This window comes from Heteronotia binoei, chromosome 15, assembly GCF_032191835.1.
Source record: "Heteronotia binoei isolate CCM8104 ecotype False Entrance Well chromosome 15, APGP_CSIRO_Hbin_v1, whole genome shotgun sequence".
Taxonomy (NCBI): Eukaryota; Metazoa; Chordata; class Lepidosauria; order Squamata; family Gekkonidae; genus Heteronotia; species Heteronotia binoei.
The window spans coordinates 21,581,070-21,724,369 of record NC_083237.1 but is presented as its reverse complement, the minus strand read 5'-3'; the positions used below and the strand labels follow the sequence as shown (position 1 = coordinate 21,724,369).

General features: G+C 44.6%; 5 protein-coding genes across 8 annotated transcripts; all 5 read right to left on the bottom strand.

Moving 5' to 3' along the window:
• Window positions 1-12,035: 12,035 nt before the first annotated feature.
• On the bottom strand, window positions 12,036-23,313 carry LOC132584769 (sulfotransferase 1C2-like). 4 transcript variants are annotated; one of them, XM_060256684.1, is made up of 8 exons: window positions 22,882-23,313; window positions 21,417-21,621; window positions 20,053-20,178; window positions 19,701-19,798; window positions 14,944-15,070; window positions 13,852-13,946; window positions 12,716-12,896; window positions 12,036-12,339 (listed from the first exon to the last, which is right to left on the bottom strand). In XM_060256684.1, the coding sequence occupies exons 2-8, from the start codon at window positions 21,577-21,579 to the stop codon at window positions 12,227-12,229; spliced, it is 903 nt and encodes a 300-aa protein (XP_060112667.1). In that variant the 5' UTR covers window positions 21,580-21,621; window positions 22,882-23,313; the 3' UTR covers window positions 12,036-12,226. The 4 variants fall into 4 exon arrangements, with proteins under 4 accessions (XP_060112667.1, XP_060112666.1, XP_060112669.1 ...); XM_060256683.1 differs by having other exon boundaries at window positions 23,154-23,313; XM_060256686.1 differs by lacking the exon at window positions 22,882-23,313 and adding an exon at window positions 22,106-22,180.
• Window positions 23,314-38,299: 14,986 nt separating this feature from the next.
• Window positions 38,300-76,186, bottom strand: LOC132584760 (interferon-induced very large GTPase 1-like). The gene is made up of 8 exons (XM_060256669.1): window positions 76,006-76,186; window positions 74,484-74,792; window positions 67,373-67,696; window positions 61,562-61,712; window positions 56,869-57,149; window positions 53,881-53,952; window positions 52,966-53,037; window positions 38,300-44,085 (listed from the first exon to the last, which is right to left on the bottom strand). Exons 1-8 carry the CDS (start codon window positions 76,181-76,183, stop codon window positions 39,365-39,367), a joined length of 6,108 nt encoding a protein of 2,035 aa, XP_060112652.1. The 5' UTR covers window positions 76,184-76,186; the 3' UTR covers window positions 38,300-39,364.
• A 4,744-nt stretch (window positions 76,187-80,930) lies between these two features.
• LOC132584547 (interferon-induced very large GTPase 1-like) lies at window positions 80,931-89,527 on the bottom strand. The gene is given in 5 exon segments (XM_060256452.1): window positions 80,931-83,681; window positions 83,683-85,900; window positions 86,010-86,400; window positions 88,919-89,173; window positions 89,302-89,527. Coding segments are annotated over 5 exon segments (4,479 nt in total). The 3' UTR covers window positions 80,931-82,292.
• Window positions 89,528-106,504: 16,977 nt separating this feature from the next.
• Window positions 106,505-130,721, bottom strand: LOC132584761 (interferon-induced very large GTPase 1-like). Its single transcript, XM_060256670.1, has 6 exons — window positions 130,384-130,721; window positions 121,235-121,379; window positions 119,760-120,076; window positions 118,449-118,560; window positions 114,420-114,538; window positions 106,505-111,898 (listed from the first exon to the last, which is right to left on the bottom strand). Exons 1-6 carry the CDS (start codon window positions 130,658-130,660, stop codon window positions 107,541-107,543), a joined length of 5,328 nt encoding a protein of 1,775 aa, XP_060112653.1. The 5' UTR covers window positions 130,661-130,721; the 3' UTR covers window positions 106,505-107,540.
• A 4,338-nt stretch (window positions 130,722-135,059) lies between these two features.
• On the bottom strand, window positions 135,060-140,781 carry URGCP (upregulator of cell proliferation). Its single transcript, XM_060255895.1, has one exon. It carries the CDS (start codon window positions 140,760-140,762, stop codon window positions 136,074-136,076), a length of 4,689 nt encoding a protein of 1,562 aa, XP_060111878.1. The 5' UTR covers window positions 140,763-140,781; the 3' UTR covers window positions 135,060-136,073.
• Between the last annotated feature and the right edge of the window lie 2,519 nt (window positions 140,782-143,300).

Below are 143,300 nucleotides of genomic sequence, written 5' to 3'. Positions count from 1 at the left end.
GAGGTCCAGATATGTCCTCCTCCTCTGAAGTTGTGAGAGCTGCCGGGAATTCAGGCCAGGAAATTACATGTACTATATTTATAAATACCATCTTATCACCAACACGGTGACAACCAATACCCCAGGCACTTTTCTCTTCACGCTCAAAGTGCTTGCTATTTATTTATATTTATTAGCTGCCTTTCTTCCTTACAGACTTCCAAAGCAACTTGGAAAAATAGATAAAATATGTAACGCAGGATATATAAAAATACATAAAACCATTACTTCAAAGCCACAATTTGTTGAGTGCCATCAAGTTGCTTCCAAGTTATGGTTATCACATCAATTAATGCTCTCCAAAATGTCTATTGTTAAAAGCCGTTCTCAGGTCTTGTAAAATTGAGGGCCATGACTTCCTTTTCTGAGTCAATCTATCTCTTGTCCTGCTTCCTTCAACTTTCCCTGGCATTGTTTTCTTTTCCAGTGACTCGTCTTCTTATAATGTAACCAGTGTTCCCTCTAAACCAGGAGTGGCCAAACTGTGGCTATGGGGCCACGTGTGGCTCTTTCATACCTATTATGTGGCTCTTGAAGCCCCCACCACCACTGGTTGGCTTGGAGAAGGCATTTGTCTCTTTAAATCATTTCCCCAAGCCAAGCCAGCGTGAGCATTAAAAGTTAAAGTTACCTGCTTTCTTCCTCCCCCTCTATTTTCCTTCCTTCCTTTCCTGCAGCTCTCAAACATCTGACACTTATTCTATGTGGCTTGGCTCTGATGTTAAGCAGATTTAGCCACCCCTGCTCTAAGCTGAGTTTGTGTGAACTACAGCTCACACATTTTTATCTTTGCTCAGGGAAAATGGCCCCGGGAGCAAACTAGTTTATGCAGTAGCTCACAATTTTAATGCCAGTAGCTCACAAAGTAGAATGTTTGCTCACAATACTCCACAGCTTAGAGGGAGCATTGAATGTAACCAAAATACCATAGCCTCAGCTTGGTCTTTTCAGCCTCTCCTTCGGCATCACAGCTTGCTTTGCCAGGCTTGCTCATTCGCACAGCAGCTACAGAGCAAAACCTCTATTTTCACCATTGGTTGAGGCTCCTCCCTTGGGGAGGAATAGCTTGCTTTACCAGGCTCTCTCAATTGCACAGAGCTACTGAGTGAAGCCTATTGGCTGAGGCTCCTCCCACCCCAGTCCCCTGGGAAAAATACAAAGAAAGGATCTTTAAGACCAATTGCGTGCTAACGTTTTAAGCATATTTTGAGGTTTTAGGAAATATATTTGTCTTTGTCTGTGTTCTTTATAAAATTTATCTCTGCTTTCTAATCTTAAATAGGTACACACATGGCTCAGCCCAATGAGATCTCATTTATGTAAGATCCAGCCCTCATAACAAATGAGTTCAATACCCCTGCTTTAGAGAATTCAGGCTTGCTTTGGTCTAAAACCCAATGATTTGTCCTTTATGCCGGTCCACAGTAAAAGCTGCTGTTAACCAAATGTATTTAACTAAATACTATAGCGCCACCTTCAGCGGACAGCAACCAAGCAGGGGTGGTCAACGGTAGCTCTCCAGATGTTTTTTTTGCCTACAACTCCCATCAACCCCAGCCAGCATGGCCAATGGCTGGGGCTGATGGGAGATGTAGGCAAAAATCATCTGGCGGGCTACCGTTGGCCACCCCTGAGGTTATTGACAGAAAGCAGGGATGGGAAACACATGACTCACTCATGGGAAAATGCCGTCAAGGCCTCAGAGCACCAAAGTTTCAATCTCCACCCAGGCGAGAAAGGGGCGGAGACACCGCAAGGAGGACCTTTAAGTCCTAAAAGCAAAGGTGGGAAAGCCCAAGAGCGCCAACAATGCTTGGGCTTGCGTGACTACGCAGTTATGGAAGGCAGCGCCGGGCAACGGTCTCATTGCAAAGACGCAACAAAAGCGGAGAATCTAAATAAAAGACCCAGACGCAACCTTGCGTCAGACAGTTCATACGCATGCGCGAAGTCAGTTTTTTTTTACCGGCAATCCCCCCCCCCCCGTAAACACGTCATCTCTGCGTTTCTCCGCCCGCTCAGCAAGGCGTGACTCATCCTAACTGTGCGCACGCGTAGCCGCTGAGCCGCCTACGCGCCTCTGCCCCTGGAACGTTCCACGGAAGCCCCGTGCCCCGCCCCCTCCCGCTCGCCTGGTCTTTCCTGGCGCCCTCGACGCCGCGGTCGCTTCTAGCCGGTCGCCCCTCGCACAAAATGGCTGCCGTCAATGGCGCAGTCGGGGTCATTAAAAGGGGGGCCCCGACCCACCCCCCAAAAAAATGCGCCACAGAGGGGGTGAGAGCCCCCCCCCAACACGTGCATTCCCTCGTTCAAATTCTGACAGGATTTCGCAGACTGCACCTCAAGCCCCTTCCCTCAAAGCTCAGTCAAGTTTAGGCAGCCATGCCGCTCACGGACTTCCGCCCCAATTTTAGGAGAGAACAAGACTGAACAAGAACACCCCCCCCCCCAAAAAAAATGCGACTCGGCCCGAAGCCTCATTTCCCTTCGCCGGCAGCGTGCAGTGATTTTGCACTCCTCGGAAATGGCACGCCCGAAGCGACCCTTTTAGGCGCGTTTTGGCCTCCCCCGGCGGCCTCTCAACACCGATTTTAAAAAGCCGGGCTTGTGGCCACGCTTGCGCGCCTCCATTTTGTTCCGTCTCCACAGTTCCTCTTCATCCCGCTCGTTGGCGGGGGGGGGGGGAACCCCTAGTCCTTGAAGGCAAGCCCCCCCCCCACCCCATTTCTCTAGGCCAGCCTGAAATCGACCCTCGGCAAGTCAGGCCGATTCCCTATCTCCGGCTCTCCCCCACTCGGCCTCTGTCTTGGACGGCCCTCCTCACCGTTGGATGCCATGGCAGCCCCGACTGCTCTCCACGAGGGCCGAACTAACCTCCCCAACCGCTCCCGAAGCTTCAAGCTTTCCTGCCCCTCTCCACGCCCCAGATATACCGCCCCCTCCCTCTGCCTTCGGCTTGGACCACGTGAGACAGCAGGAGGGGAGGACAGAGGTTGGGAGAAAGTCAGGGGAGATCCCCTAGCTTCTTAGGCGCTTTCCCCCTCATCTAAAACGTTTGCTTGGATGCAAAAGCTCAATGGTGTCCACGGGGCTAAGTCTACGAAGGAAATGCGCTGCAGAATTGCAGACGCTCTTCATTCTCCCCTACTGCGCAGAAATGGTACAGTCCAAAGTGCGGAGGGGGATAAAAAGATTGGAAGCAACCAAAATAGAGCATAGGGAGGGGAGATTATGAAAAAAAATCGGTATAATTTAGAGTTTTGCACGGGGGGGATGCATCTGTCTCCGGGCTGGAGATCATTGGATTCCCGAAGCTTCAGAGGTTTTTTTTCCTGTTCTGGAAGATATCAGAGCGACGACTGTAGCCATTTTACAGGACAATCCTGAACAGAATTACCCCAGTGTAACGCCAATAATTTCAATGGGTTTAGATTGAAGTAATACTGGATTGCGAAATTAAACAGAAACCTAGGACCGCTATCAAAAGTTTACAAAATTATTCCAATTTACTTATTTTGTATCAATACAGTATACCTAAAGATCAGCCTGGTGCACTACTGATACATTCCATTTTATCTTCAAAACATACTATCAATCTTGATTTTTCTTTTTAAAATCTGAGTAATTATTGTCTTTCTAAAGGAAGTGTGATTTGTTCCAACGCGTTTGATAAAGGCTGCAACAGAACTGGAACTCAAGAATTCCGGCTCTGAATTAAAACGAGCTGGCTTTGTAGAATGCACAACAATCACAGAGGCAAGAGAATACAACCCAACGAGGAATTAGATCCAACCAGTGAAAAAAGATGTTCAAAACGGCTGAAGTTCATTGGGTTTGCATGTGGAAAACCCGGTGGATAGGAGCATAGTAAGGAAGGGGGAATTGGGCAAGACTGAGTAGGAAAGCTGGCTAGATACAAGTCAAGAAGTCAAGCTTCTTGTGGTTGGTGTAACGTTTGAGTGTACAGACTCTAATTTGGGAGAACTGGGTTGATTCCCCACTTTTCCACGTGCAGCTACTGGAGTGACCTTGGGCCAGCCACAGTTCTCTCAGAGCTTGTTCTCTCAAGAGCAGTTTAAGGAGAGCTCTCTGAACCACCCCACCTGCCTCACAGGGTGTCTGTTGTGGGGAGAGGAAGGGATGGAGATTGCTCCATGCTCTGCCCAGTGAAGGACAGAGTATAAATACAATCTTCTTCTGGCTGAAACTAAACAGTACAAAAAGAGAAGGCTGAATATGGATTGTGTGTTTTAGGAAGACAATTTATATTTAAAAGGGAATGGTGGTGGATAGCACCATCAAGTCACAGGTGATATAAGGTAAGCCAATAGGGTTTTCAAGGCAAGAGATGGTCAGAGGTGGGTTGTGCTAATGAACAAATATGAACCCATATAGTTCTTATAAGGGGCATAGTGATGGCCTTTCTCTCCCTTGGCCACCAGGATTCCAAACGATGATACAGGAGAAAGAATCTGCTCTGTGCAGTCTCTTCTTACAAAATACATCCTATGTAATTTCTGAATCAAGATCGAAGGAATTCACAGAGCTCAAAAAGACGAAGAACAAATCTGTTACTTTCCTCCTTCTTTCCAAACAGAGATCCTGGCGACGAAATTATTCTTATGGAAACTTACTAAACTCTCAGATCAAACAATAATCATTTATTTTGGTTGCTATTCGTAATAGCAGCCGTAGCATTTGGAAAAGAAAAAGAGCTAAGCACAGGTTCCTTTCCGCTCCCCCCCCCCTTTTCTATGTCTGTGGAATGGTTTCTTCCGATCAACGGGGCTCCCCCTGTCTCTGAAACCGGCTCGATCCAGTTCTGAGGCCTCGCCTGGCAATTGTGAATGGCCGATGGGGGGGGCGTTGGCATGGCAACCATAGAAAATAGGCCGTTGGCCCAGACAAAAAGATTGATTCACATCTCATTAAAATCGACAACAATGAGCCAAGCAAAAATAGATTTGCCACAAAACAGGACTCCGCTTTCCATTGGTTAGGAATTCAAACAAGGGAATTGCCGCTCTCTTGGACACTTCCGGTCAGTAAATATGAAGGTTGCTGCCTTTTTAAAATGTAGAGGCTCCGTGCCTTTAGCAGCTGCACTTCAGAGACAAGTCAAGGCACCTTCCGCAGAAAGATGTCGCTCTGGTTTTGCGTGTAAACTGGAAGAGGTGCTGGAATCCCACCCCCCCTCCTGCGCCGGAAGCTCCACCTTCTGGGTTTCCCCCGCTTCCCTGCCATATTTTCTCATACCTGGTTTGGTATAATCTGGGGTGTCAAACATGTGGCCTAAGGGCCGAATTAGCCCCCAGAGGACTCCTATCAGGCCCTGGAGCAACTGGCTGTCATCTGCTTCTTTCGCTGTCTCTCCTGCTTCCTTCTGCATCTCAGTGGGTTTAATGCATGAGGGTGGTGTGAATCAAAGCTCTTTTTATTGGAATAACAGCATGGTAACGGCTGACTAAAGACTACTGAACTGGGCCAACGGGGCCCCATATATACACAGCAAAGTTCCTGTGCTGAGACACCATTGGGTCGCTTGAACCAGCATCTTGCTCTCCTTTGAATTTTGGAATTTCCCCAATTATTGGTCATCTGCTTTCTTATCTATCAACTTCCATGTTCCACAATTGCACAGAGCATTTACTCTTGCCAGATGTAATACTTATACCATCAGCAGTTGCATATGGTAAATATTTAAAAAATTCCACTCTCATTAAGATTTTGTACATGCAACTTAAAACAAGTTGATTCATTGTCCCATATTCTTCTTTACTGCTCCCAATATGATACTATTCGCCTTAGGTTTCTAGACCCAATTCTGCTCAATATGACAAGTTGCTCAGATGCTGCAAAGGTATGCCGGCTTCTGAATGATTTGTCATCTGAAATAACTGAAAAGGTTGCTTTATTCCTGAGTATGGTCATCAAGGATCGATTGTCCAATGTATAGCTGTATATAACTGGTTTATTTTGTTATTTCTGTATCTCTTTTTTTGCCTTGTTTATAATCCGATATATACCAATAAAGGCTTGTGTTTGATTGTTTAGAACCAGCAGGAGGCTGGTGATTGGTCCGGGGAAGCAGAGGTTTGGATCCTGCTTCCCATTGTTCCCAGTCCCCAGCCTCAGTCCTAGAGGCTCTGATGAGCCAGGCAGGAACTACCTTTAAACATGAAGTCATATACACAACACAACATATGACTTTGTTTGTAGGTGAAGCATATTAGTTTAGCAAGTTGTCTCTTCAGTAAATAAAAGTGAATGACTATGGCAGGGGTGTGAAACATGAGGCCCACGGGACAGATACAACGCCCAAGCAACTGGCTGTCATCTACTTCTTTCTCCCTCTCTCTTGCTCCCTTCTGCATCACAGCTTGCTTTGCCAGGCTCAATCGCACTGGAACTACAGGGTAAAGCCTCTCTTCCCTCTATTGGCTGAGGCTCCTCCCTTGGGGAGGAACAGAGGGGGAGGGAGGGAAAGAGTGAGAGCTCAATTTCCCAGGCTGTCTCAATTGCACAGCAGAGCTACAGAGCCAAGCACCTCTTCCTTCCATTGGCTGATGTTCCTCCCCATCCTCATCCCCTGGGAAAAGAGTGGGGGAGGGATGGAAAGAGTGAGAGCTTGCTTTGCCTAGTTTTCTCAGTCTCACTGGAGAGATTCAAAGCACCTTTAAGACCAACCAACGAAGTTTTATTAGGGTTTGTAGAATCTTTCGGGCTCAAGTGCTGTGTTCTACTGGAGAAAGTTTTCCTTCCAGACGTTTCGTTCTCAGCTGCGGAGAACATCTTCAGTGGCGTTGCAGCCGGAGCAGGCGCTCTCACCTTCTTGGCTGCTGTGCATTGAGTGGGGCCAGGGCTGCTGGAGAGCTGCTATTTATAGGCTGGAGGGGCTGTAATGAAAGGGTAATTGGTTTGTGGATGTGCCCATTGTTTGGTGGGGCTTCCTGGAAGGGTAGTGATAAGGAAACTGGCTGTTGAATGTGACCATTGTTCTGTGTTAATTGATGGGAGGGTTGGAAGGGGTGTGAAGATAAGGAAGATGGTTGTTGACTGTGCTGATTGTTCTGTGTAATGTGCTGGTTGTTCTGTGACTTTCTGCAATTTACAGTCTGTAGGGTGTTTTGCAGAGCTGGGTACCAAGATTGGTGGATGAAAATGCCTTCTTCCTTTCTGTTAAAATTGTGCTGGTGTTTGTAAATCTCAATAGCTTCTCTGTTCAGCCGGGTATGATAATGTGAGACTGTAGAAAGGACTTCAGTTCTTTCAAAGTGGATGACGTGGTCTCCTTCTTGAAGTGCATGTTCAGCTACAGCTGATTTTTCTGGCTGAAACAAGCGACAGTGTCTCTTGTGTTCGGTGAGACGGGTGTTGATACTGCGTTGGGTAGTGCCAATGTAGACTGCATCACAGGAGCAGGGTATTTTGTAGACTCCAGGGGTTGAAAGTGGATCTCTCATATCTTTGGCCGAGCGCAGCATGTGGCGGATCTGTTGTGTGGGCTTGAAGACTGTGTCAACATTGTGGCGTTTGAGAATTTTGCCAATGCGGTCGGTGACAGATTTTATGTAGGGCAGGAAGGCTGTACCCACATTTGTGTGTGGCTCGGGATTTGGTGTGGATGGTCTCCTGGGATGGAGGGCTCTTCTCATTTCTTGTTGGGAGTATCCATTGGCCTGCAGTGACTGTTTGAGGTGGTGTAGTTCCTGTTGGAGTTGGCTTGGTTCACAGATGCGTGATGCACGGTGGATGAGGGTTTTTACAACTGTACGTTTTTGGCGAGGATGATTATTGGAATTCTTATTTAGTGGTCGGTGTGTGTGGATTTCCTGAATACAGTGTGGCCGAGTTTTCCGTCATCTTTCCTAGTAATGATGACGTCAAGAAAGGCAAGTTGACCATCATTTTCTTTCTCCACGGTGAACTGGATACGAGGATGGACTGAATTCAGATCTGGAGTCATGGAGAGGCTGCTTTGAATAACTTTCTCCTTCATCTGAATTCAGTCCATCCTCGTATCCAGTTCACCATGGAGAAAGAAAACGATGGTCAACATGCCTTTCTTGACATCCTCATTACTAGGAAAGATGACGGAAAACTCAGCCACACTGTATTCAAGAAACCCACTATACATTGCTGTCTGTCTATTCTGGCACTGCCACATAGGAGTTGTAGGGTTTTTTTCCCCTCTGGGGAAGACTATAGTTTTGTAGACAAGCACATAGCCCACAGTCTGTGTCAAGATGCCTTCACATGTTCTTGATCAGCACACAAACCTGTACAAAAGCTTGCGTTGCCCGACCGTTTCATGTTTTCCTCTGGGTCTTACGCTCAAAGCATTGACGAAGTGATTTCTGTAATGAATGTCAATAAATAAAAAGTACGTTTGCAACTTACAGATACACACCTGAACAGCATACTCAAGCAGTCGCGAGATTTTGATGCAATAATTCAGAGCAAGAGATATCACTTAACAGAGACTGTTAAAATATTGCAAGAGTGCTAATTCTTGCAAGAGTTCTAAGCATGTTTTAAATTTAAAAAAAAAATCTTTAGTTGTGTTTGTCCTTTACAGTTTATATCTCTGTGTGAATGGGTACAGGAGCAATGTTCCCTAAGCTGCAGAGCCTTGTGAGCAAAAATTCTACTTTGTGAGCTACTGGCATTAAGGTTGCGAGCTACTGCTATTAAAGTTGTGAGCTACTGCATAAATAATTGTGCTCAGGGGTTATCCTTCCCCAGCTAAGACAAAAATGCATGCGCCGGAGGCTAAAAATCTTTGAGCTAGCTCACGGTAACTCATCTTAGAGGGAACACTATACAGGAGATGTCTGGCCTGCTGTTGCAAAAAAGGCGGGAAAAAGATAGTAAAAGGGCTGATATTTTCACACACAAAAAAAGGATACAAAGTGTTTTGCATACTGAACATTTCAAGAGGCTCCCACTGTCAAAGCTCCTCCAAGTTCTTCTAAGATTCCTGGTGAGGTTGCTGCTGCAGGCAAAAGCGTTCTTCCTTCCTCAACAGGAGCTGGTTGCTCTGACTTCTTGCCTTGTTTGCTTCTACCTCCCCCCCACCCGCTTCCAGCCAGTAGTCTTCTTGTGCATCTCCGATTGCAGGAGCTGGTGAGTGGCTCCTTGGGGGTAAGGAGTACTCTTTTAACAGGGAAGCTTCTGAGATTCCCCTTTTCACATCTTCCTCCAGCCAAGTTCCCCTCCCTCCAGCCACCATTTTGCTTTTCATGATTGAGGCTTGGCTGGCTGGCTGGCAGTGATGTGTATGTGCACCCTGCATATAATCTGAAGCCAACTTAATGGCACAACCTCTGCTCCAGATGAGAGGCTGCCCTTTCATTTGCTCTTTCTCGCTACTTGCCCCCCCCTTTTTTTGAAGGCCCCCAATTTTTAAAGTATTAGTATGTGGAGATTTTTTTAAAAAATAAATCCCATACTGTTCAGTGTATTTAGGACTGCAGCTCTGCCAACTGGAAGGCCAGTTTCATAATCCATTTTTAAAAAATTATTCCTAGTCGGTGCAGACAGTGCAGTACTCCTGAGAACTGTAATGGATAGGAAGGCAGAGGTCTTTTCCGCCCCCTGAGCCACAGTGGGGCATTTGGGAGAAGTTTTCCCTCCAGACAAGCCATGCTGGACCCCAGGAGGATTCAGACCCCATCCGCACCTCTTTAGGCATAGGGCACTCTGATGTTGCCTCCATGTGCCAAAAGGTTAGCAACCTTGGCTGTAGGGTTTTCAAGGCAAGAGATGTTCAGAGGTGGTTTGCCATTGCCCGGTCCTGCATCATGACCCTGGTATTCCTTAGAGGTCTCCCATCTAAATATTAGCCAGGGCCAACTCTGCTTAGCTTCCAAAATCTGACAAGATCAGCCTAGCCTGGGGTATCCAGGTCAGGTGATTCTCACTGTCCTATCAACCAGGCAACATCAGTCTCCCAACATGCTGGGGGTGGGAGGGAAACCATAACAGTTAAGCAGGATTGCAGGCATGGGCACTGCCTGAATCTTCAGTTCTCTCTTCAGCACTTGTTTTCTTTCCTAATTTTGCTTCAGAAATTTACCTGAGCCTCTCCCCTTGGTCATGGTGCTGCCTAGCGTGTGACCCAGAGCCCCAAAGAGAGACCTGCTCCTCCCAGCCTTCCTGGGAGACACAACTGTACCATTATGCAGACAAGCAGCCAAAGAACACCTTGTCCCATACTTTGGAGGGAAGCTCATGAAGGAGGAGAACCAAAGCCACCTCCTGCTCCCACAGCAGCCAGCCTCCAGGACGAAGCCTCTTTGCAGTCAAAGCTTCCACCACATCCTCCTGCTCTGGACCCCTCCTCAGACACAAGAGCTCAGATGCCTCCGAGAGATTCCATCACGAGTTTTGCAAAGAAGCCAGAGAAAGAGCCAGGCTATCAGAAGAGCGACTGTAATTGCCAGCCAACTAGGAATATATTAACAGCCAACGTTTGTCACAAAAGGCATGGCCCTCCTGAAGTCGACCCATGGTTCCACCAAGTGAACTGGCCACAAGCAGTGCTGTGTAAATGGGCTTGTCTCAACCAAGACACAGCAGCCAGCAAAAGCAAGTCCCGGGCCTTGATCCAAACAAACCACCCTTAGTGTGTGGCACGCAGAAAGAAAGGAGAACAGATTCCTGGCAAAATGGTATCTCCACACAGATGACAGGTGAACATGGAACTATGCCCCTCTCTGAGTACTAAGAATGTAGTAAAGTATTCTCACCTGCTGTTCATTGTTGTTCCATTGGCTTGTTCTATTTTCTTTTGCCATCAAGTTGCAGGTGACTTAAGGTGGTCCCAGGGGTGGAATTCTAGCAGGAGCTCCTTTGCATATTAGGCCACGAACACTTGATGTAGCCAATCCACCAAGAGCTTACAAAATAGAGCCTTGTAGGGTCTTGGAGGATTGGCTATATCAGGGGTGTGTGGCCTAATATGCAAAGGAGCTCCTGCTAGAATTCCACCCCTGGGTGGTCCTATGGGGTTTTAAGAGGTGGTTTGCTATTGCCTGCCTCTGTGCCTGCCCTGGATTTCCTTGGTGGTCTCCCACAAAAGTGCTAACCAAGGGTGGCTTGCTTATCTTGTGATATCTCAGGAGACTGGGCTAGCCTTGGCCAACCAGGTCAGGAGAGTCTTATGTAATCAGCCTTGTCTGGAAATGGGTGTCTCCTGTCCCCTTCAGTTCTGTTAAAGAAGCACAGGATTTGGTAACTGGCAGGCTGTCAGAATCTCAGGCTACCCCTTGTTTTCACCAAATTCCTAGCCTTCAAAGACATAGTCCCAAAGCGGAAAGCAGATCTGGTGACAACTCACAACCCTGAATGGGGCTGATTGGGATTTTGGGCAGGTCCACTTAACAGTTGAGAAATTATGGATCCAGGAGGTGTTGGTAGGCACTGAGTTGAGACAGAGACAAACACAGAGATAATAGAGTGCAACAGGGAACTGTAAAAATATTCTTCTCTATGAGTCAATGTAAGTCCTCCCTACTTCCCCCCCCCCCCCCAACTCCACTACAAATGGCATATTGGGGCTCACTTTCCTGGCTCATCAGGAAAATGGTCCAGAAGGGAAGCTTACCTCCCCCAAGAAGTCCTGGTCTGAATTGAGTCCCTGCATGCCTACACCCACTACCCTTGACCTTAGCTAAACAACCAAGAAACATGCCTAATAAATGATTTATTAAAAACGACTGGTAGTTCTATTCATACAGCTCACAGGTCATGTGTACCTGTGCACAAAGCCTAAACTCAATCAGCAGAGATGTGCTATTCTCATCATTTTAAGATTTTGTCTGCAGCCCTGATGGAAGAGAGGCTAGATTTCCCCCTCCCCCTGCCCCAAACTACAACTAGAATATTCAAGAGCTAAGGCTAGGTTCTGTGTCAGAAACCAAACCAATTGTGGACACAAATGCAACCCTGACGGAGTCGTGGTGTCTGCAGCAGCACAAGAATGCAAAGCATACGACTTCCAAAATGATCAATTTGTTTCATTATTATTTGACATGATAAAGACTTCTGATTGGTCATGATAGATATGCCTGGATTCATGTCAACAGCTGGAATGAGCGAAGCAACTGAGGCTGCTGGATGAGAAGAATCCCTGCCCACAAAGGAGATCCCCTTAAAGGGCTTCCAGCAGTGGTATTTTGGACCCTCAGAACTCCATTGCAAAAGTCAGAGTGGTGTCAGCCATCTTCTTCCGGTAGTCTTCATCAAATCGCTCATTCTGAGCCACGGTGAAGTGGTTCTTCCAGTCACCAACGGTTCCTATAAGACATACAGAAAACCCCACTAAAAAAATGGAGAAGGAAAGAATTTGGGGGGGATTTTCTCTATTTAGCCCCAGAAACAGCTGTTCCAGATAGTTGGGGCAAAGTTAACGAGCTTCTTTTTTCATTTACAAAATAATGTTGCAATAGGTGTTTTGGGGAATTCACAAATGGGAGATTATGCAGGTAAATATTCTGGTATTGGGGTGGTCCTATATCATCCAAATATAGAGAAAAGGCCGACTCACCATTGATTATTCCGATTTCATGGCATCTTGGGGAGGTGAAGAGGATATAATGCATGGGTTGAAGTGAACGGCCAGCTGCCAGACTGGGCATGGCTGAATTTCCCCATAAACAAGAGGTGTTTTTACCTTTCCGCATGAAGCGAGAAATAGACTGGTCCATGACCGAGAGGGGTACGCCGGCCCGGTTAATCATTGGGTTGTCTTTCATGACATCAAATGAAGTGTGGTGGACAATCTTGTCTACGGTTGCCTCATCTAGCTGCTTCCCTATAAATTGCATCACTCTCTGGATTTCACGCTTTGGGTTCTGGAGAAATGGAGAGCATGAAACAGAAGACACAAGACAGGGAAGTCTGTGCCTAAAGATCTCACCTAGCAGGGCCCAGAGGCCTGGCACTGAAGCTCAGAAAGGTCTGGCATCCCAGTACAGTTTTTTTTTTATATAAATTGATAAACCTTCCCTGAATGGAGAACTTGGGCATAGGAGCAACTGAAGTGATACAAACCAATTTACACCACTTTTTGTTCTTGCAGCTGGGTTGTTTGTTCCTCTCCCTCTGAGCCCCCCTCCCCCCCAATGTAAAGAGGACGTAAAGCAGGATCTGGTCTGAGAACATTAAGTCAAGAAACAGGGATTGTGGAGGCAGGCAAAAGTTTGCAGAACTGAGGGACAAGCCAAGGAGAGGAAGAGGCCGAAGGGCAGGAATGGAGACAGGCAGTGCAGCACCCTTGACATATTGATCACCAGCATCTTTCATGAACAAGGGGTTCCCAAGGCTGGGATTCATGGCAGCCATTAGGTTCTGAACTGCAGTTGATTCTGGGTGCAACAGATCAAACAGAGGTGTGAGACAGCTGTCTCTTCCCTCCCTTGGCTGTCACCTGGTTGTAGAGTGGAACACCCCACTGTTGGGAACACACATGACAGTGAATCCTTTTTTGCTTTCCTTTTTCAGGGCAGGAATTCAGGACGCTTAGCCAGAGGGGGGTACCCCTTGAGGACAAATTAGCCAAGGTAGTCTGCAATTTCAGCAACGTGTTCTTAGCTTTTGTGTTGCAGGGAAGCAGAGGCTGATGGGGAAGGGAAGAGGCTTCTGGGAGATTCATGAGGACCTGGTATGCTCATCCTTTTAAGATTAAAGGAGAGTCTATCCCTGACCCTCACCTAACACCCTCCACATTTGAAAGAGGAACACAGAACGGGCAAGATACGGTATTCCAGCGCCTCTTGCATCTTGCAAGCTCCTTCTAGGACTTCTCACCTTCTTGATGTCTTCATAGAAGAGGAAAAGCATACGGTGACTCTCCTTTGCCTTCCACCAGCCTTTCACATGATCATACCATGGCCCCCAGCCCACTGGAAGATACAGAATGCAAGCGGGTGGGGAGGTGCACAAAGCCCAGTACTCCAGCAGGTGGCGCTCTCAAAAGCCTTTTGAACCAGCCTTTTGAACCACCCCTTGCACTTGTTTCTCTAAGAAATGTCACTGATTTATCAGTTTTGTTTTTATGACTCAGTTTCACACTAATGTTTATAACAGGCTGTCTTATATTATGTTTAATTGTGATGGTGTTTTCAATAAAAAATTTAAATGTTAAAAAAAAATCCCAACACTGTCAGGAAGAGCGCCAAACCCGGAGGACCTATCAAGTCACATTTACTTGTGAGCTACTGAACCCAATGGACAAAATACAGTCACAACTAACAACCACCTCTCCCGCCCATTTTCAATGAGATTTAGGCGTATCTAATTTTAGTCTCAAAAATCTACAGTAGGAATAAATGAGGCAAATTATATATTTATAACATTTAATCTGCATGTTTCCCTGAAAAGGAGGGGTCTTCTCGTGTGAAAAAGGTACACAAGACTCTCTGGGTTGTGGAGCTTTGGGTGCAAATGTAGAGTGCAAAAGGGACTGCCTAGGGGAGCCCATTTACAGCGCAATCCTATGCAGAGCTAAGCCAGTCTAAAACTACTAACTTTAGTGAATGGAGAGGTGAGTAACTCTTCATGGGATTGCAGTCCACTGATCATAGGGCAACTCTATTCTCAGTGATCTCTCCTTACTCTTTGAACCTTTTAGCCCCACATGCATTCTTTCCACATTCTGACCTGTTTTCCACAACCTTGGGGGACTAGGACATTTCGTTTTTAAAAGAATACGATCAGACACTCCACATTGTAAACACAAGGCTGTAAGTTACACATCAGCACCACTTTTAAAGGGAGCTATGGAGCCCAGTTATTGAAAGGAGTCTATATGGAGGTATTGCATTATACAGATTTTCTGTATTAAGCCATTATAGATAACATTAACTTTTTAAAAAAAATGCTGTGACTTGGTTCGATTACCTTTGCCTGCCATGAAAGTCTCAAAATATTCCGGCCAGGTTCCAGGATCAGGGATCACCTTGCTCATCCTTTGGAAGTGGAAATAGGACACCATGCAGTCCTTGGCATTCCTTGCCACATACAGGAACTGAGGAAGCCAGAGAAACAGAACAAGCGTTGAATTTATCCAGGTATCTGTTCTCTGCTTTCCTTCCCAAGGAGACCCAAAGCAGTCTGCAACCTCATTCACCCTTCCGCCTTTTCATCCTTGTCACTCAACCCTTTGACGTAAGCTAGGCTGAAATAGCGTGACTAGGCCAAGGTCCCCTGGCAAACTTCCAAGGCAGAGTGGGGACTTGAACTTGGGTCTTCCAAACCCTAGTCTGCCACTCTAGTAACTTAAAATGTGTATTTGACTAATTTATATCCAACTTTTGTCTCTAGGAAGCTCAGAGGGCTTGTTTGGAGACCACCTCACATCCAAACTGCAGCCAGATGGCCAGTGCAATCCTAAACACAGTTAGGGTGGCCAGACCGTCCCGGTCTCCCGGGACATTCCCGGATCTGGCCACCCAATCCCGGATCCCGGGCTGCCTATACCGGGACCATTAAAGGTCCCGGTTTAGGCAGCCCAGGAGCCGGTGGGCCGCGGGCGCGGGCGGGGAAGGCGGGGAGTGAGGGAGGGAGCGTCCCTGCGCCTGCGCAGGGCCCCTGCGCACGCGCAGGGACGCTCCCACCCTCACTCCCCGCCTTCCCCGCCCGCGCGCGGGGCCCGGCGGCAGTGGTGGAGGCCTCTCCGTGGCCTCCGCTGGTCGCTGGAAGCCCTCCAGAGACTCTGGAGGGCCTCCAGCGACCAACGGAGGCCGCGGAGAGGCCGCGGGGCACCCGGCGCTGGTCCCAGAAGGCCTTCCAGAGCCTCTGGAAGGCCTTCGGGGACCAGCGCCGGCCAGCGAAGGCTTCCCCGCGGCCTCCGCTGGTCCCTGGAGGCCCTCCAGAGTCTCTGGAGGGCCTCCAGGGACCAGCGGAGGCCGCGGGGAAGCCGCGGGGCACCCGGCGCTGGTCCCGGAAGGCCTTCCAGAGCCTCTGGAAGGCCTTCGGGGACCAGCGCCGGCCAGCGAAGGCTTCCCCGCGGCCTCCGCTGGTCCCTGGAGGCCCTCCAGAGTCTCTGGAGGGCCTCCAGGGACCAGCGGAGGCCGCGGGGAAGCCGCGGGGCACCCGGCGCTGGTCCCGGAAGGCCTTCCAGAGCCTCTGGAAGGCCTTCCGGGACCAGCGCCGGCCAGCGAAGGCTTCCCCGCGGCCTCCGCTGGTCCCTGGAGGCCCTCCAGAGTCTCTGGAGGGCCTCCAGGGACCAGCGGAGGCCGCGGGGAAGCCGCGGGGCACCCGGCGCTGGTCTCGGAAGGCCTTCCAGAGGCTCTGGAAGGCCTTCCGGGACCAGCGCCGGCCAGCGAAGGCTTCCCCGCGGCCTCCGCTGGTCCCTGGAGGCCCTCCAGAGTCTCTGGAGGGCCTCCAGGGACCAGCGGAGGCCGCGGGGAGGCCGCGGGGCACCCGGCGCTGGTCCCGGAAGGCCTTCCAGAGCCTCTGGAAGGCCTTCGGGGACCAGCGCCGGCCAGCGAAGGCTTCCCCGCGGCCTCCGCTGGTCCCTGGAGGCCCTCCAGAGTCTCTGGAGGGCCTCCAGGGACCAGCGGAGGCCGCGGGGAAGCCGCGGGGCACCCGGCGCTGGTCCCGGAAGGCCTTCCAGAGCCTCTGGAAGGCCTTCGGGGACCAGCGCCGGCCAGCGAAGGCTTCCCCGCGGCCTCCGCTGGTCCCTGGAGGCCCTCCAGAGTCTCTGGAGGGCCTCCAGGGACCAGCGGAGGCCGCGGGGAAGCCGCGGAGCAGCCGGCGCTGGTCCCTGGAGGCCTCCAGAGGCCAGCGCCGGTATCGGAGAGGCCCGGCGCTGGTCCCTGGAGGCCTCCAGAGGCCAGCCCCGGCAGCTCCCTCCCTCCCTCGCCGCGAGGCCGCCGCCGGAGGACTCCCCGCCGCCGCCGCCGCTGGATCCGCCGCCCTGGATTAAGGTAAGGGGGCCGTAAGCGGGGGGGGGGCGGGGGGCGGCCTTCCTTTCTTCCCTCCCTCCTCCCTTCCTTCCTTTCTTCCTTCCTTCCTTCCTTCCCTCACTCCCTTCCCTTCCTTCCTTCCTTCCCTCCCTCCCTCCTCCCTTTCTTCCTTTCTTCCTTCCTTCCCTCACTCCCTTCCCTTCCTTCCTTCCCTCCCTCCTCCCTCCCTTTCTTCCTTCCTTCCCTCCCTCCCTTGCCTTCCTTCCTTCCCTCCCTCCTCCCTTCCTTTCTTCCTTCCTTCCTTCCTTCCCTCCCTCCCCCCTTCCTTCCTTCCTTCCTTCCCTCCCTCCCCCTTCCTTCCTTCCTTCCCTCCCTCCCTCCCTCCCCCTTCCTTCCTTCCTTCCTTCCTTCCTTCCTTCCTTCCTTCCTTCCCTCCCTCCCTTCTTCCTTTCTTCCCTTCCTCCCTTTCTCCCTTCCTTCCTTCCTTCCCTCCCTCCCTCCTTATGTTGTTATGTGATGCAGAGTGCTGGACTGGATGGGCCACTGGCCTGATCCAACAGGGCTTCTCTTATGTTCTTATGTGACGCAGAGTGTTGGACTGGATGGGCCACTGGCCTGATCCAACAGGGCTTCTCTTATGTTCTTATGTGATGCAGAGTGTTGGACTGGATGGGCCACTGGCCTGATCCAACAGGGCTTCTCTTATGTTCTTATGTGACGCAGAGTGTTGGACTGGATGGGCCACTGGCCTGATCCAACAGGGCTTCTCTTATGTTGTTATGTGATGCAGAGTGTTGGACTGGATGGGCCACTGGCCTGATCCAACAGGGCTTCTCTTATGTTGTTATGTGACGCAGAGTGTTGGACTGGATGGGCCACTGGCCTGATCCAACAGGGCTTCTCTTATGTTGTTATGTGATGCAGAGTGTTGGACTGGATGGGCCACTGGCCTGATCCAACAGGGCTTCTCTTATGTTGTTATGTGATGCAGAGTGTTGGACTGGATGGGCCACTGGCCTGATCCAACAGGGCTTCTCTTATGTTATTATGTGACGCAGAGTGTTGGACTGGAGGGGCCACTGGCCTGATCCAACAGGGCTTCTCTTATGTGACAATACTGACTTTGGTGGACCCAAGCACTGATTCAGTGTAAGGGAGCTTTGCGTTTGTGTCTTCTAGTGCAATTTTGTTCTCAGATCCTGTATTTACTTCATCAGTATATGGGATAAGGCACTTTCTCAACTGTGCTGCATAATGCAGCCTATTTATTTTGTCCTGTTGGCTCTGTTGGCTCTATCTGCGCCACCTTCATCACTTTCGGGGTGTGGATCCCCCAGTGGAGTGGTCTCCCGACTCCCTCCGCCGGCTGTTTCTGATAGCCCTGCGCCCCCTCTTTCATTTGATATGTGTCCCGTGCGGGTGCCACCCTCCCGCCGGGAGATGCCGCAAAATGAGCCCCCTTGAGGCTTATGGCGGCAGGGCTCGGGGGAAGCGAGCTAGACTGCTGTTCTTTTGAGGGGTTATAGAGTGTTTCGAGCCCGTCCCTGTGGCATCGGTCCCATCATTGTGGGGCCCAGGGGGCCGGCGCAGCGGCACGCTGAAGCAGCCTGTCGGTCACTTCCAGGTTCCTGTCCTGCATCTTGACCGGTGTTATTAGTGACAGGCTGCTTCGGCGTGCCGCTGCGCCGGCCCCCTTGGTCCCACAACGATGGGACCGATGCCACAGGGACGGGCTCGAAACACTCTATAACCCCTCAAAAGAACAGCAGTCTAGCTCGCTTCCCCCGAGCCCTGCCGCCATAAGCCTCAAGGGGGCTCATTTTGCGGCATCTCCCGGCGGGAGGGTGGCACCCGCACGGGACACATATCAAATGAAAGAGGGGGCGCAGGGCTATCAGAAACAGTCGGCGGAGGGAGTCGGGAGACCACCCCACTGGGGGATCCACACCCCGAAAGTGATGAAGGTGGCGCAGATAGAGCCAACAGAGCCAACAGGACAAAATAAATAGGCTGCATTATGCAGCACAGTTGAGAAAGTGCCTTATCCCATATACTGATGAAGTATATACAGGATTTGAGAACAAAATTGTTTCCGGCGGTGATATTTGGGGGATTTTTGGGGACGTCACAGGAAGTGCTGTGAAGTCACTTCCTGTTTCCGGCAGGTGACGCGGGGGAAATGATGTCACAGGAAGTGATGCCACTTCCTGTTTCCGGTGGTGGCATGACATCACCGGAAGTGACGTCACCGGAAGTGACGTCACTTCCTGTTTCCGGCGGCACGCGCGCTGCGCGCGCACCCCCCCCCCCCCCAGTGTCCCTGGCTGGCCTTCAGACATTATGGTCACCCTAACACAGATACACCTTTCTAAGCTCGCTGACATCAGTATACTTGGAAGAGTGTGACTCTGTCTAGGATGGCCCTGACAAACTAGCTTAGCTTTAGCCATGTACCAGGATCATGCGCCCTCAGAAAAGCTGTGAGAAACAGGCTTGGAGCAGTTCTTGATACAGAGATCTCTGCACCAAGAATTGGTGGCTCATGCTCACCAGAAGGTACATGCACTTAAGGCAGGCATCCACTCACTCAGGGTCTCCACACAAGAAATAAGGCTGGGCAATATACACCACATTTGCACAATCAGAATCATGACTTGCTCTACCACATAGCCCAGTCTCCGGACAAGGAGTTCTCCATGTGGCAAGCTGTTGCCTCAAAGCCAACTAGGCCCCTTTCCACATCCGTACCTTGCACTTTTGCTCCCAAAAGGATCGTGGGAGGAGCTGCACGGGAAGATGGGTCTTCAGAATCCTTGGAGAGGGCATCACGTTTGCCTGCTCCACGCCTGCCCAAAGAAAGAAGGAACTGAGGTGACGCAAGTGCTGTGGGACAGCAGATCATCCTCCCTCATTTCAGAGGGCGATTGTGAAAAGGAGTCAATTTTAAATCGGGATTAACTGACCTGTTTTCTACCTCAGGGAAGCCTGGGGACTGAAGTTTTGAAATGCTGCAGAAATCATTTCCTAGCTTCTACACAACAGCCTGGTTTCCTTGAGGAAAGCCAGGGTAGGTAAGACTCAGAAACGCTAACAATCTCACCTGAGGGTTGTGGTGGCCGTGCCCACTCGATGAATGGGTGTCGGTGATGCAAGGGGGCCCGCTGACATTTCTCCAGGTCACCCTCCTGTTGGATCATGTCCACTATCTCTTGTATCCATGTAGTACCTTTTATCGGAGAAAGAGAAGGGGGGGAATCAATACTGTGCATCTTTAAGTGATCCAAGTGCTGCACCAAGAAGAGCTGAATTCTGCATCCTGAACACATTACGCACGTTGAATAAAGAGGAGCTTATTTTGGATAATTTTAAGATTTTCTATGAGCCATAAAGCAGGGAAGGTAGCGTGGTATACCTGATCTCATCAGATCTTGGAAGCTAGGCAGGTCAGCCTTGGTTTGTACTTGAATGGGAGACCTCCAAGGAAGACTGCAGAGGAAGGCAATGGCAAACCACCTCTGTCTCTGCTTCTCACTTGCCCTGAAGGCCCCTTGCTAGGGTTGCCATAAGCCAGCTGTGACTTGCCAGCACATGAGTCATAAAAGGCAGACAGGGTCACCTTTGAAGCTGCTATCCCCTTAGCCCTGCAAATCCTACCCAGCCTCTCTCTTTGACTCTGAAATTTCTTCAGGAATGGCTCACTGGGCTTTGTGCTTATCTTGGCAACTCAGAGGGACTAGAAACTTGATTTCAAGACAATGTAATAAGACTCTCAGCCTTGTTCTGACATGGATAACTCAGGCAAGCCCAATTTAGTCAGATCTCAAAAGCTAAGCAGGATCAACTCTGGCAGATATTCGGACGGCAGACCTGCTTGGATGGCAGTAAGAAGGACAGGGCAGGCTTTATTCAGCTACCCCTCTGAATATCCTCCACACCTCCAGTAAGGGTTAATCACCAGAAATCACCATGACTTCCAGGTGTGCGTGCACACACACACACACACACAAATAGAAAAATACCGAAAAAAGATTCTCAGCCTTATAATTTCTGAGTAAAAGAATGAACACTATTACATGCCATAACTGCCCCCCCCCAATAACCATAACATTAAAAGGGATCATACAAAGAATGCAGCCTAGAGAGATCTGTTGCACAAACATGAGTCAACATACTCTTATCTGGGAGAACAGGGTTTGATTCCCCACTCCTCCACTTGCACCTGCTGGAATGGCCTTGGGTCAGCCATAGCTCTCTTGGGAGTTGTCCTTGAAAGGGCAGCTGCTATAAGAGCTCTCTCAGCCCCACTCACCTCACAAGGTGTCTTTTGTGGAGGGGGGGGAAGGAAAAGGAGATTGTGACCACTCTGAGACTCTGATGCAGAGTATAGGGCAGCATACAAATCCAATATCTTCTTCTTCCTCTTCTTCAAATACCTCCAACTGGTTGCAGCTTCAACCCTATTACCTGCTTTAGGGTAGGTGCAAATGAGCAAATCATCTGGTTTTGCTTGGAAGCTCTGGATCCGGATCCATTCATCGCAGGTAGTCTTTGGCAGGAGAATCCCGTCCACTTCACCCAGCTCTGGGCGTCCTTCTGGCTTGAGATCTTTCCCTTGTTCTCTGGGCATTGCTTACAGCAGGAGAATGGAGAAGTAAGGAGAACAAAACAGCTGTGAGGGGGAAAAAAATGGATGAGTAATGAACCCGCCACAACAAAACAATGAAAAGAGAACTAAAAATCTGGCCAAGAACACCACAAACCTTCAAAGTTCAGTTGTTGTATAAGCACATATATGCCAACAAAACCAGCCAAGCCTTAGTCAGATTCTGGAGAACAGCATTTGGAGAACAGCATTTTTTCTAATCTTGCCAGACAAATTGCTCTACACATCTCATCTAGCAAATCGTGGGGACCAGACTTCTCCCAGAACTACAACTTATCCCCAGATGACAAAGATCAGTTTCCCTGCATAAAATAGCAGCTTCAGGCGACCAGAGTCTATAGAATCCCCTCCCTTCTCTCCCCAAGTATTCAGGATTTCCTAAGCCAGAGTTGGCAACACTGTGTTCCACAGGAAGGAGTCACCATCAAGAAAAAAGGGCTCTGTTAAACAGAACTTCTAACTGAAATGTTGAAGGATTACTTAGACCTACCTCACCCCCTGACATTTCTGTAGCTGGTTCCGCCTTCTTTGGCAGCCATTTTGTGGTCCTCTACAGCAGGGGTGGCCAATGGTAGCTCTCAGATGGTTTTTTTTTTGCCTACAACTCCCATCAGCCCCAGCCATTGGCCATGCTGGCTGGGGCTGATGGGAGTTGTAGGCAAACATCTGGAGAGCTACCGTTGGCCACCCCTGCTCTACAGCTTCTTAGCAACTTGGCAGCCATTTTAGGGTTGTACCCACCACATTTTCAGGGAACTCCGAAAGTACCCACAGGCTTGAAACATGGGGGACACCCCCCCCCCCCTTTTCTATTATGTCTAGAAATTCGGCCTGACGAATTTATACTTCAGTGCATGAGAGGAAGCGAGCTCTAATTCATGAAAACTTCCACAGGCATAAATTTTGCTGGTCTTTATATGGCCGGTGTGCCACCGCACTCCAGTTTTTACAGTGACAATAGCTTTATGAGGGCTATAGCTGAGACTGTTGATAGCTCCTATGCAGTTTAATACACAGAGGCAGAGCTCCTGCAGAAACAAAGGAGACGCTTCACTTATTACAATAAGATTTCCAAGATGTTTTTGCCGCGGGAAATGCGAAAGGGCAGTCTGGTGAGTCACATGCTCTCTCGCTAGGGAGGCAGTCTTGCCTGGCTGGATGCAATGCCTTGCTGGCCTTTTTTCCACCGCATAATGTGCTTTTAAAATTATTTACCCGGACCTTGCGTATCTGAGATGTGCGTGCCGTGCACACGAAAGCTCATACCTTGAATAACACTTTGTTGGTCTTAAAGGAGCCACTGGACTCTCTAACTTTACCCGGACCTTGCAAGTGTTAAGAAAGTGGACGGGTTCCTTCTCACTCAAGAGTGCAGGCAGGCGCGGGCTTCCGCATGCCGGTTTTAGCTTCTCTTCGGGGTCGAGGGAGAAAAGATCCTAGGCTCCCTCTCAGCCCGGGGGCGTCGATTTGGAAAACAGCCTGAAACTTGCAGCCTCAGACCGAGGGCCTTGCATGGGGCTGTTGTTTTTCTGTTTTACCTTTCCTCCCTTTGACTTTCCCGATCGCTCCTTCCCAGCGACAGCCGCTCCTCGGAAGGAAAGGGCAATTGGTATTCATTGTAAAAAAAAAATCTGGCAAGTCCCTCCCAGAAGGCAGGATCAAAGGTTTCAAAACACAAAGTGCTTGAGTAAAGCCTCGTGACAAAGGAGATTCTGCTCCAAGTTGCTTTAAAAAAAATTAATCTGTGTTGCAGGTCGTCCCGCCCACGGGAGGAATTAATTGGCATTCTTGAACCGGCAAGGATCACACAGTCAGAATCCTGCACCCAGCAGAGCAGGTATCTACACACGAGGAGGAAACTCTGCCGTGGATTTGACAGGACGGAGAGGTATGGGTTGCTCGTTGCTCAAAACTGGGGGCCAAACTACACGAGTTCTCAAAGATTTCAGGTTTTCAGGGCTGGTAACATCATTAGGGTTTGTAGAATCTTTCGGGGTCAACTGCCGTTTTCTACTGGAGAAAGTTTTCCTTCCAGACGTTTCGTTCTCAGCTGCGGAGAACATCCTCAGTGGCATTGCAGCCGGAGCAGGTGCTCTGACCTTCTTGGTTGCTGTGCCATGAGCTCTGTCCTCCCAGTTCACTGTAAGTATGCAGCTGCAGAGGTTGACATTTGTAGGGAAAGTCTGACATCCCTGTGTAGCTTGTGTGTGTCCCCATGCTAAAAATAATTTCCATCTACTTTTCATACCAACAGGAAAAAATATTCTGGAAATTGGTACTCATATCTTTCTGTCATGGAGTGAAAAAGCACCTTGGTATTTTGCTTGGAGAAACTACCAGAAAGGAAACTGTTAAGTATTTCCTCTTGCCCCTTCCTTCTGTGGGAGACAGCAGCCCCCATAGCGATTTTAGTATTTTAAAAAGAAGGGGAAAGTGACACAGGACCTACTATCACCCTGATTATTTGAAACCTGCAGTTCCCAGATCCAGGTGGAGAAACTCCTGGAGATTTGGAGAAAGAGCCAATGGGGTACAATGCTATAGACTGAAGTCCGCCCTCCAAACCATCCATTTTCTTCAGAGGAACTGATCTCTGCAGTCTAGAGATGAGCTGTAATTCCAGGGGATCCCCAGGCATCCCTAGCTAAAGCACCCCAAATTGTTTTTCTAGCTATGGCTTATGCATTATATATCCTTCATCAAAGGTCCCATCTCTGAATTACTTCATCAGTTTTTAGATAAGAAAGCTCTTTGATAACAATCAAATCAGATTTGATTTTCTTACACCCAGAATGCACAAAATCTTGGTGAGTCCTGGATGATCCCAAAGACACAAATAAGCAATGCCTTTTAACTGGCCCAGGAGGCTGGAGTCTCTATGTCTGGGTCAAGCCCATTCACCTAATAGGGTCATCATGACTTTACTGAATCAAGCAGTGGGTTTCTTGGTAAAGGTCCCTTTCCTTCAGGTCAAGGTAGATTTATGGCTATCCTGATGCTTGAGACTGAAAATCCAAACTCATTGGGTACTAACTCATAAGGGGCACAATCCACTGGGATTTTCTTTTGCACATGCCTTCCTAGAAAGAGCAGGACCATTACAATGCTTTAACTTGTGCATGAACTTCCACTGCATTTTGAGGAGGTCTGCCAAGGAGTACATCCCAGAGGTTTGCACCCCAAGGATCAACTCTGTTATCTGTCACCCTTATGGGGGATCCAAAGACCAACTACCTCCCTTTATGTCATGGAAAAGAAAGGCAAACGTCTCAGTGCCAACAAAGCCTCAATAACAAATTGAGCAAAAACACGCACTATTTTTTACAACACATTCCAAAATATTCAAAAGCATATACCAACAATATTAATTTTGTATACAAAAATTGTGCAATAAGAGACTAATCACAGTTCCTATGCAACAGAACAGAGAATCCAATACATCCATACAGGTAAGTCTTTCACAGTTGATCTAAGTCAAACTCCTTATAGACTGATATCTTCTGTTCTAGGAAATGTGATATGAAGAGTCCAGATTCAAAATATATCCACCAGTGTCATAGCAGGATTGCTTCTGTTGTGTGCATTTCAAACTCTTACTCTGTCAATCAGCAACAAAACCTCTTTTAACATTCACCTCACCCTGATTGTGTGCCTATGCATGGTTCATTTTCTGACACCGCCATTAGTTTCTAACACCTTGAGATAAAACTGCCAGATTAGCAGTGAATTTAATAAGAGAATTTGAAAAAGCTCTTAAACACAGCTGCTTACATTGACTTTCCCAACAGTTGAGGTCTCTGGTTTGTGGAAATGGCAACTGTTTGGGTGTGGCCTCAGCCACTCACCTGCTCCTTCCTATCCAAACATCCTGTAGGGAACTTGATTGACAGCACCATAACCCAGTCAGAATCCAGGAGATTCCTCTCTCTTGGTTGCTATGAACTTTTTTTTGGTACCAAAGTCCACTGGCTTTCCATTGTTTGACCATTGATACAGTAATGAATTCTATCAACTGAACCCATGTAAAATATTTTCCAAGACTAACAATGCAGGAAAGCAGAGTTACACCCCTCTAAGCCACTTGCCTTCAGTTGACTTAAAAGGGAGAGCTATATAGGTGAAATGCAGCTTTCTTGGATTTTAAAAACTCTCTAGGCCTTTTGTACTTTTATTCAATAAAGCTCTGCTATTTTTATCTACTCTGTGAAGAGCCATTTTGTGGAAATGGAAGAGAAGAATCTGAAGGCAGACATGAAGGCTTTTCCTCCAAATGAATGAGAGCCAGTTTAGTGTAGTGGTTAAATGCATGTAGTGGTTCAATGCGCGGACTCTTATCTGGGAGAACTGGGTTTGATTCTCCACTCCTTCACTTACAGCTGCTGGAATGGCCTTAGGTCAGCCATATCTCTCACAGAGCTGTCCTTGAAAGGGCAGCTCCTGTAAGAGCTCTCTCAGCCCCACCTACCTCACAGGTTGTTTGTTGTGGGGGAGGAAGACAGGAGATTGTGAGCTGCTCTGAGACTCAGACTGAAGGGCAGGATATAAATCCAATATCATCTTCTTGATGGGCAGAGAAGATTGAGTTACACCTGCGTTCAAGCAGGCAGCTAGCTGGCTCCCTAAGGGCCAAGTTATGCTGGGGCAGAGCAAGGGAGAAAATGGAGTTGGCTGCTTGTGAAGCCATTGCCGGGGTGATTCCATTGGAGTATGGCCTGCTGGCCTGCTGACGAGGGCAGCAGGAGGGGAGGGGCACCACAGACCCACAGGATTGGCCAGTACTGGGGTAGGTGCCGTTGCTCGTGACAGTCAGGGGTGGGGAGAGGCAGCTCCTGACACACCGATCACCTCTCCCACCCCTCCCCCTGACAGAGACCCCTGCCACTGACAGGCATATGGTCAGTGTCATGTGCTTTCCTGGCATGGCAGCATGTTCCGCAGGCAAGCTCCCCGTGAATACTTTTGAGTCTGCCCCCTGCCATGGCTCCCCCCAACACTGACTCTGGGAATCCTTGTGACTCAATGCCACCCTCTGCTATCTGTGCTGTCACCCTCTCTTCCCGTTCCAGAGCAGAAACAGAGTTCAGAGCCCCAGCAATGCACCCATTCCATGGGTGACCCCCCCCCCCCCACTCCACAGTGCAAGTTGCATCATTCCCCTCTTCTCTGTGCTGGGAACACAACAGCCCCATGGGGTCAGTCAGCCTGAGGGTATGCATCTGGGCCAAGGCCAACCCCTGCTTCCATGTTACAAGTGGGGAACAGACCCTCAGATTCCCCCATCCAGCCTCACGCTCTGTCTAGTGTGCTGAGGAACATCATTTGTTCAGACCATCCTCTGGGCCCTCTCCCTGCACACAGAGAGAGAAGCGAGCGAGCCCACCTTAGACATTCCCTCAGGGAGCCCACAGGGGGAGTGGCAGATGGGGTGGGGAGGGAATGGGGCAGGGAGGAGTGAAGCTGTGCCCATGTAGCAGAAACCAAGGAGAAGAGACTAAACTGGGGCACAACAAAGGCTATTGCACTGGAATCAAGTGGGACAGCATCCCAGGGGGAACTTGGAAAGGCTTGCTGGGCACAAGACTCCACTCCAAGAGGAGGGCTGGAACGGCTGACTGAGTAGAGTCAGCGTGGGGCGGAACTTGCCACATGTGGAAGCCTCTGTGTTGAATCTCCACCTGCAAAACACATAGAAAGACCCATGGCGCCCAGGCTGGAGTGCCATGCCAGCTGCAGCCATGGATGTTCTGTCCTGACAGGGTCAGCAAAGGCAGCTCTATGGAGGGGGGGAGTTTGACACAACACCCCCTGCCACATGATGGAACCAGCCAACACACATTTATTTATTTATTTGGTTTGATTTATATCCTGCCCTCCCCGCCGAAGCAGGCTCAGGGCGGCTCACAGTATAAAAACCACACTATACAATTAAAGTTGATACATATTATAAAAATTACACATTCAATAGTTAAAACAATCAGAGTGTCCCATTCTGGCTGAGACGGGACTTCGCTGGGAGCCCCCCCCCCCGCACCTCCAGGGGCACCACCATACCTCACAGCCGCCCGACGCAGCCCGTCTGCCCAACACGCCCACTAGAGCAGGGAACCGGCGTGCCCGCCCCCAGGCTCAGGAGAAGTGGCAGAGCCGTGGCGGCGGCCGTGGAGGGGAGAAGGCAGGAGCAACGGCTGGCAGAGAGGGCGGAGGAGTCAGGAACCCCGAGCCCAGACGCAGCCACAATGTCCCAGCCCACTTGGTCACCACATGGAGAACACGCCCCAGGAAGCCCTTCCCCAGCATCCCTGCTTATAAGCGGGGGCAGAGCTAACCAGGGGTGGGACCTGGGAGGAAGGGAGGGCGCCAGGGGAAGGATAAAAGGTCAGAAGGCTGAGAGGTCAGGGAGGAAGCAGGCTGCTGCAACAGAAGGGCAGCCGAACGAGAGAGAGGGAGGAGCCCAAGCACAGAGGGATGAAGTAACCCACCTCTGTCCTCTCACATTCTGAGACCTCTGGGAAGCCTAAACGGGCCCAGGCCCAAGCCAGGCCACCAGGGGAGCAGCGGCCACGGCAGGGCGTGATGGGGGCCAGCAGGGGCGTGACACAATAATTTGGTGCTAATCTCTTTGATATTATCTGTCCTGGGATTAAGTGCTCCTGGATTGCTCGCAATTCCTCAGCTGCAGCAGCTGTAGCGTGAGCAGGGCTAGCCCTGCCACTAGGCAAACTAGATGATCTCCTAGGGCACCGGCCTTCTGGGGGCACTGAATTGGGCACCCCCCTCATGTGACTTGGTTACATTATCTGTGTAGGGTGGCACCAGAAGTTAGCCTTGCCTAGGGTGCCAGAAAGTCTCGGACCAGCCCTGAGCGTGAGGCTGTGTTTTAGCAGGGGAATGATTTAAAGCGGCAGTCGCTGACCTAGCTCACCACAGGCAGCACAACAGCTGCCCCCCTCCCCCGTGCCCTGTGCCCTGCCGATGGTGGAAATGAGTGGCATAGCCCATGCTGCCCCATGCATTAGCTCATTGCTGGACTTGATTGCCAGAGACACTTCCATGCCACCCAGCCTTGAACAAGGGGAGGAGGGAGGCAAGTTTTGGGTGCCCCTTGCTCTAGGTCCGCACGGCCGAGAGCTCCGAGATAAGAGTCCTGTGCTGCGCATCCTACTAAAGAGTTGTGTAAGGTCTGAGCAGAAGTTTTTGTAGGACGGGGATTGGGTGCTGGTGAGAGGGCGTGGCTAGCGGAGGATGGGAGGGGATTGGTGCAGTCTGTAGTTGGCTCCATGAGAGTTTTGAGGCTAATGGATTCAGCAGCAGTGGGAGACTTTATTTTCATGATCCATGGGCATCCGTGGGGTACACCAGATCTTTTTTCTTGTCATAACTTTCCTAGTCTTAGAAAGCCAACCAACGCTGGCAGTTTACGCCTTGGCTGTGCCAATGCCTGGCTGCTGTACCCCTCCTCCAGCGGCCATGAGTGGCCGGATGCTGGGGCACCCCTGTGCCAACACATGTCCCATTTGCACCAATGTGACTGGACTTACACTGGCATAAGTGGGACTTGCACTAACACAGGTGTTCGTTCACTTCCAGAGTGCTTTCGCTCCTCCCCCCCCCCCAGGATTGTGCTGTTAGTTATTGTATTTTCCACACAGGACTTGCTGCTTTTCTCAATAATTCAGGGTGCACATGCAGTTGGGCTGCCTCTCTACTAGATATCTTTGAGAGGTTTGGTTGCTGTGAGTGCCTTTGGTGTTGAAACAGAAGAGGGCATCCCCTCTTGGGGACACCTTCCCACCTCTTGACAGTGAGGGATTGGTGTGCATCTTGTTTTGTATGTGAGGATACTTTTTCAAACAGGTCTAACCCATTCAGAAAGGAGCGCTGTACAGCTAACAACACGTAGCTCTTTAGCCATTGGGTGAGGCTAGATACATACAGCACACTTCAGCTTTTATTGGTTTAGTTAATAAGGCTTTGAGTGAGCTTTAAAAATGAATTTCAACATACACACTAACTCCTGCCACAAACAAATTTGCTACAAAGGAATACCAACAACTTCACTGTATCTGATTATTGCTTGGCTTGCCTCTACAAGCAATTCTTCAATATTTCATAGTCTGGTCTTCACTCAGTTTGGGACAATGTCTCAATTATGCAGCTCCACAAGTAGGCCTATGAGTGCAGTTGCAACAGATAGGATAAGACCTTACCAGTCACTGGAGGTTGTGGCATAGAGTTCTCTTAATCAATTCAGTGTTCTAAGAATCTAAACAAATAGCACTCTTTTAAAAGTGTCTGAGTTCTATAACCCAAAGCAAAAACAGAATCATTCAGCATGAGAAATCCTCACACTCAGAACACAAACGCTTTGGCAGGCTCTTGCTTTCTTTCACATTTTTACCACACTCTTTCTCCAAGAGCTCTGGGAAGCAATCCTCATTCTGCCCTTTATTCTCAGAGCAACTCACTGAAGTAGGATGGGCTGACAGATAATGCCCAAGGTCATCCAGTCAACTTTATGGCTTAAAGAAGGTTTGAACCCAGGACTTTCAGTTCCTAATCCTACAACCCACTGCCTCACCACAGGGGCATCCATTTGTTTGCCCTTCTGTTTTCTTTCCCAAACCCACAGTATTTGGGGGGGGGGGGATGTTGGGGGCTTCAACAGAAGATACTTTGTGGGGGGGGGGAGAGAAAGAAACCATCTCTCTCCATATATAAACAGGTTGCTTACCTGTAACTGATGATCTTCGAGTGGTCATCTGTGCAGTCACACACATGGGTCTTGCCGCAGGCAATGAATCCATTCCTCGGAGTTCCAATAGCTCGCCTATAGCGCTTTTGGCGCGCTCCCCTCCCGCCCTGGGGAGCAGGCAGCGACCGCGCATGCCTGGAGCGGGGGGGGGAGCGCCCATTCCACTCAGTTTCTTCCAGCCGCCGCTGACATAACACAGTACAGAGTTAAGTAACAATCACAGGAAGCCAGCAGCGGGGAAGGCTGGGTGGGCGTGTGTGACTGCACAGATGACCACTCGAAGATCATCAGTTACAGGTAAGCAACCTGTTTATCTTCTTCGTGGTCTCTGTGCAGTCCCACACATGGGTGACTAGCCAGCTGAGTAACCTGGAGGAGGGTGCTGGTAAAAGAAGATAGTTAGTCACATAGGAAAACAGATCATGTTCCAAGACATAGAGGCAGAAGCGAAAACACTCACCATACTTCAGTGGAAGATGGATCGGAGAACTGCTTGGCCGAAAGAGGCGTCCCGTCTCGCACGAACGTCCAAAGCGTAATGGGAGACGAACGTGGAAGGAGAGGACCACGATGCAGCTGCACAGATGTCCTCTAAGGAGACGCCCTGTAGAAAAGCCGAAGACGTGGAGACCGCTCTAGTAGAGTGGGCCTTGAGGCCTTCGGGAAGAGGCTGTTTAGCCAGTTCGTAACACAACCTGATGGCACTAACTACCCATTTGGATAGTCTTTGGGTAGAAATTTTGTGTCCTTTACGCGGTTTACCGTAGGCCACAAACAGGTTAGGGTCCTTACGGAAAGGTTGTGTGCGATGCAGATAGAAGGCTAACGCCCTTCTGACATCCAGAGAATGCAGGGATCGCTGTCCCTGGTCCGATGGGTTAGGGAAAAACGTTGGTAACGCAGTGGAGGTAGACAGATGAAACTTGGAGACAACTTTGGGGAGGAACGTAGGATCCGGTCTTAAAACAACCTTGTCCCTATGAAAGATGGTGTAGGGAGGGTCATGTCTGAAGGCACATAAGTCACTTGCCCGCTTACCCGAGGTGAGGGCTATTAACAATGCTGTCTTCCAGGAAAGAAGATTGAGCTGTATTGTCGCCATGGGTTCAAAGGGCGCCTTCATTAGACAGGAAAGAACAAGGGATAGACTCCACGTTGGGACGAACGGTTTAACAGGTGGATGTAGGTGCAGCATTCCTTTGAGGAAGGATTTAGATAAGGGGTGAGAAAACACTGTCCTGCCGTCGATGGTGTCATGGAATGCCGAGATGGCAGACAGGTGTACTTTAAGTGAAGAGTAGCACAAGCCTGATTTCTGCAGGGATAGGAGATAATCTAGAATCAGGTTTAGAGGTGTTACCTCAGGTGTCAAATGATAGGGTGCAACGAAGGAACAAAAGCGCTTCCATTTGCGTTGGTACGAGAGTCTAGTGGAAGGCTTCCTTGCGTTGAGAAGAATATTGGTCACTTCTGTGGAGAGGCAGGTGAGTGTATCCTCCAAGCAGTGAGGGCCAGAACCCGAGGGTTGTGATGTAGTACCTGGCCGTTCGCCTGCGATAGAAGGTCTCCCACGATCGGGAGGCGGCGGTAAGTGTGTTGTGACATTTGCAGAAGTTTGGTGAACCATGGTTGCCGTGGCCACCACGGTGCGATAAGGATGCAGTCCGTGCCATCCCGTGCGACCTTCGTCAACACGCGTGTCAGTAGGGGGGTTGGCGGAAAAATGTAGTGGAGGGGACCTCTCCAGAGATGTAGGAAGGCATCGTCGCCCTTCCTGCAGTAGAAGCGGTGACATTTGGCATTGTCCCTGGAGGCAAAGACGTCCACCCTGGGGGTCCCGAAGCACCTGAAAATTCGACGAAGGTAGGTCAGATTGATGGACCATTCGTGGTCGTCTATACGTATCCTGCTTAGGGAGTCGGCCAATACATTCTGTACACCTGAGAGGTGGATGGCGGTCATGTGGATGTTGTGTTTGATACACCATTCCCAGAGCAGTGTGGCTATGCGACATAGTCGAGGGGATCTGGTGCCTCCCTGCTTGTTTACATAAAATACTGTTGCCATGTTGTCCGTGGAAACCTGGATGTGGCGACCCGCAATGAGAGGAAGGAAGGATTGAAGAGCTCTGTGTACTGCAATCAGTTCTAAGCAGTTTATGTGCAGGGTCCTCTCCTGAGGGGTCCAGAGACCTCTGACAGTCCTGCCTTCTAAGTGGGCTCCCCATCCCCACATGGAGGCGTCTGTTGTCACGATAGCCGTTGGAGTAGTTGGTAGGAACGGCATGCCTTCGAGAAGGTTGTCGAGGCTGGTCCACCAAGTGAGAGAAGGAAGGACTCTCCTGGGGACGGTGAGCAGGGTGCTCTGAGGCTGCACGTGAGGCCGGTAGGCACGTACGAACCAGAGCTGAAGTGGTCTCATTCGTAGCCTGGCGAAGAGGAGGACTGCTGTAGTAGCGGCCATCAGACCTAAAAGACGCTGAATAGTTAGGGCCGGTTGGATGGGATGCAGCTGGACCATCCTGGCAAGGGTGATGATTGTCATAGCACGGTCCTCTGGAAGGAAGGCACGGTGTAAAGAGGTGCGAAGATGGGCCCCTATGAAGCAGAGATGTTGAGTGGGGGTGAAGTGCGATTTGGTGACATTCACCCGCAGGCCTAGAGACTCCAGGAGGAGAAGGGTTTCGTGGAGATTGGCCTCGAGCTGATTTGGAGTTGGTGCAATGAGGAGCCAATCGTCTATGTACGGGAAGACTGTGATGTTTCGTAGTCGAAGAGCCGCTGCCACCACCGCCATGCACTTGGTAAATACCCTGGGTGCAGTGGAGAGGCCGAATGGTAGGGAGATGTATTGATAATGATGTTGGCCGATCGCAAACCGGAGGTATCTGCGATGCTGAGGTCGGATAGTCACATGGAAGTAAGCGTCCTGAAGATCTAGGGAAGCCATCCATGAATCCTTTGGAATCAAGGGCAAGATGGACTGCAACGAGATCATTCTGAATTTTCTGTACTGGATAAATTTGTTTAGCTTCCGAAGATCTAGAATAGGACGCTTGCCTCCATCCCTCTTGGGGACCAGGAAGTACCTTGAGTAGAGTCCCATTCCCCGATGTTGGAGGGGAACCGGTTCTATGGCTTTTTTCTGGAGCAAGTCCAGAATCTCGTGATGGAGGTGATGGGATGGAGGGGTAGCCACGAAGTAGTGGTGGCGAGGCAGCGAAGCGAACTCTATTGCGTACCCCAGACGTACGATGGTGAGTACCCAGGAGTCGGTCATGATTGAAGTCCAAGTCCTGTAGAATGGGGAAAGACGCGTGGGGTAGGGTGACTGAACGGGGAAGTCAAAGAGACTGCTTGGTAGGGGGGGATGATTTTTTGGACTGCTGAGGGCGTTGCCTTTGCTGAAAGGAAGGCTTCTGTTGCGCAGGTCTTCTTTTCCAGTATTCAGACTGTTTAGGAGAACGCTGGCGTCTTTGGAAAGATGGTTTCCAAGGTTGTTTGCGGCCAAACGGTTGCGAAGCAGGTTGGGAGACTCCTAGGCGCTTGGCCCTTTTACGACCGTCGTCAACAGAGGACAAGACCTCATCAGTAGAGGCATGAAAGAGGCCGAGGCCATCAAAGGGAAGATCCTCTATCTTCTGCTTGATGTCGGATTGAAGATTAGTGGATCTCAGCCAAGCATGACGACGCAGGGCAACTGAAGAAGCGAAGACACGGGATGAACAGGAGACCGCATGTCGAATCGAATTAATTTGTTGTTTGGAGACCCTGGAGAGTTCGGAAACCAGGGCTGATGCTGTTCTCTGAGAGGAATCGGGAAGCGATGGTATCAGTGGTGTGAATTGGTTCGCTAGATTAAAAGTATAAGCAGCAAAATAAGCCAGGTAATTGTTAAGCTTCGAGTTGGTGGAGGCAAGTGTGAAGATTTTCCTTGCCAAGGTGTCTAATTTCCTTCCCTCACGATCCGGCGGCGCGGGATGCCTGGAGGGTTTGGCCTTCATGGCAGAATGAACAATGATAGAGTTCGGAGCTGGATGTGAGGCGAGGAACTTAGCGTCGGGGGCATGGACTCGATAGAGGGAGTCCAGCCTCTTAGAAGTGGGAGGTACTGATGCAGGTTTGTCCCAAGTCTCCTGAAGACCCTCCAGGTGCACCGGTAGCATAGGAAGCAAGGACCCGGGAGGGAAGTCTGATTGCACCAGGTCATGTACCATGTCCGACACTTTGGGGGAGTCCGCCTGGAGAGGTATCTTCAGTGCCTCCGCCATAGAAGTAATAAGGTTGAGATACGCTTTGGATGCATCAGACGGAGAGAGCCTGAGCTGTTGCGCAGAGTCCGAGGGGAGAGATGGAGAGTGGTCCTCCGAATCCGAAGAGGCTGGGGACTCCCTACCCGAGGAAGAGGCCCCCGTTGAGGGGGAAGGTGGATGAACGATCGGTTCCGAGATGGGGGCTGCAGGCTCCGAGGTCTTGGGAGGAGACCGAAGTCGAGAATCCGGGGCCACGGATACAGTGGCAGAAGCAGTACGCGGTTTAGCCACGTCTCGGTACCGAGGGTGCTCACGGCGTTGATGCGAGGGGCCAGCCTCTGGTTCAGATGATAGGAGGCGGTTGAGGAGTCTGGGTGAGTACTCGAAATGGCTTCGAGGGTCACGAAGTCGAGAAGGGCGGTCGAAGTGGAGCTGAGGTGAATCCTCGCGTCGGGTTGTGCGCGCGTAACGAGACCGAGGCGAACCGCCATAACGGACCCGTGGAGTAGCGGGATCACGGTGGAAGTAGGAGTCTGACTCCTGGTATCTACGATGGATGTCCCACTCGGAGTGGGAGCCGGAACGGTGACGGGACCTGCCCTGTCGAGGTGAGGGCGATCTGGATAGAGGAGAGTATTCATATCGCCTCCTGGAGTAGTAATCTTGCTGTTCATAGTAGACGGAGGAACCGGAGTCGTGGCGGCTACGCGGAGAGCGTGATCGAATTCGAATCCGATGGGAGGAGACTTGCGTTGCCGATTCACGGTACAGCGGAGAGAGTGCAACATCGTGGAAGGAGTCAGGTCGCAAAGATGGGCGTAGGTAAGTCTGTGTCGGGTCGGTGGTACGGTCGGGTTCAAGGATCTCAGAAGGTACCACGCTATGTACTGAAGGCGATCGAGATCGAATCGGAATCACCTCCACGGCCGTGGAGGTGTGAGGTGTAAGCCGAGGCATGTCCGTGATGACGTCAACCGGGGTCGACAACTCGGACGGCAGGAGTGGTTGAGCTGAACTCGATTGAGCAGTCGAGGACATGGTGTTACGGGGCTTTATGGGCGCTGAGTCCGCTGACTCGGAATGACGCGCCGGTTCGGAATGGTGAGGTTTCTTAGGCGCCGAATCCGAGTGTCGAGGCTTCTTAGGCGCCGACTCCGATTCGGAATGACGCAGTTTTTTCGAAGACTTGTGGCCGGCTTCGGCGTGCTTCGAAGGTCGTTTCCCGGACTTGTGCGTCTTTTGAGACTGAGGCGCAGCCGGGGCAGCCGAATCTCCCGCTCGAGGTGGGGGAGGCGGCGAGTCGGAAGTGGGCATAGCCCGCAGGGACCGTTCTAAGAGGAAAGCCTGTAGTCGTGCGGCGCGGTTTTTGCGTGCCTGCTTGCCGAAGTTCGCACAATGCGGGCAAGCGTCGACTCGATGGCCCTCCCCGAGGCAGAAAAGGCAGTGACTGTGGCCGTCTGTGGTGGGGATTTTAGCCCCACAGTGCCTACACTTTTTGAAAGTAACCTTCCCTTCCATACGACCCGGACGGTGGGGGGGGAAGGGAGGGAAGGGACGGGTAGGAGAAAGAGAAGAAAAGCGCAGAAACGGTTTTTTTTTTTTTTTTTTTTTTTTAGGACGAAACGGGGAAAGAGAAAACGATACCAGTCAAAGTAGAGGGGAGAAACTGAGTGGAATGGGCGCTCCCCCCCCGCTCCAGGCATGCGCGGTCGCTGCCTGCTCCCCGGGGCGGGAGGGGAGCGCGCCAAAAGCGCTATAGGCGAGCTATTGGAACTCCGAGGAATGGATTCATTGCCTGCGGCAAGACCCATGTGTGGGACTGCACAGAGACCACGAAGAAGATCCATACGTGACTGCAGTTTAGCTTAAAATAATGCTGGGAAGATTAAGTCATGGCTTTTCTGGTTTCTGTTTTGGTCCCAAATTCAGTCAAATTATAACGGTCTACAATCCTAAATGAAGGACCATATTAATGCAAAATGCATATATTTATATATCACAAGTATTAAGGAATAGAATAAAATCCTTCTGTTCTCCATCACAGCAACAAAGAAACCTTTCAGCTACTGTTAACAAAAGGTTGTGCCTCTCTTTCTTATGTAGTGGGAGGTAACTTTACAGAACAAAGGATGTGAAGCCAAAAACGAAAGTTCATTCTTGGAATTTTCAGCAAGGCAAATGCACTGAGGTCAACTCCAGTTTCTGATAAACAAGTGCTTTCACTTCCCAAATCTCCTCCAGCAGGAAAGTTGAGTAATTCAAGTCAATAAATGATGGCTTGTCTATGATGAAATTGCTTCGAATAGAAAGCGTTCAGGATATTAGTTTTCAATGTAACATATTTATCATAAGCCCAACAACTTTGCAACCAATGGAATAACTGAATCACAATTGCTATGACCAAATTAACAGCTGCCTTAGTCACAGTAGGACTTACCAGGACTATATGGTCATCCCACAAGGTGATCTACAAATCTTAGGGAGCAAATGGACATTTTGGACTAATGCTTTTATAACCCTGTTTTATGTGGGCTAGGAGGTATTGAATGATAACACTGCATACTTAGTAGGCAGGGGTGGAATTCTTCTGGAACTACCTTTGCCTTCTGTGCCATTTTGCCATATCATGATGTTAATCACACAAAACTTTCACAAACGCTTTCTCTTCGGCCAATATGCCACCATTGCTCTTAAGGCTTAAGATGCTGACTTGGCTCCCATACTGGAAACAGACACAACTGACAACCAGTGTTCCCTCCAAGTCGAGTTAGTGTGAGCTAACTCAGTTTTTTTAGCCTCCGGATGACATATTTTTGTCTTCACTCGGGAAAAATGGCCTGAGGAAACTAATTTATACAATAGCTCACAAAGTAGAATTTTTGCTCACAAGACTCCACAGTTTAGAGGGAGTATTGCTGACAACCTAATAGACAGCTCTGAAGAGACGGTGAAGAAAAGACCCTTTGGTATAACTACTTACATTGCTCCCTGCAACAACTGCCATCCCTGCGATTACTGGAAGTGGTGTTATAAGTGGATGTGTCCTGAACTCGCCTGCTTTTACAACCAGCCTGTATGCAACTGGACTGACAGTAGTTTCATTCATTTAACTGCCTGTCATCCCAAAGAGGACCCAAAATGGCTTACATTGTTCTCTTCTCCTCTGTTTTATCCTCACAACAACCCTATGAGGCAGCTAAGGTTGAGAGTGTGTAACTGGGCCAAGAGTCACCCAGCAAGCTTCCATGGCAGAGCAGTGGTTTGAACCTCGGTCCCCCAGATCCTTGTTTGACACTCTAACCACTACACTACACTGTAGTGGTGCTTGGTACCCGAACATAATCAGCATCTCCAAGAGATTCCTGCCTCACAGTAACTATGAGCTTCTTTTCAAAGTCCACTGGTTTTTAATGGCTGACTGCACTGATAGTACCTGTAGAAATGTTTTAACTAGAATGAGCCTGCCAAGAAAAAGGTTATCTAGATCATGATGGAGTTGCCATTCTGTGAAAAAAGAAGAGAACGTTCCATGCATGATGGAACTAGAAAGGTTTGGCCATCAAAGGCCTCATCCTTAACCATTCACAGCCTCTGCAGGATACACTAGAAGGTATTCATGCCTCTGCAGAGAAAGAAATGTAGAACCACTGGATTTTTTTTCTTTTAAAAAGCAGAGCTAATTTTCAATAATTCCATTTATTAACTTTCTTCACTTTAATCCATTGCATCACGTAGTAAAACAATACATTCCAACTTGGTGCATCTTCATATACAGTAACTTATTTTTGAAGACAAATAATTGCTGTAGCATATGAAAAGAGAATACAGTCAGTACATGCAACAATTGATAAGAGTCCAGCTTTTACAATGATCCCCCCTGTATACCTGGTTTTCTTGTATACACACCAGTAATTAAAACATTATTTTAACAATTAACAAAAAGTGTAAAAAAATTCCAACTAACTTCAAGAAAATGCATGAACTTGCACACACATGAATTGCTGCTGTCACAAGCTGCTTTTTCTAACTCCAAGCAGGTTTGCTAACACAGTGCAGTTGCTGTTGAGGAAAACTAGCTAACTATGTATAGATCTCAGAAAGAAAGACAAAGAATGGGGAAAAGGGGAGAAAGGGAATAGGAAACAGAAAAGCTCTCACAGGGAGTGGGGAAGTATAGGTCAGCTGTTCTGAAAGCATTCCCCAGGAAGGGGCTCAAAATTTGACGTTGGGAAAAGCCTTCTATGCACACCAACATTATTTTAAGACTGAGTGTTTTTCAAGGGCATCCATCTTAGAAGCATTTTCTGTGTTGTCCAAGAAAAGGCTGCAAATTTTGCAGAATGCTTCAGTTTTTGCTTGTATGAGAAAGTCCGTATTCTTTCTCCACATGTTGTCTCAGGAGCAACAAAACCAGCTACCAATGGAGAGGTGCTTCATTTCCCTTATCCAGTCTTCACCAGAGCACAGTCATCACTCTGAAGAACTAGGCAGGGTTTTTGGGTACTGGCCTACCTCTGATTTAGTGTATGACATTTTTATCATTTGACATTTAAATAAATGGGTTTTTTGCCAACATGGATGTGTAACCTTGGAATAATGTGTGGAATCATTTCACGGCAGTTGAAAACAGCACTGGATTTTCATAGAGAAATTACAGAAATTTTAAACAACTGTTTCACTAATGCCAAATTCTGATGAAACTTACTCCGTTTACTGTAAACCAAACTCTTTCAAGGTAGTGATGCTTACTCCATATTGTAGGTTTCCTTTAAAGCCTCCAATGCCTGTTCCTGGGTTATAGTTTTCCAGTCTTCTGGCAGGTCTGCTGGCTTGGCTTCGTAATGACATGCAAATTCATGATTGAATTCTTTAAAAACAAACTTCCAGTAATCAGAAGCATTGATACTGGGATCCGGCTGGATGCACCAATCTGGATAATAGACCCGGTAATCTTTGTATGGATGGTAATCCCATTCAGTTTCTGCAGTTCTGAATCTGCACTGGGAAACCACAAGAGTGGAACATAATTCGTAAACAAGCTTTTCTGTTTTTTCCCATCTAAATGTTCCCAGTCCTACAGGGCGATGGATAGCTGCAAAATGCTCCTTATGATCACTCCCTCCAGCCTCACAGGGCACTTTGCAGAAGGGACACTGCTTCCCACAGCCGAATACTCGTTTGAAGATCTCGTCCTGGGGCTTCACGGGCAGTTTGGAGAGCTTGGATTCAAGGTCCAGGGCATCAAACTCAGATAGTATTTGTATTTCCAAATCAGGAAGAAAATTTTCAACACAGACAGAAAATTGCCCAGGATCAGACATGTTTTTAAACTGTATTCCCACCAGGCTGTCTTTAGAAATAACTAGTTCCTTCTGCATTTCTTTGCAAAAAAATTCTAAAAATTCTGAAATTTCCTGAAAACGTTTGTGTTTCAGATTCTCTAGGATTTTCCTAATTTTCTTTACTATTGAGAAGAGAATGTTCTTCTCCAGGTTCTTCAAATAATGCTTGTCTGCATAGTGCTCCAGTATTTGTCTCATGATCCAACTCTTCACAAACTTTTCATAGGATTTGTTGTATTGCACATAGTTGCTGGCATTTCTGTCTTCCAACAGCTCCTTCAGAATCGTAAACTGGAAAAAGCTCCGACTTGCATATCCAATGGACTGTGTGCTGTTGAGAATGTCATCCACTATCTCTATCCCGAGTCTTTTGTTGACATAGTCCTCCAAGGCAGGATGGAGGCACAGGTCACAGAAATCCTTAGCCCGGTTTTGTTGTGCATCTCTTTCCAGATAATGATTTCTGAAAATGCTGAAATACTGAGGTTTTAATTTCTCCAGGCGTACCTGAGGATCATTTTCCTTAATGAAATCTTCATGCTTTTTCTGGAAGATATGAGCAGCTTCTCCTAAAATGTGAAGCTTCAGGTCCACTTCAAAGGAAAGTGATGTATTAAGTTTTTGAACATCACTCTGCTGAAGTGTGTGATTGATGATATGTAGAAGTTCAACACAATAGGTTTCATCATAATCTCCTCTGGAGTTGACCTTTTCATCAATGAACAAAATGCATTTGGACAACAATGAGTTAACAATTTCCTCTGCTCTACGTAAATGCTCTTTTTTTGAAAATATGCATTTTACCTTATGCCATATAGATGAATTTATATACTCTGATTTCATTTGAAAGGTGTTCATCCTGTAGTTTAACAAAGATTTTGCTTCTTGTACTTTTAGGTTGACTGAACTTCCACGATGAGACAATTCTTTTCTCAAACACCACTCAATATCCAGATATATTTGCCGATTCTCTAAGTGAATGGGTGATATTTCTGACAATGTTTCTGTCCACATTCTTTCAAACTCTGTTTTCAGCTCCTGATCATCCAGTCTGCGCTCTTCTTTCCTGCATTCATCAAGAAGCTTGTCAACTTTCCCTTCAATTACTTTCAAATATTCCATTTGAAGAGTATCAATCTTGTACCGTCCCTCTTTAATGTGAATGGCATCGTTACATTTGTTAAAAGAATAATTATCAAGTTCATGCTTGAGGCTGTTGGCGCTCCTGACAAAATCTTCTCTGTACTTCTCTACTAGATGTAGATTTGATGCTCCACTTTCAAAGTATTTGTTCAAATTTTCCAAAATCTGTTGCTCACCACATAACAGTTTCTGTTGAAGCTCATGTCGCCAGTGCAAGCAATCAAGCTCATCAGGAGATGCATTCTGTATCAGCGTTTCTTGCTCAGACACCCAAAGGTGCATCTCTCTGCGAAAGCTCCAGTCCCATTCAGAGTATTTGGCAGACAGGTGGTTATAAGCTTCTGCTATGAGGCTGTTTCGGAAGCTGAAGATGAAGTTCTCATGTTTCACGGCATTCCATAGACTTTTAATCCACTCGATAAACTGAGGGATGTCTTTTGGACTCTTTTTAACAGAACGCTCCCTTAAGAAGTCAAACAGGTACTTCTTTATCTCAAAGACCTTTTCACTGTACCCCCGGTTGACTGAAGCCATAGGTGGGACTCCGTGCCACAGGCCTGGAATGTACCAGTTATGTATTTCTGGGTCATAATCCATGATGTCTGAAAACTTGATATCCCTGTCAATCTTTTCCATTTTTGCTGCAGCCTGGGTCATTTCGTTGAGTTGTTCCAAGAGGTGTTTCCTGTCCCTCATATTTTGGTCATGTGCAGAAACATCACTGACATTCTGATGAACAAACTGGCAGTTAGGTCTTTGCCCGATCTTCTCCATCCGTAGGAAGGCGTGAGCCACAATTTGCAGGATGTCCTTCATTTCGGTGGCATTCTCCATGGACATGTTCACTATCGTTACATCACTGAGCCCAATCACCAGAGTGGCCAGCTCATTGTCATGTTGGTAGCTGTCTTCCAGTTTGGCCAGTTCAGGAGCTTTCAGCCCTTCTGTGTCAATCACCAGGATGAAATCACAGCCCAGCTCCTGAATCAAGTTCTCTCGGACCTTAAGAAGAGTCATGAAGGCCCCTCGTGTACATCGGCCGCTGCTCACAGCAAACTGCAGTCCAAACATGGTGTTAAGAAGGGTGGACTTCCCAGTGCTCTGGACCCCCAACACAGTTATCACAAACATCTTGGATCGCCTTCTCAGCTTGTTATTGAGCTTAGTCAAAACATCAGTTATCCACTGCAGGGGAATGTTGGAAGCATCTCCATCAATCAGCTCTAAAGGAAACCCTTCTAACATCAGGTCAGCAGCAATGCTGGGGAAATGGGTAAACTGCCTTCCGTTTTTAGGTAATTTACGTTCTTTAACCATTAACCATTCTGCCTCATAAAACTGCCCCAGCTCTCTCATGAAATGCTCGACACCCAAGGAGGAAGAAGAAATCAGCTGGTCTACCTCTGCTATCTTCTGGACTTCACCGCCTAAACTCTTGCATTTCTCTTTATACTCAGCCCGTAATTTGGAAAGATTTGCCCTAGCAATCTGGTCCAGGTTGAACTTCATCCATTTTAAGAAGTAGTGCTTTTCTGCTGACTGTGTACACTTGATGCCATGGATGAAATTTATCAAACCAATACTGAGCTCACACTTGTTCTGCTGCTCACGCAGGGCCATCAGTTTGTCTCTCTGTTCAGATCTGTATTTTTCAGAGGGCGTCTCCCCTTGCCTCTCCATCCTGCACAATTCTTTCTCCACTTTTGCCAGGTTTTTCCAGAGATCACCTTGGAGTTTCAGCATCTCTTTTTTGTAAACTGCTGTATCTATTACATCTCTTGTGATTTCCACAGCAGAACTGCGAGCATCCTGACATTCTTTTAAGTCCTCATCCACCTGGATCGTAAGTTCATGGGCCACAGTAGCCATCTCTTGTATGCTCACAGTCTTCAGAGGAGAGTTGATTATTCTTCTGGTGATTAAGCGTAGCTGTTCTACAAATTCTGCTGTATTAGTTGTGCCATCTTTTGCTAGGATATGTGAATTACTGAGATTAAGCACTGGAGCCAATTTATTTAAAACCTTTAAAGTTTCATTGATTTTTCCACCATGATACTCCAAGATAAAGTAGTATTTTGTTGATGATTCCTTCAGAGATGATAAGAGGGCATATTCTCTTTCCCCAATATGTTCAGCAAATATAAATATTGCCGAGGATATCTCAGATAAAAAGCTGAACTGCACCCAGTGTGACTCAACATCTCCATGGAGGTTAGCGACTGCAATGGGCTCTGGGAAAAGGTCCAAGCTCTTCTGCCCTCCAGGGAAATACCAGGCAATCTCTACTAGCCCATCAGCCATTTCTCGAGGGATGTTCCCACATTCCATGTCTCGGTGTAGAAAGAAATCATGGTGCTGCTGGGAAGGACTGAGGAACTCGTTCAGGAGTTTGGACTTGGAAAGACTCAGACTTCCCATCCGCACAAAAGAGAAGGTCGGCATGGACATGAGCACCAGGCTCTCCTCTCTAAAGCCCCTGCTGTCAACCAGGGAATGGGGCCTCCATTTTTTCACGATTTCTCTCATGGCCCACAGCATCAGGGTGCAATGGGATACCTCTAGAGGAGGCAGAAGTAAAGGCAAAGCAAACTGGCACATGGACATTTTGGAAAGGATCTCCTGCTGGAGGAAACTGTCAGAACACAGCAGAACAGCACAAAGGACATCGAGGGGGTTCACAGAATCTCTCTCACCCATCCTGACAGTACAGAAAGCACTCTCATCAATCCTATTACCCTTCTCTTCTTCTCTTGTTCTCTGAGGATCAAAAGCCTCCTTCTCAAGGCTTGTGCTCCTGGCTGTGACATTCAGAGCCAAGACCTTCCTCAGAAAATGCCACGGCAAGTCTCCCATGGAACTAGGGATGCACTCCTTGAGACTCCCTGAACTAATTTCTAGGATTTCTTGCAGGGAGAATTTTTTGCTTTTTTTCTTCTGTAGCTTTAGTTTCCTGAGAATGTCCTTAAGTGCTTTTCTTCTCTCTGTAAAAGGAGATTATAGAAGTATTATTTTTATATCACTATAACTTAGTAGCACTCTGCTGCTATAACCTCACTTGTTATTTTACTGACTTGTTATCATACCTTTCCACCTTGACAGCCATGTCTCTCCCCTATGCACTTATACCTTTCTACACTACTTACGTGGCATAGTTACCTTTTTTTCACTACTAGTACGTACGTTCGTTCATTCATTCATTCAATTTTTTATACTCTGCCATATCCCATGAGTGGGCTCAGAGTTGCTTACAGAATAAAAACTCATCAACAATAAAACAGTAAATACATGGTAAGAAACATAAATGGCAGAGATCACAATTATAACAGAAATCCATGCCTCATGTCAGGCAGAAAGGAAATGCCCTGACAGACTCCAGTGCCCAGATAATATCCAAGAACAGACACTAGGTTAAGATAACAAGAGCAAGGGGGGCCAGAATGATAGGATGTCCGCCATTCAGGGCCGGCTCGCCCAGTAGGCAAACTAGGCATGCCTAGGACGCCAGGAGGGGGGGTCGCCGAATTGGGTTCCCCCCCTCCCGGTACCCCACACAAACACCTAATTCGCCACCCCCCACCGCACCCCGGCGTGCTGAGAGGAGCGATGCCAGCCTCCCCTTACCCACTTCAATGCAAGCATGTCTGTAAAGCATTCTCTTAGGAGAGCTCAGGACACGAGGCTTCATTCCCCTCTCTGGGAGGGGGGAGAAGCCTTGTGGCACCACGCTCTCTTCTTAAGAGAACACTTTACAGAGATGCCCACATCGAAGCAGGTAAGGGGAGGCTGGTGCTGCTGCTATCAGAACACCAGAAGGGGGAGCAGAAGGTAGCCTGCCCCCCCCCCCAGCGCACTGAGAAGAGCACGCCAGCCTCCCCTTACCCGGGCTGCTTCGAACCAGGCATTTCCATAAAGCATTCTCTTAAGCAGGGGTCGTTTTGTAGAAAAATAGGTGGTGGAGCTCATCCAGGGATTGTTATGCAGCTGCACCTACTATTAAATGGACAAGGTGGGAAGCAGGAGGTGGAACACTCAGAAAGGTTCAAGAGCTGCTCTGAGGCCTGCTCTTAAGAGAGATTGGGCGTGACGAGGCTCGTTGCATCGCACTCTCACTTAAGAGAATGCTTTATGGAAATGCCCAGGTCAAAGCGGCCTGGGTAAGGAGAGGCTGGTGTGCTCTCAGTGCACCGGGGGGGGGGGGCAGGGACAGGAACGTAGCACCCCGTTGTGACACCACAAATAACACAAGAAGGGCGGGAGGAGGTGTGGCATAAGCAGGCAGGCAGAGGGGAGGGCTGGTGGGGCTTGGTGCCGCGGAATTTTGCCTGGGGCACCCTAGGGCCCTGCTGCCATACAATTGTTTTGGTCCCCACTGGGGACAAAGGCAGGATACAAATGAATTGAACAAATAAGAGTGGTTTCAAGGCTGGAATGAACTGTCATTATGGCCACTAGGAGTTTTCCTGGTGACCCTATGGCTTGCCTGACCACTTGCTCTGCCAAACAAGAGGCAGAAAGGATGGCACAATGGTCCCAAGTTGGCAGAAGTGAGCAAGTATACCTCACCCAATGATAGAGTTGAGCAAACTCTCATCTGTAACCACCTCTTAAATGCAGAAAAATAGCAAGAGGCACACAGAATCAAGTTGTTGAGCTCTGCCAGAAATTTCAGACTTGGAATTCAGAATATGATCTACATTAAAAACATTTGCAAATATTGATGCTTGATTCTGTATAAGTTATTTTGCTCCCATGACTTAATTTTGCAATCTTCTAGGGAAATGGAAGAAGGAAGGGAAGAGTCGCAATCACCTAGACTGACAAGCTTTTAGGGAAAGATAATGATAGGAGGAAGAAAACTAGGGCTGATTCTGCACTAACCTTGCTCCACGCCAGGCTTCTGTTTCTCTCCAGAGCAAGCTAGCAATTTCACACCAGCTGCTCCACGCCACCGTTTTGTGTGGGGAAAACTTGTGATTTACTGCGCCACAGTGTAAACCTGAAAGAACAGGTTTACGCTGTGGCACAGAAAATCGTGGGTTTTTCCCAAACAAAATGGTGGCGCAGAGCAGCTGGTGCGAAATCGCTTACTTGCTTTGGAGAGAAATGGAAGCCTGGTGTGGAGCAAGGTTAGTGCGGAATCAGCCTAGGCTTCTCAAGGTGTAACCTTTAAACTCTAAGATGTATTGACTTCTGGCTTGGTTTCATGGAGGATTGACGTGCTTCTCAGTGAGGAGCAGACCAGAGCCTCTGTTCTGGGCAGAGAAGGTGTTTTAATGCCTGCTGCCCACATCTTCTAGGCAAGAAGATGGCCAAGACATGCTTATGAAATTCTGAGGAGATTTACTTTGGCTGTCGAGGAATCCCTGTGGGGTTTCTTTTTGGCTTTAAAGAGTCTCCGGAGAAGAATCGCATTACAACGTCTACAGAGGATATCTGGGGTCGCTAAATCAACTTAAATTCATCATGAGCCAGAGCTTCGTTGGGACTAATTAATATCTAATGGAAACAGAACGGTGCTTTTGAAGGATCAAGCTTTAGAAAGGTAAAGATTTTGATCTATCGCTCCGGGACTAAATTAAGATTTATTTGGAAGAAAAACAAAGGTCTGGACACTTATATAAGATATTAAAACAAAGAAGAAGGAGGGGGTGAAATTGGGACTGAGAGAATTAAATTTAAGGTTAAAAAAGGGAAAACTAAAATTGTTTTGCATACCTGTGAACAGGCTACCCCCTCCAAAATAGAACAGAACTACAGATCAACAAGATGTCACAGGAAGTGATGTCATAGAAATATCGCGAGACTTCTCAACCATAGAATACGAGACTTGGTGGCAAGAAAGAAAAGTGGCGGCCATTAAGAGAAGGGAAAAATATAAACCTCCTAAGCCCCTCTAGGACTATAACCATAGAGAAACATTGGCGGCCATTAAAAGAAGGTAATTTAAAAATTTTTTTAAAAAGAACGGGACTGTAAAAAATAGTAGAGCCGACATATATCAACATTAGAAGGTCAAACTTACTGGACAATGTAATTTAATTCTATCTGGGAGCAGCCTACAAGAAAAAGAAAATTTTTTTAAAAAGAGGGGAAAAAATCATGGCCGCCATTTTGGAAAATATAAAACTTCAAAAATTAATATCTCGGCTCTGGAGCTTAGGAGAAAGGCGATTATGGGCTTACCTAAAAGGGCATGCCCTATTCTACAAGACTGTTTCATTTAAAAGAAATTTGGTGACGTCAACTTCAATGCCTATATTTACAATGGGAAGGCAGTAATGTCAGCCCAAAAACCAGGACCAAAACAGGTACAGACAAGAGCTAAGACATTGGAAGAAGTTAAAAAATCTGAAAAAAAAAGAACAAATGGATGCCATGGAAGCAAGACTGGTTGAAGTGATTAAAGACTCTAAGTGAATGTAAGAAGGATTTAAAAAGATATAGAAGTTTTCAGTAAAGAGTTTAAAGCAGTGTCAAAAAAAATCCAAGAGGTTGAAGAGAAAGTGGAAGACCATGGATGCAAGAATTAACACAGTGGATTCCACTATTAAAAAAATGCAGGACAAAGCAGTACTACAAGATTGTAAACTAATGGAAAATCAAATACGTTTGAGAGGGGTGCCTGAAAAAGATGGAACTGATTTAATAACATATATAATAACAATTATTGCTGAATTTATTGGTGATGACCCTGATGAAACTAACTACTTTTATGACTACATTTATAGAGTTAATTCAGAATATGCAAGGAAAAATAAACTACCAAGGGATATGGTAGTAAGATGTGTGACAAGAGACTTGGTGGTCAGGATTCTAAATAAACAATTTGAAGGTAAACTGGTAGTGGAGGGCAGTGATGTCAGAATCATGAAAGAATTACCAAGAAAAGTCTTAAATGACAGAAGATTATATAAAAAATTGACTGATCAGCTGAGAGAGAGTGAAATGAGATACAGATGGATCCTTCCAGAAGGCTTGGGCTTTGAATACAAGGGGAAGAGAGTTACCATCACAAGCACTCAAGACATGGAGAAGTTTTTGATGGAAAATAAAGAATTTGGGGGTACGGATTAAAAATAGAAAATCATAATGGATTACAAATTATTATCTTGGAATGTAAACGGACTTAATTCACCACAAAAAAGAAGGGCAACTTTTCATTGGATTGGGAAGCAAAAATGTAAAATTATTTGTTTACAAGAAGTACATATTAAACAGTTGGATTACAAATTTTTATGGAATAAGCAATTGGGTTTAGAATTTTACTCATTGGCTAAGGAAAAAAAAAGAGGTGTGGTTTTTTATGTGAAGCAAGATTTGGACCCAAAACTGATTTTTAAAGATGATGATGGTTAGGTTTATTGCAGTGGAAGTGATGTTGAACCATAAAAGAACTTTGTTGTTGGGATTGTATGCTCCTATCCTAATAGGGCTAAAGACTCTTTCTTTAAGGATATTATACAACAACTTGATCAAGTGACATATAAGCAAATTATGATCATGGGAGACTTCAACAAAATGGTTAAGAATACTTTGTACAGATCTGGGGAAAAAATAATGAAGGGAAATTACCAAAATCTTTTTTTGAATTAGTTAAACAAGAAAATTGTGTGGATATCTGGAGGGAGATGAACCCTACAGTGCGAGACTATATGTTCTTTTCAGCAAAACATAACTCTTTCTCAAGGATCGATATGTTATGGATTACAAAAAATTTGGGACTGATAACAAAAAAAATAGAGATTCTTCCTAAAAGAGGAGCAGATCACAATCCAATAATGTGGTCTGCAAAATTTACTAAAAAGACTTTAAGATGGCGGATAAATGAAGATTTGCTGCAGAAAAAAGAGGTAGTAGAGTCTCTGGAAAAAGAGACCAAAGCTTTCTTCCAATTAAATGAAAATGAGGACATTCAATATCAAACAGTGTGGGATGCATATAAAGCGGTAATGAGAGGCATTCTAATCACATTTAATAATAAGGATAAAAAGGCTAAAGAAAAACATGATAGACATACAAAAGGAGATTGGAAAAAAGAGAGGGAACTTAAAAAGAGGCCAGGGAAAAAGAGAATTTCAAAGGAAATTATAATTCTACAAGACCAACTAAGACATTTGTTAAATAAAGAAGTGGAATGGAACTTAAAAAGGCTTCAACAAAAATCTTTTGAGAGTGCGAATAAACCTGGAAAATGCCTGGCCTGGCAAATGAAAAGAAAATGGGAAAACAAAACTATTAATAAAATTATTTTGGGGGATAAAAAAATTGTTGATCAGGAAGGAATTAAAAGAGAATTTTATAAATATTATGCTAAACTAAAAGCCATGTGGTGGATAAAGGAAGAATAGATGCATATTTACAGAAAATTAATGTAAAACCCTTAACTGACAATATGAAGATTTTAAATGACCCAATTGAAAAGGAAGAAATAGAGGCGGCAATTAATTCAATGAAATTGGGGAAAGCTCCTGGTCCAGATGGTTTTACAGCAAGATATTATAAAGTTTTTGAGGAGACTCTACTTCCAAAGCTTCAGAAGTTGATGAATATTATAAGAGTAGATGGGAAGATACTTAATACTTGGAAAGAAGCAGTAATCTCGTTGATACCAAAAGAAGACAGAGACGCCACGAATGTAAAAAATTACAGACCAATTTCATTACTTAATAATGATTACAAAATATATGCTAGAATATTAGCAGAACGCCTGAAGCAGCATTTGAATAATTTTATTAAAGAAGAACAAGCAGGGTTTCTTCCCAGAAGGCAAATCAGAGACAATATCAGAACAGTAATTGATATAATTGAATACTATGAGAAACATCCTGAAAAAGAAGTGGCTTTGTTTTTCGCAGATGCAGAGAAAGCTTTTGATAATGTGCATTGGGACTTTATGTTCGCAGTAATGGAGAAACTGAGATTGGGTGAAGATTTTGTGAGAATGGTAAAGGCGATATATACTGACCAACAAGCAAGACTTTGTATCAATGCAGATCTGACAGAGAAAATGGTAATTAGTAAAGGAACAAGACAAGGGTGCCCTCTATCCCCATTGATATTTATGATGACTTTAGAGATACTGCTTATGCAAATCCAAGAAGATAAAGAGATAAAGGGTTTGAAATGGAAAGGTTTCTCTTATAAATACAGAGTGTTTGCAGGTGATGTAATGTTTATAAATGAAAACCCAACTCAAGTTACACCGTTGCTGCTTCAAAAAATATAAGAATATGGTGAGTTGGCAGGTTTTTATGTGAATAAAGAAAAGTCAAAAATTTTGTGCAAAAATATGTCAAAGATTAAACAGGCAGAATTACAAAGCCTAACAAAATGTGAAGTGGCTTCTAAAGTAAAATATTTAGGAGTAGAAATTACAACAAAAAACATTGATTTATATAAAAATAATTATGAAAAGCTCTGGCGGAAAATTGATGGAAATTTATTAAAATGGAATAGGTTGAACCTGTCTATACTGGGTAGAATATCGGCAATTAAAATGAATGTATTACCAAGAATTATGTTCTTGTTTCAAACAATACCAATAGTGAAAGATGATAAACAATTCAATAAATGGCAGAGGAAACTTTCAGAATTTATATGGGCTGGCAAGAAACCAAGAATTAAAATGAAGGTTTTGACCAATGCAGAAGAAAGGGGAGGCTTCCAAGTGCCGGATTTAAAACTATACCATGATGCAGTTTGTTTGGTGTGGATTAAGGAATGGCTAATGCTACTAAGCAGAAATTTACTAACATTAGAAGGTCATGGAAATGTTTTTGGTTGGCATGTATATTTGTGCTATGGGGAAAGTAAGATGGATGGTTTTTTCTCACATCATTATATATGAAGTAACTTGTTAAAAACTTGGTTGAAATATAAAAAATATGGTGATGAGAGGAAACCGCTTTGGATTGTGCCAAAAGAAGTAATAAAGTTATATTCTGATATTAAGGAAGAGAAATGGATACCATATAAACAATTGTGAAAATACAAGGCGGCAAGGTGGAACTAAAATCAGTGGAAGAATTGGATTATAAATATAACTGGTTTCAATTGCAACAAATTAAAAGTCTGCTTGAACAGGATATGAGAAACGAAGGAATAAGACAAGAACAAACTGAACTGGAAAGAATGCTGTTTGGCGATAATGAAAAAATTATTTCAAGAGTATATAAATTATTATTGAAATGGTCTACAGAGGAAGAAGTGATTAAATCTCAAATGATAAAGTGGGCAATTAACATAAATAAAGAAATTCAGATGGAACAATGGGAGTATTTATGGAAGAACTCTATGAAGATATCGACATGTAATAACATAAAAGAAAATTGTTTTAAAATGTTGTATAGATGGTATATGACTCCTAAGAAATTGTCAAAAATAAATAATCAGAGGTCTGATCGATGTTGGAAATGTAAAAAACATGAAGGATCTTTCTATCACATGTGGTGGACTTGTGAAATGGCTATACAATTTTGGCAAATGATTCAGCAAGAAGTTTCAAAGATTTTGAGTTACAATATAAAGACGGCACCAGAAATTTTTCTGTTGGGATTACAAATGGAGAATTTTCCGAAACAAGATAGAACGTTACTTTGGTACATGCTTTCAGCTGCACGGACACTATATGTGGAGTTGTGGAAGCAAAACAAAATACCAGAAAAATGGAATTGGATTATGAAAACTATGCATTGGAGTGAAATGGACAAGCTTACTAGAATATTAAGAGAACTTGATATAGAAAAGTTTAACAAGGAATGGGGAAAATTTCAGAAGTACAGTATGTTGAAAAACAGTGGAAGGTGAAAGGACACTTGATTTTTAATAATGGTTAATTTTTAAAGTAAAGTAATGTTAGGTACTATCAAATTATATTAATAAGGACTATAGTTAAAATTGAAGTTATGGAATTATATAATGGTTTCATATATAAGGATTGGGACTAATGGATTATAATTAAGATAGACAATATTAAGTATTAAGTATTATAGCATTATAATGGACTATTAATCAATGTAGATAATAATAATAGTAATTTTTCTCTTATCTGTGTTTTATCATAGTTACAAGTTCTTTTTTTTTTAAAGTAGATTCTTAAAAGGTTAATATTACCTTTTATTTTCTTTTTATATTTTAAGTAGAATGCACCGGGGAAGTCATGGAAAGGGGGGAGGGAGATGGAAAATGCAATATATAGATACTTACTTTGCGGATAGTAATTGATTAGTGATATAATATGTTGCTGAATAATAAAAATTGTTTTACACAAGTAAACTCTTAAGATGTATCACAGATTATATACTGAATAGCTTTACACACTGGGTTGTTTTTTTTTGTATAGTATACTACTGGTTAGGCTAGTATTAATGGGTTATCAATCAAATTTAAAAGAGTTCTTTTTTCAAACTAACTGAACTGAAACATCAAACTATAGGAAAGGAAAGTACCTATTGTGATTGCATACATGGTGCAAAGCAGGTCTGATCCTAGTGAATGCCTGGACACAGAGGCAGTTCAGCACACAAAGGACCCAAAAGATCACTCAGGGTTGGACAATTTGAGAAGGACTGGGACACAGGAGGGAGTGAGTAATATAATTTGTGGCCACTGTTGCCTCCCAGATCTGCCCTGCTGCTGGCCAGGTCCCAAAGTAAACTCCAGTGGCACTTTCTTCAGTTCTCCAGATGTACAGGAGGCAGTGATGGGCATAGGCTATATCCCCCAACGTGTGGCACTTGGGATGCAAAATAGCCTGTGCCCTGTCTAGATAAGGCACTGTCTGGGGATGTTAATGCTTCAAGTAAGACGGAAAGGATACAATACTGATTAAAATTTTAGGAAGACGACAGACAAGAAAATACCTTTGGCAGGGTGTTTCTCCTCTTGCTCCAGTTCTTGCTGGACTTCACCTTTTTGCTCCGGACTTGAACAACCTGGAAAGATCAACTCACAATTAACTACCAAGCAGGAAAATCACACTGATTAGCTGCTTCTGAAAATGATTATGAGGGGGGAAGCAAATCAGGCTTATCAAGGTGCAAGTTTTAAACACTAAAACGTATCATAGTTTGTATACTAAGCTGCTTTTACACACTGTTTCTTTTGTATAGTATACTCCTGGTTAGGCTAACATTAACTAGTTATCAAACATAAAACTATTCTTTTTTCAAACTAGTTGAAATGAAACATCAAACTACAGGGGAAGACAACACCTTTTGTGGTTGCATACATGGTGCCAGGGGTTTTTTTGTAGCAGGAACTCCTTTGCATATTAGGTCACACACCCCTGATGTAGCCAATCCTTTTGGAGCTTACAGTAGGCCCTAGGGTAGTCCCTGTAAGCTCCAGGAGGATTGGCTACATCAGGGGTGTGTGGCCTAATATTCAAAGGAGTCCCTTCTGCAAAAAAGTCCTGCATGGTGCAAAGTAGGTTTGATCCTAGTGAATACTTGGACGCAGAGGCAATTCATCACACAAAGAAACCCAAGGATCACTTGGGATTGCAACATTTGAGAAGGACTGGGACACAGGAGGTAGTCACTAGCATTACTTGTGGCCACTGTTGCCTCCCAGATCAGCCCTGCTGTTGGTCGGGTCCAAGCAAAACTCCAGTGGCATTTTCTTCATTTCTCAGATGTACAGGAGGCAGTGATGAGCACAGGCTATATTTCCCAATGTGTGGCACCTGGGACCCACGTGGGATGCAAAGTACCTTGAGCCAACCATGCCTGACAATATTGATTAAAATTGTAGGAGGACAACAGATAAGAAAATACCTTTGGTAGGGTGTTTCTCCACTTGCTCCAGTTCTTGCTGGACTTCAACTTTTTGCTCTGGACTTGAACAACCTGGAAACATCAACGCACAATTAACTACCAAGCAGGAAAATCCCACTGATTTAGTTGCTTCTGGAAAGGTATTCTTAAGGGTTTTAAAAATTATTTTGTTTAAAATCTCGACTTGATGTACACTGCAGCTAACCCTTTAATGAATATACCCAAGAGATCCTTAGGTACCAAGGTGGGCAGCCATTATGGACAGGTCCTTCTTAGTGGTGGCATTTTGTACTTCCTATAGAGGCTCCCTGGTCCAAAGTTTCTTTAGCTTTTATCTAGGGAAAGACCTCTTTGCTCACCCAGGTCTTTAGATAGGGTCCCCACACTAGCCTTTAACCAGGGCTTTTTTTGTAACAGGAACTCCTTTGCATATTAGGCCACACACCCCAATGTAGCCAATCCTCCAAGAGCTTACAGGGCTCTTAGTACAGGGCCTACTGTAAGTGCCAGAAGGATTGGCTACATCAGGGGTGCATGGCCTAATATGCAAAGGAGTTCCTGCTGCAAAAAACCCCTGCCTTTAACTGTGCAAGATACAATATTAACTAGTCTAGTTGTATAGTTCGTTTTATTCTCTCCTGGTTTCATGTGGGATTCTATTGATGTCTTTAGATGATCATGCCTATGTTTCAAAATGATTTTATGGTGTTACTTTTATTGCTATACCTTGTCTGAGAATCAACTGATGAGTGATTACATAAGAGATAATACATATAATAAATAAACACAACAACATACACTTAAAGTACAATTTAAAAGATGTTGTTAACCAGCACTAACAAGCAAACTAGATTTGGTGTAGGTATTCACCCCTATTGCCTGTTCATGTGTACAGTTTTATTTTGCAGGATTATTTTAAAACAAAAAATAGGTTGTGTGATGAGGGAAGGCAGCTAAAGCACACACACACACACACACACACACATTTCAAAAGCAGCAGGCCAGATTCCTGAACATGTCTGAAAGCTCTAACAAGATTAGAGCAATTGTATTTCTGGTCTTAGCATCATTTAGAGCAGTTAACAAGACCTGTAGCATCAAATCACAACACTGACAGACTAGGGACCTCTTTATGCTACAAAGTTCTATTCTGTCAGGTTAACTGCTAAATATAAATGTATTTCTATGGACATTATTTGATGCGTTAAGTGATGCAAAAATTACATAGCAGGATTCTACTTATAGCAAGAGCAGTGCAAGTTATATGGTAGTATAGACCACAGTCCCCAACCTTTTACCCTAGTAGCTTTCTGAAACCATTCCACCCAAGTACAACCCTATCACTTGCGTAGAAAAGCCTTCCTGAATAATTCCATTTTGTATCCTCTATCATAATGAGAACAAAAGCAATGTACAACCTATAATAATAACGAAAAACTCTGTAGCTACTGAACACCAAGGGCCAGACTTAGTGTGACAAGGAAATAATTAATTTTAGAAGAAGAAAAAGAATTCCAGATTTATACCCCGCCCTTCTCAGAGTGGCTTACAATCTCCCATATCTTCTCCCCCCACAACAGACACCCTATGAGGTGGGTGGGGCTGAGAGGGCTCTCACAGCAGCTGCCCTTTCAAGGACAACCTCTGCCAGAGCTATGGCTGACCCAAGGCCATTCCAGCAGCTGCAAGCAGAGGAGTGGGGAATCAAACCCGGTTCTCCCAGATAAAAGTCCGCACACTTAACCACTACACCAAACTGGCTCATTTTATTCATATTATTTACAGAGAAACAGGAACCAACAGGCAAACAAGCCTGAAGAGGTGGGTAGGGAAGGAGGCCAGATTGGAGTTCTCATAATGATTTGAACCAATCAATCAAACCTCTCATTATAAGTCTCCAGTGTAATGACAGACTGGTAGACAAAAATCCTGGCCATGTAATAGAGGTATGTGGAGACAGCGTTGCCAGTAGGCTCAGAGAAGATGAAGAAGGAAATATTGGATTTATATCCCACCCTCCACTCTGAATCTCAGTCTCAGAGTGGCTCACAATCTCCTTTATCTTTCTCCCCCACAACAGATACCTTGTGAGGTGGATGGGGCTGAGAGGGCTCTCACAGCAGCTGCCCTTTCAAGGACAACCTCTGCAAGAACTATGGCTGACCCAAGGCCATTCCAGCAGCTGCAAGTAGATGAGTGGGGAATCAAACCCAGTTCTCCCAGATAAGAGTCTGTGCAACCACTACACCAAACTGGCTCTGTCCCTTTAAGACAGGCTTAATTTATGGAAACAGACAGATGAAGCTTTCCATGGAATGGAGGTAAAGAACATCTCATTAAGCCTCCACTGAAAGGTCAGGACATTTTTTTTCCAGGTCTCTTGGTAACCTTAGGTGATCCTGACAGTTCACATGCAAGTTTTTGGTCTGAGTATGGAGATAAGTGTTTCCCCTGAGTCTTAAGTTCACTGGGGCAGAATTCTGTGCTCTTAAGTGGCAAAAAACTGGTAGAGACTGTAGTCCTTAGCTATAATGTAAGAACAACAAAGTTTGTGTCAAGGGGCACCTTTAAGATAAAGTTTTATTCACATTTTAAGTTTTCATGTACAAGCACACTTCTTCCAACTTTGTTGTTCTTAAAGGTGCCACTGGTTTCAAACTTTGTTCTGTTGCTTCAAACCAATGTGGCTACCCCACCTAAATGTGCAGACAGTACTGCTGTTGTGAGAAGGAATATGGCATTCATGGGGTTTAGCAGTTTTGTTTTTTTTAAAGCAGGAACGCACAGGAATGCAGTTCTGGCTGGCTTGGTGCCAGGAGTGTGACTTAATATGCAAATGAGGTCCTGTTGAGCTTTTTCTACAAAAACACCCCTATGTGAAACAATGGTGATGTCAAGGGCTGTGGCCTAATGTACAAATGAGTTCCTGCTGGGCTTTTTCTACAAAGAAAGCCTTGGGGTTTAGGAAGAACATTAAGCGAGACTCACGTTGCAGAACTTGATTTGAACCTGGACATGTAATTTCTAAATGTTCCAGGAACCGGGAGCAGGCCATTTCCCCCTTTTTCTGTATCAGAAGAAGCAATTTTCGACTTTTCTTGGAATCCTCCTCAATTTTGTTTAAGGCCTCATTTTCTTCCTCTGTGATGACACATTCAGAGAATAATTCATCCAAAACAAGATCCAAGTCCTTCTCAAGGATTTCAATCAACTGTTTTCTCCCTTTGCGTATCGTCTCACTAGCAGGTATCATTGATGTATCCACTGAGCTGTGGGGAAAAGATATATTTGAGTCCACTTGCAAAAAAAGATGGAAGAGAAATGTTCAAACAAATAAATAGGTTAAGCATCAGATGAATGAATAATTCAGACCTCCTTTGGACATGGAAAAACTACTTTATACCAACAGAGACCAATGAACCATTCAGTCTAATATATTCCATTGGTGCAAGGTTTTGTTGTTGATGGGACTTCCCTTCCAAGGAACCCTCCTTCCCCCTTCAACCCCAGGGCCTTGGTCTTCAGACACAGGCCATCAACCAACAGCAGATGGGGAGGCAGGAACTTCCTGTGGTGGAGAATGGCATCCTTGTCACGATGACATCACTTCATGTACAACCCAGAAATGATGGCATCAGAGGGTGCCTCTCTAGCATTTGCCTCAAACTCTGAGTGGTGGCAGGCAACCACAGCAGGGCAGGAGCAAGGAAAATCCCCCACTCCCAGCTGGAAGCTGGTAACTCTAGATTCAAGGTTGACTGGGGACAGCCCAGACCATCCTCCCAGCCCCCTGGATACCTTTCTTCAGCCAGGAAATGCCCTGCTGTACAGCCAAGTACAAGGCAGGAGTGTTTCAGGCAGAGTGAATGGAAAAGACAAGCTTATCAACTAAATATAGGAGCAAATGCCTTAAGAACAGGCATGAAAACAGGGAAGCATTAACCCAGGGTGCATGACACACACAGGGCAGAACTCCCACACAAAGAAGACAGCTGGAAAATGAAGTTCCCAAATGCAATAATTTTGATTTCTAAATACCTGATCTCCATCAGGTCAGGCTCATGCCCCTACCTTGATGTGAAGGATCACCTTCTTCCAAAAGCAGCCTCACAGCCACTCAAGCTTGAGGGAAAGAACACTCCCCCTCCCCCCTTGCTTGGCCTTATATGCTGTCTGTCAAAAGTCTGCCTCTTCATCAGCACTTGGATCCTGTTTTTCCCTCCAATTTCATCAGGCCCAAGTCTAGAGGGTGCCTCGGAAAGATAGGGCTGCAGGGAAATTGACAGCAAAGCCCAAATCCTGTGTATGAGGGAAAGGCTGTCTTGAGGCCTACAGGTGGTTCCACTCCTCAGCCTAAGGCCTAAGATCATGGCAGCATGAAAAGCTACTTTAGACTGAGTCAGTCCAATAAACCACCTAGTGTATCCTATTGATTTTCACCCAGAATAATACATAAAAGAAATACAGTCTATTAGATATAGGCTTTGCCACTTATGCTGGGTCTTAAAGGGAAGGAGAGAGAACCCCAAGTCTGAAAAAGTCAGAAGCTACTCTAAATGACAGCCAGACATGCTCCAAAATCTTAAACTTGGATCTTTTTCAGTCCTGTAGTCCAAGATCCTAATTGCAGGTGCCAGGGATTCAGTCAAGCTTGCGCTCTTGATATCCAGGAAGACACCCCTGTACTGATTCCCAAGCCATGCACCCCTGGAATGTGATATTGCAATGTGACCCTAGAATATTAATATGACACAGCAATGCCCATTTGAATTGGAATGGTCTTTCTTGCACATAAGGGAGAAAAATCCAATTCCTTCTTAGGCCTCAGGCAGGCTGGGATTGATGTCAGGCCTGGTTCACAGGCTAGACAAACATGGTGACCAATGCTGAAAGCTTAAGAAGCATCCATCTTTCTGCTCCTGGAAATGAAGAATTCCAGGCTCAGAGAGGGACTAGTGGGCAGACCTGCAAAAGTTCATTCACTTCCTTTGGCAACCTTTTAAAGTCCTTTTATCAAAACATAAAGAAAGAAGGGATACCAGGAACCCCACAACACAAATAAATGGCTTGTATATATATGTTCTGTTATTCTTCAGGGCAAGACAGCAGAAACACAAAAGATTAAAGGTTAAGTGGCCATCTTGTTGTGAATATGTGGTATAATTGCAAACTGGTCTCACATTTTCTGCCAGGGAATAACTTTTAACAAAGTTTCTGTTTTTCTTTAATTACTGCTAAGGCTATCAAAGTCAACCAGTCTCCTGAACACTTGATGGATGCCTATCCATGTTTGACATTAAAGGAGAAATCTATCACTTTTGAGGAGCTTCAAAGGAATCAGTTTGGGAAAACAGGGCCATAAAAAGTCATTTGGCCAGTGTAATTAAAATTCCTATGTTGGGGTATGGATCTATGACACCACGATCTCTGATTGGATATTCCACATATGACACTCTGATTTTCCATTGGTGTGACACTCTGCCTCCTCATTGGGTAATTGAATCGCTTGATGTGACGTAATTTACCCTAGAAAACAGGCAACCCCACCTGTCAGGTTTAGGGTCGAGAGAGAAAAGGAGAAGTCGGAAAAGAAAAGGGAATTCCTCCATCCATCCCTTCCTGCCCTCACCCCACCCCCCCTTCTCAAGAGAAATCTCCCTCCAGAGGCCTTGTGTTTTCCTCTGACTGAGTCTGCTCTGCAAGATCTAGGTATCGTATCACCCTCCCCCATCCATACTTATTCAGCTAACCTCTTGTATTCCTTGTATGCTTGAAATTGTTTGATTGGGATGTAACTATTTGAAAACCTATACCTATAATAAAATTCATTATTAACCAAAGGATTTTCAGTGGTCTATCTCCGTAAACATAAACAGAGATCTGCGCTCACTTTGCCTCTCATATACTCACCATTTTGAGCTAAGAAATATTAATATTCCCCAATAAAAAGTTAGTTGAGGTGTAACACTCGGACTAGAGATGCCATTTCCATGGTTGGAGTGGAGGATGCCCAGTCCCACACTTATATTGCTCACTGCCACTCTAACTGCTGGCAGGGGGAAAAAAATAGAAACAAAACCCAGTGGTGGCAAAGGTATGGTGATGTCACTTCTGGGTTTTATCACAGAGTTCTTGGCAATTCCTAGAGCTACATGCTGTCACTTCCAGGTTTCCCCCAAAAGTGACATATGTATGTCCATGATGCCCTCCCACCAAGTTCTCACTCCCCACCCTCCCACCAGTTCAGAGTGACGGGAGTGATGGCCTTGATCAGGCCTCATTCTAGCAACCAAAATAATAAACAATGGTGTAAGGTTGAGCAGAAACACTCAACAGTAGTTTATTATACACAGAATTTAGTAATCCCGATTAGTTCAGTAAGCCCTTTAGAAAGCGCCTCTAACAAAAAAAAGTCCATCTCAGGCTCTGGTTAATTTCACAGATGTGTTTCCAGCGCTGCTTGATAAATGGTGATAACAGGTAAGGACATGTCTTCCAGGGCTTTTATCTAAGCCTGTTTCAAGAGGCTCTCTCTTTATCAAATCACACACCTTGAGTCAGAACTGTAAAACATTTTTTTACAACACTTCTCTTATCAGAAACAAGTAGCACTGAAATCACAATATAAATAATAAATAATATATAGTACTTCCTAAGAGCTCACCCACAGCTCCAGTTTTTTACTTGCACAAGTCCACAAGGTCAATCCGGCAGTCTAAGTTCTCAGCAAGAATGGAAACACCCTATTCTCCATAAATAATCACATTCCTTTCACCTGCCGTTTAACAATCTTAAAGATACAGTAAGCCAAACAGCATGCACTCCATGTAACCATACTATTATACAATTTATCAAACTGCTATTATTCTAACAATAACAGTGTGAGTCTCCACAAAAGGCTTACATCCAGACTTGCACTCTTACATACAGCATATATCAATTACAAGACAACATTAATCACAGAAAACATGCTGCCAATTACAAGACACACAACATATAACATATAAGCAGTTCTAAAACATTTACATACAGATTCTCTTATAAATAATTGGGATTGCTACATTCTACGTATGATAAACTACTGTTGAGTGTATATTGTGAGAATACAAGAACACACCAATATAAATGAGTTGTACACGGTGTTTATTTCTGCGGCTGCTCATTCTAGCAACCTGCAGTCCTTAACAGAATATAAAATTTTAGTATATTGCCAAATTACAGAATTATAAAGTATTTGGGGGTTGTTTGTTCATACACATACAAATAACAATGTGAGCAGCAACAAAGTCCCTTGCAACATTCTTCTTTTTAGATATCTCAAGGGATGAGCCTTACAGCAAATGGTTGTGAGCAACTGAAGCACCTAAAAAGGAGAGCCTTGATAGGGATTAATACTGAATGGGTTTAAGGCAGCTTTCCCTGGCTTTCTGCATGTGAGGGACTGAGTCAGTAAAAGGTGCCAACACTGCAGGCAATCATGCGTGTTACCATTATCTCTCTGTTGTAAAAACCTGTGCCTACTGATTTCACCTCATCTGGCTGTTGTTAAAGGCAAGAGACCTGGCCAGGTCCTCCCTGTCTTTAACCAGGTTCATTAAAAACCCTAAAAGAGATAAGTCAGCAGCTTTGTTGTAACAAGATTGGCAAAGTTTTAGTTTGCTGATTAATCACTAGAGATTACCCTTGAGGGGAAGGTCCAGGTGAAATGGCTCCTTTCAGGTTCTGCTCCGCTGAACAGGGGCTCTCTTCAGCTGGTGTTGACCCAGGTGTGTTTGTTGTGCACAGCAGCCTGGCAGAATTCTCTTTTGTTGATAAGGAGAACTGTTTTGTAGCTAGAAATAAAAGACACATTGAACAACTTGGCTAGTGCCATTCACAAGACATATCCATGTAAGGTGAATGGGTCCAATGAGGGTAAGGATTGTGCTTCCTGGCCCCACTGTTCAGTTTCCATACATTCACCAAAATGTGCAGAGACTTTCTACAGCCATGTGCACGTGAAGCACCCTTATACTAAATTGGTCCAGCAAAATCAGTCTTGTCTACTCAGACTGGCAGGTGCTCCTCCGGGGCTCAGGTAGACATCCTTCACATCAGCTGCTACCTGGTCTTTTCCTGGATATACCAAGGATTGAACCTGGGGCCTTCTGCATTCCAAGCAGAATGGCACCACCACTGAGCTACCACCCATCCTACAGCAAGCTGTGCTGTGCATCCAGGTACACAGTGTAGAAAAGGACCCTATAAACCAAGGGTGGCCAAACTTGCTTAACATAAGAGCCACAGAGAATAAACATCAGATGTTTGAGAGCTGCAAGAAATGAACACTAGATGTTTGAGAGCTGAAAGGAAAGAAGGAAAATAGGTAAGGGAGGGAAGGAGAGAGGTGGTGTAGCGGGGAAACCCTATTTATACGTTACCAATTTCAGTTGGATCAATCACAGAGGCAGCAGAGGCGAAATCAGGAAAACAGCTCTCTTTATTTCATGTGCACATGGGCCCTGTACACGGGCTACAGACCCGAGAGTCTGAGCCCTGATTGCAGTTAACCGCTGCCTTTTATACCATTTCTCAACCCATATGCCCACCTTAATACATTTCAGCTGGTGTTATAAGTTTCTGGCTCACTGACACAAGACCACAAACACGGAAGTGCACAAGTCCACAAACACAACCGTGCACATTACTGCACCTGAGCTGTTTGCGGTTAGACTCAGGCCCACTTGTTTATCAGCCTGGCTGCTTCTAACTATTGTGGGCTTCCTGCAGGTGCCTGCTGTAACTTCTGCTTTTTCTACACAGCACTACAGCTACTTGCATTGATAAAAAAGCAATCTTAATTTCTTATAAATCTTTTATGCCTAAAGCTTAATTAACATTTTCCTAGCTATGCTATTCATCTATTATAATGATTACTCTTTTATTCTGCATATTATGATAGCATAGGCACACATTAGTTTTCTCCTTTGCAAAAAGAGGAAGTGCTTTTTAAACAAGAATATAGCTTGCGGTTTGCTTAAGATGCTACAAATTTCACTGTTTGTCTAGCTCAGGGGTCCTCAACCTACGGCCCGCGGGCCAGATGCGGCCCGCTGAGGACGTTTATGCGGCCCGCCGGGTTATGGCAAAATCAGACCGGAAGTGACGTTCGACCTAAACTTGCGTTAGCAACGCACACTTCCAGCACTGGGCTGAGGCGGCGGAGACAGAGTGTGAGGTGATACCGAGGTGAGGTGAGTTCCCAGGCCAGGGTGTGTGGTGTGGGGAAGGGAGAGAGATGCAGAAGACGGAGAACTGACGGCCCGCGGCCTTGTACAGTAACGGCAGTCCGGCCCTCCAACAGTCTGAGGGACAGTGAACTGGCCCCCTATTTAAAAAGGTTGAGGACCCCTGGTCTAGCTGTTTGCCCAGCTGCTAGCTGGTTCCCCTTCTTGCTCAGGCAGAACCACACACAAAGCTTTCTAAAAGCATTTCTGTTTGCCTTATTGACCCTACGTTTCTCTTATGCTTAAGCCATGTATATATTGATAGATATCGATATGGATTTTACTGTTTGGCCTGCTGCCACAGTGGAAAGAAAGCAACTTTAACTTTAATGCATTCTCCAAGCCTCTGGCTGGCTTGACTTGGATAAGTGATTTATCCCCAAGCTGGCTGATGTGGTGGGGGCTTTGAGAGCCACACAATATGTGTAAAGAGCCACATGTAGCTCCTGAGCCACAGTTTGGCCACCCCTACTATAAACAGTCACTGGTTGCCTAAAGGACACCCTCCAAATTTTATTCCAAGAACAACCTCATGAAATAAGTTAGGCTGAGTGAGAGAAATGGGTCAAGGATCACCTTGCAAGCCTCATGGCTAAGTGGGGATTTGAATCCAGAACTCCCAAGTCCTTACACTTGGTCATACATCCCTTACACTAGCTATAGTGTACTTGTCATCCAGATTCTTATACAGAAATGTTGAGGAACAACCGGACAGGTGCAGGGTGAAAGGCATATACTGGACCCCACCCATACATCCTTCCAGTCTCCCTAGCTTGTCAGCAGTAACAGGCTAGCCACTATCTATATCTTCTTTCCAGTGTGAGAGAGCCAGGCGTTGTGTTCTGCTCTCAGAACTCTTGTTTTGTTTCATTTTGTCTTTTTCTTCTCTGGGAGTTTCCCACCGGGGATGTTGTTGCTCCCTATTATCGCATTATTTTATTTTGTTTACATTCTGTTCTGTTTCTGTTTTTACTGAGGCCTTATTGAGTCTTGCCAGATTTTTGTATTTCCATATTTTCCCTTTTATCTTATCTGTGCTTTTCCGCTTTGGTTGGTTTTGTCAGCCTGTTAGTGGCAACAACTCCTTCCCTGTCCATTGCTAACTGGGGTGGGTGCGTATAGACGCTGCCATATTTCTCTCTTACTCCTTTTATTTTTCAGTCTATTTGTTTTAATCTTCTATACTACAACTTGTATATTTTTCAACCTCTTAACCCTTTAACATTTTTTAAAAATTTTAATTCTTAATTTGCTTCTCCACCTATTCATTTACGTATCTACTACTGAAGCATTAGAAGAGACAGGAACTACATAAGGCAGTTCTTTGCTCATTTTTGAATTGCTTTTATGTCATATTTTTCCTCACTCTATATTTACTTTTTACATTTACTACCCATGCTTAACTCCATTTTATATTTTTACTTTACCTTCTACATTTTATATTTCACTTAGGTGATCTGTAAACCTGGCAACCTTCTTGTTATTCCAAAAAGAAAATTAAGGACCGGGTTTTGCACTACATTAATCCAAGATGTATTATCACGCAACATTTTGCACATTAAGCTCTTCTCCCTCTCACTGCTTCCAAAATCATCATCCCAAGTAGGGTTTCTGATCCCCAGGTGGGGGCAGGGGATCCCCCGGGTTGGAGGCCTACCCCCCCACTTCAGGGTCATCAGGAAGTGGGGGCAGGGGAGGGAAATGTCTGCTGGGAACTCTTATTATTTCCTATGGAGATTTATTCCCATAGGGAATAATGGAGAATTGATCCACAGGTATCTGGGGCTCTGGGGGGCTGTTTTTTGAGGTAGAGGCACCAAATGTGCAGCATAGCATCCAGTGCCTCTCCCCAAAATACCCAAGTTTCAGAAAGATTGGATCAGGGGGTCTAATTCTATGAACCCCAAAAGAAGGTGCCCCATCCTTCATTATTTCCAATGAAGGGAAGACATTTAAGAGGTTTGTAGTTCCTTTAAATGTGATGGCCAACACTCCCTTTGGAGTTGTTATGCTTGTCACATCCTTGCTCCTGGCTGCACCCCTAATGTCCCCTGGCTCCACCCCCAAAGTCCCCAGATATTTCTTGAATTGGACTTGGCAACCCTACTCCCAAGGAAGACTTGTGTTCATTCTTCCATCTCAGATTTCTATGCTAAAAAATCCCTACAGAATCTGCAGCACCCCCACCCAGTCTTCCCTAACCATTCCCTTTCAGGGAAAGGGAAGATTGAGTTGTGGTACTGCAGATTTTATAGGGGGCAACACCCCTATGCCCCCCCCACTGGCTATAGCCCTGGACATGGCTACAACCAACTACTCTGCCCCACTCAGCAGCAACTCTGCAGTACTTAGAATTTCAGTTCCATGCCTGAGAGCTACAAGACTTTATAGGAATCAAAAGAAGGAAAAGGAGTCAACAATAGTCTTTTTCCTGAGATCCTAGCTTCTTCTTTTCATAATTAACTTAGAATTCATTGAGAGTGAGGTAAGTTCAGAAAAAAGACTTATAAAAATCGAAAGTACTACCATGGATAAAGAAAAAGTGTAATTGAAAAGCGTAGGACTACAGCATCTGGAAAATCAAATGTATGTGGGAAAATAAATTTTTTCTCCTTGCACTTCTTATCTCTGTGACATCTGAAGAAACAGGCAAATCTGACTTGTTGATCAGATTGAAACACTCCCAGTTGCTTTCTTCATTTGATCAGTCACCTCTCATTAGGCCATATACTGACATATCTCTGCTTTCTTGGATGCTTGCTTCCCACTACCTTATATGAGCATCTGTTGGGGGGTGACATGTCAGGTTGGAGACAGGTCAAAGCAAGAGCAAAACACTAAGGTCGTTTTCGCACTCACCTTAATCAGCAGCGATTACCCGCTTCACCGCGCAGGATCTGCACGGATTTCGCACTAATTGCCGCGGAGCACCCAGAAGAGCCGGAAAGTCCCGGCACTTTTGCGGCGCAAACAGAAACCGCCAAAAACCAGTTTCCGTTTGCGCCGCAAAAGCACCGGGACTTTCCGGCTCTTCTGGGTGCTCCGCGGCAATTAGTGCGAAATCCGTGCAGATCCTGCGCGGTGAAGCGGGTCGTTGCTGCTGATTAAGGTGAGTGGGAAAATGACCCCTATGTTGAGGAATAAATAAATAGCACCTTTCCTATGCCGAAAGCTTGGGGAGTATGGAATGTTTTAAAGCAGGAAAAAAGGCAGCTCAGGGAGACATGACAGAAGTTTATAAAATTCTGCATGGTATGGAGAAAGTGGGTAGAGGGAATTTTTTCTCCCTTTCCCATATTACTAAGACTCAAAGGCACGTAGTGAATTTGATGGACAACAGGTGTAAGACAGAAGAAAATATCAGTAATTAAATTGTGGAATTCATTGCCAATGTATGTAATGATGGCCACAAATATAGATGGCTTTGCCCTGACTTGGATAGCCCAGGAAAGCCCAATTTTGTCAGATCTTGGAAGCTAAGCAGGGCAAGCCTGGCAATACTTGGATGGGAGAACTTGGAATACCAGGACCTGGAAGCAGAGGCAGCTGTATTAAGCCACTTCTCTGAACATCCTCCATGCCCCAGTAGGGGTCGCCAGAAGTCACCATGACTTCCAGGGATGTGTGCACTCCCCATAGATGATTCAGAGGTGACTTTAAAAGGGCTTAGAGTCATTCAGAGATTATAGGTCTAGCAGTGGCTACCAACCCTGGTAAGTAAAGTGAACCTCCGGGCTCAGAGGCAGGAAACCTCTGAAACTTGGTGCTAGGAGACAACATCACGGGAAGGATTTGGCCTCTATGCCATCTGTTTGCCCTTCAGAGCAACTGCATATCCATTTTGTGAAACACAATGATGGAATGCCAGTCTGATCCAAAAGAGCTGCTGTTATGTTCCTATGTACAACCCAGTAGCTCTCTCCCCTATCACTGAGAATAGTTTCCTACTTTGGCTTCCAGGTTATTCAAAAAGATTTTTATCCCACCCTTCCTATTCCCTAAGTATGGATTTGAACCCAAGACTCTCAAATCCTAGCCTAACATACCTTACTAATTCCAGTGTGCTCATTATCCAGATTTTTGGCTCTAGTTTCTTTCCCTTTGGATGCAGGGATGCCTGAAATCTTGGATTTTCCCCTGGATCTCCAGAAGAATGCATTTTTTTTGCTCCATTTCCTATTCTAAACCCCAGAAGCACAAAATCTCCAGATTCTCAACATGCTCACCTCTCTCTGGGCACACAGTAGACACACCTGGTTTCTCCGTTCCATCTCCACCCTCAGTGGCATCCTGATTCTTCCCTTCTTTTCCCTGGGTGGAGGACAGAACAATGTCTGGGTTCTCAGCTTCACTTCCTGTTCCTGAAGGCACTAGAACAGCTCCTGTCTTCTCAACTTTTTCCTTTCCTGCCGCTGAGGACACAGAAGAATCCAGACTTTCAGCTTCATTGCCCTCCACTGGGGACACGGCTACACCCAACTTCTCTGTCTGACTTATCAGCAAACCTGCAGTATTTGGGATTTCAGTTTCATGCTTGAGATCTACAGGACCTGTTAAGAATCAAATAAACAATAATCCTGATCCTGAGATCCAAGGTTCTTCTTTTCATAATTAACATAGCATTCATTGAGTGTGAGGTGAGTAAATTCAAATGGTTCAGATTTTCCTGGCCTGGAGGTGCAACAGTTAAACAGGAAAGGTAGCACCTCTTGAAACAAAGACATAGGAGCGCTGGGAAGAGAGATCCACCTTTTTCCATGAGGGTTGTGGACAACAAAGTGTGTGCGTTTAAACGGAAACATTCTACACAGGAAGCAACAGGTAAAGTTGATTTGAGAGGACAGAGATCAATTTAGTTTATACCATAAAACAGGGGTGTCAAACTCATTTGTTATGAGGTCCAAATCTGACATAAATGAGTCCCTGTAAGGTGGGGCCATATGTGTCATAAAATGTAATGTCAGGTAGCAGAGATATAAACTTTATAAAGGACACAGACAAACACAATTAAAGATTAAAGACTTAAATAATGCTTAAAAGATTAGCACACTTGCAACATTTGTTTATTTAACAGTCTCTGATAACTGACACCTCTTGCTCGGAGTTGTTTCATCAAAATATGGAAGCAATGTCTATGCTGTAGCAATCCTGAGTATGCTGTACAGGTGTTGTTCAGGCAGTGGCGTAGGGAGGGGGGGCGGGTCGCCCCAGGTCTGGGGGGCCCCTTGGCAATGCCAAGGGGCCCCTCAGAAGCCGGCTGCACTCGCCGCCTTCCCCGCCCATGCGCGGGGCCCGGCGGCGGTGGCGGAGGCCGGAGAAGCGGCGGAGAGGCCGGCGCTGGTCGCTGGAGGGCCTCCAGCGACCAGTGCCGGCCTCTCCGACGCTTCCCCGGCTCCGCGACCGCCGCAGGGCCCCGCGCGCGGGCCTCCAGTGCAGGCGGAGGCCGGGGAGGGCGTCGGAGAAGCCGGCGCTGGTCGCTGGAGGCCCTCCAGCGGCCTCGCCGCCGGCCTCACCGCCTCGCCGCCGCCGGACTCTCCGCCGCCCTGGAAGCAGGTAAGGAGGGCAGGCAGGGAGGGAGGGGGCCGAAAGCGGGAGGGGGCGGCTGGCGGGAGGGGGCGGCCTTCCTTCCCTCCCTCCTTCCTTTCTTCCTTCCCTCCTCCCTCCTTCCTTTCTTCCTTCCTTCCCTCCCTCCTTCCTTCCTTCCCTCTTTCCCTCCCTCCCTCCTCCCTTCCTTCCTTCCTTCCCTCCTTCCTCCCTCCCCCCTTCCTTTCTTCCTTCCTTCCTCCCTCCCTCCCTCCTCCCTTCCCTCCCTCCTTTCTTCCTTCCCTCCTTCCTTTCTTCCTTCCTTCCCTCCCTCCTTCCTTTCTTCCTTCCCTCCCTCCTCCCTTCCTTCCCTCCCTCCTTCCACCCTCCCTCCTCCCTCCCTCCCTTCCTTCCTTCCTGGGCTCTCAAATATCCGATGTTCATGTCTTGCGGCTCTCAAACATCTGACCTTTATTCTGTGTTGCTCTTTTGTTAAGCAACTCTGGCCACCCCTGGAGTAGACAATACTGACTTTGGTGGACCCAAGCACTGATTCAGTGTAAGGGAGCTTTGTGTTTGTGTCTTCTGGTGCAATTTTGATCTCAGATCCTGTATTTACTTCATCAGTATATGGGATAAGGCACTTTCTCAACTGTGCTGCATAATGCAGCCTATTTATTTTGTCCTGTTTGCTCTGTTGGCTCTATCTGTGCCACCTTCATCACTTTCGGGGTGTGGATCCCCCAGTGGGGTGGGCTCCCGACTCCCTCCGCTGGCTGTTTCTGATAGCCCTGCGCCCGCTCTTTCATTTGATATGTGTCCCGTGCGGGTGCCACCCTCCTGCCGGGAGATGCCGCAAAATGAGCCCCCTTGAGGCTTATGGCGGCAGGGCTCGGGGGAAGCGAGCTAGACTGCTGTTCTTTTGAGGGGTTATAGAGTGTTTCGAGCCCGTCCCTGTGGCATCGGTCCCATCATTGTGGGACCCAGGGGGGCGGCGCAGCGGCCCGCTGAAGCAGCCTGTCGGTCACTTCCGGGTTCCTGTCCTGCATCTTGACCTGTGTTATTAATGACAGGCTGCTTCGGTGGGTCGCTGCGCCGCCCCCCTGGGTCCCACAATGATGGGACCGATGCCACAGGGACGGGCTCGAAACACTCTATAACCCCTCAAAAGAACAGCAGTCTAATAGATCTAATGATCTATTGGACAAACTACGTAGTCTAATGATCTATTGGACAAACTACGTAGACAAGAAAACATCCAAAAAGTAAATAATACAGAACAGATTAAAACAAGGATCCACGCCTTGCAACACCAAATAAATCTACTGCTATCAGAGGAGCTTGAGAGGAAACTAAAATGGACTAGACAAAACTACTTTGAGAACGCGAATAAAACTAGTAGGTGGTTAGCCTTCAAGCTGAGAAAAGAAAGAGAAAAAAAAGTTATCAGATCATTGAAGGATGAGAACCAAATAGAAATGGTCAAAGAGGAACAATTGAAAGAAATCGTGAAGAAATTCTATCTGAAGTTATATAAGAACCAGCAAGTATCTGAGCCCCAGCAAGATGAATATTTAAAACAAGCCAAGATGAAACAAATTACAAACCAGCAACGGGAATCTCTGGAAAATCCGATAACAATGCAAGAAATTGTGGAAGCGATTCAAGGCCAGAAAAATAATAAGACTCCTGGCTTAGATGGTTTGCCGATTGAGTTTTATAAGTGTTTTGAAGAGGTGCTTTTAATACCATATAAACGTGTTTTGGAAGGAATAAGAGAGACAACTAAAATACCTGAATCATGGCTGGAGGCGTTAATTACATTAATATATAAAGGTGGGACTGAACCTACAGACATTAAAAATTACAGACCGATCTCATTGCTGAACGTGGATTACAAAATTTATGCGACCATACTAACAAACAGGCTTAAAAAGATTATCCCGAATATTATACACGAAGATCAATCTGGTTTTATTCCCGGAAGAGTAATGAGACAAAACGTTAGAATATTAATGAGTGTTCTGGAATACTATAAAGAACATCCAGATAAACAACTTGCGGTAATTTCATTGGATGCAGAGAAAGCCTTCGATAATGTAAATTGGAGCTTTATTTTCAAAACCTTAACATCAATTGGCTGTGGAGAAAATTTTGTAAACTTGATCAGGTCTATTTATGCAAGCCAAAAAGCGAGAATAAATGTTAATGGCTCCCTGACGGACCCAATAAAGATTGAGCAAGGCACAAGGCAAGGCTGCCCGCTGTCCCCTATTCTCTTTGTTCTAGCATTGGAATCGTTACTGCAAATGATCAGAGAAGATTCGGAAATCAAAGGAGTGAGAATTAAAAAGGAAATCTATAAAACGCAGGCTTTTGCTGATGACATATTAATTACGTTGGAAAATCCAAACTCCTCAATTGGAAAGTTGATGTCTGCTTTAAAACAATATGGGGAAGTAGCAGGTTTCAAAGTCAACTATCAAAAAACTAAGTTCTTAGCTAAAAATATGACGAAAGAACAAATATCTGAATTAGAAGTTGAATCAGGATTTGGCTATGAAAAAAAAAATTAAATATTTAGGTATAAATCTAACAGCAGAATTGAAAACTCTGGTAAGAGATAATTATGAAAAAATATTAAAAGAAATTAAAACTGACTTAGAAAAATGGAATGAACTGCAAATCTCTTTACTGGGAAGGATTGCAACAGTCAAAATGAATATACTGCCGAGAGTGCTGTTTTTATTTCAGATGATCCCTATCATCCTCCCAAAATCCTTTTTCAAACAACTTAATAAAATAGTGGCAAAATTTGTTTGGCAAAACAAAAAACCTAGGATCAAACTGAAAGTCCTACAAGATAAGAAGGAAAGAGGTGGGTTTGCCCTACCAGAATGGCAGATCTACCACAAAGCGTGCATCTTGACTTGGATCAAAGACTGGCTGTTATTAGAAAATAAAAGACTTTTAACTCTGGAAGATGCGGACCTTGTTAAAGGCTGGCACTCGTATATATGGTACGAAGACCCCAAAAAAGGGAGCATCTTTTTTAGACACGAAATAAGAAAGTCTTTGTTCAAGATTTGGGCTGAAATTAAAAAACAAGTATACAGATATACTCCCAGATGGCTCTCCCCAGTGGAAGCTTCAGTGCACCCCAATCTTTTTTGCTGGGGAAACCACCTTACTTATGAATCGCTACTGGATCCTAAACACGAATTGAAAATCGAGGAAAATGTGGATATGGATTGGTGGCTTAAAATGCAAGTTAAATCAAGATATAAAAAGGACAACGAAGTAGGATTCTCCAAAAAGTTAAATGAATTTGATTGCATTATATTAGGAACTGACCGGAAGCTTACTTCAAAAATATATAATTGGTTACTCGATTTGAAAATGCAAGACGAAAATGTGAAGGAAAATTGGATTAAATGGTTACAGGATTTTGGTTATACCATCGAATTAAGCGAATGGGAGAAAATATGGAAAGAGAATTTGAGATTGACAAAATCTGCCCAGCTAAAAGAAAATCTATATAAGATGGCTCATCGATGGTATTTTACCCCAGAAAGGCTTTCCAAAGCCTTCCCAAATGTATCGGATAAATGCTGGAAGTGTGGTAAAGTAAAAGGTTCTTTGTTCCATATATGGTGGAAATGTGACCTTGCAAAAAAATACTGGGTGCAAGTTTCGCTCTGGTGTAAAAAGATGTTAAAGATTAATATCCCGCATGTGCCAGAATTGTACCTATTGAACATATGTAAAATCCCTATATCTAAAACAGCGAAAAAGTTATTGTTTTATATTATTACAATAGCGAGGACCTTATTTGCTAAATATTGGAAAACGTCTCAGATACCATCTAAAAGAGAGTTTATGTTAAATCTTTTAAATGCTGCAGAAATGGATATGTTAACATGTAGATTGAATGACGGGAACATGGAAGAGTGTGAGAAAACGTGGTATCCAATGTATGAATGGGCAAAAAAAATGGGATTTGAATGGTCTTGAATAGAGATATTAATATTACAAATATTTAGTTTCTTGTATATTCGCTCCAGAAGATAAAATGTATATAGATTATGAATAACATCTTTTTTGTTGTTGTTATTGTTGTGAATGCTGAATTGTTGTTTAGTTGTTACTTCTTTGGTTGTTTTTTGTTGTTGTGTAATGTTACAATAAAAATGTTAAACTGTTAAAAAAAAAAAAAAAAGAACAGCAGTCTAGCTCGCTTCCCCCGAGCCCTGCCGCCATAAGCCTCAAGGGGGCTCATTTTGCGGCATCTCCCGGCGGGAGGGTGGCACCCGCACGGGACACATATCAAATGAAAGAGGGGGCGCAGGGCTATCAGAAACAGCCGGCGGAGGGAGTCGGGAGCCCACCCCACTGGGGGATCCACACCCCGAAAGTGATGAAGGTGGCGCAGATAGAGCCAACAGAGCAAACAGGACAAAATAAATAGGCTGCATTATGCAGCACAGTTGAGAAAGTGCCTTATCCCATATACTGATGAAGTATATACAGGATTTGAGAACAAAATTGTTTCCAGCGGTGATATTTGGGGGATTTTTGGGGACGTCACAGGAAGTGCTGTGAAGTCACTTCCTGTTTCCGGCAGTGGCATTTGGGGGAAATGATGTCATTTGGGGGAAGTGATGCCACAGGAAGTGATGTCACTTCCTGCTTCCGGCAGGTGGCGCGCGGGGATGATGTCACAGGAAGTGATGTCACTTCCTGTTTCCGGCAGCTGGCGCGGGGGAAATGATGTCACAGGAAGTGATGTCACTTCCTGTTTCCGGCGGTGGCGTGACGTCACTTTCTGTTTCCGGCGGCGTGCACACACGTAGGGGGGCCCACATAAATCTTGGGCCCTGGGCCCCGAAAGCCCTAGCTACGCCCCTGTGTTCAGGTGTGTGTAAGTTGCAAACCTATTTTTGATTTATTGACATTCATTTCAGAAATCTCATGGTCAATGCTCTGTGCACCCTGGAATCCAGGGTAAAACATGAAATGGCTGGGCATTGTGAACTTTTGTACATAAGTTGCTTCATGTGCTGGTCAAGAACATGCGACGGCACCATGACAAAGACTGAGGGCTATGTGTTTGTCTACAAAACTATAGTCTTCCCAAAAGAAATAACTACAACTTCTATGAGGCAATGCAAGAATACAAAGACAGTTATGTATAGGGGTCAGTATCAGCCTATTTATATGGGAAGTCTAGGTTAAAAATCTCCAGTCTACAAAGGAAATGTGATGGGTAAACTTGGCCTGGATACACACACTCAGCCTAATCTACCTCACTGGCTTGTTATTTCTAACCTAAATAGTTCACATTGCTTTCCTATTGAGAAAGACCGGATCATGAAGGCATGAATACAGAGAAAAAGGAGAGGCAAAACCCAGTTGAAACCAGGACAGCCTGGAATAAAAAAGCCTACACACACATACACACACAGACTCGTGAGCCTGATAGGAGCCCTCGGGGAGCCTCATCCTGCCCCCGGGCCACATGTTTGACACTCCTGTAAAACATATATATCTCCCTTCTCCCACCATCTGCAGGGGTTTACAAGAGCCAATCAAGCAAGAATCTCCTTACTAATGGTGAAAGCTGACTTAAACTGATAGGAGTTGGGTTTTGCCAGTGCATGGTACACTACAGGAGGATGGAACCTCCCTGACACCATTTGATTTGGTTTGAGCTCTTGGTTCTTTCTTTTCTCACTGGGGACATTAAGAAGTTGGTAAACTTTTAGTTTCCATGGGAGGAAGAATTAACACTGAGCACCAAAAGGCAAGACTCACCATTTTCCAAATATTCAGAGAGTGGGCACAAACTGGGGAAGACATGCCTCAGGTTTTGCAGGCAGTCTAGGAACAGTTCATGTGCAGTCTCTCCCTTTCTCAGCACTGTGTCAATCAGGTTTTGCAGCAACCTGTGTGGATCCTTCATGCTGCTCAAGGAGAAGTACTCGCTCTGACTAAGGAGCCGGTGGGAGTCCACCACATCCAGGATCAAGTCTGGCTCTATTTGAAGGAGAGCTTCGGTCAGCTTCCTCCTGGCCTCCTGTATAATGTCAGAAGGCTTTTCAGTGGAAGCCATGGTGGAGGGAGCTGAAATGTTTTGGTAGAAGAAATCACGTTAAAAGAGATAATTTAAGAGAGGGGTGCTAAATATTTCGAACGGTTTAACCATAAAATGAGAGGAGGCAAATTCTCTGTTTCAGTCTGATCTCTTGTTATACAAAGTGTGCCACACAGGAAGCATTTAGAAACCCCATAGTGCAATGGTCCCCAAGTTTGTGTCTTTATAGTAGGTGGGGCTTTTGCATACAAAGGCTTCCAGTCAGCTATTGGAAATCTGATTGACTACAGGGACTTTTTTTGTAGCAGGAACTTCATTGCATATTAGACTACACACCCCTAATGTAGCCAATCCTCCAAGAGCTTACAGTAGGCCCTGCACTAAGAGCCCTGTAAGCTCCAAGAGGATTGGCCACATCAGGGGTGTGTGTCCTAATATGCAAAGGAGTTCCTGCTACAAAAAAAAAAAAAGCCCTGGCTGTACAAATTTTTAAAAATGTTGCTTTAGCATCAGGTGCCACCATAGCATAATGATCTTTACTGGTTACTGAAAGTAACCTGCAGCAGCCATTTTGGGGCAGGATCTACATCCAGTGGCAGTCTTCTTTGGCAGCCATTTTGTGGCTGTGTCAGAATTTCAGAAATGCCCACAGGCTCAAAAAAGCCCCCCCCCCCGCCATTGCAATGGTAGCCATATTTATGTAATTGCTTCCCTTTACACAGAATGGGGATCAGATTAAAAGAGGGCCTGGGTGGCTATGGTGGCCCCATTCAAACGGGTCCCTCTAGCTGTCATGTTAATATCACTTGGATCAGCAGAAAACACAAGGTGATGTGATTTTCCATGAAAATGGTGGTCCTGATGCTGCTTTTTGTTGCCCACACAAAAGCCCTTCCTTCTCATTCTGGAAACCCAAGGCTGCATTAGCTACCGATGTTCATTCAGACAAACAGGCAAAACCACAGGAATCAAGGTCAGACTCAGGGCCAGTCACAGGTTTGTTGTAGGAGACCAAATGCAGGACAGGAAGACACTGTCGGTCCTCCCTCTTTCAGGGGATAAAAACGGCTCTAAGCATGAGAGCAAAGCCCTGCCTTTACAAGTAACAGGTGCCAGCTTCATCTCTAAAATATGCTTTCAGCAGCATTCTCCGGGCGCCGCTTCTGCAATGAGAGCCACCCACTGAAATGGTCAACGTCCAGCAAACCTAGATCAACTTGAGAAGTAATCGAGGGCTCCTACCTTTTGCTCCCAGCAAGAACGAAGAGACCTTTTTGCTCCAGGTAAGAAAACTTTTCGTTGCCTCTTTCCCGTATGGCTGCAGGCTGCAGAGAGCAAGGATAACCGAATTTAGCGATATCGAAAGAAAGTTCGCGGAGGCTTCTGGCGCTTGTCCGGTCCTCCCACCCCTTTCCCACATAACAAGGACGAAATCGAAACTTAGGGAAATCGAAAGAAAGTTCCCGGGGGCCCTGGACGTAAACACACCGGTGTTTCCCGGAGCTCAGTGTTGTGCTGGTGGTTCTTCCAAGAATTTCCCCTCCCTCCTTTTAAACACTGTGTTGTTTTAACAAATAAAGACCCTTTTAAGAGCGCACGCATGATAAATAATCGAGGTCTTACTAACCCCCTCCAGAGGACAGATTCTTTTTCACCGTAGCAGAAGCTGAGTATGTAGACATATGCGGGATCACACCTTTTGCTTTGGATTTTCCCTTGGTTGCTGATGGAGCGTACCTTTGTTGTAGTGGTTAAGTGTGCTGACTCTTATCTGGGAGAACAGAGTTTGACTCCCCACTCCTCCACTTACAGCTGCTGGAATGGCCTTGGGTCAGCCATAGCTATCGCAGGAGCGGTCCTTGAAAGGGCAGCTACTGTGGGAGTCCTCTCAGCCCCACCCACCTCACAGGGTGTCCCTTGTGGGGGGAGAAGATATAGGAGATTGTAAGCAGCTCTGAGTCTTTTGATTCAGAGAGAAGGGTGGGGTATAAATCTGCAGTCTTCTTATGCAGTCTACCATAAGGACACTTTCTTAACAGGACCAAGCCACAATGACTAACGGGAGTCTTGAGTAGACCACTAACTGCATTCAGGCTCAGTAGGTATAGATGGGGTCAATATACTGGCTGGATGGGAGATCCAGATTGAGTGGGGATCCCTTCTGACTTGAACTCCTTCTGGGTGGGATCCAGCCAGCTTTCTGCTAATGAAAAAGGGAGAAAGCAGGGCTCTCTTTTTTTGTAGCAGGAACTCTTTTGCATATTAGGCCACGCACCTCTGATGTAGCCAATCCTCCTGGAGCTTACAGGGCTCTTCTTACAGGGCCTACTGTAAGCTCCAGGAAGATTGGCTACATCAGGGGTGTGTGGCCTAATATGCAAAGGAGTTCCTGCTACAAAAAAAGCCCTGGGGGGAAGGGTCTCCTTGGACCACCCAGAAAGTCTATGATGGGGATGATGGTATTTGCATGGGCAACATCAGTGTGCGGTTGGGTCAGGGGAGGTGGCTTAGGGAGGTTCTAGTGCCAGGACTCTCTTGACTTCAGAGAACAGGAATACAAGGTGGAGAAGGAGCATTCTGAGGGTTTTGAAATAGTGTTATACACTTACCCCTTCTCCAAGCAAGAAGCAGCTTGCCTACTTCAGTCGGTAGAGCATGAGGAACTTTCTCTCAGGGCCGGGGGATTGAGCCTCTTGTTGGGTGCAGTCTTTGGAGAAGATCCATAGCTCAGTGGCTTAGCATGCAGGACCCAAGTTCAATCCCTGGCATCTACAGTTAAAAGGATCAGGTGAGAGGTGATACCAGAGACGAAGATGCCAGGCTGAGTAAAGGATGACTTTGCTGAGGAAGGGGCCTGGCTCAGTCTAAAACAGATTAATGTGCTTGTGTGTTCATGTCCCCGAGTTGATTTTCTTCAACTGGTAGAGCTGTGGCAATTAGTGGCATTTTTTAATATATGCAAAGAGAAGCTCCCTCGGGGCAGCAGATTTTACAGGCCAATATTCCCCAACCTCTGGGATGGGACCGACAAGTGGGTCATGAATCCTGCAGAAGTGGTTGCGGGCTCTCGCGTCAGCTCCGTTCCCCTCCTTGCCTGGCGCCCCACTGAATGCACACTGAATCTCTGAGGAGGAGGAGGGGGAGTGTAGTGAGTCAGCCGGCAGTCCCTGGTGAACTAGACTTACGCCTGCAAAACGGCACACTTTCTTGCCCAGCACAGCATCTGACTCCCTTAGCCTCTCATTGTTTTCTTTCTTCAGTTGCTCTCCTCCCTGTATTTTCCCTTGATGCTGGGCGGACATGCCACCTAGCTGTTTCTCAGCTCTCCCATTCCCTTAAAGGGCTTGCATGTGTGTGTTCAAAGGCAATTTGTGAGCTGCATCTTTTGTTGCCAGCTTCGAAGGTGCCTTTTCTTTGCGACAACTGCTTGCTCCAGCCCTGCATGGTGCAGCAGTAGCTCCTGTGCCACACAAGGTGTATGCAAGGGCACCTGTGGACTTACAGGGGGTGGAGGGGGGTTATGAGCAATGGTGGTGGAAGGTGGCGTCAAGTCACAGCCAAATTATGGCGACATTTGATGGGGTTTTCAGGGCAAGAAACGTCCAGGGGTGGTGGTTTGCTGTTGACTGCCTCCACATCATGACCCTGGTACACCTTGGAGGTCTCCCATCCAAATACTAGCTAGAGCTGACCCTGCTTAACTTCCCAGGTTTGATGTGATTGGGCTAGCCTGGGCTATCCAGGTCAGGGCTCACAGACAGTGGTGCAGACTATACTTTGACAACTGGGAACCCCCATAAGGACTTGCAGGAGGCATCTCATTTCCTCCTCCCACAAAGCCTTTTCCCTGCTTCCTTTTCTCTTTGCAAGGGTGCCAATCTTCAGGTGGGACCTGGAGATCTGCTGGAATCATAACATCTGCCAACTACAGAGATCACTTCCCCCTTAGGGTTTCCAGGTTGGGGAATTCCTGGAGATTTGGGGGTTGGAGCCTTGAGAGGGTGAGGTTTGGGGAGGAAAACAACCTCAGCGGAGTAAAATGCCACTCACCAAAGCAGCCATTTTTTTCTAGGCCCTAGAGTCTAGGAGAACTGACCGCTGTAGACAGAGCAGTTGTGATTCTGGGTGAGCTCCAGCTCCCACCTGGAGGTTGGCAACCTTAGTTCCCCTTGCAGGAATAGCTGCTTTGGAGGGTGTGGTCTTTGACATTATATCCTTTTGAGGTCTGTCAGGCCCTGCCCAATTTCCTAACCCTCCTCAGGCCCTGCCCAATTTCCTAACCTGGAGTTGGCAACCCCGTTTCCACCCAACAGTCAACCTACCTTTACCCTGCCTCCCATCTTAAGCCTTCCCTACCACCTACGCCCAGGTGGGTGATGCCACAGTTCCCTCCCCCATTCTCTCATTCTCAGCCAATTCACCAAACTACCTCTCATCTTCAGCTATATTTATTTTGTTGATACTCTGTCTTTTTCCACAGTGGGGAGTGACCAAAGCATCATACATGATTCTCCTTTCCTCCTTTTTATCTGTACTACAGAACCAGTTTGGTGTAGTGGTTAAGTACACGGACTCTTATCTGGGAGAACTGGGTTTGATTCCCCACTCCTCCACTTGTAGCTGCTGAAATGGCCCTAGATCAGCCATAGCTCTTGCAGGAGTTGTCCTTGAAAAGGGGCAGTTTCTGGGAGAGCTCTCTCAGTCCCACCTACCTCAAAGTGTGTTATGGGGGAGGAAGATAAAGGAGATTGTGAGCTGCTCTGAAATTCAGAGTGAAGGGCGGGATAGAAATCCAATATCTTCTTCTTCTACAACCCTGTGAAGTGCATTAGGCTGAAAGTAGGTGACTGGTCCAAAATCACCCACTGAGCTTCCATAGCAAGATGGAAATTTGAAGCTGTGTCTCCAAGACCTGACTCTGAAGCTGTAATCGCTATACCGCACTAGGTTTCAGAGGGTGGCTGTTGAACAGCAGCAAGCAGCCAGGCATGCAAGTGAAGTGGTGTGAAGTCACCCAGATGTTCCCTGACTGGGAAATGGGTATCTGGATGTGAGCTGGCATTTTGTTCCTGGATTAAGGCTTTAGGAGCCAGAAAGAAAGTAAAGCCTTCAATCTGGGAACTGGGGTTGTTGGCATTTTGTAAAGAGAACAAAGCGTGTAGGAAGACAAACATGAGGCTGCTGGGCAAAAAACTAATTGAACTCAGACTCTGAAGAAGAGGCTAGCTGGGATTTAGATACAGGTAGAAGAAGATTGTAGATTTATACCCCGCTCTTCTCTCTGAATCAGAGTCTCAGAATGATTTACAATCTCCTTTATCTTATTCCCCCACAACAGACACCCTGCGAGGTGGCTGAGGCTTAGAGGGCTCTTGCAAGAGCTATGGCTGACCCAAGGCCATTCCAGCAGCTGCAAGTGGAGGAGAGGGGAATCAAACCTGGTTCTCCCAGATAAGAGTCCACACACATAACCACTACACCAAACAAGGTAGGTAGCCTTGTTGGTCTGAAGCAACAGAATAAAGTTAGAGTCCAGTGGCACCTTGAAGACCAGCAAAGTTCATGTTATCACCATACAATGGGGCTGGCCTAGTATACTCTGGACTGATGCCTCCATTGGTTCCTGTAGACTGGAAAACCATTGACAGAATGGTTCCTCAGTGGAAGAGGCTTCCTTGGGAGATGCTGGGCTCTCCTTCTTCGGAGATTTTTAAACAGAGACTAGATGGCCATTTGACAGCAATGCTGATTCTGTGAACTTAGAGGACATGAGAGGAACGGTAGGCAGGGTTGTATCAGTGCTTAGTTCTTGTGACCTTTCTTACATGCCCAGGGAAATGCTGATTGCTACTTTGGGATGAGGCAGCAATTTTTCTCCAGGCCAGTTCGGTCAGGGATCCTGAAGGTTTTTTTGTCATCTTCTGGGCATGGAACAGGGGTCACAGGGTGTATGTGTGGTGGTGGGCGGAGTAGTATTTGTGCATTCTCCTACATTGGGCAAGGGGTTGGACTAGATGACCCCTGCAGGTCCCTTCCAACTCTTTGCTTCTATCAAAGGCCTAATCTTTGACCATTTATGACCTCTGCCTGATACACTGGAAGGTACTCATGCCCCTCCAGAGCAATTTAGAACCACTGTATTTTTTTCTTTGGAAAAGCAGAACTAATTTTCAGTAATTCAGTTTATTAACTTTCTTTTAATCCATTGCATCAGATAGTAAACAGTACAATCCAACATATGAAAAGAGTAAAGTCAGTACATAGAACAGTTGCTCAAGTTCAACATTTTAGAAACAATCTCCCCTCCCCTCAAAACCTGGTTGTCCTCTATACCCACCAGTAGTTAGAACATCTTTACCATTAACAAAAAGTGTAAAAAAGGTTCAACAAACTTTTCAAAGAAAGGCAAGAACTTGCACACACATGAATTGCAGTTGCCACAAACTGCTTTTTCTGATTCCAGTTAGGTTGTTATCACAGGGCAGTTGCTGTTCAGGAAAAGTACCTGGACTATGGACAGATCTCAGGAAGAAAAACAACGAATGAGGGCGGTGGGGGGGGGGGGGGAGGAACAGCAGAGAGAGAAGCTCTTGTAGGGAGGAACAGGTCATCAGCTGCTGAAAGCATTCCCCAGAAAGGGGCTCAAAATTTAGCTTCTTAACTTGACATTGGGCAAATCCTTCTATGAACATCAGCATTGTTTTAAGACTGGGTATTGTTCTAGGGGATCCATCTTAGAAGTGCTTTCTTTGCTGTCCAGTAAAAGTTGCCTATTTTGCAGAATGCTTCATTTTTTGCTTGTATGAGAAAAGTCTGGTAACGTGGCTTGCTCTTATAGAAGATTTCTTCCAGTTTGGGACTTTTAATAATCCCAAAGAATGCATCAGAATTAGGAGGATTATAAAATTGGTGGATGATGGCCTGGGTTAGCTGACTTCCAGTAGCCCAAGTAGGAATGGGCTTGCGTTACCAGAAGCTTACAAGTTCTGCAGTATGGAATTCACCACCATTCCCAAATGGCAAATCTATGGCAGGGCAATCATGGAAGGGCTTAAAGAGATGCTGAAGGTTTCTTGTGATTCAATGTAGTAATCTTATGGGAGGGAGCGGATTACTTTTAAACATACTTTTGACGGTAATAAACATTTCTGCTCTGTGGGAGCACTTAAAAAAAAGAGAGAGAGAAGTTCATGTTCTCTCTCTACATGATGTCTTAAGCAATAAAACCAGCTGTCAATGGGAAGGAGCTTCATTTTCTTTATATCCAGTCTTCACTGGAGCACATACATTGTTCTGGAGAGCAAGGAATGGATATTACCACTGATTTAGTGTATGACATTTTTAATTTATCAAATGACATTTTAAGATGCTTGTTTTAACAACCTAAATGTGTAACCTGTGTAACATGTGGAATCATTTCATGGCAGCCAAAAACAGCACTTGATTTTCATAGAGAAATTACAGAAATTTTAAACTGTTTCACTAATGCCAAATTCTGATGAAACCAAACTCTTTTAAGGTAATGGTGTTTACTTCATATTATAGGTTTCCTTTAAAGCCTTCAGTGCCTGTTTCTGGGTTATATTTTTCCAGTCCTCTGGCAGGTCTGCTGGCATAGCTTTGAACTGATATGCAAATTCACGATTGAACTCTTTAAAAACAAACTTCCAGTAATCGGAAGCATTGATACTGGGATCTGGCTGGATGCACCAATCTGGATAGTAGAATCGGTAATCTTTGTGTGGATGCCATTCCCATTTGGTGTCCACATTTCTGAATCTGCACTGGGAAACCACAAGAGTAGAACACAATTCATAAACAAGCTTTTCAGTGTCGAACCATCTAAATCTTCCCAGTCCTTCAGGGCGATGGACAGCTGCAAAATGCTCCTTATGGTCACTCCCTCCAGCCTCACAGGGCACTTTGCAGAAGGGACACTGCTTCCCACAGCCGAATACTCGTTTGAAGATCTCATCCTGGGGCTTCACAGGCAGTTTGGAGAGCTTGGATTGAAGTTCCAGGGCATCAAACTCAGATAGTATTCGTTTTTCCAAATCAGGAAGACAATTTTCAACACAGACAGAAAATTGCCCGGGATCAGACATGTTTTTAAACTGTATTCCCATCAGGTTGTCTTTAGAAATAACTAGTTCCTTCTGCATTTCTTTGCAAAAGAATTCTAAAAATTCTGAGATCTGCTGAAAACATTTGTATTTCAGGTTCTCTAGCATTTCCCAAATTTTATTTACTATTGAGAAGAGAATGTTCTTCTCCAGGTTCTTCAAATAATGCTTGTCTGCATAGCGGTGCAGTATTTGTCTCATGATCCAGCTCTTCACAAACTTTTCATAGGATGTGTTGTATTGCACATAGTTGTTGACACTTCTGTCTTCCAACAGCTCCTTCAGAATCGTAAACTGGAAAAAGCTCCGACTCGCATATCCGATGGCCTGTGTGCTATTGAGAAGATCATCCACTATTTCTATCCCAAGTCTTTTGTTGACATAGTCCACCAAGGCAGGATGGAGGCACAGGTCACAGAAATCCTTAGCCCGATTTTGTTGTTCATCTCTTTCCAGATAATGATTTCTGAAAATGGAGAAATATTGTGGTTTCAATTTTTCCAGGCATACCTGGGGATCATTTTCCTTAATGAAATCTTCATGTATCTTCTGAAAAAAATGAGCAGCTTCTCCTAAAATGTGAAGCTTCAGGTCCACTTCAAAGGAAGGCGATGTATGTTTTTGAATCTCACCCTCCTGGAGCATTTGATTGATGATATGCAGAAGTTCAACACAATAGGTTTCATCATAGTCTCCTCTGGAGTTGACCTTTTCATTAATGAACAAAATGCATTTGGACACCAATGAGTTAGCAACTTCCTCTGCATAAATGATCTTTAGAAAACATACTCTTGACGTTATACCATAGTGATGAATTTATATACTCTGATTTAACTTGAAAGGTGTTCATCCTGTAGTCTAACAAAGATTTTGCTTCTTGTACTTTTAGGTTGACTGAACTTCCACGATGAGACAAGTCCTTTCTCAAACACCTTTCAATATCTAGATAAATCTGCCGATTCTCTAAGTGAATGGGTGATATTTCTGACAATGTTTCTGTCCACATTCTTTCAAACTCTGTTTTCAGCTCTTGATTATCCAATCTGCGCTCTTCTTTCCTGCATTCATTAAGAAGCCTGTCAACTTTCCCTTCAATTACTTTCAAGTATTCCATTTGAAGTGTATCAATCTTGTACCGTCCCTTTTTAATGTTAAGGACATCATTGCATTTATTGTAAGAATAATTATCAAGTTCACGCTTGAGGCTGTTGGCACTCCTGACAAAATCTTCTTTGTACTTCTCTACCAGATGAAGATTTGATGCCCCACTTTCAAAGTATTTGTTCAGACTCTCCAAAATCTGTTTCTCCCCACATAACAATTTTGGTTGAAGCTCATTTCGCCACTTCAAGCAATCTAGTTCACCAGAAGAAGAATTCTGTATCAGAGTTAGCTGCTCAGACACCCAGAGGTGCATCTCTCTGCGGAAGCCCCAGTCCCATTCAGAGTATTTTGCAGACAGGTGGTTATAAGCTTCTGCTATGAGGCTGTTTCGGAAGCTGAAGATGAAGTTCTCATGTTTTACAGCATTCCAAAGACTCTTAACCCATTCGATAAATTGAGGGATGTCTTTGAGACTCTTTTTAACAGAACGCTTCCTTGAGAATTCAAACAGGTACTTCTTTAACTCAAAGACCTTTTCACTGTACCCTCGACTGACTGAAGCCATAGGTGGGACTCCGTGCCACAGGCCTGGAATGTACCAGTTGTGTATTTCTGGGTCATAATCCATGATGTCTGAAAACTTGATATCCCTGCCAATCTTTTCCATTTTTGCTGCAGCCTGGGTCATTTCATTGAGTTGTTCCAAGAGGCGATTCCTGTCCCTCATATTTTGGTCATGTGCAGAAACATCACTGACATTCTGATGAACAAACTGGCAGTTAGGTCTTTGCCCGATCTTCTCCATCCGCAGGAAGGCGTGAGCCACAATTTGCAGGATGTCCTTCATTTCAGAGGCATTCTCCATGGACATGTTCACTATTGTTACATCACTGAGCCCAATCACCAGAGTGGCCAGCTCATTGTCATGTTGATAGCTGTCTTCCAGTTTGGCCAGTTCAGGGGCTTTCAAGCCTTCTGTGTCAATCACCAGGATGAAATCACAGCCCAGCTCCTGAATCAGGTTCTCTCGGACCTTAAGAAGAGTCATGAAGGCCCCTCGTGTACATCGGCCGCTGCTCACAGCAAACTGCAGTCCAAACATGGTGTTGAGAAGGGTGGACTTCCCAGTGCTCTGGACCCCCAGCACAGTTATCACAAACATCTTGGATCGACTTCTCAGTTTGTTATTGAGTTGAGTCAAAACATCAGTTATCCACTGAAGGGAAATATTGGAAGCATCTCCATCAATCAGTTCTAAAGGAAATCCTTCCAGCATAAGGTCAGCAACAATGCTGGGGAAATGGGTAAACTGCCTTCTGTTTTTAGGTAATTTGCCTTTTCGAACCATCAGACGTTCCGCCTCATAAAACTGACCCAGCTCTCTCAGGAAGTGCTCAACACCCAAGGAGGAAGAAGAAATCAGCTGGTCTACCTCTGCTATCTTCTGGATTTCATCTCCTAAATTCCTGCATTTCTCTTTATACTCAGCTCGTAATTTGGAAATATTTCCCCTTGCAATCTTGTCCAGGTTGACCTTCATCCATTTTAAGAAGTAGTGCTTTTTTGCTGACTGTGAATGCTTGATGCTGCTGACAAAATTTATCAAACCAATACTGAGATCACACTTGTTCTGCTGCTCACGCAGGGCCATCAGTTTGTCTCTCTGTTCAGATCTGTATTCTTCAGAGGGCGTCTCCCCTTGCCTCTCCATCCTGCACAATTCTTTCTCCACTTTTGCCAGGTTTTTCCAGAGATCACCTTGGAGTTTCAGCATCTCTTTTTTGTAAACTGCTGTATCTCTTATATTGCCTGTGATTTCTACAGCAGAGCTGCGAGCATCATGACATTCTTTGAAATCCTCATCCACCCGGATCGTAAGATCATGGGCCACAGTAGCCATCTCTTGTATGCTCAGTCAGCGAATGAGGCCTCCATCTTTTCACAATGTCTCTCATGGCCCACAGCATCAGGGTGCAATGGGATACCTCTAGAGGAGGCAGAAGTAAAGGCAAAACAAACTGGCACATGGACATTTTGGAAAGGATCTCCTGCTGGAGGAAACTGTCAGAACAGAGCAGAACAGCACAAAGGACATCAAGGGGGTTCACAGAAACTCTTTTATCCATTCTGACAGTACAGAAAATATTCTCCTCGATTCTGTTTTCCTTCAATTCTTCTCTTCTTCTCCGACAACTGAATGCCTCCTTCTCAAGGCTTGTGCTCCTGGCTGTGACATTCATAGCCAAGACCTTCCTCAGAAAATGCCACGGCAAGTCTCCCATGGAACTAGGGATGCACTCCTTGAGACTCCCTGAACTTATTTCTAGGATTTCTTGCAGGGAGAATTTCTTGCTTTTTTTCTTCTGCAGCTTTAGTTTCCTGAGAACATCCTCTAGTGCTTTACTTCTTTCTGTAGGATGAAATTGCAGAAGTATTATTATTTTTATATCACTACAACTTAGTTCTCAGCTACTCTAGGCTCTCACTGGAGCACTCACTGGAGAAGACCCTGATGCTGGGAAAGACAAGGCAAAAGAAGGAGGAGTTGGCAAAAGATGAGATGGCTGGACAGCGTTACTGATGTAACTAACATGAATTTGAGCAAACTTCGGAGGATGGTGGAAGACAGGAGGGGCTGGCATGACCTGGTCCATGGGGCTGCAAAGAGTCGGACTTGACTGTGCGACTGAACAACAACAAACTCTAGACCAGGGGTGGCCAAACTTGCTTAACACAAGAGCCACATAGAATAAACATCACATGTTTGAGAGCTGCAAAACATGAATGTCAAATGTTGGGAGGGAGGGAGGAAAATAGATGGGGGGTGGAAAGAAAGCAACTTTAACTTTAAATGCCTTTTCCAAGCCACCAGCTGGCTTGGCTTGGAGAAGTGATTTAAAGAGACAAATGCCTTCTCCAAGATGGCTGACAGGGGTGGGGGAGGAGCTTTGAGAGCCACACAATATGTGTGAAAGAGTCACATGTGAGCCACAGTTTGGCCACCCCTGCTCTAGACTCACTTGATATTTTACTTACTTGTTACCCCACCTTTCCATAAAATAACTCTTGGCAGCCATGCCTCTCTCTTATGCATTTACAGCTTTCTACACAACTTACATGGCATAGTTCCCTTTTGTCAACTACTATTGCGAAGTATCAAGGCAAGAATGAACTGTCATTATGGCCACTAGGAGTTATCCTGGTGGCCCAAAGGCTTGCCTGCCCACTTGCTGGGGCAACCATGAGGGAGGAAGGGTGGCACAATAGTCTTGAGTTGGCAGAAGTGAACAAGTATGCCTCACTCAATGATAGAACTGAGCAAACTCTTGTCCTATTAAATACAGAAAAATAGCAAGAGGCACACAGAACTCAAGTTGTTGAGCTTTGCCAGAAATTCCAGATTTGGCATTCAGAATATTTGATATACATTAAAAACATTTGCAAATATTGATGCTTGGTTTTGTATAAGTTATTTTGCTCCCTGAGTTAATTTTGCAATCTAGTAGTAGTACTAGGGAAATGGAAGGAGGAAGGGAAGAGTCACAATCACCTAGACTGACAAGCTTTTAGAAAAAGATGATGATGGAAGGAAGAAAATTATGTTTCTCAAGGTGTAAGTTTTAAACTCTAAATCAGGGGTGTCAAACATGCAACCCAGGGGCCAAATCAGGCCCCCAGAGGGCTCATATCAGGCCCCCAAGCAACTGGTTGTCATCTGCTTCCTTCTCCCTCTCTCTTGCTTCCTTCTGCATCACAGCTTGCTTTGCCAGGCTTACTCAATCGCGCAGGAGCTGCAGCACAAAACCTCTATTTTCTTCATTGGCTGAGGCTCCTCCCTTGGGAAAGAAGGAGGGGGAGGCAGAGCTTGCTTTGCCAGGCTTTCACAATTGCACTACTTGCATATCAAAAGTGCTTTGTTTGTAACAAAAATGTTTCAATTGAAAGTGATCATGGGAATTATAGTGGTTATAATATGATGCCCTTGTATAGAGCTATCGGTGCAGCCATTATATGAAACACCTGTGTAGAACTATGGTGCAGCCTTATTTGGAATACAATGTACAATTTTGGCTACCGTATCTCAAAAATAGATATTGCGGAGATTGAAAAAGTACAGAAGAAGGCAACCAAAGATAATTCAGGGGTTGGAGCACCTTTCCTATGCCTAATATGGAATGTCAGAGAAGGAAAAAAAGACAGCTAAGGGGTGACATGATAGAAGTTTATAAAATTCTGCATGGTGTGGGGAAAGTGGATAAAGGGAACTTTTTCTCCCTCTCCGATAATACTGGAACTCAAAGGCATGTAGTGAATTTGATGGACAACAGGTAGAAGACAGACAGAAGAAAATATTTCTTTGCTCAGTGAGTAATTCAACTGTGAAATTCTCCGTCAGTGTATATAATGATGGCCACAAACATAGATGGCTTTAAAAAGGATTAGAGGGATTCAGAAAAGATAGGACCATCAATGGCTACCAGCCCTGGTGAATAAAGTGAACCGCTAAGCTAAGTGCAAGGAGGCAACATCAAGGGAAGGCTTTGGCCTCTATGCCCTGTTTGTTGGCCCTTCAGAGCAACTGATTGTGTTTCACACAATTGACAATTACTAACTAGATGGAATACCAGTCTAATCCAAAAGCACTGCTGTTTTGTTCTTATGTACAACCCAGTAGGCTCTTTCCTTTATCATTGAAAACAGTGTCCTGCTTTGGCTTCCAGATTTTTAAAAAAGATTTTAATCCCACCCTTCCTATTCCTTATGTACGGATTTGAACCTGGGACTCTCAAGTCCTAGCCTGATGTTCTGTTATACCAATCTAATTCTAGTGTGCTCATTGTCCAGATTTTTGGCTTTCTTTTCTGGAGGACAAACTTCAGAAACACAAAATCTCCAGGTTCTCAATATGGTCACCTCTCTGGACACACCTGGTTTCTCCATTCCATTTCCATTCTCAGTGGAATTTCCCTGGGTGGAGGACCGAACAACATCAGGGTTCTCAGCTTCGCTTCCTGTTCCTGAAGGCATTGGAACAGAGTCTGGCTTTTCAACTTCCTTTGCTGCCTCTGAGGACACAGAAGGAGCCCCTTCTGGGATCATGGCTGGACCCAAGTTCTCAGCCCCAGTCATCAGAAACAGTGCAGTACTTTGGATTTCAGTTTCACACCTGAGATCTACAGGACCTGAAGAAGCAAAAGAAAGAAAAAGGACTGAACAGCAATCCTGAGATCCTAGGTTCTTCTTTTCATAATTAACTTAGCATTCGCTGAGTGTGAGGTAAGTAAATTCAAGAGATTCTCAACATGCTCACCCCTCTCTGGGCACACAGCAGCCACAGCTGGTTTCTCCATCCCATTTCCATCCTCATTCTTCCTTCCTTTTCCCTGGGTGGAGGACAGAACAACATCTGGGTTCTCAGCTTCTCTTCCTGTTCCTGAAGGCACTGGAATAGCATCTGGCTTCTCAACTTCCTTTCCTGCCTCTGAGGACACAGAAGGATCCACACTTTCAACTTCACTGCCCTCCACTGGGGACATGGCTAACCCTACAGCTAACTTCTCTGTCCCACTTATCAGCAAAACTGCAGTATTTGGGATTTCAGTTTCATGCCTGAGATCTACAGGACCTATTAAGAATCAAAAGAAAGTAAAGGACTAAACAATAGTCCTGATCCTGAGATCCTGGGTTCTTCTTTTCATAATTAACTTAGCATTCATGAGTGCGAGGTGAGTAAAATTCAAGAGATTCTCAACATGCTCACCCCTCTCTGGGCACACAGCAGCCACACCTGGTTTCTCCATTTCACTCCCATCCTCAGCGGCATCTTCATTCTTACTTTCCTTTTCCTGAGTGGAGGATGGAACAACATCAGCTTCACTTCCTGTTCCTGAAGGCATTGGAACAGCATCTGAATTTTCAACTTCTTTTCCTGCAGCTGAAGACACAGAAGGATCCAGACTTTCAACTTAATTGCCTACTGCTGGGGACATGGCTACACCCAATTTCTCTGCCCCACTCATCAGCAACCCCACAGTACTTTGGATTTCAATTTCATGTCTGGGATCTACCGGACCTGATAGGAATCAAAAGAGAAAAGGAGCAAATGGTGATCTTTTCCCTGAGACCCTAGGTTCTTCTTTTCATAATTAACTTAGAATTCATTGAGTGTGAGGTAAGTTCAGATTTTCCTGGCCTGGAGACACATCAGTTAAGCAGAAAAGGCAGCACCTATTGAAACAAAGACATGGGAGTCCTGGAAAGAGAGACCACCTTTTACCCCCCCCCCCCACATGAGGGCTGTGCACAGCAAAGTGTGTGCTTGGGAAGGGGAAAACATACCCTATTAGTTTAAACAGAAACCTTTTACACAGGAAGCAACAAGTTGATCTGAGAAGATAAAAACCAACTGATATAATAAAACATACCTCACCTCTCCCACCATCCATGGTGGCTTACAAAAGCCAGCCAAGCACATATCTCCTTGCTAATCACTAAAGGTGAAACTTAACTTATACTGATAGGGATTGAGTTTTGCCTATGCATGGTACACTTCAGAAGGATGGAACATCCCTGATGCCATTTGATTTGGATACAAACCTTGGTTTGAGCTCTCAGTTCTTTCTCTTCTCACTGGGGATATGGTTCCATTTTGTCCTCCTGAAGCATCTGGGCCCTTGGCTCTAGTTTTTTCCTCCATGGAAACAGAAGCCTTCAGGATCTTTACATCACTTTCTGTCCTGGATGGCAGAGGAATGTTTGGGCTCTCAGCCTGGCTTGCTGCCTCCAGGGACACAGAAGTCTCCAAGTTTTCAGCTTGGCCCCCTTCCTCTAGAGGGCATGCGGCACCTGGTCTCTCCACTCCATTTCCATCACCAGAGGCATCCAGATTCTGAACTCCATTTCTGTTTCCTGAGGGCAAAGCCATGCCTTCCTTCTCAACATCCTTTCTTGCCATTGAGGAGACAGAATGATCCAAATTCTCATCCATATTTCTTTTCTGGGGAACCCAGAAGGGTGTATCAGAATCCAGGTTCTGAGCTGTATTCTCAGTATTACCTCCTTTCCCCAAATAACATGGTATTGCTTGAGATGTGAAGTTTATTTGTGCGATTTACAGGACCTGAAAAGGAAAAGTAAAGAACTAAACACAAATCCAGGTCCTTAACCTCTTGAATTTCCCAATGAAAAATTCAAGAACTTCCCCTCCCTTGCCTTTGACTGGAGAAAGAACCATGATAGAGCATCCCTGCAGACCTTTGTTTCATCACTGAGAGTGAAGGATTGATACTGCTGGCATTAGCCTCAAGTTGCCAGACCTCAGTGAGGAGCACAGATTTTTCCATCCTTTGTCCCACTCAGTCCCTTTTTTGTGTCTCTCACAGCTGTCACCACAGGACTCTTAAGAGGCTTACAGTCTGCCAGCCAGAAACAGACACCCCTCTCCCTTTTCAGCCAACATAGAGGCAGGAGAAAATTCTTAAGACCTTGATTGTTGGAGATGTTCTCCACTAAACAGGCATTCCCTGTTCCTTCTCTATAGCTTGGTATGTGTAAATGTTCCCCAAACATGAGGCTTTTTATTGGCAGACACCAAATGAGTCCAAATTCAGAAAAAAATGTCAAAAGTACTACACTGGATACAGAAAAAAGTACAGTTGAAAAGCTTAGCAGGACAATATCTGAGTACAGGAAAATAAAATATGGGTGGAGACACATTTCTTCTCCCTGCTTATCTCTGTGACATATGAAGAAAAGCCAAATCTGATTTGTTGATCAAACTAAAATGATCCCAGTTGCTTTCTTCATTTGATCAGTCATCTTCATTTGATCAGTCATCTCTCATATACTGGCACATCCCTGCTTTCTTTTATGGCGGCTTATCAAAACATGTTTCAAGGTGGTGACAGGTCAAAGCAAGAGCAAAGCACAAAATACTGTTAACAAGCCACCATCAATCCCTGTAATTCATCCTCATCCTGGAGATCAAAGGACAACGTCTCCAGCCCCAGTATTAATCAAGAAGCCAGCCCTGCAAGGTAGGATGCTTGTAAGTGGAGTCCCAAAAACAATTATTTTGGTAGCTGAGGCCAATATAAGCCAAGGTACTAGTTTTAAATTGACATCTCAAAACCCAAAGACTACCACAGGAATAAAATTAATAAGGTTTATTAAAAGAACTGGGCAAGGAATATAATTATTAGACCTGTGCAAAGCAAGGGAAGAAACTAGAAGCTACAGCCAACCTAAAATACTGATACATAAGAGCATAAGAAGTGCCCTTATAAGTATAAGCCATCCCAAACCTCCTACTCTGGCCACTGAAAACCACTCCAGTAGTCAGGCAGTCAGAACCCACTCTCCTTTTTGTTTTGGGAAAGTGAAAGCTCTACCATCTACAAAGTCTCCGTTTTCTACTCTCCAGGTTCATTACAAGGTGCACCTATCTTAGAGTCAGTGATTCCAGAAACAGCTGGAAATATACACCAAAATTTATTAACTTAAGGGGTGCTGCAAAGCATTAATCAATCAGTCACAGGCAAAAAGACATAAAACAAATAACCTTTAGTTACTACTATCTAAAATCTGCCTATCTGAAAAATTTGAACCTCACTCACTACCTTCAAGCATTTAGTCACCCACTGTACCCATCTGATAGAATAGAGAGCCTCGTCATACTTAACTGATATACCATGGAGACATGCCAAAGTGAAAAAGGGTAAAGAGTAGCTAGCCATGCACACTGAGAAACCCTCTTTTCCAGTAATCAGTGCATTACCCAGCAACCCAATGGCCATTCAAGGTCAATGAGTTAATTCACACCTGCTGTGAGAAAAAAAATAGGGAGGAGGGATGAGACAGTCTCCCAAGGTCCAGTCTCCAAGGAACAGAAACTGCTCTGCAGGTGTTACTAATCAGCAGAGAGAGTACTTCTAAACAGGCCAGAATCCCACAAATACTTAAAGAGGCCAGTCACCTAATTAGAATTTGAAACCTAAATTATCAGGTTCCTTATAGCCATGTTAGATCAGACTACTTGTCAATCTAGTCCAGCATCCCATCTCACACAGTGGCTAACTAGTTCCTCTGGAAAGCCAACAACAGGGCATAGAGGCCAAGACTTCCCCCTGATGTCGCCTCCTAGCTCTTTAGTCTCTCTGAATGTGGAGGTTCTCCTCATTCACCATGGGTAAGTAGCCTTTGATAGATTTATCCTCCATTAATCTAATCCCCTGTTAAAGAGGGAAGGGTTGGAGGTGGGGTGGCTCTGTATGTCAGAGAGGGTATACAGTCCAGTAAGACTGAGGTCAAAGAATTAGTTTCCCTTCTAGAAATGCTTTGGATCAAAATAGAGGGCCCAAAAGAAAATTTAACTATGGGAGTTTGTTATCGCCCACCAAATCAAAAGATAAGAGGATTATTATAATATGATGGAAGGATTAAAGATAGCGGCTAAATGTAAAAACTGTGTCGTAATAGGTGATTTTAACTACCCGCAGATTGATTGGGTCAATATGTGTTCAGGTTGAGAGAAAGAGATTGAGTTTCTAGACGCTCTCAATGACTGTGCTATGGAGCAGATGGTCGCAGAACCTACCAGGGGTGGGACAAGGCTGGATTTGGTCCTAAGTAATGCCCAAGACTTGGTGAGAGATGTAAAAGTGATCGCACCGCTTGGGAGCAGTGACCATAACGTTATTGATTTCACCATTTGTATAAATAGGGAGTTGCCCCAAAAGACCAGCACAACCACGTTTAACTTTAAAAGGGGTAAATTCTCTGAGATGAGGAGGCATGTGAAGAGGAAACTGAAAGGAAAGGTAAATACAGTCAAAACCCTTGGGAAAGCTTGGAGGCTATTTAAAACTACAGTCCTAGAAGCTCAGATAAAATATATAGCACAAGTTAGGAAAGGCACAAACAAGTATAAGAAAAAGCCTGCATGGTTAACAAACAAAGTAATGGAAGCTGTAAAAGGTAAGAAGGACTCTTTTAAGCGGTGGAAAGCTAGTCCAAGTGAGATTAATAAAAGGGAACACAGGCTGTGACAAATCAAATGCAAGACTGTGATAAGGCAGGCAAAAAGGGACTATGAGGAGCATATTGCAAAAAACATAAAGACCAACAATAAAAATTTCTTCAAATATATTAGAAGCAGGAAACTAGCCAGGGAGGCAGTGGGGCCCTTGGATGACCAAGGGGTAAACAGATTACTGAAGGAGGATAGGGAAATGGCTGAGAAGCTGAATGCAGTTTTTGCCTCAGTCTTCACTGTGGAAGATGAGAAGTGTTTGCCTGTTCCAGAACTGCTAATTTTGGAAGGGGTGTTGAAAGACCTGAGTCAAATTGAGGTGACGAGAGGAGGTCCTACAACTGATTGACAAATTAAAAACTAATGTCACCAGGTCCAGATGGCACACATCCAAGAGTTCTGAAAGAACTCAAATGTTGAACTTGTGGATCTCCTGACAAAATATCTTTCATTGAAATCTGCCTCCGTTCCTGAGGACAGGAAGGTAGCAAATGTCACCCCCATCTTTAAAAAGGGTTCCAGAGGAGATCCAGGAAATTACAGGCCAGTCAGTGTGACTTCAATTTCGGGAAAGCTGCTAGAAACCATTATCAAGGACAGAATGAGTAGGCACATTGATGAATGCAGGTTATTGAGGAAGACTCAGCATGGGTTCTGTAAGGGAAGATCTTGCCTCACTAACCTGTTACATTTCTTTGAGGGGGTGAACAAATATGTGGACAAAGGGGACCCGATAGATGTTGTTTACCTTGACTTCCAGAAAGCTTTTGATAAAGTTCTTCATCAAAAGCTCCTTAGTAAGCTCGAGAGTCATGAAGTAAAAGGACAGGTTCTCTTGTGGATCAAAAACTGACTAATTAATAGGAAACAGAATTAGTATAAATGGGCAGTCTTCACAGTGGGGGACGGTAAGCAGTGGGGTGCTGCAGGGCTCAGTACTGGGTCCCATGCTCTTTATCTTGTTCATTAATGATCTGGAGTTGGGAGTAAGCAGTGAAGTGGCCAGGTTTGCAGATGACACTAAATTGTTCAGGGTGGTGAGAACCAGAGAGGATTGTGAGGCACTCCAAAGGGATCTGTTGAGGCTGGGTGAGTGGGCGTCAACGTGGCAGATGAGGTTCAGTGTGGCCAAGTGCAAAGTAATGCACATTGGGGCCAAGAATCCCAGCTACAAATACAAATTGATGGTGTGTGAACTGGCAGAGACTGACCAAGAGAGAGATCTTGTTAGATAGCTCACTGAAAATGTCAAGACAGTGTGCGTTTGCAATAAAAAAGGCCAACGCCATGCTGGGAATTATTAGGAAGGGAATTTAAAACAAATCAGCCAGTATCATAATGCCCCTGTATAAATGGATGGTGTGGTCTCATTTGTATACTGTGTACAATTTTGGTTACCGCACCTCAAAAAGGATATTATAGCATTGGAAAAAATGCAGAAAAGGGCAACTAGAATGATTAAAGGTTTGAAACACTTTCCCTATGAAGAAAGGTTAAAACGCTTGGGGCTCTTTAGCTTGGAGAAACCTCGACTGTGGGGTGACATGATAGAGGTTTACAAGATTATTCATGGGATGGAGAAGGTAGAGAAATAAGTACTTTTCTCCCTTTCGCATAATACAAGAACTCATGGGCATTCAATGAAATTGGTGAGCAGTCAGGTTAAAACGGATAAAAGGAAGTACTTCTTCACCCAAAAGGTGATTAACGTGCGGAATTCACTGCCACAGGAGGTGGCGGCGGCTATAAGCATAGTCAGCTTTAAGAGGGGATTGGATAAAAATATGGAGCAGAAGTCCATCAATGGCTATTAGCCACAGGATATATATATATGTGTGTGTGTGTGTGTGTGTGTGTATGTGTATGTACACACACATATATTGGCCACTGTGTGACACAGAGTGTTGGACTGGATGGGCCACTGGCCTGATCCAACATGGCTTCTCTTATGTTCTTATTCCTGTGGTCATCATTACACTCTCTGGCACTTTCTGTGTAAGGTAGTATTTCCTTTTTGTCCATCCTGAACCTACTGCCCATCAGCTTTATTGGATGCCCTTGAGTTCTAGTATTTGGGAGAGGGAGAAAAAGTCTCTCAATCCCATGCATAATTTTATAATTTTCTCACGTAGCCATCTCAAGGTTGACTCAGCCTTCTATCCTTCCGAGGTTGGTGAAATGAGTACCCAGCTTGCTGGGGGGAAAGTGTAGATGACTGGGGAAGGCAATAGCAAATCACCCTATAAATAGTTTGCCAAGAAAACATAATGATATGACATCACCCCATGGGTCAGTAATGACTTGGTGCTTGCACAGGGGACTATCTTTACCTTTTTCACCATATCCTCTCTTAAGTTGTCTCTTTTCTAAACAGAAAAGTTCCATACTCTTTAGCCTTTCCTCAAAGAGAAGGTGCTCCGATCCTGTAATAATCTTGGTTGCTCTCCTCTGTACTTTTCCCAGCTCTGCAATGTCCTTTTGGAGGTACACTGACCAGAATTGTACACAGTATTCCAAATGAGACCACACCATACATCTTACAGGGGCATTACAGTATTGGCCATTTGATTCTCAGTCCCTCTCCTGATAACCCTTAATACTGAGTTTGCCCTTTTCACTGCTGCAGTACACTGGGCTGACATTTTCATTAATCTATCCACTATGACCCTGTGATCTTTTCCCTTCTCAGTCACAGCAAATTCTGACCCCAGTAGCCTATACTTGAAGTTGGGATATTTTATCCAAGTGTGCTTCACCTTACACTTACCAGCATTGAACATTGGGGAGGGACAGTGGCTCAGTGGTAGAGCATCTGCTTGGTAAGCAGAAGGTCCCTGGTTCAATCCCTGGCATCTCTGACTTAAAATGGTCTAGGCAACTAGGTGTGAAAAACCTCAGTTTGAGACCCTGGAGATCCATTGCTAGTCTGAGTAGACAATACTGACTTTGATGGATCCAGGGTCTGATTCAGTATAAGACAGCTTCATATGTTCAACAGCACTTGTCACATTGTCACTCACTCACCCAGTCTGTAGAGGTCTCCCTGAAGCTCTTCACAATCAGCCTTAGTTTTCCCCATCCTGAATAATTCTGTGTCACCTGCAAATCTGGGCACTGCACTACTCACCCCTAACTCCAAATCATTTATGAATAAATAGTACCAGCCCCCAAACAAATCCATGTGGGACCCCACTGCTTACTTCCCTCCCTTGTGAGAGCTGCCCTTTGATTCCTACTCTTTGCTTCTTGTCATTTAGCCTTTTTTTAATGCGTAAAAGGACCCATCCTTTTATCCCATGACTGCTAAGTTTACTCAGGAGTTTTTGTTGGGGTACCTTGTCAAAAGATTTTTGAAAGTCCCAAGATACAATGTCCACTGGGTCAGTCTACATGTTTGCTCACTTTCTCAAAGAACTCCAAAAGGTTGTTGAGGCAGAACTTCCCTTTGCAGACAGAAGCCATGCTGATTTCTCCTCAGCAGGCTTTGTCTCTCTTTTAGTGATAGTTTACTAACTTGCATAAGGTAACCTGTCTCACATCTGAGTTCCTGCAGGTGTCACCAGGACCTCGAGATACATCAGTTTTTAATTTCCCCAAGGGGTCTAGAATGTCATCTCAAGCTGGCTCAGTTCTTCAGATTCCCTCCCTAAAAACATAGGCATAGCAAACACAGAAGCAAAAAAGTCACTGAGCTTCCCTGCCATCTTCCTTTAGCAATCCCTTCCTTGGTCATCCAAAAGTTCATTGCTTCTCTGGCTAGTTAACTGCTCCAGATGTATTTAAAGAAATGTTTATCTGTCTTGATACTTTTTGCAGCCAGCTCCTCAAACTCCCCTTTTGCATGCCTAATTATGGACTTGCATTTCTTTTGCCAGAGCCTGTGGTCCCTCCTGCTCAGTTAATTGGGGCAGACTTTCCACTATTAAAAAGGAAACTTCTCATAGTTTCCTTTACTTGCATTGTTAACCACACAGGACTTCTTTTAGACTTGGCAATGTCTTTCCTCACCTGTGGAATGCATTCTATTTGGACTTCAATAACTGGGGTTTTAAACAGTTTCCAAGCATCCTCGAGGGATTTGACTCTCCTGCACTACTTCTTCAGCTTCCTTTTTACTAGTCCCCCCATTTTTGTAAACATTCCCTCTTCTGAAATTAAAAAAAAACGCTTTAGTCCTCCAACCCAGATGTTACCTGCTCAAACTGAAGGCACAGAGTCCAAATAGTCCCAAAATCCAAAAGGCAACTATTCTGGCCACACAAGGCCTAAACCAGAAAATTAAGAATCAAGAAATGCTCAAAGGCACAAACTGGAATGAACAATCTTCCTTTAAACCCAGCTTGAACAATCAGGCTGCTGCTAAGACATGTGACCACATAACTCCACAGCTGACACATATTTACAATACAATATCCCCAGCTCCCTCCTGGTTCCTGGCCTTGAAACTCTTGGCCCCATGATCTCACTTGCACCTGTGCCTGACTCCCATCTCATCATAAGAACATAAGAGAAGCCATGTTGGATCAGGCCAATGGCCCATCCAGTCCAACACTCTGTGTCACACAGTGGCCAACACACACACACACACTGTGGCTAATAGCCACTGATGGACCTCTGCTCCATATTTTTATCCAATCCCCTCTTGAAGCTGGCTATGCTTGTAGCTGCCGCCACCGCCCGTGGCAGTGAATTCCACATGTTAATCACCCTTTGGGTGAAGAAGTACTTCCTTCTATCTGTTTTAACCTGACTGCTCAGCAATTTCATTGAATGCCCATGAGTTCTTGTATTGTGAGAAAGAGAGAAAAGTACTTCTTTCTCCATCCCATGCATAATCTTGTAAACCTCTATCATGTCACTCCGCAGTCAAGGTTTCTCCAAGCTAAAGAGCCCCAAGCGTTTTAACCTTTCTTCATAGGGACAGTGTTCCAAACCTTTAATCATTCTAGTTGCCCTTTTCTGCACTTTTTCCAACGCTATGATATCCTTTTTGAGGTGCGGTTACCAGAATTGTACAGAGTATCCTTATTTCTCATGAAATTGCAACTTACTACATTCCCAGAGAGATGCCGTCTATAATTTTATTAGGTCACAAAGCTTGACTCTAAATTTTAAAAAGCCTAGAAACAGCTAGAGAAAGGCCAGTTCCTTGACAGCATGGCTACCCCGGAAGGCTCCAAAGACTGGCTGCCCCCCTTCTTAAAGTCAGTTGGTCTCATTCTCCAAAAATAGTCTTGTGTAAACAGGCAGCATGGGAATTTCTCCATTTGTTAGCTATTAGTGAGTACCATCTTTCCTTTGTCTCCCTTCTTGGCCTCCCAATTGTTTTACTGCTCCTTCTCTGTTGAGGAATAAAGAGGAGGAAGCTACCTCTCTGTCAAACAGACAACTGGAATTTGAGTTTAACCTCCTGAGCATTCTAAGGGTGCAAAACCCAACATTCATGTTGCAAAGCAAAAACATTCCTACACAAACACTTGGGTGAAGAGTCATTCCATCGCAAGCCCAACACAAATTAGCCGTGATTCAATTACATTCAACAGGTACAGATACTCCAGGCATAGCTGAATATTTGCTTGTTAGGCAGCTCCATTACACAGAAGTATGAGATCTTCTACAACTGACCAGGGGCTGGGGGAGTAGGGAGTAGGGAGGGAGTTTGGCCTACACTGTGCCTTTAACATCAACTTTGAATGCAGGAACCAGCAAGAGAAGCTTCTCAGGGCATAGCTATAAACGACATGGCTTGTTAATCATCACAAGTCAACACTCAGTTAAAAGTCAGATTAAGAAGTTGGCAACTTTTCATTGCCGTGGGAGGAGGCACAAACACCAAGCAGCAAAAAATCCACAACTCTCCATTTCCCAAATATTCAGAAAGGGGGCATCACAAGGTGGGGAAGGCATACCTCAGGCTTTTTCAGTCTAGGAACTCTCCCTTTCTCAGAACTGTGCCAATCAGGTTTTGTAGCAACCCGGCGGCATCCTTCATGCGACTCAAGGAGAAGTATTAGCCCAGTGGGAGAAGCAGGTGGAAAGGAGTCTGTTGGAACAGGAAAATCATAATGCAGCACGTGTAAATTAGCTAAAACAAAAGTTTACTGCGGGTTACACGGAGGAATAAAATAACAAATAACCTAGCTGACTGACTAACTTACCTTAGAACAGAGAAAACCATGAGAAATGCCAATCTGCCAGAAAACACATCCTAATTTCAAACTGACCAATGACCAGGCTAGAGGTCAGTTTATTAGGTAAGGATCTTCCCCTTGTAACCGCAGGAAACCTCTACTCGATGCCCTATTGGTTCTAAGATCACTAACAATTAACATATATAAACAGAAACAGGTTAACTTTTTCATGACAGAAAAAAGTGAACTTTCACATATCTCAATAGACCAAAGTTTGTGTCCAGTGGCACCTTTAAGACAAACAAAGTTTTATTCAAAGTATAAGCTTTTGTGTGCAAGCACACTTCTTCAGAGATAAACAATGGAATAAAGTTCTACTTTCAGGAAAAGGGGGGGGGGGGTCATCTGTTAGGAAGGACCAAGATGCATAAGGAGAGCTGAAATAGGATCAGGTTGAGCTGTTTAACCATAAGATGAGAGCAGAAGGCGTACAGGAGCAACTTCTCTGTATCACTCTGCGCTCTTGTTATACAGCGTTAGAAACCCCATCATGCCATGATCCCCAACACGGTGCCCTGTGAGTGTCACCCGCCAAGTATATCTGTAAAGTAGATGAAGCCAGATGGGGCTTTTGCCTAGCACACACACTTCCTCAGATACAATGATATTGAAGTTAACAGTATGTGTGTATACATATATGACGTGAGCAGCAAATGAGCATTTCACTTAATGAAGATGTTTTGACATATACAAAGGCAAAACAACAATAATAAGCTAAGTTCATAGTGTCACCATCTATACTCCCTGTAAACTGTGGAGTCTTGTGAGCAACTGTGGAGTCTTTGTGAGCTACTGACATTAAAGATGTGAGTTACTGCATAAATTAGTTTCCTCGGGAGCCATTTTTCCTGAGCGAAGACAAAAATGTGTGAACAAGAGGCTAAAAACTGTGAGCTAGTTCACACTAACTCAGCTTAGAAGGAATACTGGTCACATTTGTTTGGAGGGGGGTAGAAAAAAACAGTGAAGCAATATATATATATATATATATATATATATATATATATGTCAAAATAAGAGGTAGATGTGCTCAGTGGCAGAGCATCTGCTTAGCATGCAAGCCCCAGGTTCAATCCCTGGCATTTCCAGTTAAAAGGATTGAGTCAGGTACAGGGTGATATGAAAGACCTTGTGGAGCTTTTGGGCTCTTGTGGCAGCCATTCCCTTCCCTTCCCCTCCTTGCCTGGCACCCAGCTGAATGGACACTTAATCTCTGAGGGGGAGGAGGTGGGACATGGTGAGCCAGCCAGCAGTCCCTGGGGAAGTAGGCTAAAGCTGTGGCTCAGCCTGGAAAACAGTGCTTCTTCTTGCCCAGCACAGCATCTGGCTCCCTTTGACCCTCTTTGTTTCCTTTCTCAGTCGTGCTCCTCCCCGCACTTTCCTTTGACAGCTGTGCCCTCTAGCTGTTTCTTGCTGTTGCTGTGTTTTTAAAAGGTGATTTTTATGAGCTGCGTCCGCTGCTGCCTGCTTCTGATATGTAATTTCTTGGCAGTGACTGCTTGCTGCAGCCCTGCAAGGTGCAGCAGCAGTTCCCATGCAAGGCATATGCAAGGGCACCTGTTGGCTTGCTGAGGGTAGGGGTGGGGCATGAGCAATGGCGATGGAAAGTTTGCCATTGACTGCCTCTGCATCATGACCCTGGTACTCCTTGGAGGTCTCCCATCCAAATACTGGCCAGGGCCGACCCTGCTTAGTTTCCCAGATTTGACGCGATTGGGCTATCCAGTACTGCAGACTATACTTCAACAAGTTGGGACCCTGTAAGGGCTTGTGGGAGGCATCTCATTTCCTCCTCCCCTATTATTTCTGCTTTTCCTTTCCTGAAAGCCCACATAGCCTTTCCCTGCTTCCTTTAGGATTGCCAACCTGCAGGTGGGGCCTGGAGATTCGCTGGAATCACAACAGATCTCTCAACTACAGAGATCAGTTCCCAGCTCCAGGTTGGGAAATCCCTGGAGATTTAGTCATGGAGCCTTGGGAGGGTGAGGTTTGGAGAGGAAACAACCTCAACAGGGTATGATGCCATAGAGTCCACCCTCCAAAGCAGCCATTTTCTACCGGAGATTTGATCTCTGTCATCTGGACTAACAGTTGTAATTCTGGGTGATCTCCAGCCCCCCATTTGGAGTGGAGATTGGCAACCCTAGATCCCCTGGAAGGAATGGCTGCTTTGGAGGGTAGAGTCTATGACATTATACCCTTATAGCCAGGCCTCGGATTCAGCAAGAGCTCACAGGAGCACAGCTCCTGAACCTTTCTGAGGGTTTCACCCCCCCCCCCCCCGGCTGTCCATTGAATAGTAGGTGCAACTGCATAACAAACCCTGGACGAGCGCCACCATCTGTTTTTCTACAAAGTGACCCCTGATTATAGCGGATTACACTAAATTGTTCACGGTGGTGAGAACCAGAGAGAATTGTGAGGCACTCCAAAGGGATCTGTTGAGGCTGGGTGAGTGGGCAAATGAGGTTCAACACGGCCAAGTTCAAAGTAATGCATATTGGGGCCAAAAAGCCTAACTATAAATATAAGTTGATGGGGTGTGAACTGATGGAGACTGACCAGGAGAGAGATCTTGGGGTCATGGTAGATAACTCACTGAAAATGTTGAGACACTGTGCAACAGCAATAAAAAAGGCCAACGCCATGCTGGAAATTATTAGGAAGGGAATTGAAAACAAATCCGCCAGAATCACAATGCCCCTGTATAAATCGATGGTGCATCCTCATTTGGAATACTGTGTACAATTTTGGTCACTGCACCTCAAAAAAGATATTATAGCATTGGGAAAAGTGCAGAAAATGGCAACTAGAATGATTAAAGGGTTGAAACACTTTCCCTATGAAGAAAGATCAAAACACTTAGGGCTCTTTAGCTTGGGGAAATGTCAACTGAGGAGTGACATGATAGAGGTTTATGGGATTATGCATGGGATAGAGAAGGTAGAGAAAGAAGTACTTTTCTTCCTTTCTCACAATAGAGAATTTGTGGGCACTCAATGAAATTGCTGAGCAGTCAGATTAGAACTGATAAAAGGAAGTACTTCTTCACCCAAAGGGCGATTAACACATGGCATTCAGTGACACAGGAGGTGGTGATGGCTGCAAGCATAGACAGCTTTAAGAGGGGATTGGATAGACATGTGGAGCAGAGGTCCCTCAGTGGCTACTAGCTACAGCGTATTGTTGGAACTCTGTCTGGGGCAGTGATGCTCTGTATTCTTGGTGCTTGGGGGGGGGGACAGTGGGAGGGCTTCTAGTGTCCTGGCTCCACTGATGGACCTCCTGATGGCACCTGGGGGTTTTTTTGGCCACTGTGTGACACACAATGTTGGACTGGATGGGCCATTGGCCTGATCCAACATAGCTTCTCTTATATTCTTAAACTATTGAAAGATATCTTGGGATTGTAGTGGAAAGATGGGTGAAAATGTTAACCCAATGTGTAGCTCACCCTCAGGGTTCTCTTCTGGGGTGCAGTAATTTCCAGACACGGCTTTAAGGTACAAAGAAAATTTATTAGTCTAAGGGGTGTTGCGAAATGCAAAAACTACTTGGTCAGAAACACAGAAAAATGAAACAATTAAACCTTTCTAACTAAAATCTATCTGAGAACTCTTAAGCCTTACTGACTTGAAGTCTCTTCAAGTATCATTCTTCAGCTTATCTCATTCATCCAGCAAAACAAAAGTCTCATGCTTGGCAGGCGTAGCAGAGCATCACCAAAGAAAATAGTCAGCTGTGGTGGAGGTAGTCCATCCCTGAGGACCCACAGATTCAAACCAGGCACAACCAAAAGCCACCTTTCCGAACACTCACTAGCTAATCAAAGATAGATCAATTAATTGGTGTCTGTTGTGCAGGAGACTATGGAGGTAAGATAGAAGCTCTATAGGAGCAATCTCCCAAGGGCAAACTTATCATGGAAAAGAAACAGCTGTGGCTAATCAGAGGAGCAAAAGCTGTAACTGAGCCAGAATCCTAGCATGTGGCTCTGGTGGGATGCATTCAGCTGGATGGGATTTCCATTCTGTGCCTTTGGTGTCTTCCATAGGTCTTGTGCGCTTTCTCCACTGCAGTTGCCAATACAGACAACAGCAGTGGAGTTTCCACCCGGTGGGTTTCCGTATCTCAGAGCCCCGTGGTGATCACCCTTCCAGTACCCCTGTGGTTCAGATCCTTGTATCTCCCATCTTGCCACCTTAAGATGACCCAAATGTCAGCTGCCTTACTTCAATGATGTAAGGTAGCCTTTGTGTGGATGATCTATAAGTCTTTAGGAGTTTGCAAAACTTCAGGGGCAAATGGGCATTTGAGAGGTTAGGCAGCCCTTTCTCCCCCATTTCAAAAACTTCTGGCAGCCAGTAGAAAGAGAGTTGTTTTGTACTCCTCCCCCTGCCTTGATGATGATAGTCCAATATTTTTCTTCCAGGCACTTGGCAAATAAAGTGTCAGATGTAACACTGTCTGGTGTTCATCAGCACCAAGGGCCTCACTCAGTGCCTGTCTGAGATCTGCTGTTTTACTGCAGTCACATCTGATACGTATACCAAAAGTGTAGATAATGTGGCCTTGTCTAGGAGTGCTGCTTTTATAGCTTCATTTTTAAATTACTTGATGGGAGGGGGGGCACTGGATGATAACATTGTATATTTAGTCAGTGGGAGTGGATTGCTTTGCTGTTCACCCTTCCTGTTTTGTGCTGTTTTCATAATCCCTAAATTTAATTGTACAAACTCTTGCTGGTCAGCCAATGTCACTCAGTTTGCCATCACCACTCATAAGATGATGACTTGGCACCCCTCTTAGAAACAAAGATATAACTGACAACCTAACAGAGAACTCTAAAGAGACAGTGAAGAAAAGTCCCTTAAGACAAAGTCACATACACTGATCCCTGCAAACACCTGCTGTTCCCAGCTTAGTGGAAATAGGGATCCACCTGGATGTAGCCTTGATGCTAATTCCTCTTCCGTATCCAGTCACCTCTATTAACTGTACCCAAACCCAATCACCATTCCCAGCATCCCAGAAATTCCCATCCTACAGCACCTATGAGTCTGGAATCCAAAGTAAAGTCTGCTGGCTTTTAATGGCCACAGGGCTTTTTTTTCTGGGGGAATGCACTGGAATGGTGTTCCAGACCCTCTTCAAAGAAACAATATTCTCAAAAAAAAGTCTAAAAATTCATGAGGGGCACCAGGAGATGTTAAAACAAAGAGATTAAAACAGGGTTGTTTCAAGGTCATCAGTGTTAGGCACCAGAAGCAAGACCCAAAAAAAGAACTGAGGAAGTTAGTGAAAGTTTGGAAACTGCTTTAAAGTAGTGGTAAGTCCATAGTGCATGAAAGTAATATTGCTTCAAAGAATTCTGTGTGCTTCTTCATTTCCCTCTTGAGAATTCCAGCATCTCTTTTTGCAGAAGAAAAGCCCTGAGTGGCCAGTTGTACTCATGAGTTGTTTACAATAAGCAGGGCCTTTTTAAAAAGGAATGCAGTTCTGGCTGGCTTGGTGTCAAGGGGTGTGGCCTAATATGCAAATGAGTTCCTGCAAGGCTTTTTCTACACAAAAGCCCTGTGTGAAACAATGGTGACACCAGGGGTGTGGCCTAATATGCAGATAAGTTCCTGCTGGGCTTTTCCTACAAAAAAAGCCATGTGAAACAATGGTGACATCAGGGGTGTGGCCTAATATGCAAATGAGTTCTTGAGTTTATTTGGATACTGCACACTGCTAGGCTTTCTGTGTCTACCCCTTAAAATTGGGCCACCGATTGTGAACACTGCCTTTCTGTGCCAAAGGAAGAGAAAGGCCCATATCTAATGTACACAGAAAGGTCTGATCCTCAAAGGTCTCATCCTTGAGTATTCACTCCCTCCACAATAGCTGGCTGAGTCAAGACACACTGAAAGGGGGTATTTGTGTCTCCCCAGTCTGTAGACACATCCAATGTTCCCTCTAAGCTGCAGAGTGTTGAGCAAATATTCTACTTTGAGCGCTTGGTATTAAAGTTGTGAGCTACAGGCATTAAAGCTGTGAGCTACAGCATAAATTATTATGCTCTGGGGCCATCCTTCCTGAGCTAAGACAAAAAATGTGTGAGCTGGAGGCTAAAAATCTATGAGCTAGCTCATGCTAACTCCTCTAACTCAGAGGGAACACTGAACACATCCATTTCGAATGAGTGGAATTTTCTTCTTTTCCAAAACAGCTTAATTCTGTTTAACCTTTTTCCACGTTCCAAACCACTGCATTGCAAACTAGCACAATATGTTACTATTGTAACCTGGTGCTGCTATTGATAATTCTTTTATTTTCTGGTTGCAAACAAAAAGTGCTACAGTGCATGAGAAAAGTCAAAATTGATAATATAGTAATAGCTACAGGCTAAGGTTTAGAAATGAGATTTTTTTCCAGCTAGTTTTATGCACAAGGGTGCAGAAAGTTATAACCAATCTTGCGATTTCACAAAAAGAGATAAGGGAGGAAGAGACAGGTTGCAATCCAGCTAACTCTATGAAAATGCATGAGCTTGATTCAGTGTGCACTGCTGACTGGCACAAGCTGCTTTCCAGATGAAAACTTTGTAATGCAGTGCAGTGGCCATTAAGGTGCACGAATCTCTGGAGGAAGGATGGGGGAGGGGAACAGAAGGCAATAGAAAGAGTCAATAAACTTTCACATGAAATGCAGCAGGAAGGTACAGGTCATCAATTCCTTAATTTAAATTAGAAATTTTTAAAATTTAAGTGGGGATACAGAAAAAAAGAAAAATAGGGGAATAGGGGAAAATGGGAATAGGGGAAAACATTGTTAAGTAATTTTGATTATAATTACATAATATATGGGCAGTTATACAAATATTACGGATGTTTCTTAAATAATGCATGAGTTTGTAAGAAAATTCATGTCAAATATATGACTCCACAATACATATCAACATAAAAGTGTGTGTGTATACACACACACATACACAGAGGTTTCTTTTAAAGCCTTACGATAAACAGGGCTTTTTAAAAGCAGGAATGCAGTTCTGGCTGGCTTGGCATTTTTACATCCAATCCCCTGGCAGATCTGCTGGCTTAGCTCTGTACTTATGTACAAATTCATGATTGAACTCTTTAAAAACAGACTTCCAGTAATCAGAAGCATTGATACTAGGACCTGGTTGGATGCACCAATCTGGATAGTAGACTTGGTAATCTTTGTATGGATGCCATTCCTCTTCAGTTTCTGCAGTTCTGAATCTTCACTGGGAAACCACAAGAGTGGAACATGATTTGTAAATAAGCTTTTTTGTTTTTTCCTCATCTTAATCTTCCCAGTCCTTCAGGGCTGATGGTCAGCTGCAAAATTCTCCTTGAGGGTACTCCCTTCAGCCTCACGGGACGCTTTGCAGAAGGAACACCGCTTCTCACAGCCAAACACTTGCTTGAAGATCTCATTGTGTGGCTTCACAGGCAGTTTGGAAAGTTTGGATTGAAGTTCCAGGGCATCAAACTCAGATAATATACGCTTTTGCAAATCAGGAAGAAATTTTTCAACACAAGGAACAAACTGGCTGGGATTAGACATGTTCTTAAATTGTATTCCCACCAGGCTGTCCTTAGAAATAACCACCTCCTTCTGCATTTCTTTGCAAAACATTTCCAGAAATTCTGATATCTTTTGAACACCTTTATGCTTCAGGTTTTCCAGTCTTTCCATAATTTTCTCTACTATTGCAGAGAGAATGTCCTTCTCCAGATTCCTCAGGGACTGTTTGTCTGCATAGTGCGCCAATATTTTTCTCATGATCCAGCTCTTCACTAATTCTTCATAGGATCTCCTATATTTCACATAACTCTCGCTATTTCTCCCTTCCGAAAACTCCTTCAGAACTGTATACAGGAAGAAACTCAGTCCCACAGACTGGGTGCCATAGAGAATGTCATCCACTATGGCTATCCCAAGTTTTCTGTTGACATAATCCAGCAGGGCAGGATGGAGGCACTGGTCACAGAAATTCTTAGCCCTGGTTTGATGGGCATCTTTTTCCAAATAAAGATCTGTGAAAGTGGAGAAATACTGAGGTTTCAGTTTCTCCAGGCGTACTCGGGGATCATTTTCCTTAATGAAATCTTCATGCATCTTTTGAAAAAAATGAGCTGCTTCTCCCAAAATGTGAAGCTTCAGGTCCACTTCAAAGGAAGGTGATGTATGAAGTTTCAGAACCTCACCTTCTTGAAGCGTTTGACTGATGAAATGCAAAAGTTCTCCACAATAGGTTTCATGATAATCCCCTCTTGAATTGGCCTTTTCATTAAGGTACTCCATGCATTTGGACATCAACGATTTAGCAAGTCCTTCAGCTTTACCCAAACGCTCCTGTTTAGAAAACATGCTCTTCACACGGTTCCAGAATGATGGATTTATATACTCTGATTTCATCTGAAAGTTGTCCATCCTGTAGCATAACAAACTTTTTGCTGCGTGTAATTTTTGGTTGACTGCGCTTCCACGATGGGACAAGTCCTTCCTCAAACACCATTCAATATCTGAATATATATGGCGTCTCTCTAGAGGAACAGGCGATATTTCTGACAATGTTTCTGTCCACATTCTTTCAAACTCTCTTCTCAGCTCTGGATCACCCAATCTGCGCTCTTCTTTCCTGCATTCCTCAAGAAGCCTGTCAACTTTTCCTTCAATTACTTTCAAGTATTCCATTTGAAGAGTATCAATCTTGTACCGTCCCTTTTTAATGTTAAGGGCATCGTTACATTTATTGTAAGAATAACATTCAAATTCGTGCTTGAGCCAGTTGGTGCTCTTCACAAGATCTGCTCTGTCCTTTTCCATCAGATGCAGATTTGCCTTGCCAGTTTTGAAATATATGTCCAGACTCTCCAAAATCTGTTGCTCCCCACATAACAATTTCTGCTGAAGCTCATTTTGCCAGTTCCAGCAGTCAAGTTCATCAGGGGAAGCATTTTGTATCAGAGTTTTCTGCTCCAACACCCAGAGGTGCATCTCTCTGCAGAAGCCCCAGTTCCATTCAGAGTATTTTGCAAACAGCTGGCAATAAGCTTCTTCTGGAAGTATGTTTTGGAAGCTGAAACTAAAGTTCTCATGTTTCATAGCAATCCAAAGACTCTTCATCCACACAATAAATTGAGGGATGTCTTTGGGACTCTTTTTAATGAAACAGTCTCTTAAGAATTCAAATAGGTACTTCTTTAACTCAAAGACCTTTTCACTGTACCCCCGGTTGACTGAAGCCATAGGTGGGACCCCGCGCCATAGGCCTGGAATGTACCAATTGTGTATTTCTGGGTCATAATCCATGATGTCTGAAAACTTGATATTCTTGTCAAGTTTTTCAATTTTTGCTGCAGCCTGGGTCATTTTAGTGAGTTGTTCCAAGAGATGTTTCCTGTCCCTCATATTTTGGCCAGGAACAGAAACATCACTGACGTTCAGATGCACAAACTGGCAGTTGGGTCTTTGCCCAATTCTCTCCATCCTGAGGAAGGCATGAGTCACAATCTGTAAGATGTCCTTCATTTCAGAGGCATTCCCCATGGACATGTTAACTATTGTTAGGTCACTCAGCCCAATCACCAGAGTGGCCAGCTCATTGTCATGTTGATAGCTGTCTTCCAGTTTGGCCAATTCAGGAGCTTTCAAGCCTTCTGTGTTGATCACCAGGATGAAATCACAGCCCAGCTCCTGAATCAGGTTCTCTCGGACCTTAAGAAGAGTCATGAAGGCTCCTCGTGTACATTGGTCGCTGCTCACAGCAAACTGCAGTCCAAACATGGTGTTGAGAAGGGTGGACTTCCCAGTGCCCTGCACCCCCAGCACAGATATCACAAACATCTTGGATCGACTTCTCAGTTTGTTATTGAGTTGAGTCAAAACAGCAGCTATCCACTTCAGGGGGATATTGGAAGCATCTCTATCAATCAGCTCTAAAGGAAATCCTTCCAGCATAAGGTCAGCAGCAATGTTTGGGAAATGGAGAAACTGCCTTCTGTTTGTAGATAATTTGCCTTCTCTTGCCATCAAATGTTCTGCCTCATAAAACTGCCCCAGCTCTCTCATGAAATGCTCGACACCCAATGAGGAAGAAGAAATCAGCTGGTCTACCTCTGCTATCTTCTGGACTTCAGCTCCTAAACTCTTGCATTTCTCTTTATACATGGCCCATGCTTTGGAAAGATTTGCCCTAGCAATCTGGTCCAGGTTGAACTTCATCCATTTTAAGAAGTAATACCTTTTTGCTGGCTCTGAATTTTCGATGCCATGGATGAACTTTATCAAATCTACAGTGAGATCACACTCATATCGCTGTTGACGCAGAAGCATCCATTGGCGAACTAGTTCAGATCTGTACTCTTTTGAAGGCATGTCCCCTTGTCTTTCCATCCTGCACAGTTCTTTTTCCACTATTGCCAGGTTTTTCCAGAGATCACCTTGGAGTCTCAGCATTTTTCTCTTGTACAGTGCTACATCATATACATCTTCTGTGATTTCTAATGCACATCTACGAGCATCCTGACATTCTTGGCAGTCTTCATCTACGTGGAATGAAAGATCACGAGCCACAGCAGCCATGCCGTCAATGGTCACCCTCTTGGGATCGGCACTGATTATTCTTCCAATGGTAGATCGAAGCTGTTCTACAATTTTTGCTGTATTAGTCTTGGCTGCTTTTACTAGTATATTTGAATTGCTGAGTTCAAGCACCAGAGCCAAGTCTGTTACAAAATGTGAAGTTTCACTGAAGTTTCTGTCATGATATTCCAAGATGAAATAGTACTTGGTTGGCAATTCCTTCAGTGATGAAAAGAAGATATATTCTTTTTCACTAATACATTCTGCAAATATAAACACAGCTGAAGAAACTTCTGACAAAAATCTAAACTGCGCCTGGTGGGATTCAATGCCTCCATGAAGATTTGCAACTGCTACTGGTTCTGGGAAGAGATCTGAACTCCTCTGCCCTCCTGGAAAATACCAGGCTATCTCTACTAGGCCATCAGCAATTTCCCGAGGGATGTTCCCACCCTCCATGTCTCGGTGCATAAAGAAATCATGGTGGTGTTGAGAGGGACTGAGAAACTCATTCAGGAGTTTGGACTTGGAGAAACTCAGACTTCCGATCCTTACAAAGGAGATGGTCGGCATGGACGTGAGCACCAAGCTCTCCTCTGTAAAGCCCCTGATGTCAGCCAGGGAATGGGGCCTCCATCTTTTCACAATGTCTCTCATAGCCCACAGCATCAGGGTGCAATGGGATGTCTCTAAAGGAGGCAGAAGTAAAGGCAAAGCAAACTGGCACATGGACATTTTGGAAAGGATCTCCTGCTGGAGGAAACTGTCAGAACAGAGCAGAACAGCACAAAGGACATCGAGGGGGTTCACAGAAACGCTCTCACCCATCTTGATACTGAGAAAGATACTCTCCTTGTTTCCTCTTTGATCACCCAGTGTCTCCTTCTGAAGGCTTGTGCTCCTGGCTGTGACATTCAGAGCCAAGACCTTCCTCAGAAAATGCCACGGCAAGTCTTCCATTGTACTGGGAATGCATTCCTTGAGACTCTCTGGACTGATTTCTAGGACTTCTTGCAGGGAGAATTTCTTGCTTTGATTCTTCTCCAAGTTTAACTTTCTGAGCATGTCCTGGAGTGCTTTTCTTCTTTCTGTAGGAGGAGACTGTAGAATTAGTTTTACATCCTAACACACTGTAGCTCACAAAAAGGGGCCTGTGGGGACAATATTCCAAGGCCCTGGTTACCCATTCAGCTGGCCATTCACATGCTTTGGTTTTACATGAGGTCTGGGGTTGGGATTGGATGGAGCCAGAGCCGGCGAATCCATTAGGAAACATTTGGCAGTTGCCTCGGGCGCTGGCTCTTGGAGGGGCGCATTGTTTCTGGGTGCTGAGGGGTTGGAGGAACTCTTCTGGCCCTTCAGCACCCAGAAATAATGCAGCGCTTTCAGTCCTTGGTGCTCTCTGAACTTGGAGAGCACCCAGGACTGAAAGTGCCATTGTTTCTGGGCACTGAGAAGTCAGAAGAACTCTCCCAGCCCCTCAGTGTCCAGAAACAATGCAGCGCAGTATGATGACGTCACACAGTGGCGTCTTTGTTTCTGGGCACTGCGGGGACGGGAGAGTTCTCCCAACCTCTCAGCACCCAGAAACAACACAATGCTTTCAGTCCTGGGTGCTTGAGACCGTGTGACGTCATCATGTCACGCGTGCATGCTTTGCGCGTGCACAATCAGTCTGGGGGGGGGGGGGTTGGGCGCATGTTGAGGTTCTGCCTCAGGCAGCAGAACCTCATGCACCAGCCCTGGATGGAGCAGAAGGACTGTGGAGGACTTTCATTGGGCGAGGCACACTAACTCTTCACAGCCCTACCTCCTTCCCATCAACATCATTTGTACACCATTTCCTGCTGTTTATATGGGATATTTTGTTTTTTCTCTAATATCATTATGAAGTGCTGAGACCAAAATTGTGCTTCAGCAGCCAGTGGGACCAACCAATATATAGGAAAAATCAGCAATCCTAAGTTGGTAGTTAGGAATGAGACAGGCTCACCTGATTATGTAACCTTAACTTAGAACTACCCATTAAGTAAGAAATAATAGTGTCCTTAAGAGACATACAGAATCAAAGCTGTGGGTAACCTTTGCTAGAAATTCCAGGCTCTGCAACTACATTACGTATATTAAGGATATTTCTAAACTGGGCTTTTTGGGGGGGAGAAGATGCCAGGACGGAGTTCCAGAAGCTCTTTGTGCCATAATGTCACAGTGTAAATCCAGAAACATGTCTCCTTCAAATGCAGTGTATTCTTCAGTACAATAACTAATGATGACAAAAAAAACCCTTTGAGATAAAGGGCACTTTTACACACACTAAATAACGCACTTGCAATCTATTTTCAATTCACTTTGCAACTGGATTTTACTATGTGAAATGGCAAAGTCCACTTGCAAATGGTTGCTGAAGTGGATTGAAACTGCATTATATAGCATGTGTGAAAGCACCAAAAGTCTCCTCAGCCTCAAGAAGGCGGTGAGGTAAAAAAGGAGAACAGCAATGCAGATCCTCTCTTCACAGCATTAAAAGAGAACTGAGGTAGTAGTGTAGCGCCCCTCTTCCTGGCCATGTGGCTGTTTTGGCAGGAATGTGCCAAAGGGAGAAGGGTTGTTCCTAGTCTACTAGAAAGCTTTAGAATTTATAGATTTTAAATTTAATTCTTGTAATGTATATTGGCAAATGGTGGTTGAAAAGTCAATGTTAAAAGTTATGAAAAATGTAAATTAAAATATGGAAAGATTTAGAAATTTTTTCCCACAGCTGGCCTGTCCACATGCAGTCCTAATATGGGAGTGCACAGAAGCTGTGACAATGAATTTCAGGTTTTGGCTTCTGACTTGATCAGCCAAGAAACACAAAATTAAATTGAACTAGGGCTGCCAAGCCCCCGAGCTGGGCAGGGATTCTCCGGCCCTGGAGGTTCCCAACCCGCCGGCCCGCATTGGACTGGTGGGGGAACCTCCCCCAACATTGCAGATGCAATGATGTCACCTGGAAGTGACATCATTGCGCCGGCGATGTCACTCACCAGCCACTCTAGGCATTTCCAGGAAAACAATATGGGTTTCCCGGATGCTCTAGCGATTTGAAGAAGATAGAAGATATTGGATTTTTATCCCGCCCTCCACTCCGAAGAGTCTCAGAGCGGCTCACAATCTCCTTTACCTTCCTCCCCCACAACAGACACCCTGTGAGGTGGGTGGGGCTGGAGAAGGCTCTCATAGCAGCTGCCCTTTCAAGGACAACCTCTGCCAGAGCTCTGGCTGACCCAAGGCCATGCTAGCAGGTGCAAGTGGAGGAGTGGGGAATCAAACCTGGTTCTCCCAGATAAGAGTCCGTGCACTTAACCACTACACCAAACTGGGAAACCTCTATGGTACCATAGTTTTTCCCTCCCAAATCGCTAAAGCCAGAGGCCGCGGGGGACTTGGGAACCCTAGATAGAACTGTCAAGCTGAAAACTCAAAATGGTTTAGTCACTCACAGAAATCTAAACAATTTCATTACAGTGCAATGTTTGCTGATAGCTATTTGGGGTTTCCTATTGGAAGAAAAGGTTGCAATTAGTATTTTAAGACTAAATCCATAGATAAAGCAAACCTAACACTCACTCTGTTCTGGATCAAGATCGTTCATAACAGAAGAGGAGGCTTCCATCATGCCGGGGCTTTTGCTCTTTGAATCTTCCTTCATTTCTTCCAAGGTAGATATTGGCTCTGAACCCATTGGCCTACAGCAAAAAGATTTATAGCCATTAGAGAAAAAACAAAAGCCAGACCCAATTATATACGAGGACTTGCCCTGTGCCAGGTCAGACCAATGGCTCACCTAGTACACTAAACTATGAAACAGGATTTGGGTTGCAAAACCAACTAGAAGTCTGAAAACAGAACTGAGGCAAAGTATAAGTAATGTGACATGTTAAACAATGCAAAATGACATAGGAGGCTGAAGTTGGTTCCTTATACCTGAGGTGCACTTCTAGATCTGTGAAGACACGGATCTTGGGACACGTTTCTCATCTTTGCCACACAGTACAAGGGGCTCCCCTAGTGGATCATTTTAGAATTGCAGGGCACGATCCAAAGTCCGTTAGATTTTTTGTTATACAAAAGGTTCAGTTTGAACACAACAGACCAGGGGATCTTCAGAAATTATTATTACAAAGAGAGGCTATGTGGATTTTTTAGGTTAAAATCTGTAGAACCTTCGGGGCTTAATCAGACTAATGATTTATCCTGTTTTTTGTGAACTCTGGACACTTTGGCTTTTAGCTTTGTTCTGTAAGGTCTCTTTAAAAGCTGGATTAGTGACACCTGAGTAATGTTGTACATTTGGTTGACTGCATGAAAGTTCTGAGTTGTTGCCTAAAAGCTTTGGGAATGAATTGTATACGAGTGTGATTGGAACTTATTGCTTAAAGTAAGGTACGGTGCATGTTTTTAAATTGGGATTTTGCTTATTATGTATTACTGTAACATGCATTGTAAAATGAGATGTTGTTGTAATAGGCTCTTGACAAAGTCTTGGCTGTAAGGAACAGCCCCAAAATGTGTGGATTATTAGTTGGCAAACACATCGAGAGAGCATGGGTTTTTGAATATTTATGCATCACATCACATTCTATGTTGGATTGAATATCCTGGATTTAAAAGATGGACTTTCAATCTGGCATCCTTTTGGATTTATTTCTCTCACCTTGGATCATTGGAGGACGTTTTCAAATGGTGACTGTGTCTACTCATCAGAAATTTAGAGTGATCTTTGATGGTCCTCCATGTTCCTTTGATTACTATGCAGCTATGTTTCATTCTTTATTGTGATCAGTGTTCCCTCTAAACTGATTTAGCATGAGCTAGTTCACTGATTTTTTAGCCTCCGGCTCACACATTTTTGTCTTAGCTCAGGAAAAATGGCTCCAGAGCAAACTAAATTATGCAGTAGCTCACAACTTTAATACCAGTAGGTCACAAAGTAGAATTTTTGCTCACAAGACTGCAGCTTAGAGGGAATATTGATTATGATATTTATAAAACTATGGTGGTTTGAATTATTCTCTGGGTTGTTCTTGGGTTCCTAGAACAAGGCAAAGAAGGGCTTGTATGTAAACTTCAGAAAAGCATCTGTGGGTTCAAGCAAACTGCTAGAGCTTGGAACTCAAAACTGAATGAGATGCTACTTCAAAAAATTTCAAGAAAAGTGAATCTGCTCATTGCCTGTACATCAAGGACAAAGATGCCCTCACATCCCGACTTATGCTGATGACCCGACTGTACCATATGAAAGCCCAGATGACAGCAAAGAAATAGTGAATCATCTGAACCAACAAGTGGAAATCAAGCAACTAGGAAGCATAATGCACTACCTGGGCATTCAAATACAGAGAGAAGATGGAAGCTTTTTTAAAATCAACCCAGAGCAAAAGATCAAAGAACTGATAAAACACCTGAGAATGGAATTTTCCTATCCTGCATCCAGGAGCGGCCCAAGGGCGCATAGTGCCCTAGACAAACTCGCAGCCCTCCCACCTCCTCCCTCTCCCCCGCACAACCTCCTCCCTCCGGTCGAATGGCATGCCCCACCCGCTGATCAGGAGGTAAAATTACAGCGCCTTCACTATCCGAGCCTGGGGGAGGCCAGCAGCAGCGGAAAGGGCAAAGTCTGAAAGCACACCGCTGCCGCTGCCTCCTTCCCACTTCCTGGATGGGAAGGAGGCAGTGGTGCTCTTTCAGACTTCACCCTTCCTGCTGCTGCTGGCCTGCCCTGGGCTCGGACAGTGAAGGCGCCGCGGTTTTACCCGCTGATCGGTGGGGAAGGGCATGCACCTTTAGATAGCTGGGGAGAGTGGTGTTCGACTGCGGTTCTCTGGTGTTGAAATTGACATGGGGGAGGCAGGAGGAGGCTGGGAAGCAGGCAAACTAGCCGTTTACTTAGGGGGGAGGCCAAATTTGGCGCCCCTGCCCTGCCGGTCCCCTAGGCAACCACCTAGTTTGCCTAGTGGGTGAGCCAGCCCTGCCTGCACCATCTCCCATGGAAGTAAGTTACATAAAACAACAAGATGACACCAAGGAGCTACTTGCTAACAGCAGATATCATGAAGCACTAGGTAAGCTTCTCTACATTAGCACGCTGACTAGGCCAAACATTACCACTACAGTAGGATTACTGTGCAGAAAGACTGGATCACCAACAAACAAACACTGGGATGCAATTAAGAGACTTGTAAGATACCTAAAGTGCAGTGCACAATTTAAGCTCAAGCCACCAGCCAATGACAGAATATGTAGATGCTGACTGGGGAGGAGAAATGAAAGGAAGAAAATCAATTGGCCACATGTTTTTCTATGGAGGGGAGCTATAAGCTAGTCAAGTAAGAAACAAGTTATAGTTGCAGTATCTGCCACGGAAGCTAAATACCTATCACTAGCAGAAGGCTTCCAAGAAATACAATGGCTACTCCAGCTACTGACAGATCTAGGTATAGATGTACCACAACCCATACAAATTCCACCAAGACAAAGCAGCATTCAACTGTCTAATCAAGATGAGAACATGCATACAAAGCATATTGATCTATAGGAAAGGAAAAGTCCCCTGTCCAAGCACCAGTCGTTTCCGACTCTGGGGTGACGTTGCTCTCACAACGTTTTCATGGCAGACTTTTTTACGGGGTGGTTTGCCAATGCCTTCCCCAGTCATCTACACTTTCCCCCCAGCAAGCTGGGTACTAATTTTACCAACTTTGGAAGGATGGAAGGCTGAGTCAACCTCGAGCCAACTACCTGAACCCAGCTTCCGCCGGGGATTGAACTCAGGTCGTGAGCAGAGCTTAGGACTGCAGTACTGCAGCTTTAACACTCTGCGTCACAGGGCTCTCAACTGACCTATAAGAAAGCTGCAAAGAGAAGAAATTATCAAGCTGATCTACTGCCCCAAAGAAGAAAACGATTGCAGATGTTCTCACTAAGCCACATCCTAGAATTCACTTGGAAGCTCTAAGAAAGAAGATGAATCTTGTAGGCTGAATCATAAGACATTGAGAGGGGGTGTTGGAAGTAAAGGACTTTGTGCTGTCGTTTAGGCTCAGACTTCAGAGGGGGGCGATAGAGAGTCGGAGAGAGAGATAGGCCAGGACCCTGATCATCCCTCCTTTCTACTGCTCTGACGCTACCCCTTTGACATGTAGATGCTACTTTCAGGGAATATGCCAGCCTTCTGCATCTTGGCACCATGAGGGCAGGACAAGCTTCCTGCATCTCAGTCCATCCAAGCTAGAGAAGAATCTGTCTCTATCCTACCTAGAATGGAGTTCCTTACAATAAAGGACTCATATGAACTTTTGCAAAGATAGAGAGGCTCTGTATTTAATTTGGTCAGCACATACAGAACAGATAAGACTGCTGCATTATGTGCCTCTTAATACCGAAAGATAAAGCAGAGGAGCAAGAGGGAAGAAAGAGGGAGAGAAAGTAGAGCTCGGGATGCAAGAAGGGTAGAAGAATAAAATGTATATGTTGTCAGTCCTGACCTGTGGTATCTCTTTATGTGCATCAAAATACAGACGTATGATCCATACCAATTCGCCTACTGAAGGGGCATCATTATTGGCAAAATCGCAGGTCAGTATTGAAAAATATTACCCTTTGGTTTTGGAAGAAGCTTCTCCCCCCAGACTCATCTCTTCTGAACAGGGGATATCTCCAGCAAGCATTGTCTCAGCAACACCCTTGCTTAAGGAAGATAGCTCTTTTGCTAGAAATGAAATGATATGAATTCAGAAGTTTTACTTAGTTTGAAGGACAGGCTGTACATATCCTCTAATGCCAGGAATAAGTGCTGTGGGAAACAAAGTAATCCAAGCCGTGCAGTCAAAATAAACTCTGGGACACTTCTCTTTTCACAGGAAATTCAAGTTTCCTTTCCCCACAGGTATTTATTAAGGTATTTCTATGCTATCCCTCCCCTCAAAGTGATTTACAGAGATTTCCAAATTAAGCAACATAATTGCCATAATCCAACATGTAAGAGGCATCAGTTGATCAGTAAATTCCTGCCTTGCTCCAGCTTCCCTTCCTTTACAGGCAATTTGGATAAGAAGATGCCTGTGCCTGCACCTTTCCTCTTATAACTCCATAATAAAATGGAGCTAGATATTACTTTTAAAAAATGGGAATTAAGAGGAACTGCAAGATCATGGAAACAGGTTGTTATAACTGTGCTGGAGTATAGCCCAACAGCAACTATAGCATTAAAAAAAAATCTCTCAAAAAGCCCTCAGGTGGGTTAGTAGAGAAAATAGTGGCCACCAGGTGCTGACAGAAGGAAAATGATGCTGTTGTGGGTAGAAACTTTGACTTATACTCTGCTTCTTGTCCAGATGACAAGCAAACATGGTTTGATGGCATTCTTTTGAAAGAGATTGTAGCAAAGCAGGAGAAAATCTGGAAACTGGATGACTAGAGAAGTAGATTATATGGATGCTAAACAGGTACTCCAGTTTGGATGCAAAGGTGAGCCAAATGTCCATGTGGAAACAGGCATAGTCTTTCTTCTAATTCCTATTTGAATTCCAAAAATGGTTGTTCTTTCACTTTTTCTTTAAATTGGCACAGCCAGCTACATCTCTCATTTTACTCACTCATTTATTTGTCTTTCTTGGCACATACACCACCATTCTGCCACAGTAACTAGCACAATATTTTCTCCCCCCCTTTTTTATTTGGGACTGACTATTCATCCACTTTGAGGAGATCTCAGTAGGAACTGAAGCTTTGTGATGCTTTGTTTGATCCTCATAAAAGGAACTGCATAAGTATTGCTTTGGGCATAGCAGTAGCCATACACAAGAATACTTTCAGATGCCCATAGCCACAAAACATCACTCCTGTGTGGGTGAAAGCACAAGGAAATGCACTAAGCCGAGAGCTTTAAAACGCGTTACTCCTACTTACCATCTTCCAGATAGCTAGCAATGGGCTGCAAGGTAGGAAAGAGATGCCGCAGATTTTCCAGGCAGTCCAGGAATTGTTCATGCACAGGATCCCCTTTCCTTAGCACCAAATCAATCAAGCTTTCTACTTGCTCTTTTGGATCTTTCATCTGACTCAGGGAGAAATACTCATCCCGAGTGAGGAGTAGGTGGGAATCTGTTGTTTGAAAGAGAAATCCTGGTGGGATTTGAAAAAGACCTTCTGTCAACTTCTTTCTGGCTTTCTGTATAAGTCCAGAGGGGGAGTTGTTGGCAGCCATGGCTTCCCAACCAGCAAAGCTGAAAATCAGAGGGAAAGAGATTACTTTTTAAAAAATAGTTTAATGCCATAAAACTAGAAATCAGGAAATACAGTCTCTTGCACATTTATGCATGTGAAATCTTGGTTGGTGAGATCTTTGAGTTTTGGTTCTTTTTGTGGTTGGGGCATTGGACAATGTCTGAACCTGTCCAAACACTACTGTTAATATTATTTCTTCTCTGTATTTTATCTTGCAGATTTCTCTATAAACTTGGGTTTTCTGCCAGATACCTATTGACTATGATAGCTAACTAGAATCTCCATGGACAGAATTAATATTGCACTGAATGTCAAAGGCCGGGAGCAACAGTGAGCCTATTGTCTTCATGGCCTACTGGTGGTCATCTGGTTGGCCTCTGTAGGATATAACAAAAAAAGGGTGGGGGATAAGCCTGCAAGCAAGTCAGCTGAAAATAAACAGGAACTGATTTCACACTACGCTTGTTCTGGAATGGAGAGCACTTTTGCTACCGGAGCTTCGCTCTGTTTTCGCACAAGTTGCCCCGGAGCTCAAGCTCCATTATTCCACAGCAAGCAGGATATGCTGACAAGCGGTTTCCGCTTGCTGCAGAATAGCTGTGCGCCAACTCACAGCTCCGGGCAACTTGTGTGAAAACGGAGCGAAGCCCCGGTAGCAAAAGGGCTCTCCACTCTGGAACAAGCGTAGTGTGAAATCGGTCAGGAACTGCTGAGGAACAAATCAAGTCAATTCCAAAAATACATGTCAACCACATAAAACAACTATAGATACTCAAAATATTCCTAAATAATAAAGCATTTGCATGCAATAAAGAGGGGGAAGGCTTTTCATGCATGAGGTCCTACTACTAAACAGCCATCTCTGGCTGCCATCTGCCTCCCCTAAGGGGCACAGAAAGCAGTGGCTGGTGAGGCGGATTGTAACAACTGGTGAGCTCGACAATACGGGAGGAGGCAGTCCTTCAACTACCCTGGCTCCAAGCCATTTGGAGCTTTAAAGGTAAGAAGAAACACTCTGATCCATGATCCATACTTGTTGGCTTGTATGGCTTGAACTTGTATCCATACTAGATACATGATCCATACTAGTTGGCTTGAGAAAGTGGAAACATTATTGGTAAAGCCTGCGGTGATAATTTCAGTACTGAAAAAATTACCCTTCAGCGGCTGTTCTGGATGAAGGTTCTTCCCCAAAACTAGCCTCCCCTGAACAGGGGGTGTCTCCAACAAGCACTGAGCTGGGTATGTCTGTCATACTCTGAAGTGCAGCAACACCCTCTCCTAAGGAAGATGGCTTTGCTCCTAGAAATAAAACCAAGTTTTAATTAGTGCAATGAATAGGCTGTCCTTTTCTTTTAATGCCAGGAATAAGTGCTATGCAGAACAAAGTAATTCATGCTATGCAATCAGAATAAATTAATATAATAAAAAGGAGAACACAGAAATATCCAGAATAACAAAGTAACAACACTATGTTCTAAGATGCTATGCAACAGAACTTATATTAGTATAAATTATGCATACAGACAAATCACAAGGAAAATTATTGTGGTCTCCAAATTTTGAGGCAATATTGCAACTTGAAAATTTCCTGAAGCAGCAGTACCCTAAATTCAGTCCATGGGCACATACGAAACCACGCTTAAAAGTATAGAGTCTGTTGTTGTATATTCACTTGTCTAAAAAAAAAAAGTACTGGAATACTTCCATAAGAAATGAATACTGTATAGCCTTTCTACACAATTTCTGGATAAATCTGCATTTCAGGAACAAAAGCCCTTCTTCAGGCTAACATCTTTAAAAAGGGGAAGTTGGGGGGCGGAGCGTCGCCGGGTAATGGTGGACGCAAATTAGCACAGCTCCGTTCCTTCCCTCCGAAATCCTGGCCCTATTGCTAAATCGCAGACTTTAAAAACAGCCCCAAATGGGAAAACCTTTAAAGAACAAAGCCAAGGCTAAGGAAACTCCAAAACTGAGAGCGAAGAAGGCGACAGAGACGACCCAGTCGGTAAGGAAGTTTTTTCCCCTTAACTCTTCACCAGGGCGGGAAAACCAAGAGGCCCTAGCTATGGCAACAGGACAACTTTCCCCCGGGACTGAGCAGTTGCAGATGGACGAGGCTCCCTTAACAAAAAAAGACATTTTGCAGCTTAAAGAAGACATACATACCTTCTTTAAGGAATCTATGCAAAGCTGGCTAGCTCCAATAAACAAAAAACTTGAGGAGATGGAGAACGACATAGAAGTAACTGCCAAAATGGCCGAACACAATGCAGAAGCCTCACTTGCATTGCAAACAGAAATAAAGCAAATAAAAATTAAAGAAACGAGGCTGAATGCAAGAATTATAACGCTTGAAAACCATTGGAGAGCCTATAATTTGAAGCTCAGAGGGATTAATGAGGGCGCGGAAGAAGAAATGGGTATTTTACCCTTTATTAATAAATGGCTGCTGAAGGTGCTGGGCCGAGAAAATAGCACAGCTCCTGAGATTGTAAAAGCCCTACGTCTGGGACCGCCTGCCTTAGCAAAGAAAGGAAGGCCAAGAGATATATTGGTCCAGTTCGCATTTCCCACAACGAGAGCTAGACTACTTCAGGAATCTAGGAAGAAGGATGCCTTGAGTCATGAGGGCCAAAGAGTACTAGTCTTATTAGACTTGCCACCAGAAGCCATAGAAAAAAGAAGGAACTTGAAATTCTTCGCAACAAAATTGTACACTGAGAACTTTCGATTCCGTTGGAGCCCTGTTTCTGACATTATAGTGTACAAAGGAGGTGCTCTACTAAAAGCATCAGATTTAAAAACGGGAAAACTGCTTTTAAAGAAACTGAACATTAAACTATCTCAAAGGGAAGAAGGAGAACTACAAGCCCTTTCTCCAGACTTAGAGGAAGAACAAGAACAAACCCCTACTGACACATGAACTACTAATAAACTGCCAACGCATATGAGAACAAGAAAAAAAGAAAAAAGAAGAAGATGCAAGAAGAAGTTATTATACTGTGTAATATTTAAACTTTAAGTATGATTACTAAGTTTTATAGTTAGAAACAGTAATTTCCAAAACCACTAGAGGGCAGTGTTAGTTAAGCAATTCAGATAGAACCTATGCAAGTATTTTAACTAGCATACTGTAGAGTGTAAGTCATGTTAAAGTGTAGTGTGCAGATATTAAGTATGTGTATTAGGTTCTATTGTTAGAAGAAGTAATGCAGTGCTAGTTAAGTAAATCAGATGGAACCTACGTATATTCTTTAACTAACATACTGTATAGTGAAAGTCAAGTTAAATGTTATTTTATATGAATTTTAATTGGTTTAAATAGTAAGGGAGGGGGGAAAAGTAAATTGAGTTAAAATTGAATGGGGGTACGATTATATGTAGATTAAATATGAAAAGGCATTTATGATATGTTTAAATTGAAATGTGGAATTTTACTCAGTCTGCTTATATCTTTACAGGAGGGAAGGGGGGAACGTTTATTTTGTATTGTTGCCTATGGAGAAAAGTTGTGACGTCTGAACAACGCCCCCGGATGATGATAATAATAGTAGTAGTGGTAATAGGTTTACTTTTACTTTTCAGATAAGAAAGCACTGTAACAGCTTTCTTTGCTCTGTTAGGTATTTGTAGGGGAGGAGTTTCTGAAAAGTTTCCCCTAATTAGGGAAGTTAGTTTAAAAAGTTGTTTTTTAAGTTAAGTTTTGTTGTGTGAGGTGGTGGGTTGTTGTAACACTACTGAAAATTGTTGTCATTAACATTTTTTTTTGTTACTCTTTTTTATTTTCTATTTTTATTTATCTTTGTTAGTTAGATTGGAAGATGACACGCCCATATAAGCTCCTCAGTTGGAACTGTAGAGGTCTCAATAATATTGTAAAACGTAAGAGACTACTTAACACCATGCAAAGAGATAGAGCAAATATAGTATGCCTACAGGAGACGCATTTAAAAAACACAAATGGAAAACTATTGTCCACAAACTGGTTTAATCAAAGTTATTTGGCAGCAGGAACATCAAAATCTAGAGGAGTAGCAATTTTAATATCGAAATCAGTACCTTTCCATTGCCAAAAGGTAAAAGCAGACCCTAGAGGCCACTATATTTTTATTAGTGGAGAATTGGACGGCCAGCCACTAACAATAGCATCTTTGTATGCCCCAAATGTAAACCAAAAAGAGTTTTTGAAAACTACTTTACAACTATTGTCTGAATTTCAGAAAGGAGAAACAATAATTGGCGCCGACCTAAATTACATATTGGACCCCAAATTAGACAGAACATACAAAACGGGGAAAAAAATACTGAAACCAACAGGTATACAGAATATATTAGATACATTTAATTTGGTGGACATATGGCGTGCATTAAACCCTGGAGTAAGGCAATATACTTATTACTCCACCGTTCACCAAATTCATACAAGAATTGATTATCTCCTAGTGAGCAAAAAGTTGGCTAACCAAATCCAAGAAGCAGATATAGGTCCCCGTACAATCTCAGATCACTCCTGGGTTACGGGATCATTTACCACTCAATCTGAAGACAAACAGGGATACCATTGGAAACTGAATAAATTATTGCTACAGGATGAACTGATTTGTAAAAAAATTTCAGCAGCGATAAAGGAATACTTTAAATTTAACACCACCAAGGATGTAACACAAAGCACATTGTGGGATGCTTTTAAAGCAGTTATTAGAGGGAAATTAATTGCAATAGCTTCCATTCATAAAAAGGAAAGACAATCACTAATACTAGAACTTACGAATAATATCAAACATATGGAACTGCAATATGCAAAAAAAGGAGGGAAAAAACTGTTAAGAACATTAGAACAGGAAAGAAAAAAATTGGAACTATTGGAAACATCTCAAATACAAAAGAATTTATTGATACTCAATCAAAAATATTTTACTAAAACACCTAAATCGATAAAACTACTTAAACAGAGGACCACACAAATGAGGGCCTCCCATCTTATCCATAATATGCGAAATCAACAGGGATCCCTAGTTACTAAGTCAAGTGATATAATTCAAGTCTTTCAGAAATTCTATCAAAAGTTATACGAATCAGAGAACCCAAAACCTGACAAAATTAAAGAATATCTTACTTCAATAAACTACAATGTTAAAATATCTTCGGAACATAAGGCATACTTAGAACAAGATATAACTCCCCTGGAAGTCTCTGAAACCTTAAAGCATATTAAAAACAATAAGGCTCCAGGCAGGGATGGTATCCCTATAGAATTCTATAAGGTTTTTGAGCAAGAGCTGCTAGACCCTTTGGTTCACACTTGCAACTCGGTCATGTACAGTGGAGAAATGCCTAACACGTGGTCCGAAGCAAGAATTAGAGTAATTCCTAAACCTGGAAAAGACAAACAAAACCCAGCCTCTTTTAGACCTATCTCAGTTCTAAACAATGACTTTAAAATATTCTCTGCTTTGATGGCCAACAGATTGAATAATGTCATCACGGAATACATACATAACGACCAATCAGGTTTTATCCCCACAAGAACGTTAACGGATAATATCCGTAAAACAATGGACTTAATATTTTTGGGGAAACAAAGACAGGAAGAATCAGTTCTTTTGGCCATCGACGCAGAGAAGGCCTTCGATAGGGTGGAGGTCCCTTATTTAATTACTTTATTACAATATATGGGTTTTGGTCAGAAATTTTTAACTTCCATTAAAACTTTATATGCAAAACCTAAAGCACAAATCTATATTAATAATTATAGATCTGAGGACTTGGAGTTGCATAGGGGTACGAGACAGGGTTGTCCCCTGTCCCCTATACTATTCGCACTTTCTATAGAACCGCTGGCCTTTGCGGTACGTAAGGAGAAATCGATAACTGGCATATCAGTAGGAAACGAAGAGTATAAATTGAGTCTATTTGCCGATGACGCAGTTTTTTATGTTACAAATCCCCTCCAATCTATTTCATCACTATTAAATCATATCCAAATATTTAGTGGAATATCAGGTTTTAAGATAAATTATACAAAATCTGAATTATACCCTATCATATTGTCTCCAAATACTAAATCAAATCTACTAAACGCCTTTCCGTTCAAATGGGTTCAAAAATCGATTCGGCACCTGGGTATACAAATACCATTAAATTTACAGGACCTCTATGCGGTCAACTACAAAGTAATGGATAATACCATTAAACTACAATTGGAACAATGGAGTAAATTAAATCTGACGTTGTTAGAAAAAATTGATATGATTAAGACCTTTGTTCTTCCTAAATATTTATTTCTATTTTATAACCTACCCTGTTATATTTCAACTAAGGATTTTGGAGAAAGACAAAAGTTTATTTCTAAATTTTTATGGTCAAACAAAAAACCAAGATTTCAATTTAAATTAATGACAAGACCAATAAAACAGGGAGGGCTAGGTCTACCTAATTTAGAAGCTTATTATTTAGCTGCAAATTTAAAAAACATATTAATGTATGCAATAAAGTACTGCGGAAAACCCTGGGTAAAAATTGAGGCATCATATCTAACAGATGACCATTTATGGGAAGCCATTTGGAACAACCCTAATGACAGACACTTTGCCGCAAACAATAACCCATACTTAGCTCTGACTTTAAAACTTTGGGATAAACACAAAAAAACTCTAATACCATCCACTTCACCGATGGCAAGCTTTCTGGGCCAAGCATGGTTTAAACCAGGACGTGAACCAGGGGATTTTAAAATTTGGAGAGAGGCAGGAATATACCAGTTCCAAAATATTATTAAGAATGGACAAATGCTTACTAAAACACAATTGGAAACGCAATTTAAAATATCAATCCCATGGTTTCAGTACCAACAAATACATTTCATTTTACATAACCCCAGAATTGTAGAAGTGATAGACAGGCCGTTAACAACTTTTGAAGATCTGTTGAAAAAGAATACAGAACGAACTAAAACATTAACGTCGACTATATACAACTTAATTAATGCTAAGGACTGGTCTGATATTACAACCCAACAGAAAGCTTGGGAGAAAGACTGTGGTATATCCTTCTCCCTGGAACAATGGCAATCTATTTGGGAATCACCACTCTACACCACCTATTCATTAAATGTGAAACTCCAAAACTACAAGCTGTTTGCGAGATGGTACTTGACACCTAAAAAGCTTTTTTTGGCTCACATAAAACCAACTCCAGATTGTTGGAAGGGCTGTAAGCAGGAAGGGTCGTTTTTACATTGTTGGTGGCTGTGTCCAGAAATTAATAAATTTTGGAGAGAAATTAAACACGTAATTGATATTATTGCAGCAGAAGATATCCCCTTCACTCCAGAATCGTTCCTTTTGAATTTCTGGCCCAACTCAAAACTTTCTAACTTGAGAAAGGAATTAATAAGTCTTTTGATAATGGCGGCAAAGTTACTGATTGCTCAATTTTGGAAAAGAGATGCGTCCCCTACAACACAACAATGGATGACTAAAATATGGGAGGTAGCAGCTTTGGATAAACTGGCAATACAAATAAAAGCAATGGAGACACAAAGGAAGAATAATAATTTTATTAAAAAATGGTTTCCGTTTTTTACTTATATAAATTTAGAAGAGGATCCTCAAAAATATGTACCAAAAAAATATATTGATTTTTCATATTATTGAGTGTTATATTTAAAAGAATGATAACTTATTGTTTGGATTTATGGACATTTACTGTTATAAAGAATAAGAGGAGACTTACAGTAATCTACGTATAACTGTTACATAGTTGTTCATCTTTCAAGAAATGTTGAAATGTTAAAAGTGTATTCGAATTATTAAATGTTGTTAAAATTAATAAAAATTTAAAGTTTAAAAAAAAAAAGGGGGAAGTTTCCCATTTACATTGAAAAATTTGCTTATCGAGGTCCCGATTATACTCTTCAAAGTGGCAAAGCTCAAAATATTCAAGACGGAAGTCATAGATCTAGCTGATGCATTTAGGGTGTGCCTGGCTGCATTCATTTCTTGCTTTGAGACCAAGGCACTATCTACTGCTGTTCTTCCTGCTCCTTTCTTGCAAAATAACAGAATCTTGGTCTTATCCTCCAGACTAGCATTTTGGCCATTCTGGGTGCTTTGCTAGCCAGCAAAGCTCAGGCACACTCAGCTTTTTCATTCCCCTGCTCCATACATTACCATGCTGAAGGCTATGTATGTGTATAAGGAAGATCAAGCAGCTGTGTGAGTTGGTACAGATGATGTCTGGCCTGCTTTTGAAAAGAAAGGCAGAAAAGGGACAGTAAAAGGGCTGGTATTTTTGCAACAACAGAAAAAAAGGCTACAAAGCGTTTTGCATCCAAGTGCTTTCCAAGGTTATGGGTGAGGTTGCTATTCCAAGCAAAAGCATTCTTTCTGCCAGAGTTTGTGTTTTTTTTGTTTTTTAAAATAAGAACACACAGGAATGCAGTTCTGGATGGCTTGGTGGCAGGGGGTGTGGCCTAATATGCAAATGAGTTCTTCTGGGCTTTTTTAAACAAAAGAAACCCTGTGTGAAACAATGGCCTCCGAGCACGTGACACATTGGGTGAAAATCCCATGCAAATGTTCATAGCCAGCCAGCACAGTCCCAATATGAGGCTGCACAAGAAGACAGAAGATGAACCAGTTTACATAACAGAGCTTGAGCCGTTTTCCACTTCTGCTGGAGAGTCCTCTGTCACCAAAAAATCTTGAATATATCTCTAATCAATAACAATTGGGGCAAATGTGTCAATTACAACAGCGGTTACTGTACTGGCGATTAATGACTTTTGTGCCAATCGCTGTAGCACTAACTTCTGGAATGCAACTTTTTCAAATAGAGCTCAACATCCTTTGTAGAGAACATTCCAAGGTGCACATTTTGTACAGTCCTGGTACAGGGATTAACATTTATTCCAGGGCTCCAATGTCTGTGTCAGCAGAATATTAGTCTGAGCAAGAGTCCAGTAGCACCTTAAAGACATACAACATTTCTAGCAGGGGGTGCTCCCTTTTTCAGATAAGTGAGCAGTGACTCACGAAAGCTCATTCCTGCCACAAATTTGGTTAGCCTTTAAGGTGCTGCTGGACTCCTGCTCTTTCCAATGAGGGTGTTCATCCTGGAAAGGAACACAAACAAGCCCTGAAGCCAGTGCTCTTAAAATAAGGAACTCCAAAGCCGCTTGGATTTTAAAAAGATTCCCAAAAAGTTTAGCCAAAATGTCTTCAGTTGTCTTTCCTGTTTCGGTGTATTTCTGCAGGAGGAGGAGGCATTTGTGTTCGGCAGAATTATTCTCCCCACCCCCCTTCTGCTTCCTGATGCCCTTTTGCCCAGCCCCTCCCCTTCCCGATTACATTTCAAGGCAAAGTTTCATCTGATTTCGAGGGGCAATTATTGCCTGGCTGCCGACCAGCAGCACAACCACCTGCTTTTTATGGCACTCCTGCTGTGGCTCCTTGACTTGGGTAGAAGGGAAGCCCTTCATTTCATTTCTTCTCTTTCTTTCTTTTTAACACATGATAAGTTTATTTTAAAAATTCCAGGTTATACAGAACTTTGTTGGATGAAGTAGTATCAAGTAGATTAATTCCATATATAATTCTACTATGCATAAAGTACTACGTATAGATAACATTGTAGAATATATTATTTAGCATTTAAGCTAATGTCCAGTTCATCAATCAATCAATCATTAAATAAATATCCTTCATTTCTAAAGGGGGGGGAGAGCATTGGGTGTCTAGTGGAGGATAGGATGGCATGGTCCAGGGACTGCCTTACACCAGAGTGAGGCTAAGGGTTCCCCCCAGCAAGTTCGTTTAGAACAACCTGGCAGTTTCTGGAGATGAAAGGTCAGGCAGGAAGTGACTAAATAGAAAAGGTAAAGTACTGCCTGAAAGCTAACTAGGGGCCCACCGGGCCTGGCCTCCTGACAAGGTTTTTGGGGCCTTCTCCCATCCCAGGGCCACCCCGTCCTGTGTGATTTAAATTGCGCCTCTGCCCCTCCCATGCCATTGAAAGGGCCCACCAATTAGCTGGAGGGAGAGGGATGGCCCTAGCCTTTAGCTTTTGCACTCACCCCCATGGGCAGCTCCCCAGTGGCCCCCTAAAGTCCTCTCCCCACCCCGCTGTGGCCCTAGCTGGGGGGGCTGTGCAGGGAGGAAAAGGCTTCTTTGCCCAGTTTTGCCAAGTCATCCCAAAAGATTCCTGTGCAGCACCTGCACCGCGACCAGGACAGAGAACATTCCCCCCCCCCCCACCCAGAGGGGGCTGATCTGACCTAAGCTGACACCGCCCTTCTCTTTACCGATCGCGGTAACGAAGCGGAGCTTCTGGGCCTCTCGCTTGAGGTGGATGCTCTCCAGCACCTGGGCGGCCACCTGCACGGCGTAAGACTCGGTGTAGTAGCTGAGCAGCAGGTCGCTGAGGTCCAGCACGTCGGCTTTCTGCAGCCGCCCGCGGGGGATGTTGCCGAAGCCCTCCTGCAGCCGGATCTCGTTCAGCTTCCTCTTGAACTTCTTCATGTCTTTCTCCTCCAGGTCTTCCAGGGCATCCACCAGGTGGTCCCGCACCGTCTTCCCCATCGCCGCGGCTCACCGCCCGCTGCAAACAGAGCCGCCGCCACCAGCAGCAATGCCTTTTCCCACCACAAGGGAGCGGCGCCGGGAACCCTCCTACCAGGTGGGGGGAAGCTGCAGCCGCTCTGATTGGCGCTGCGGGGGGGAGGGGGCGGGGTCAGAGCCCCTGAGCTGAACTCACACGAAGGCATCGAGCTGCGCTCGACTGACTCAGAGCGCTGGTCCAGAGTCCAGACCTGAAAAGTATCTGAATTAGTGCACGCGCGCAAATAAGTTTCTACTTAGAATGAATCTTCGTTGGTCTTCAAGGTGCCGCTGGACTCGACCTTCAGATCCCCCGGATCAGACCGTCTGCTCAGGCTGGCAGCGGCTCTCCAGGGTCTCAGATAAGAGGACTCTCTCATCATCCCGTAGTCCCCGGGCCTTGATACTGGAGGTGCCGGAGGTTGAACCTGGCCTGGGACCTTCTGCATGCCAAGCAGAGGCTCTTCCCACATCCATCCACACCCCGCAAGGAACTGCCTTGTCGGCTGGCGCTTTCCTTTTCTCTGGTTGGAACTTGCAAGGTTTGGGAGCCTGTGGAGAGAGAGGGGGGGGGCGCTCTTCGCCCCTGATCCGGACGATTCAGTTGCGGGGAGTGGGAGTGGCTGGAGGGGACACAGGTCTGTAAAAAACAAAAAGACCTTGGAATCAAGTTAGAGAGTCCAGTAGCATCTTTAGGACCAACGAAGCTTGATTCAAATTTCAAGGTATGATCTTTGGTGTGCACACATAGACTGCATTGGGTTAGACGGCGGCCAGACTGGCGGGTTCAGCAGCAGGGCTGCTGGGGTGGGGACTCAGTGAGACACCTGATCAGCGTGCAAAAGGTCCTAGGTTCAATCCCCGTGGTCAGCAGTTTTTTTTGGGGGGTGGTGGTGGTGGTGGTGGAATATATCGATCTGGGAGACCTCGAACAACCAATGCTGCCAGCCGACGGATCTTGATAGACTGCAAAACCGCTTAAACGAGGGGCTCTGCTTTAGTGCGGTGGTCAGTACCCAGGATCTGCAGTTTAAATGCTAAAGACTCTGGAGAGCCGCCGGCGGGATACACAATACTGAGTTTGTGAGATCAGTGGCCTCTGATTCACACTAGTCGCCTTCACATGTTGCAGCAATCCCACGGCTGTGCATTGCAGCATCTGCTTGTGCCTGTTTGTGCCCAAGACAAGGAACGCTCCTTACAAATGAAATCAGTGCCTGGATAAATTGTGTGTGTCTGTAAAAGCACACATTTAACTCTACCTTAGAAGTTTTGAACAGGGCTGCTTATGGGGGAGGGAAGAATGGGGGAAGACAAATTTCATGCCGCATCCTGCCGAATGTCTGTCCATTTATTTTTAAAATGCAATTCAGGCACAGGGAAACCTGACTGCAGTAAAAGGCGCTGGGTTATTATAATTATTACTGTGTTGGTGGGAGATCAAATATCCCTTTGTAAAGGCTTCTTTGCTATATGACAGGTGACAATGTTTTTTAAAAAATGTCATGTCCAAGACCCTGGAGAGATGCTGGCAGGATACACAATACTGACTTTGTGAGGTCAGTAGCATTGGACGAGGGAGGGAGGGAAAGAAAAGAAATGGGAAAAATTGACAGAAAAGGGGCGGGGAATAGAAAGATACAAAAGGGAAGGGAGGGAGGGAGACAAACCCTGTGCATGTTTGCTTCTTTCCAAGTTCCAAATCCTCCCCACCAGCAGTTAAACCAGAACTTGCAGGCTTACATTAAAAGACCCTTTTGGTGGGCAGCAACCAAGAACATGCCCCCCCCCCTTTTACAAGGACTACCTTCTCCCCGGTCCTCTTTTATCTCTGAGTTGGCAACTGAGATCCTGATGGTTCCTTTCTTCAGTACTGCGGTCTGAATTCTCTGCTCACGACCTGAGTTAGATTCCAGCGGAAGCTGCATTCAGGTAGCCGACTCAAGGTTGACTCAGCCTTCCATCCTTCCGAGGTTGGTAAAATGAGTACCCAGCTTGCTGGGGGGAAAGTGCAGATGACTGGGGAAGGCAATGGCAAACCACCCTGTAAAGTCTGCTGTGAAAATGTCGTGATGTGATGTCACCCGAGAAACGACTGGTGCTTGCACAGGGAACCTTTCCTTTTCTTTTTTGTTTGTCCTAGACCTAGTTCCCCAAAATTTCATTGGGTGCTCTGAATTGTTTTACTATGGGAGAGGGGGAAAAGGCTCCCTCTAACCATTTTCTCCATCCATGCATCCTATAGATCAGGGGTGTCGAATTCATTATGAGGGCTGTATCTGACATAAGTGAGACCTTGTTGGGCCGGGCCATGTCAGGTTGGGCCTAACCATGTTGGGCCAGGCCATGTGTGTACATATTTAAGATTGGGTAGCAGAGATACATATTTTATAAAGAACACAGACAAACATATATATTTTTAAAAACTCAAAAAGTGCTTAAAACATTAGAACTCACTGATCTTAAAGATGCTTTCTTTTTATTTCTCCCATGGGATCCGGGGAACTAGGCAAAGGAAGCTCTGGCTCTTTCCTTCCTTCCCCAGGGGACTGTGGGGAAGCCTTGGCCAATAGAAGAGAGGCTTGGCTCAGTAGCTCCACTGTGCAATTGAGAAAGCCTTGCAAAGCAAGCTATTCTTCCCCCCTTCCTCCCCAAGGGAGGAGCCTCAGCCAATGGATGAAACAGGTTTTGTTCTGTGGCTCCTGTGCAATTGAGCAAGCCTTGCAAAGCAAGTTGTTATGCAGAAGGAAACAAGATATAGGGGGAAGGAAGCAGATGACAGCCAGTTGCTTGGGGCCTGATAGGAGTCCTCTGCGGGCCTGATTCGGCATGTTTGACACCCCTGCTATAGGTACAAAAGCCCTTTCATCTTGGCAAAACGGAGCTCTCCCATTGGTTGGGGGGGGTGTTCCATCAAACTTTGGCCCAACCATCAATTAAGAGTACTTGTATGCCATTGGTTGAGTCTGATCCTCTCCCCCACCCAAGTAGTTGTTGCTAGCCAGCCAAGCTGATTGTCAGTAAAAAGGAACCAGCTTCGGTTCTTGTAGTTTCTGGCTTTCTGTACACTCTCATTGGCTGAAAGGGTAAGGGGGGCATTCACCTACAGCCTCTTTCTAGGTCCCATTGTCTTTTTCTCCACAACAGGCCTTATTCCTAGTAGATATCATAAGTATAGATAAAGTGGCCTTGTCTGGGAAGTGCAGCTTTTATGGCTTTTTTTTTAAAATGGCTTGGGAGGTGGGGCCACTGGATAATATTGCAGTTTGGTGTAGTGCAGAGCCAGTTTGATGTAGTAGTTAAGTGGGAGAACCGGGTTTGATTATCTGGGAGAACCGGGTTTGATTCCGCACTCCTCCACTTGCAGCTGCTGGAATGGCCCTTGGGTCAGCCATAGCTCTCGGAGTTGTCCTTGAAAGGGCAGCTGCCGCAAGAGCTCTCTTAGCCCCACTCACCTTACAGGGTTGTGGAGGAGAAAGATAAAGAAGATTGAGAGGCACTCTGAGACTCAGAGTACAGGGTGGGATATAAATCCAATATCATCATTATCATCATCATATGTAGTCAGTGGGAGAGGGTTTCTTTGCTGTTCACTCTTCCTGTTTTGTTTTGTTGTCATAATCCCTGAATTTAATTGTAAAAATTCTTGCTGGTCAGCTAATGTCACTCAGTTTGCCATTGTTGCTCATAAGATGCTGACTTGACGCCCATCTTAGAAACAAAGATATGACCAACAACCTAACAGAGAACCCTAAAGTGACAGGCAAGAAAAGACCCTAAAGACATAGCTACTTACAGTGATCTCTGCAAATAACTGTTTCCAGCTTAGTGGAAATAGGGATCCACTTGGATGAGGCCTTGACAACTCATTCCTCTCCCATATCCAGTCATCTGTACATAACTTGATTGACTGTACCCAAACCCAATCACCATTTGCAGCATCTCAGAAATTCCCATCCTGCAGCACCTGTGAGTTTGGAATCCAAGGTAAAGTCCACTGGTTTTTAATGGCCAGTTGTACTCACAAGTTATCTACATCATGATAGAGTTGATTTGGATACTCCACACTGCTAGGCTTTCTGTGTCTGCCCTTTTAAATTGCTCCACCTATTGTGAACTTCTGTGCCAAAGGAAGAGAGAGGTCCATGCCTAATGCAACCAGAAAGGTCTGATCCTCAAAAGCCTCATCCTTGAGCATTCAATAATTGGCTGAGTCAAGACACACTGAAATTAGGTATCTGTACCTCCCCAGTCTAAGTATCTGTAGATACATCCATTTAGAACTAGTGGGTTTTTTAGTTTCAAAAATAACTAATTTTCAGTAATTGTGTTTAAACTTTCTCCTCATATCACAAATTTGCACAATATAATTGTAACCTGGTACTGCTACTGATAATTCTTTTATTTTCTCTTTGTAAATAGGAAATGCTACAATAAATGAGAAAAGTGATATAAAAGTCAAATTTGAGACATATAATAATAGCTACATAGTAAGGTTTAGAAATGAAAACTTCTCTCAACTGGTTTTCTTATATGTGCATAAGTGTTTAGAAAGTTACAACCCCTTACTGTTATGATTCACAAAAAGAGATAAGGAAGAAAGACAGGTGTTACAATCCAACTAGCTCTATTATGAAAGAAAATGCATGAGCTTGCTTCAGTGTGCACCACTGACTATCACAAGCTGTTTTTCAGACTGAAAGCAGTTTGTAACACAATGCAGTTGCCACTCAAGAAAAGTAGCATTAATATGCACCAATCTTTGGACGCAAGATGGCAAAGGGGGGGGGGGGGGGAGAAAGAGAAGGCAACAAAATTCCACATAAAACCATGCAGGAAGGTACAGGTCACCAGCTCCATTGCAAACATTCTCCTATAAATGACTCAAAACAGAAACTAAGACTGGGCAAACTAACCTGTGCACATATATAATTATTATCCTCAGTTTGGGCATCCTTCAAAGTATCTAGGGACCCCTTTTCTTGATTATCCAAGAAAAGGTTGCATGTTTTGTGGGATGCTTCAACTTTGGATGAGAAAGATCCATCTTCTCAGCCCCCACATACAATGCCCCAGAAGCAAAGAAACTATCCTATCTATCAGTGGGGCGAAACTTCATTTTCCTTATCTAATTTCTATGACAGCACATAAATACTTCCAAAAATAAGTATTTGACTGCAGATTTTTGTCATTAATTTGGTGTAGGACATCTTTCAGTCATCATTTATCAAAGAATACATACTTTATTAAACTAGATATGTAACCTTGTTGTAATGTGTGGAATCACATGGCATCAGGAGAAATTACAGTTTAAGCAATCCAGTCCCGCTAAAGCCAAATTTTGATGGAACTTCACACGTTTACTGTAAATCAAACTAATTCAGGATGCTGGTGCTTACTTCATATTGTAGGTTACTTTTAATGCCTCCAATGCCTGTTTCTGGGTTATATTTTTCCAGGCCTTGGGCAGGTCTGCTGGTTTAGCTTCATACTGATGTGCAAATTCATGATTGAACTCTTTAAAAACAAACTTCCAGTAATCTGAAGCATTAATACTGGGATCTGGTTGGATGCACCAATCTGGATAGTAGAATCGGTAATCTTTGTATGGATGCCATTCCCCTTCAGTTTCTGCATTTCTGAATCTGCACTGGGAAACCACAAGAGTGGAACATAATTCATACGTAAGCTTTTCTGTTTTTTCCCATCTAACTCTTCCCAGTCCTTCGGGGCGATGGACAGCTGCAAAATGCTCCTTATGGGCACTCCCTCCAGCCTCACAGGGGATTTGGCAGAAGGGACATTGCTTCCCACAGCCGAATACTCGCTTGAAGATCTCATCCTGGGGCTTCACAGGCAGTTTGGAGAGCTTGGATTGAAGTTCCAGGGCATCGAACTCAGATAGTATTCGTTTTTCCAAATCAGGAAGACAATTTTCAACACAGACAGAAAATTGTCCAGGATCAGACATCTTTTTAAACTGTGTTCCCAGCAAGCTGTCTTTAGAAATAACTAGCTCCTTCTGCATTTTTTCCCAAAAAATTACTAAAAATTCTGAGATCTTAAAACATTTCTGTTTCAGGATCTCCAGCATTTCTACAATTTTCTTTATTATTGCAGAGAGAATGTCCTTCTCCAGATTCCTGAGAGACTGTCTGTCTGCATAGTGCTCCAGTATTTTTCTCATGATCCAGCTCTTCACAAATTTTTCATAGGATCTCATATATTTCACATAGTTGTCAACATTTCTGTCTTCCAACAGCTCCTTCAGAACTGTAAACTGGAAGAAACTCCGGCTGACATATCTCATGGACTGGGTGCCACTGACAATGTTGTCCACTATAACGATACCAAGTTTTCTGTTGACATAATCCAGCAGGGCAGGATGGAGACACTGGTCACAGAAATTCTTAGCGCTGGTTTGATGGGCATCTTTTTCCAGATAAAGATCTCTGAAAGTGGAGAAATACTGAGGTTTCAGTTTCTCCAGGCGTACCCGGGGATCATTTTCCTTAATGAAATCTTCATGCATCTTTTGAAAAAAATGAGCTGCTTCTCCAAAAATGTGAAGCTTCAAGTCCACTTCAAAGGAAGGTGATGTATGAAGTTTTTGAACCTCACCCTGCTGAAGCATTTGATTGATGATATGCAAAAGTTCTCCGCAATAGGTTTCATGATAATCTCCTCCAGAATTGGCCTTTCCATTAATGTACTCCATGCATTTGGACATCAATGATTTAGCAAGTTCTTCAGCTTTACTCAAATGCTCCCTTTTAGAAAACATGCTCTTCACATGGTCCCAGAATGATGGATTTATATACTCTGATTTCATCTGAAAGTTGTCCATCCTGTAGCTTAACAAACTTTTTGCTGCTTGTACTTTTAGGTTGACTAAGCTTCCACGATGGGACAAGTCCTTCCTGAAACACAACTCAATATCTAGAAAAATTTCCTGTCTCTCTAGAGGAACAAGTGATATTTCTGACAATGTTTCTGTCCACATTGTATCAAACACTCTTCTCAGCTCTTGATCAACCAATCTGCGCTTTTCTTTCCCCCAATCTTCCAGAAGCCTGTCAACTTTTCCTTCAATTACTTTCAAGTATTCCATTTGAAGAATATCAATCTTGTACCGTCCCTTTTTAATGTGAATGGAATCATTACATTTACTGTAAGAATAACTTTCTAGTTCATGCTTGAGACTGTTGGCACTTCTCACAAAATCTTCTCTGTACTCTTCCACCAGATGCAGATTTGCTGTACCAGTTTCAAAGTATTTCTCCAGGCTCTCCAAAATCTGTTGCTCACCACATAACAGTTTCTGTTGAAGCTCATGTCGCCAGTGCAAGCAATCAAGCTCATCAGGAGATGCATTCTGTATCAGCGTTTCTTGCTCAGACACCCAGAGGTGCATCTCTCTGCGGAAACTCCAGTCCCATTCAGAGTATTTGGCAGACAGGTGGTTATAAGCTTCTGCTATGAGGCTGTTTCGGAAGCTGAAGATGAAGTTCTCATGTTTCACAGCATTCCAAAGACTCTTAGTCCACTCGATAAATTGAGGGATATCTTTGGGACTCCTTTTAACAGAACGATCCCTGAAGAATTCAAACAGGTACTTCTTTAACTCAAAGACCTTTTCACTGTATCCCCGGTTGACTGAGGCCATAGGTGGGACTCCGTGCCACAGGCCTGGAATGTACCAGGTGTGTATTTCTGGGTCATAATCCATGATGTCTGAAAACTTGATATCTCTGCCAAGTTTTTCCATTTTTGCTGCAGCCTGGGTCATTTCATTGAGTTGTTCCAAGAGATGTTTCCTGTCCCTCATATTTTGGTCATGTGCAGAAACATCACTGACATTCTGATGCACAAACTGGCAGTTGGGTTTTTGCCCAATTCTCTCCATTCTGAGGAACGCATGAGTCACAATCTGCAGGATGTCCTTCATTTCAGTGGCATTCTCCATGGACATGTTTACTATTGTTACATCACTCAGCCCAATCACCAGAGTGGCCAGCTCATTGTCGTGTTGGTAGCTGTCTTCCAGTTTGGCCAGTTCAGGAGCTTTCAGCCCTTCTGTGTCAATCACCAGGATGAAATCACAGCCCAGCTCCTGAATCAAGTTCTCTCGGACCTTAAGAAGAGTCATGAAGGCCCCTCGTGTACATCGGCCGCTGCTCACAGCAAACTGCAGTCCAAACATGGTGTTGAGAAGGGTGGACTTCCCAGTGCTCTGCACCCCCAGCACAGTTATCACAAACATCTTGGATCGCCTTTTCAGCTTGTTATTGAGTTTAGTCAAAATATCAATTATCCACTGCAGGGGAATGTTGGAAGCATCTCCATCAATCAGCTCTAGAGGAAACCCTTCCAGCATCAGGTCAGCAGCAATGCTGGGGAAATGGGCAAACTGCCTTCTATTTCTAGATAGTTTGTCTTCTCTGACCATCAACCATTCTGCCTCATAAAACTGACCCAGCTCTCTCATGAAATGCTCGACACCCAAGGAGGATGAAGAAATCAGTTGGTCTACTTCTGCCACCTTCTGAGCATCGTCTCCTAACAACTTGCATTTGTCTTTATACTGAGCCCGTAATTTAGAAAGGCTGGCCCTAGCAATGTAATCCAGATTGAACTTCATCCATTTTAAGAAATAATGCTTTTTTGCTGACCCTGAATCTTTGATGCCATGGATGAAATTTATCAGACCTATAGTGAGATCACAATCATTTTGCTGTTGACGGAGAAGCATCAATTTGCCTTTTAGTTCAGATCGGTACTTTTCTGAAGGCATGTCCCCTTGTCTTTCCATCCTGCATAGTTCTTTCTCCACACTTGCCAAGGTTTTCCAGAGATCACCTTGGAGTTTCAGCATTTCTTTCTTGTACAGTGCTACATCGTTTACATCTTCTGTGATTTCTGACATACATCTACGTGCATCCTGACATTCTTGGCAGTCTTCATCTACGTGGAATGAAAGCTCACGAGCCACAGCAGCCATGCCGTCAATGGTCACCCTCTTGGGATCGGCACTGATTATTCTTCCAATGGTAGATCGAAGCTGTTCTACAAGTTTTGCTGTATTAGTCTTGGCTGCTTTTACTAGTATATTTGAATTGCTGAGTTTAAGCACTGGAGCCAAGTCTTGTAAGTAATCCAAAGTTTCACTGACATTTCTGCCATGATATTCCAAGATAAAGTAGTATTCAGTTGACGATTCCTTCAGCAATGACAAAATGTTATATTCTCTTTTGCTAATACATTCAGCAAATATAAACACAGCTGAAGAAACCTCTGACAAAAATCTAAACTGCGCCTGGTGGGATTCAATGCCTCCATGAAGATTTGCAACTGCTACTGGTTCTGGGAAGAGATCTGAACTCCTCTGCCCTCCTGGAAAATACCAGGCTATCTCTACAAGTCCATCAGCAATTTCCCGAGGGATGTTCCCACCCTCCATGTCCTGGTGTATGAAGAAATCATGGTGGTGTTGGGAGGGACTGAGAAACTCATTCAGGAGTCTGGACTTGGAGAAACTCAGACTTCCGATCCTTACAAAGGAGATGGTCGGCATGGACGTGAGCACCAGGCTCTCCTCTCTAAAGCCCCTGCTGTCAACCAGGGAATGGGGCCTCCATTTTTTCACGATGTCTCTCATGGCCCACAGCATCAGAGTGCAATGGGATGTCTCTAAAGGAGGCAGAAGTAAAGGCAAAGCAAACTGGCACATGGACATTTTGGAAAGGATCTCCTGCTGGAGGAAACTGTCAGAACAGAGCAGAACAGCACAAAGGACATCGAGGGGGTTCACAGACACTCTCACATCCATCTTGACACTGAGAAAGATACCCTCATCAATCCTCTTTTTCTCCTTGTTTCCTCTTTGATCACCAAATGTCTCCTTCTGAAGGCTTGTGCTCCTGGCTGTGACATTCAGAGCCAAGACCTTCCTCAGAAAATGCCATGGCAAGTCTTCCATTGTACTGGGAGTGCATTCCTTGAGACTCTCTGAACTGATTTCTAGGACTTCTTGCAGGGAGAATTTCTTGCTTCGATTCTTCTCCAAGTTTAACTTTCTGAGCATGTCCTGAAGTGCTTTTCTTTTTTCTGTAGGAGGAGATTATAGAAGTGTTACAGCCAGTGTCTCACATAAAGGGGATTATGAGGGGAAATTCCAAGGGCCCTGGTCCATGAAATAAGAAACAAGAACCTCCTTTAAGAGACAGAGAACCAAAGCAGCATGTATACTTTGCTAAAAATTCCAGACTTTGCACTAGTCATAATTTATTAAATACATTAAGAATATTTGCAAATATCTTTGTTTGGTTGCTCCCATGTATCCATTTTTTAAACCTGCAATGTAAAGAAGAGTGTGTTTAACAGTCTCTCTAACAGCATGGCCTACAAGCCATTTTTTTAAAAAGAGAGAAAATCAAGAAGGGAAGAGTTCTCAGGATGTCAAACGTCTATAATTTTAAAACTATTAAGTACTATTATTGATTTTATGTTTAAGCCTATTTGACCAATCAAAAGTGGAACAATTCTTATTTCATTCTAGTTTAGTAGAATGAACATCAAACTACAGGAGAAGAAAGCCCCCATTGTGGTTTCATGTCTGAAGCAAAGCAGATCTCAACCTGGCAAATAACTGAATGTTGAGATGGCTCACTATATAAGTGATCCAAGGGGCCACTTGGGCTTGCCCCAAGGAGCAAGTGACAGGTGCCGCTGGTAGCCACTATCCCCTCCCAGATCTGCTCTGCCTCTGCCCAATGCAAGAGAAACTCTGGAAGCAGAGCAGAAGATGGCAGAAAGGCACATGTTATCTTACTTGGCACATGCCACTGAGAACCCGCCTGGGCAGAAATTTATTTATTTTATTTATCTATTAATTATATTATGTTTGTCTGCCACCCTCCCTGCAAGAGGTCTCAGGGCTGTTCACAACAAGTCCATATAAAACACATAAAAATCTGTTTAAACATTTTAAAATACAATTTGAAAAACCCAAAAACTTTGAGACGGCCCTGTCTGGATGAGACACTATCTGGTGATGCCATTGGAAAATCCACATTAAGATAAATGGGAGACAATATGAAGGAATGTTTTAGATGAGCAACAAACAAGAAAATACCTTTGCCGGGGCATTTCTCATCTTGCTGTGCTTCTTGCTGAATTTCAGGTTTTTGCTGCAATCTTGAGCAGCCTAGAAACAGAAACACATTGAACTGCCAAGTTGAAAAGTCAGAATGGTATAGTCAGTCTTGGAAATGTACTCTTATATCACAGACCCTTCTTTTAAAAAAGAACCCTGAATGTACATATATTCCAAACAGATTTCAAAATAACAACAACAATAATAGGATTTATACATTGACCTTCACTCAGAATGGCTTACAATTTCCTTCCCTCCCTCTCCCTGCAACAGACACCCTGTGAAATAGGTGGAGCTGAGACAGCTCTTCAAGAATTGCTCTGGAAGAACTGTGACTAACCCAAGATCACCCAGCAGCTGCATATGGAGGAGTGGGGAATCAAACCCAGCTCTCCAGATTAGAGGCTGCTGTTCTTAACCACTACACCAGACTGGCTCTCAGAAATAAAGAAATGTATAGCCCACCTTTGTCACTGAAACTGAAGGTGAATTACAAGACATCCAGACAATAATGCAGTCAGACTAGAATACAGGATCAGAACACAACGCAAACAACAATGCAAAATTGTCTAAAACATGACTAGCATAAAGTGAATTAACATCCCATTATGTTTCTGCTAGAGGGACATTTCCCTCCAGGCATTTGGCAACCCTAATAACAATTGTATCACCAAATTATGTAACTGATAGACAAGGGACTGATTTATACCAAACTTATATTCAATGATCCTATGAGACTTAAAGCAAAATGCAACCCATAACAACCATCCCTATTTCTCTTAAACACTATTGACAAGACTTGGTGTGACAGGACGATAATTTATTAATGTTTCAGTCCATGCATAGATGAGGATGTATTTTTTAACTGAAAAATCACACAGGTGAGAGAAAAGCTTACCAGCCTGGAGGGGGAAAAGTTTTAAGCAACTGAATGGTAATAAAGGTGAGATGAGGGGCCATGTTTAAATGCCATCACTCACAGGTTGTTTGGAGTTAAAGAAAAGGTCTGATCCCCTTACTTTACAAGCAATTGGGTATACATATAAATATGGGAAGATGTCCCCCCACTGTGCCCTCAGTGCTTCCAAAATCATCACTTCCAAAGAAGAGTTGTTTATTTTTCCACATCTAAGCTGCAACACTCAGCCAACCGGTAGAAGACAGATCCAGGTGGGCAGCCATGTTTGCCTGAAGCAAGAGAACAAAGCTGGAGTCCAGTAGCACCTTTATGACCAGTGAAGTTTTATTCAGAATATAAGCTCTTGTGTGCATGAACACTTCTTCAGACAATGGAATGGGGTACAGTGAGCAGAGTTACTAGCTATATTTAACTCTGCTCGCTGTACCCCATTTCGCTGTCTGATGAAGTGTGTATGCACATGAAAGCTTACATTCTGAATGAAACTTTGGTCTTAAAGGTGCTACTGGACTCCAGGTAGAAGACAGACAAAAAGAAAATATTTACTT

Bases quoted from the DNA above. Each gene is read 5' to 3' on its own strand.
- LOC132584760 (XM_060256669.1), bottom strand. From the start codon at position 76,183: ATGTGGGAAAGGGGTGGGAGGACCGGACAAGCGCCAGAAGCCTCCGCG. The intron at 57,150-61,561 runs GTAATCTCTAGT...TTTTCCCCACAG, and splicing joins CCTGGACCTTCCCCTCAAGG to CTCAGTGGATACATCAATGA. The intron at 44,086-52,965 runs GTATTTTCTTGT...CTCCTTTTACAG, and splicing joins GGAGAAACACCCTGCCAAAG to AGAGAAGAAAAGCACTTAAG.
- LOC132584761 (XM_060256670.1), bottom strand. From the start codon at position 130,660: ATGGGGAAGACGGTGCGGGACCACCTGGTGGATGCCCTGGAAGACCTG. The intron at 121,380-130,383 runs GTAAAGAGAAGG...TTTTATTTCTAG, and splicing joins CCGCTTCGTTACCGCGATCG to GAGCAAAGCCATCTTCCTTA. The intron at 120,077-121,234 runs GTAATTTTTTCA...TCTGATTTTCAG, and splicing joins TCCAGAACAGCCGCTGAAGG to CTTTGCTGGTTGGGAAGCCA.
- URGCP (XM_060255895.1), bottom strand. From the start codon at position 140,762: ATGCTCAGAAAGTTAAACTTGGAGAAGAATCGAAGCAAGAAATTCTCC.
- LOC132584769 (XM_060256684.1), bottom strand. From the start codon at position 21,579: ATGCCCAGAGAACAAGGGAAAGATCTCAAGCCAGAAGGACGCCCAGAG. The intron at 12,897-13,851 runs GTGAGAAGTCCT...CCATTTCTCCAG, and splicing joins TCTATGAAGACATCAAGAAG to AACCCAAAGCGTGAAATCCA. The intron at 12,340-12,715 runs GTAAAAACACCT...TATGTCTTATAG, and splicing joins TTCTCGCTTCATGCGGAAAG to GAACCGTTGGTGACTGGAAG.